Here is a 144,179-nt window from a genome sequence, read left to right on the forward strand (position 1 = left end):
GAAGGCAACTTATCTAATGGTCGTGCCGCGGAGAGATAGAACTTATTAAAAGTTGGCTTCGTAGCGTATTGATTTCTCTGCTATCATGATTGGAGTTGGTGCAAGTAGCAACGTGCCGGACTGCAGAGGGTATTCAATTTTTTCGATTATGGTAGAACGCCACATTTGCGGCTTTGGCAAAGAACGCCTAGTAAAAACTGACACGTGAAGTTGAAGATGCGAATAGGGATTCAGAAGCTAGATTGCAAACTCTGCTCCAAAAGGCAAAACTATATCGTGGAAGTCAGTTTAATCTCTTGGCTGAGGAAAGATGAGTCACAGATACAGTAGCATTTGGGGCATGATGAATTTATTCTGATCCAGTTATTTTTCACTACGAACGGAGTATGGGATAAGGGTAGGTCAAACAGATGTCTAAATAAGACATTCATTCAAAACTCGATCCAACTTAGGACCTCTTCGCACGAACACATTCACATACCCTCATTAAACGACAGCAATTTCTGTAAAGCGTACACTTGTGAATGCCAAAAACTGAATACTACAAAAGTGTCTCCATCCATAATCATGTCCCAAGGACCCAATTCCACCGATACAAAAAAATCTTACATCTTCCCAAGCACCTCGCAAGACCAAATCGATCAGCCTCGCTCCAAGGGATCTACGCCGAATTAACCCCGGAAATTTTTGTCGCCGCGCGTCAAAACTCCCCCTGATTGGTGGGCTCGGTGGCGGCGAGTTGATTGGTATCATTGTAAAGGAGGGGGAGGAAGACAATTTTATGCAGCGGCCCGTGCACCGCGCCTCGAACTTGAATACCGAATCAGCCCTGCTGAAGAGAGAGAGAGCGCGATAGAGAGAGGGGGCTACGGGACGGGAAGGGTGGCTGGGGTGGAGGGGGACAAGGAGGGTTTTACCGGTTTCGTGGCTACGGAGAGGACCGGGGTAACAGTAGAACGCTACCCCACCTCTCTGGCATTTTAATAATCCCCGACCCCCTTCGGAGCAGCCCGGACAAGGATGCAGCGCAGCTGGACCCCTTTTTGCCTCGTGCCCGGTGTTAAGGGGTACCCGCCCTCCCACTGCGTTCATCTCCCGGCTTGTTCTCGTCCCCCGCGACCATCCGCGGACAGATCGGCCCGCTTTCATAGGCGACAATCACGCCGTAACCCGAAACGAATGCGTTGGGCCCAGGGCGAGCGTGTGTCGAGCGTGAAGGGGGCCCCTGGTCGCCGCGGTACATGCGGGCTTCGGAGTCCCACGTATTCGCTCGTGGACGCTGCGTTTTGCCATTTCGAGCGCGCCTTTGTGCTCAGGTATTCCAGCCTCTCCCTCTCTTTCCCTCCCTTCGCAAAGACGTTGCCTTCTTTCCTCCTCGCCGTTCTTTCTTCGCCCGGATTATTCCTATCCCTGTCGGTCGCTCGGCTCGTTTCGACGCTTCCCTCTCCCAACCTTTCCGTCCCTGTCCCTCTTCACGAACGCAAAGTCACCCTCAAAGTCTGTCGTTGCCAGTGACGGAGAGTGAGCGGGAGTGAGCGAGAGACAGAGAGAAAGAGAGAGGTGGATCGAGATTAAGGCAACTTCGGAGACTCAGCGACTGCGCCCGCGGCTCTGTGTGCGGAATACTTTGTTGGAATAGCTGAGAGCGCCTTGCCCCCGATCGGAAGCGCCGCGACGAAAGCGGACGCAGCTTCCGCGCGGCCCGTGCTGACCGATCCTCGCTCTCTGGGACCCTCGGTGTTTCGAACTGCTTTCCAACCTCTGAAACTTGCTCGCCGAATTATTCGTGATCTTGTGGCAACTGGATAACGCAGTCTGACGATTCTATGCGGGATTCTGTTTGCGGGCGTCTTGGTCCCGCGATTTGGGAATCGGGGTTGTACTGCATTGATGATGATGAAGAAATCAGAGGTGTAAGAAGTGGGTACTAGAGGAAAGGAGGTGGTGATTTGCCTAGTGAGGTAGTGTGTAGAAATGTCCAGGCAATGGGGACTGATTTCTCTCATTCCGAGAAATGGAAACTTCGCAAGGTTTCACGGCTTTGTTAACCTGTTTAATGCGAAGGACTAGTTACCTCGTCGTTTGGAGGCTCCTCTGTGTTGAGTCAGACCAGTTAATTCATTTTCAAAGTTTAATTACTCTCTTTCGTACGAGTAATTCATGTATTAGATCACGCATAGCATTTCAATGTGGACAAAATTAGTTAATTAGTTGATGATTGAATTTGGATTTCCTTGATTCTAATTAGATTGGAATATCTATTCGCGCGTTTCTCAGTTTTTGCAGAAATAATTTTAAGAAACTGACAGGCTATTAATCATTGATAAAATCATCAAGGTTCCCTTGCGTTAATGAGTTCCACGCCATTCGTCACTTACATTTTAATCAATTTTCTAACAAAGAGAGTATTTTAGGTGTCCGCCTCCGATCATTTTGATTTTTGGATATGTTATAGAGGACCGAAAAATAGGAAATACGTGTTTTTTTATTTTTCCCTGTTTTTATATTTGGGGGGTGAAAACTGCGTTCAAAGTTAGGGTTGAAAAATCATTTTTGTGGAATATCTCGAGAACTATTAGAGATAGGGGAATAGTGTCAATGGACGAATTTTGTGTCTTTGAATGCGAAATATGACTGACTCACCAGATTTTCAAAAAGTCCATTTGTTTAACTAATACATAAAAAATTGGTATTTTTTGTTAATAATTCTTGTAAATCTGCATCTATTTTCATGCAAATTTAGTTTCTTATACTTCACAGCCGAACCGAAAATACGGATAAATCAGAATTTGTATTTCCTACAAATTATCAAATATACTTATTATTGAAGTTTACTTATAGTAAGGTGTCCTCCTACAGGGAAATGTAGTTATCGAGTTATCTAGAAATAAAATTCTAAACAAAACATATCTAATACGCATATAATTTCCTTTTGTATACCAGATATTACTTCTAGCGTGAACAAAATTGCCATTTCGAGTACAAGAATCTAGCAATAATACACTTGCTCCATTTGTTTTAGGAAAGAATACCTCCTCCAACCAGGTCTTGAAATCAGCTGAAATATTAGATTAACATTCGTTATAACTATACATAGATAGGCTTGACTTATTAATGAAAAATTGCTTCATTCGGGTAACATGAAAATATACATTACCAGAAGTGAGTTTCCCAGATTTCGATGCAGTTACGTATACGTTTGACGGCTTAAATAATCTTTTTGCAACTACTGGTCCAAACTGTCCACTTGCTTCTTGCAAACCCATAAAGAGAGGTGACAACAGTTTTCCATCAGCAGTTATTGTTGGTTGTATTGTATAACTATGAGATGTTGGCGCTACAGATTGTACAACACATTCTACTTTTATTTGGCCTTCCGCTGTTAAGGTCCGTCCAGTATGTATTTCTAATTGAAATCCACTTTGATCTGAATTATATATATTTTCAGATCCATACGTCTCGAGATATTCCACAAAAATGATTTTTCAACCCTAACTTTGAACACAGTTTTCACCCCCCAAATATGAAAACGGGGAAAAATAAAAAAACACGTATTTCTTATTTTTCGGTCCTCTATAACATATCCAAAAATCAAAATGATCGGAGGCGGACACCTAAAATACTCTCCTTGTAAGTGTTAATGCATTGTCATTCGCAATGTCAAAAAACGCGACTAGGACTTTTCGTGATACTTCTTTATTTTCAAATAAGGCAGTTGTGAAAGTCATTCGCCCTCTGATCAAGCCGCTGCTTTGTGGTCAAGCACTCGTGGTTGAATTAAATCTCGTTTCTGCGTTTAACATAATTTTCTTTTAACCTCCCTACTGCGTGGACGCAGCTGAAGTATAATTCTCATTTTCAAAGCTATACTTTCGTTTAGCAATTCCGTGGCAATAAGCCTGTCGCTTTACAAAATCATATCTGTCATTAAAAAAAAACCCAGTGCAAATACCAAAACATATGCTCTTCAAAATCGAACTCCGAACTACGGAGGTAGCACGATTATGTACACCAATCAGCCTGTGCCACTATTTCCGTCAGTTCTACATATATACAAAAGCTTAAAGCAAAGGTCTGCAACCGCAGGTCGCATTAATTCTGTTTGCTGTCGCAACTGGAGGCGACTTGCTGCACTTTGAAGGGCCAGCCAATTAGTAGAGATAGAGATGTTACATAAATTTACTCGAGCTCGGGGCATTAAGTTGCAACGAGGATGTTGCGTATGCCAGAAACGGAAGTCGACCCTTAACACTCGACATCAATCCCATCGATATCTCTGCCCACCTAAAAGCTAGCTCCACGGAACCGCGTACGTTTGCGACTTGCGTTAATTTCATCGCAAGTCGTGCACGTGGCCACTGCGTGTTGATAGCATTAAATCGTCAGGAAAAATCTAATTCTCCAATCGTCGCCGGTGGCTCTCGGTGGCTGCTCCCCCGAATTCGAAACGGGAACGGCGGAGTTCACGTACGGGTTCTCGGCGCGTGTATCGAGAAATTTACAGCTGCCACCCAATACGGGACGAATCGAACGGCGGGAGAGAGCGGGCTCTCTCGTTTCCCGGCGTTTTGGTTTCCTGAAAATCTCTGGAACCGATTCGCGCCATTATCGTGAAATCCAATTTCTCTGGAAGCAATTTCCACCTCGGCTGCCGGCTTCGCCGAAACTCATCCCGGCCGTGGAGCGGCGAAAAATTCGTGAACAAGGCGGCCGGCCGTCGTCGTCGTCGTGCCGGCGTACCATCCACACCCGTTACATCCCCGCGGTCACGTCTCTCCCTCCCTCTGTCTCCCTTTCTCTCTTTCTTTCGCCACTCCACTCTCGCAGCCCCTTTTTTCCACTCTTTTTCGATCTCTCTCGTGCTTTCGGGGGCCTCCGCGCGGTGCTCGTCGGTGTCTGAAAAGCTCCGGTAGGCAGGCGGGACCTACGATATGCTACCGCTCTGGTGTGGGCGCGCGCGCGCTCCCGCTGAACAGAGCGCGCCGACAGAGCCGAAGGAGGACAGCGGGAAAACGAAGAGGACGGCGCGCGAGAACGGCGCAACGAGGAGTGTCGGCGGGTCGGACGGAGAGGTTCCGAGGCGAAACGACGAGGACACAGCGACAAAGAGAAGCCGGCGCTCAGTCTCTGGGAGAAAGAGACCGAGGGAACTGAGCACACTGGCCGCGGGTGGGACAGGGAGACCTGTGGGTACTATGCTGAGAGACAGGGACGGGTTGCGAGAATCCGAGAGAAGGAGGGAAATAGCGTGGAGAAAAAGAGAGAGGCGGGATCGTGCGCGCTTGCGGAAGGGAGCATCGGCTTGAAACGCGCGGGGTGGGGGCAGGGGAGCGTCTAGAGCAAGAGGTGTGGGAGGGGAAAGGGTGGTAGAGGCATGAAACGAAGAGAGATTGCGAGAGACAGAGTGAGAAAGAAAGAGAGAGAGAGGAGCGCGCCGAAAGACGAGTCTGCGGAGGAGGACAAGGACGGAGCATGGTGGGTGACGAAGACGGCAAAGTCAGGCTAACGCGGCCGCCCGAGCGAGACCGAATCGAGCCGAGGGCAGACAGTGCCGTTGGCGTAGTAACGTGCCGTGGCTCGTACACGCTGAGGCTGCCTTGCTCGCTCGCCCGCCTGCCTGTCTGCCTGTCTGCCCTGCCTGACTCATTGTCCGTGTGAGAGCGGCCGCGTATGTGTGCGCGCCGCTCTCTGCGTGGCTCGTCCGCCGCACCGAGTCCCGCTCGTGGTGAGGGGCGACACGCTTGTGTGCGTTCGTACGTGGATGGGGGTCCCGGCCCGGCTCTCGGCTCTCGGCCCGTCCCGTCCCGTCCCGTCGAGTATCGCACCGCTCGCCACCCGCTATCCACAGCAGTTTCAGCCAGCCGCCCGCCTGCCAGTGTCCCACCGCACGCCGAACCGTTTGCACTCAGAAGCGATCAGGGAGCCCTTCTCTCCCTCGACTTCCCCCTACGGTGAGACGCGCGCGCGCGGGCTCCTCCGCGCTCGTTCTTCCACCCTGGCGAGTCGCGCATCGCGTAACCACTGCTATATACACCGCCTCTATATATCCGTTTCTCCCTTGCTCCTTTACTCCTTTGCTACTTTGCTCCCTCGTCTCCCGTTACGCACGCCTATATATCTCTTTGTTCTCGGCGACGGGACGCCTAGTCTCGTCTTCGTCCTGCTTTCCGCTCCGTCTGCGCCTCGTCTTCTTTTTCTCCGCCGGTTTCTTCCTCCTCTTCTTCATCGGCTCCTCTTTCTCTCTGCCCGTCAGTCACACTCGGGAACGCACGAGCGCCGGCTATCGTGCCGGTCGTCCTTCTTCCACTTCCCGCCGCCTCTCGCTCTCTCGCTCTCTCCCTCTGTTCACTCGTCGGCAGCCGTTCGGCGTGTTTAACCTCCCGCCGTCCCACCACGTTCCCCCCTCCAACGCCACGGACTCGACCGCTGTCTCCGTCCCGAGCACGAGCGGCCCATTCGTTCCGTCTCGTTCGCCTCGGCTCCTTTCGTTCCCGCGGCGGTCCTGTCCCTCTTGCTCGCTCCCGAGAGTAGCGCCGGTGTGTACTCCCGCTGTCACCTGATCGCGGGACGCTTTTCGCGGGTGAGATACCGCTCGGCCACCGAGTCAACCGAGTCTGCCGCCGCCGCCACCGTCGCTCGGTTTCCCTCCTCCCTCGCGCCCCCGCCCGCCCTCGGGCCGGTCTCTTCCTACGGCATCTGCTCCTCTACAAGCCTCCTTGTTCTTCCTTCTCTCCTTCGGAGCGCGCGCGCTCTCTCTCCTTTTCCTCCTTTCCGTCTCGCGCGGACACACGTCGCGCGCTCTGCTCTCTTCCCTATACTCGGCTCGTTGCCGCCGCGCGACGTTGAACGTGTGCGCGCGGCTAAGCTGGTGGTTTCCGCGGAGGGAACGGAAAACAAAAAGGAAAAGTCGAAGGAAATAAAAAAAAAAAAACCAACGACCGACGAAGGAGAAGGATAGCGGGCAGCAGCTTGGAAGGAAAAGAGAGACAGGGGGCACCGAGAGAGCGGAGAGAAGTGCGCGCCACCGACATCGTCCAACCGCGACTGGCCTGCCCGATCTCTCGCCTCTTCTTCCTCCTTTCACGGATCTTCGCCGGTGCACGTCTCCGAAGCCGACTGGAGAGGGAGGTGACACTTTCGGAACGTGGACACGCGGCACGCACGGATCGTCACGCTGGATACGTGAGAATCCAAGGAGAACTCCGCTGGCTACCGTGCTCTCGTGCAGGTCGGTGACAGTGTTTGTGTCTAACCACTCTCGGAATCAGTGCTGTTCCGTTGGATTCTTTTTTTCCCCCCTATTGGTCTGCTCTGTGTGCGTCCGGGTTTTTTTTCACCCAGCTGGTTCTCAGCGAACTGTTCTGCCTTTTTTTTTGTGACCGCGAGACCCAGTATCGGCCAGTTTCCCGGGTATCGTTGCGATCGCACGACCACGGCTACGAAACCAGTGAGTGTGTGCTTTTTTCTCCTATATACATATGCATATCTCTTTCTCTGTCTCTCTCCCTCTCTCTCCCCGCCCGTTTGTGCCGCGTGACAGCCGTGCCGCCGATAACTCCGCAGCGATTTGAAAAGGCGGCGGTAATTGTACGTGCGTTACTCGCCGCGACTGCGCTTTTTTTCGCCGCGTTTCACGGCTCGTTAAAGCTCACGGAATCGTCGCGCGCGCGGCTCGACGTTCCCCCCATGAATATGGTGATAGGGACGGCTGTCGATTCTCCTTTTTTTCTCTCTCTCTCTCTCTCTCTCTCGCCGCCTTCCTCTTCCCGTCGACGACCCGAAAGAATGTCGCGACGTGATCGAGTTTCTCGTGTGTCTCTCTTTTTATTCCCGTCCCTTCACGGCGGCCAGTTCGACCGTCGCGCGTGTCGTCGCCTCGTAGGTCCGGTGCGAGGAAATACTTCTGAAGCCTGCACCAGTGGCGAATGACGGTACACCGGTGATCCGATCCGTGGATATCGTTCGCGGGGCGAAATTACCACCGGTGAAAAAGTGTCACGGCGCGGCGGGAAAGTGTCCGATCGACGGCGTCGCTGACAGCACGCTGTCGTGAGTGTTACGCTTTCACGAGCCGAAGTGTGCTCCGTCAACGCGAGCCGATTTTCGGCAAAGTGAACCCGCGCACCGCCGACTAACGCAGTTATCGCTCCAAAATTGTGGCTTCCCTTTCGCCTAATTCAGTGACAAGAGTGTCCGCGTTTTCGGGCACCGAGCTGTGCTCCGATCGATCCCTCCCGCAACCGAACCCGATCGATCGGGCCGGCTCACCGAAATCTCCAATACTGCCTCCAATTTCGAACTTCATCTCATCCGATCTCATGCAACTAAACAGAAAAATAATTATAAATTGGAGCATCGCTAACATTTTAAACGCAGAATACCTCCCCCCGATGTTTCCCCCTCGGAAAACGCTTTTCCGAGGGTATCCTTCTTTCCGAAACGTTCCCGTAGCGGTGGGTTCCTCGAGCACGACCGAAAAACGCCAATCCTCCGAGCATATTTTGCCCGGTGAAAAATCGCGTGCAGTGCGATTTTTTCGCTGCGGGGAAAAAGGAGCGAGAAGAGCGAAGGGGTCGAGAAAGGAATAAGAGGAGTCGGGAATCGGAGGCAGAGAAACGGCGGGAGTTGCTGCGGTGTTGGAGGAGATAGCGGCATCCGTTTCGGTACCCGTTGCGGGGCGGTCGCCACACCCGCCCGTTTGGGAATTCAACTTACTGCCACTCGGGGCCGAAGTCTTCGACGTTTTCTCCTCGGTCTAACGGGCAGCACGAAAGGCGGCTGTTCGCGGCGGATTAGATCCGACCGCCCGCAGAAATTGCCCCGCGTCGCTCTTCCGCGCGCTGCTAGGGATCCGGCGATTTCTCGCGGAATTAACAATTCCAATGCGACGCGCACAAAAAAGGAGGCAGGAAAAAGTGAAGCGAAGTGGCCGATCCTTAGGCGAGGCTTCCACGCGAGCAGATTGGATGACTCGGTGATTTATCGAAAACTTCCGTTAACACACATGTGGGATATCGAAGGATTAAAATTGTCCATGGGTGTCTTTTTGCTTTGCCCAAAATCAAGCTCGGATATTGGCCAACGGGTTGATTTGAAAGGTTTTTTGTTTCATGGGTAAAATTTTGTTGCGAATGCTTTTGACGCGAAATTTTTCTGCTTTTTAGGAAATTAGCCCGAACAGGGTGTCACTGAGAAGTGCTATGCCGAATCTTCTTTGTATGTACTCTGAGTTGCTTTATGTAAATGTCTCGCAAATGTCTCTCACTGCAGTTGCTTCAGGCTCTATATTTTATCACGTTTATTCAAACAGCCCACTCCACCCTCCGATCAACTTTATTTCAATATTAGCCAAAGAAATATTGGCGAAATCTGGAAAAAGCTCTGCTACCTAGAAATGTCCAATATAAAATGAACCACTCCCGGTTTGGTCTTTTTCACACAAAGAATGAATACATTCAAACAAACATTCCCAATTTGCCCAAAATCAGGTCAGAAAAGTCCAGTTTGAAGCTTAGAAAAAAGTAGCTGTTGCGCGCTTTCGCCTGAAGAACAGAAGATCTGATAGGAAGATCCGAGTTGGGTGTAAAAATCGAGACAACGGGAATCCAGTTGGCTAACAAAATGGTGTTCGGAAACGTCCAGTTTTTTTCGCTCGGGGGGGAAAAAACCGAGTCGAGCCACGGGAGAAATTTAGACGGGGTCGGGAAAATATCGAATCGGATCGTGGAGCGTGTCGTCGAATCGTCGAGTCGAGGTCTCGAAAGTTTCCCCGACACATACGTAACGCCCTACTATCTCTGCTCTCGAATATCCCCGGACCCAGTCGCCCGAAACCCGACAAAAATCCCCGACACCAACCCCGGCTCGAAGTTTTCCGCAGCCCGCACACCTCCGTCAAACAAAGATCTCGCTCCCTTTGATCAATAGTCTAGGTAAACACATTACTCGTGGCAGGCTGCGTCCCAGCGCGGCTCGAAAACTGCCAAAAGTGCAGCGCCCGCCAACTGGACTGGCCTTTTTCATTCGCAACTTTTTCAACCGCCAGCGTGCACATTTCGCGACGTATCCGTTTGAGAGAAATAGTTGACCATATCTAATTCACGGGGATATATTTTCTTCGCTTTCATCCTGGGAAGAGTTTAAGGGGGTACTCTAGTCTAGACACTCGTTTTTGAAGGTGATATTTGAAAATTAATTCTGGAAAATATATTGCACCTACAGGGCAAGGGTTTTGCACACATATTTAGTAGTGTTTGAACTATCGACACAAATTTTTCGAATGCATTATATTGAAATTTGTACAAGTTATGCGCCGAAGCGCAGGTCATGTCATCAAAAACCGGCCCCTTCGGGCGCACGAATTGCGGCCGTCCTAGTCATCTGAAACGAAAGTACCAGAGATTTTTTTAATCTATATGAGTGTAGTTATCGCCTGAACTAGATGTAACCAAGTCCGGACATTGTTACCGAAATCACAGCTGTTTAAAAATTTATATTGGATTTTTTCGACTTTTCTGTACCTAAAACAATGTGTGGGGGGAGTTGTACTGATACTATTGATATAATACTGCTACGGGCTATAGGTACACATTCACTTTGAATGTGTGTGAAATTTTAGCTCAATCGGTCCAGTAGTTTTTGAGAAAAATGGGCGCCCCATCTAAAAAAATTGTTTCGAGAAAAACGCGTTTAAAGTTTTTCATGCAGTACGACCTATACGACTGAAGTTGCGGTAGATAACAACTAATTTCTGTCACTTATCCCTAATCTGGTATACCAGGACCGTAGAGGAAACCTTCCTGAGCTTCAAAAAAAATCATGTTGGGCAGCTCTCTCTTTAGATTTTTTTAGACTTTAGAGTTTTTCGAATTTCACCTTAATATTTTAGAGACATATTTTCGAAACCCTAAAATATTTGAAAATCAAAAAAAAAAAAAATAGAATTTTAGGTAGAACACCCCCTTAATAGTTCCAACTGGCTTAATATATTTTTTTTATTCCTTATGATTTGCTTTGCTTTCTTTGTTAGGATAGAAATGAGGGACTGTAAATTTAAAATAGTAATTATGAGGATTGTAAATACTGCCGCCTATTGTATAACAATTTAGTACTTGTGGGTAATAATTTATTTTAGCAAATATTCTGCAATCTTTACATTTATTACTTTCGAGATTTGCAGTGATTTTTTTAAACTGTGTTAGGTATGCTTGATAATTGATTAATTTCATTGCATAGATACTGTAACTTCAACTTGTTCAGAATTCGAATTCAAGCGAACTTAAGCTCGAGAAGGGCGACCCCAGCAGTGAAACTTAGCTGAAGTCACTTTAGGGTTGAACATAGAATTCATCGATCCTCCAAGGCCTTTGTAACTAGTATATGCGAGACTGAGATAAAAAACCGAGAGAATGATTAAAAGTTCCCCGTTCGCAGCGTGTTCGAAAGAGGCTCGTTCCGCTGGGATCGATGCGTGCGCGGGACGGCGAGACGAATCAAGCAGAAAAGTGGGCGCCGATAGCCTCGGTTGCGAAACCGATCGTGGAAAGGAGGGTCGGGCGTCCTGCGCGGGAAACGGCTAGCTAAAACCGGCGTGCTATGTTCTTCTCAGACGAAACACTTGGATGGTCCTCGATTCAATACAAATCCACACGGCAGATTAGCGACTGTGCGCTACGTTAAATCGCGAGAAAGGTTTTACAAACTGTATAGCTTTCGCACGTTTCAAATTACATACCTCCGCCAGTAATAAGAACTTAAACCCTTAACTGGTATACTGTCTTTGGCAAACGTGACTGGTATACTGGGTTCGTGGCAGACCCCAAATAAAAAAGGCCCCAGAAATTTTTAAAGTCGACACTAGATCATCCTGTACGAATATTTTGTTCCTAGGTAATGTATAAAATAATAGAAACCTAGAAAGTTAAACTATTAACTATAAAATGAATTAGAAATTCAGTTGACAAACTTAGACAACCAAAAATTTTGCAGCGAACTTTGTGCGACCCAGGATACCAGTTAAGGGTTAAGTACCCCGGATTTTGCAAGCGGGACGTCTACTTTCGACTTCAAATAAAACAAAGCATACACATAGAGAATAATAAGAGATACATGGACTAATAAACTCCATGTCTCCGTACAGACACCTCGGATAACCCAATATTCCAAATACTCGCAGATTCAGCACCGTCTAAAACCTTTCCGAAATTGCCATTATTTTTGTCCAGCGAATACATTCGCAATACCAGTCGTGGGCCGTAGAAGTGTTCCCCGTGAAAAGGCCCGTACTGAAAGCCGCGTGCATGCCTCGTCCCATACACCGGCCCCTCCATTCCACGTGACCACGTCCCGAACGGCAGTGCGAAGCCGCCGAAAGTGTCCCGTCTGGAGAGGCCCTCGGCCGCGCGTGTGTGCGGCCCGTGCACGTACGCGTCGGATGGCCGCGGGCCACGGCAGACGGGTACGTGGTAATACAGTGGCCATGCGAGCTTGATTACACATTGCGATCACGAGTGTTCCACGAGCCGGGGCGGACATAAGGCCTTTTGTCACACCACGGCCTGGCCGCGGGCAGGAAGCACGTAGCGTGACACCGGGCCTCTCGATGTGTGCACCCACATCATACGCCGCGCGTAATGTGCGTACGGGCCTAGCGAGAGGGGCCGAGGAATGGGGGGGGGAGGGGAGTAGGGTTGCCAGGGTTGAGGACGCGCCATAATACTCGGTGGTCCCTGTGCCGGTACGTGACTTGTGTGCCGCTCGGAGCCCAGGACGGGGGAGCCCCGTTTCTGCCACCTAAAGGAGCACTGGTTATTGTATCCGGTATCGGCCGCCCGCGAGTTTCAACCGTGGTAATCGATCGCGCGCCAAAAGGGGTGTGCTCGAGTCGCGGCAGAAAATTGACGGCAGTTCTCGCCGGGACGCGGAAAATTGGGGCGCCTTACGTTCTTGGGGAAGTGGACGGAACTTGCGATTAGGGGAGAATTTGAAAGAGTTTTGTGGGGGGAGGATGAGTCGGGCCGCGAGTCTTCGAGTCCCGATTCTCGGAGAAGATTGCGGAGGATTTCCCGTCGTCGTGGAAATGGAAGAGTTTCTGGAGGGCAAATGAGTCGCACCGTGGTCGGGCGAATGGCGATTCTGTTTGGGAAAAAAATCCGAGGGACACGCAGTCGCAATTTGTCCGCGAGAGAATTTGTTAGTTCGTTGTCTGGTTAATTTTAGGGCAAACTTTTAAGGTCCTATCGATTACATCTAGGGAATTTGGAAGGTATTGGGATTTGAGAACAATTTATGGACGTCCTTCGGATAAAACTGTCGAGAGTTGTATTTGTACGCAGATAAGAGTCAGTGTCGCTGGGAAAATGGTATAGAGAAACTTCTTACAAGTTGCGTACCTGCCCTGGGAAGCTAGAAAGATTCATACCAAGAAAGTCTTGATCCCCTGCGAGGGAATTGTAAGATCGATTTGGCAGAAAATGGAGTCAAGTATCTTCCATTTCCTCAACCCTGAGGTATCATTAACGTCTTCGCCAGGCTCATCCGACTACTCCAATTTTCCTGCGACCGTGGCTCGCGCCGCTCCATACCGCCTGACATTCCTCCATCCATGCCAACGCGATATTTGAATTCCTCGCGGCATGCGAGGTAATTTCAAGGATCTAGTTTTTCCCGAGACAAGCCGCTGATTAGAAGTATCTGATTATCTTCGAGGAGCGCACCGTACGAAGGCTGTCGCGTCTCTTTCACGGACCGTTCCCTGGGTCCCTCCCACCATTGTCTTCGTTAATTTCGAGGCATTGGTGTCAGTCTGACCCGCCACGACAATGGTAAAACGATTCCTTGAAAGGATTGCTTAAAGAAATTCGCAGATCCCAAAAAATCAACCGCTAATACTTCCCCCATTGTTGCAATAGTAATTTTAAACTATCGAATTTTAGAGTAGTAGACTTCGTTTCTTCTGTAATCTACAGATCCAGGCGAGGGGGACAGAAAAGTCTTACAAAACGTCGCTCTGGGGTCCGTAGTTTTATGAGAAAATTAAATTCTCCACTTTGCAAGTCCCCGGCACGTTAGTCCGCAACGTGAAACCAATGGGCCCTTTTAAAGACTGTAATTACTAAAAAAAAATATATATATTTATATATTTTATATGTAAATATTATAATATTTTATATATATTTATTATAATATTTTATATATATTTATTATAATATTTTATATATATTTATTTCACAACAATTTTAATTGCACTTATTTGCGACTTATTTCTTATAATAATTAAATGATAGCCTTATAGTTGTGGGTGGGCCCCATTTGTCTCCTAGCAGTCAATATTTTTAGACCCAGACCCCCATTGCATAAACCTAATATTATATCCTCTTGCCTGGGGTTGAAAACCGTACAATTTGTTAAAAACATCCCAGTATTCCAGCTTAGAAATACGCGCCTATAAACCCGTCTGGGTGGAATGAAATTTCTACAACAGTCTTAGGAACACCTGTCTTCCTCAAAGAAATTTTCGAATTCGCCCCGTCACGAGGCGTTCCCCTTCATTGCACTTACTTGACTATACATTAACTAGACGGCTGTATAGCCAGTCAAGCTTCATCCTCCCCTGCCTTTCGTAAGTCCCCCATGTTTTAATTACTTCTACCGTTTCCATCATTTTTTTCTTACCCTCCTTGCAGCTGTCACAGTTGGCAGGCAGTGGAGGCGAGGCAGAGCGAAAACTGAATCTGCTCCCCGCGCGAGATCAACGAAAAGTCGCGGCTAGGAGAGGCCTCGTCGCGCAACGATTTTCCCTCAATTTTCATTCTTCGTCGCGCGCGCAATCTTTGATAATGACGCGGGAGATAATTTACAGTAAACTGCGAGCGGCGCCTTAAGCCGCCGCCACGCTAAAGACCTCGTTCCTGCCACCTAAAGGAGCGCGGTTATATTGCGCCGAGGCTGTCGGCCTCGTTCCATCCGTTCCCTTCTTGGGCTTGCTTCGTTATCCCTTGGATTCTAATCCTTCGTAACTGGCGGGACTCGTGGCGACGATCATCGAAAGTCGTCTCTGGTTACGATGCTCGGTATCGCCAGCCGACGCTGGTTTTTTCCTTTCGCCATCGCTCGCGGCCACGAGCGCCTTTGTTCAGCCCGAGTCGCGTTGCGAGAGCGGAAAAATTTCAGAAGATGTCTTAAGAGCGCAGGAACCTACGAGCGGTAGGAATTTTGGATTGAAATAGAAATTCCGGGAGAGATGGACTAGGGACAATCTCTAGCCTTTGTTTATTCAAAAAAAAAAAATGGAAGTTAGTATGGTCGATAATTCCGTAGAAAGGGAGACTTAAAATAGCCCCCCAAATCTCTTATAATCCTAGTTCTCGGTGGCGTAGGTACAAGAAATCGGTTCGGCGATCGCAAAACTCAATTTCAAGTACGTGTTGATGACGACTGTGTCCCGTGTTCGCGATCAGAATTTCGGCGAAACTTTTCAACAAGGGCTGATTCGTGCGATTGCGACTTGGGACGCGCAGCGATGTCCCTGGAGCTCCGTTTCAGTTATCTGAAGGAGCACGAGTTCATTATGCAGTCCCAGGCTATCGCTGCGGATAGTCCGATCGGCCTTATTGAATTAGTATTCGCTCTTGGCTTCGCTTCGCGATTATCTGACGCAGGTTATCCGTACACATCCCCGTTCGTTACGGTTGTATCGGCCGTGATAATTATGAGAGCGAGATCTGGTCCAATTATACTGGTCACTCGGCAGCGATCTTCCTTTTTTCGAAATCTCAGCCCCGACTTGGGCCTGCGTCTGTTTGCTCGTGCTCGATGCCGGGGCGGGATTAAAACTGTTCGAGAACCTAGAGACATCCGAATGGAACCGAGCGTCGGAAAGTTTCGAGCAGTTTGCAGCTTGCAGCGGTTCGAATGGTCCGCGAAAATTCCCGCAGCTCGGACAAATTTCAGCTAGCTTCGGTTGGGTTTGATACATTCTAGCAAAGCTGTGGGCCAGTTGAATATTTTTTATTATTCCACTTTAATGAGCATTCCTTGATCCCTGATCCCCGAATTTATTCTAATGCAACTTGCGTTTATTCTAGACAAAAATATATCCCACATTGCTTCTCACCGGCCCCCATACCTGGCATTCACTGAAATGACTGAACTTGCGAAAGCTCTACCCAAAAGATCATTAACGGCACAACTGCCGCTCCCACCGTTGGGAAATTTAACTCCATCGCCAGGAACGCGTTCATCGCGTTCGCCGATCGAAGGGTGTCTCGGCTCGATCATAACAGGCCGTCGTCGAGGTTAGTTTGATCTCAGATAGGGCTGGAATCATGGGGCGTACCGACGAAGGGAGTCGTCGCGCAGGGAAAAGCTCTGAGGGGACGTTGAAAGTTCATTTCCCCATTTTCGTGTTCCAGCGCCTTCGCCCTTTTCCCATGTTCGCCTCTGTCACCCAGGAAAAATGGTTTTAACATAATTAGCGGACACATCGCGCGGCCCCTCGATCTCAAAAAGATTTCCTATGGATTAGCGATATAGCAGTTCCTTCCGATTAATCACACAATTTCCACCGCGAAGTAATTGCACCCTGACAGTACGTGAGTTGAATGATTTTTCATAAAAAAAAAATGCATAAAAAGGGGGTAGTTTAATTTTTTTTAAGAACTTAACCTGCAAAGTCTATTTCTAGGCACAGGAGTTGCACACTGTAATGAAATCGGGCCCGATAATTCCTAAATAAATATATAATAATACCCACACCCTTGACATCCCTTAAATAAGAGCTGCGATTTAATCGCTCGCATCCAGCTACAATTTTCTCGGAGACGAAGCCGTTTTTGCACAGGAGAGATAGTATGAATTAATTTAAGAACTGTTTCCTGCCGCGGTTATTACATACAATTAGCCTGAAACCGGTGATGGCACGCATCCCTCGATTTCCATCGGCGATACTTCAAAATGGCGGACACTCGAGGTGCGAAGGAAGTTCGTGGCTGGTTAAATAACCGGTTTCCTAATTCGCCGCGCCGTCCGAGTCGCGCTCGTGTCTAATTGCATACCATCTATGTCGCGTCGCCGTTCTAACACCTGTCTTACGAAAATCCATTAACGGCGCGCATGCACGGGCCGGGATAGTCGGCTGACGGGGAAATTTGTAGCCTGTGGTCGGGGGGTGAATGCGCGGATCGCGATTACAACCCACCTCCCCCCCACCCCCTCGTTTCGCGCCTCGCGATCACCTAACATGCCTGGGACGATCGTGGGTGTTGTTTTTCACGCGACGGGAGCTTGTTCGGATAGCACACCGTGGTGTGACTTGTTACGGGGGATCCTTCAAAGTTTTTCGGCGGAGAAATTGAAAGAGGCCTACTGAGAATCTTGCCCTTGAAAATTGTTTAAATTGGGAAACTTTGGGAATGTGCAGAGAGTGCCTCGATGGGAAATACGCCAGTTTTGTTTGATACTCGAATTTAGTTCGAGCGATTTTATGACCCCATGATGAGTGGTTTTCTTTCGTTATGAAAGATTTAGGTACTTATAGGTATTATTGTCAGAGTTTCATAATTTTTTGGGTTTGTAAGTTGGGGATTTTCTGTGCCCAGCTTAAGAAATCTTTTTCTTCAAGATTCCTGAAGATTCTTGCGAAGGATCTCTCAGGGCGGGTACGTATGTCTTCGCATCGTTTACACTTGAAAGTTGGTGTTGCGCTTTACCTATACGTGTTTCGATTATAGATAGAAACACGACTAGCGCTCACGAAGCTCCTTTTCACGCTTCATCGAGGCTTAATTCTGACAGATACCCGTCTCCCGACAGTCTTCGTGTAAGAGATAAGGATTCCTACCTGTCGCGAGGCCTTCGAAACCGTCAGAGCTGATTAAGATGATACTATTGAAGAAATAGTAGTTGAGTAGCTAAGGAACAATGTGACGTACTGGAAAAGCATGCTCTGTTGTATCATTTGCACTGAACCTGTGGAGCAACGGAGCTATCCCAATGTTCCATAACCGTGAACTACACAGTTTTCAAAAACAATGCCAGTATGTTTATTCTTAGGTTAATCTTGAGCTAAAAGCATGTGATTTCAAGTGCCATAATTTACACACATTGAAAACCACAAATAGGAGCCACTCTAAGCATCGCAAGTCTCAGAATTGCGGTACCTCCCGCGAAACGTATTTCCAAAAAAATGAAAAGAATTCCTCAAGGCAACGAAAAGAGAGCGCGTGCAAGTAGAAGAAACCAATTTCGTAGGTGAATTTCAGCTACGTATTACCCGCCCCCACCCAGCGTCACGGTTTCCACCTACTTGGCCGCTAGTCCATTAGCGGCACCCTCGTTTAAACGTTTCCGCCGCTTAATCGCGCATAGCTAATCCCACTTTTCACGTCAGCGCTGGTGTCTTTTTCTTTTTGCAGGCTCCTCCGCCGGAGATTTCCCTTCCACGGCACGAAGGTGACGACAACAAACCGCCACGGGATCGCGAGCCTCGCGCTAGACTGTGTGTTCGGTGTGCCTGTGCGCGTCTCTGTGCGTATATAGACCCGTATCGGACGATAATGCCGGTGGTTGATGGTCTCCGTGATCGACGATGACGCAGTCGGCGAGCCAGTGACAGTGCGAGAATCGATCGACCGCCAGGGAAACCGGCCCGTCCCGAATCCAGCGAGGAATAATGGCCAGCGCGACAATGGGGCTCCGTCGCAGAGTGCCGGTGAACAATTCGCCGACCCCGGCGGGCCAGGCCACATCCAGCAAGCGCTCCAGGTCCGAGAACAACAACAGCCCATCCCACGGCAATCTGAACTCGATGAACGCGTCCCGCGACGAGCCACCTACCAAGAAATCCCGTGGAACATCTACGAACGCCTCGAAGGCCTCCTCCGCATCGTCCTCGTCCCCGGAGGTCAGCCCCTCGTCGAAAGGCCGCGGCGGGTCGGTCTCGAGGTCAGCCTCGAAGGCGTCCCCGTCCGCCGTGTCAACAACGGACGCGGCGTCCAGCAATAGCGTACTGTCCACCAACTGGCCCGCCGCGCCCAACATGTCCGACATGTCTACGTACGCGTCGGTGCCCGGGCTGAACATGGCGGCCAGTCCCAACGCTGGGCTCTGTGCCGGGGGACTCAGCATGCCCACCCCCATACCCTACATGTCCACGTCGATGGCGACGTTCGTCGGGAACGCAACTAATCTGGGAAAGAGCTCGTCCGTGTCGTATCTGGACATCTCGAATATGACTGGCGGCTCGTTGAGCTCGAACGCGTCTGGCGGCTTGAACGCGGGGTACGTAGGTAACGGGAGCACGGGGAATGTGATGGAGACGAAGAACGGCGTGCCCATGCCGTTCCCTGGCATTCCCACCGCCGTGAATGGGACCGCTGATTATGGGCTGAAGAAGGGCCAGCCCGAGGGCGTGGGCATGCCGAAGAAGTTTCAGAACGACGGGATGTTCAACGCGTACCAGCCGTGGGTGATTAAGACGTACGGGGACCTGGCCAAGACCAAGACAATCACGATAAAAAAGTACGCGCGTATATTGAGAACGCTCAGGGGGGAGGAAGTGAACAGTGCGGAGAACAGTAAGTTCCGGTTCTGGGTGAAGAGCAAGGGCTTCCACATCGGCCAGCCGGAAGGGTACGACGCGAAACCAGCGGACAGGATTATCGGCCGTCATGCAGTGACGAGTCCGGGATTGGATCCTCCGCTGTACGTGCCCACGCAGCTGCCCCACAACAAGGTGAGTCTGTCTGAGTGGATTATCGGGATTTTCGTGGTAGCCGCTGTTCCGGGTACGGTGGAGGCTCCAGTTTTGCGGGGATGCACGAACGGTTCTGTGGAATTCCGAGCAGTCTATTAAACTAAATGCTGAGGATATTTATTTTTTTGCCAAATCGGCCGAGTACGAAGAGAGCAGGTGCATTAATTGCAACAAAAGAATTGGCGATTGAAGAAATAAAATTGTAAAATATTGATTGCCAGATGGGGCTTGATCGTGCACACTGGAGCCTCCACGTCTGATATTTTCAACTCACGAAATTTTTAATAAGATTTGAATTTTTGGGAACCTCGTTCGAATTGCATGTTTTGCGCTTAGTCGATTGGAGAAGTGGAATGCTTTCGAACTTTACGATATTGAATATTTTCTACTGAACCTGAACTTGGTCTGAACTATTCGAAAGTCGAACACCTTCGCATCGGATCAAATGCAGTACTCTTAGAACCAATCGCGGCAAAATGTTTGACGCACGTATGAGCAAGTATCTCCATAAAGAAGGGCAATGAAAGTTGTCGGATCAAAAGTGCAGTCTACTGTTACCGAACCGAGGGCAACCGAACCGAATTCCTTGCGATAGAGCACAGTGGAATCGATCGGAACAGGGGGGAATCAAGCAGAAGTGAATAACTGAAAATCGCGGACTAGATGCTCTCTGACCAAATGCTTTCAAACCAAGCCGCGCCGAAAATACTTCATATTGAGTTCGCACATTTGTTCGACGACGCGCCGAATATACTCTGTCCATGTCTAAACACGTTCGGGTACGCTTCGGTTCGGTTTCACTCATAATTCTCGTTTTTTACATTTCTGCCGACGAGGGTACAGACAAATGTGCCTTGGCACCACTTCGTCGTACTTCTCACCGACTATAAACATCGATCAATCAGTAGAGCTATATCGAACGTGGCGCGTTACACAGCCACGCCTAGCGCATGGTTGCTATTTTCGTATACTAAAATATTTACTCCATGAAATTATTGTTGTTGTTATTGCTGCTGGAGCACAGAATTTCGCTAGGGCTCGTTGCTGTCCTAAGCAACAGCTTCCTGCGAGACAAAAATGATGCTCCGATGCTATATAAAGTCTTCGCGCGAGCTATCACTCCCTTCAACACTGAAAACAACTCCCGCCGTCACCGTCTAAAAGTTACGCTTCATCTTCTTAAGAACGTAAATGCAGTCTTGAAATTTCAGACCACGTCCCAAAATTATTTCGCTGCCTCCGTCGAATCTACCCCGCAGTGAAAGAAACCTTGAAATACAGCCCGTTCCCTTAACCAAGATCACTCCACTGCTCGCCGGAGTGCACATTCGTCCGTCCCCGCGATCCGCCCGTCGACCACAGACGATTTCTCGGCGGATTCGCGCGGCGGTCCGCCGAAACGGCGAGGTCACGGGTGGAGAATTTATCTGGCGGCCGAGTAGAAAAACCGCGAGAAATCTCGGGGCACGGGCCGGCGAGAAAATGGATCGCACGCGCGGCACCCGAGAAACGGGCGGCCAGGAAGGAGGTGGCGGCTGCGGTTGGCACGGGGAGAGGCAAGGAGGAAAAGGCGCTCGGCAGGCGCGGATAAGGTGGCTGCTTAATTACGTCTAATTACACGGATACGTAGGTAGCCGCGGCGAACGGTGGCCGGCGGGGAAAAAAACGTCGCGCAACGGCGCTCTTCGCTCTGGGGGTGTTCGATTCACCTCAAAGGATCGATTCAAAATCGAATTATAAGGATCCTTCTAAAAAATCTGAACCAAAGAATCGATTCTGGAAGAATCGAGATGAAAAGAATCGCCATGAAACTTTTTTTCCAAAATTAGTACATATACATACACAGAAGTCGGATTTGAATAATTTTGAAAGAATCGATATAAAAAATACTTTTACAAGGAACAATTTGGGATAGTTGCTGAGGGGCATTGTATTGAATAGAAGAGATATTTTGCTATTCATTTTAAATATTTTATTCATTATGTAATTGCCATTCTTTCATTGATAAGGAATTTAAGAACAATAATCGCTGTAAATGTTCAGGTGATAAACTATTTCTGTGATCAGTTAAAATATTTCCGGCTTTGGAAAATACACAAGGAAGGAAGAAAGAAGAATGGTAAAGAAAGATCCAGAACTGTCCAGAATCATCCAAAACATAGGAATCGTTTATAAATTTGGCGCGAATCCTGTATAAATTTGGCAGGAATCCTGTATAACTGGCGGGAAACGTATAAGACCAGGAAAACCTACGCAAAAAGCAGTTTGATTGGTCCTTGCACTAGTGGCAATTAATTCCCCCAGACGGCAAAAAATCGATTGTCGATTTTTACATCAAAGAATCGATTCCGGGGAAAATCGGATACCAAAGAATCGATTCAAAAGATCCATCTATTAACCAAAAGATTCGATTTTCTGAAGAATCAAATCGGAATCGAACACCCCTACTTCGCTCCACTCGCCCGTTGCTCTTGCTCTGGGGCCTACGAAACCTGCCGGTCGGCGCTTATGGGCCTGCGTACGTAACGCTCGCGCCGCGCGCCACTTCCGCGATTTCTCACCGCGCCAGGCCCAAGTTTCGTCACCACGGCGATTAGGCCCCGCTGCTCACGGCGGGACAACGGCCGTGGGACGATCCCCCTCGGTTGTGGAAAAGGGACGCGGCTCTGAGGGACGTTGAGCACCGATGGAACGCGGGAAAGGAACGCGGCCCGACGAATACGGGGAAATGAGAGAACCCGGGGCTTCCTGGCGCGAGCTGTTCCTTGGTGGACTATTGCGTAGATGTAGACTTACACGCTGGGTGGTGAATTAAGGGGTATCTCTGATGAGCGATGTGGCATGGGTATTTTAAATAGAAAATTATTTGGAGGTTAATGGAGTCCTGATGGCGGCAGCTGCAATGCAGGCGCAACTTTGGAATATTCTTTCAAGAGGTACTGACTTACGCTTAAAAGCCTCGGATGGTGACAAGTCGGTCTGCGGAATTCTGGAAGAGTCTCATGGGCAATGATGGATGGAAAAATGTGCGAATCGTGGTCCTTCATGGCACACGGTTAACCTGCCATTTTTTCTCACCTTGTCGATATTCTTGATATCCAGACTTCAGTACTTTGGGTTTAGCTGTGCGGGGTTACATCAAGGGCTGGTGTAAGATATTTGCGCGTGGACGTCAGCAAGTTTCGTATAAGCAGTGCCCTTTCAAAACGCCTGTGTGCTTAATTCTCTGCTAGTTCCTCTAGTGCAATGGGTCATTCTTTCCTCTTTCCTTCCGAGTTTATCCTCGCTTCTAAATTCTTCGACATATAATTTAGAGCCGACACAAGCTATCTCAGCCTTATCGGACATTCTGCAGTCACAGTCTATCAATAACTCCGACTGACAATACAGTAACACCTCTGTTATCCGAACTAATAAAGGAATTTTCTGATAACAGAACCCTCAGCTTTCCGATGCTATTCACCCCACATTTTAAGCAAAACAGCATAAACAAGACTGCCTCGGAAAAGAATTACGGCTCCAGCATTCCCACCAATCATCCGAAACGAAAATTCTGGTGGCCGGATTTTTTTTCGACCTCTTGGTCGCGTTTTTGCCCCCGACTTCCCGTCCCAGCGTGCTCCACTTCGACCCAGATCTCGGTAGCTTTATCAAGCTCGCAGCAGTTTCTCTGGCCACGGGTCCGACGTAACACGCGCGGCCTTCGATCTCTCTTTCTCTGTGTGCGCGCCGCGGCTCCTCCATTTCTCACGCCGCTCGTGGCTCGGCTCCCGTCACAAGTGGAACGGAGGATCCCGACCGCTTGATACCTCGCGCGAAAAATTTCAGTCACGGGCCGCCTGTGATAAATAACCGATAATAAGTTGTCTGGTAAACCGGGGGGATCCACGCTCTCGCGCCCGTCTACGTATGGTAATCTGCGTGCTCCTCCGGGTCGATCGATCTTCCCTGGAATCGGAGCCGCGGATAGGAAGGAACGGACCTTTGATTGGAATCGATTTCGAGGCTTTCTTCGGATCCCCAGGAATCGCTCGTTATATCGTTGTCGACTTTCCCCCTTACCAACCCGTCCATTCCCAGCGACATGAAATTTCTTGGTACTTTGCGTCTCCTGAGATTTCTGTGTGTTTCATTGGCGGATGGGTCTTGTGGCTTCGATGGAGACGTGATCTTCATTGTTAGCTGGACGTACAGTGGCTTTTGGAGCCCAGAGTCAGTTGGTTCGAGAATGTTTGTGGTCGAAAGGATACTTTCGTTCTAACTCCCACAGCGAAGAGGATTCTTTACCTTCGAATGCACAGAAGCTGCAGGTTCTTCTTTGCCTCGTTTAGGTCCCTTACCCACCATCGTAACAGAGCCAGTCATGCTATGAAATACATACAGCATCCGAAACTACTCTACCGCATCACATCCCACTTCATGCGTTTAATCATCATTGTGCAGAGGTATCTCCTCTTAATCGAGCAACGAATGAATCGACCCTCGAAATAACATCTAATTAACAGTCCCACGAATCCCTCGAGTCCCCCTCTCCTCAGCCCGCGTCGATTCGACCGAAAACAGTCAAAAATTGTTTCCCAACATCTGAAAGAGAGATCGTCCCTGGGCCTCGCCAAGGAAGAAGCGCGTCGAGCGTTTCTCAGGCCACCGGGTAGAGAAGGCGCAGAGAGGCAGAAGAGAGGCGGAGAAGCGGCTCGGAGCTATCATTAACGACGCCGCGACGCTTCGCAGCCCAGGAAGCTCTCTCGGATTTACGCCTCTGACGTCCGCGGCGGCGTAAGCGTGGGATTCCAGGCGCGGAAGTAACGAGGAGAAGGAGCAGCGGAGGCGGCACAGAGGGGGCTAGAGAGAGCGCGACGAAAGGGGTGGAAGGAGAGAGGAGAAGGGGGGAGATTGGCCCTGCTTCCCACGGAAGGAAGAGCAGGCGCATAAAGTTGCCCGGTTCCCTCGTTCATCCGATCCGGATTCAGTTCCGCGTGCTGCTCTCGGGAGATCGATCAGCCCGTCTTCCCATTCGATTCGCGCCGCGCTCTCGATGCTCTCGCCACGGAAACTCACCCTCTCCCTCTCGCTCTTCTACCCTTCGTCTCTTCCTCTTTCTCTCTCGCTTTTTCTAGTGGCGCGTAACGACGCTGCCCGAACGCGGCGCCCGTAAAATATTTCTTCGTCGCGATAGCCATTTTTCACGGTTGACCGTCGTCGAGGGCCGCGAGATAACAGCGGCTCACCTCTCCGGTATCTGTTCCTGGCCGGCGCGCGCTCCTCGTTCTCTCTCTCGTTGGGTGGTAGAAGAGTAGGTCTGGCCGGCTAGTCATTAGTCACTTTCCGAAGCAGAGGCACAGACAGGCTGCGCCGGTATCCGCTCTGTCTACCTCTGTCTCATTCTCTCCCACTCTCTCTCTCCCTCGCCAGCCGCGGTGCTTCTCTGTCTGCCTGACGCCTGGCACCGCGCTCTGTCTGCACAGGCTTCTCTCCTGCCCGTCGCGTCGCCTCTCTGTCCCTCAGCGACGCCGCTCCTTCTCTCGACCGCGCTTTGCCGCGTCTCTATACCGGCCGCCCCCGTAGCGGTGGCTGCGAGCCGCTCTCCAGTTCGATCAAGTTTTTCTTTCGATCGTTAGGGAGGAATGAAAGCGTGATTGCAGCTAGGATATATGTGGATCATGGGATTGTAGGCTTCGACGGCTTATAGTTTTGGGGATTTTTCTTATTTTCTGGGATTTTGGAGGTTGGATGAAGGGAATGAGGGTGCGGATTCTTGTGGAGATAACAGAGTGTAAAGTAGTGGGAATCTATTTCTTGTTTTTTAATTTAAGGGGAGGTTCCGGTCTAGAGCCCCCAAAATAGGTGGTATTTAGGAATTAATTAAAGGAAAACTACTATATATAATTTAATGGGACTTTTTGCATTGTATTAAGGATGTCTTAAGTTATAGAAATATATTTTTTGTTTTATAATTAATCATTGCAGACGACACTGGGGAGTCGTTAAAGTCAAGGCGTCAAAAAATTGATCCAAATCGGTGACACCTGTATCTCCAAAAGTTATTATCCGATTCGACTGAAACTTTTTTTATTTTGAAGAATATATTTCTGGCTAGGGGGGAAACCAGAAAGAAATACAAAAATGACATTTTTTTTTAGAAAATAACGACACTTGAAATTTGAAATCACTTCTTTCCTACAGCTTTCATCTTTTCAACGGCTTTAAAAATTACAAATTTTCAATTTTTTGTATTTATTTCTGGTTTCCCTCCTAGCCAGAAGTATATTCTTCAAAATAAAAAAGGTTTCAGTCGAATCGGATAATAACTTTTGGAAATACAGGTCCCACCATTTTGAGAACCCTGTTTGAGTGGCCGGGTGTTACCCATGCATTTGCCGCTACTCAAATGCCTATAACTTGGGGAATTTTACGTATTTCAATAAGTCCTTTTAAACACGCATTCCTAAAAGGTTGAACATTCGAAAAATTAAATAATAAAAAAAATCGACTTTTAGACGGGAGCCTCCCCTTAACTCGGAATCTCTCCTTCATTTTAGACATTTCGGTTGCAGGTAGTTTAGTTGCAGGTATTTTTAGTGATAGAGGCGTTTAATTTAGATGTGTCTGATTAAGTCGTAGTATTTAGTCGTGGCCTGTATCGCCTTGGGCAAGGTTCACGAGATATTTAGTAGCCTGTAGTTCTTCAAATTTGTCGGGAATAGGCTTTAAAAAATTCCCTGTTCTCAAACATGTGCGAACTGGACTAACAATTGAATCGAGCACAGCGATTCATTTATTTGCACACGATAACTAAAGCGCAAAGGTTGCTGTGTGACTACTCAACCCAAATCTAGATAACAAATTTCTCTCGATGCACATGAAAATTCTGCGAAAAATACCCAATCATATCAGTCAATCCTATAATCAAAAAACTAAGATCATCAGTTAATCCTCGCTTCTCGATAATTATCATTGGCGTCTCCCAATGTGACGTAACTGCCAGTACTCAAAGTACGAGATTCCAGCTTTCTCACGTTCCATTTTCATTTGGCAAACCAAACGATCACTATCCACCACTACGCATTACTCACAACTCTAACTGTATCAGTTCAGAGCTGCCACTTTACCCATCCCAATTAACATCTATGTTTCAACATTTGGTACCTCGGTTTGACGTCTCCTCACAACACACCCAGTCGCCCGTTTTCCAGCGATATCACGACAGACCGGGCGAGATCCTTTGAACCCTGAAATTGTTTAGAAACTCGCGATGGGCGCGAGCCATCGCTACCCCGTGCCACCCTGCCCGCCCCCCGACCCGGCTGTGACTCGAAGCAGTAAGTCTCCCTTCTCGGTTCCGCCGCCTGTGGCTTCGGCCCGTTCCCTCCTCCCCACCCCATCCTGCCCTGCTATATCGTTCCGCGCTCCCTCGAGTCACGGGAGAAATTCTGCCGACGCTCTCGCCTCCTCTGCCGGTGCTAAGCCTCTCGCGCGTCTATCTTGATTGAGAGCGAGGAACGACGCTGGCGGAGCGGCACGGGACGAGGCCGGAGGGGTTTGGGGGGGCGGTGGGGGGGGGCAACGACGGTGAGCGAGAGGGAAGGGTGGAACGTTCACCGGGAGAGCCCGTGATCCGGAGCGAGAGAGCGTTTATCGTGCCTTCCGTGAACACGAGGCAGTAGGAGGGGGTGGGGCGGTTCGGCGAGGGGGGCGGGTTGTCATTGATCGTCCCGACTGCGGCTCACGAGCCGCTAAAGGTCCCGTACAAGTACGGGCCCGTGAGCGAGCGAGCGAGCGTGCTGGCTGGCTCCTCTCCGCGTGTGGGCGTGCGTGTACGTGACAATCGCGCGTACGTGCACGCACGCGTTTCACCGCGCACCGCGCCGTCGGCAAGGCACGCTCGGCTGGCCGCCGGAACGAGCCGAGGCAGAAAAACGCAGCGACCGGTTCGGGGAACGAACGGTCGCGCCTGGCGGTTTTTCGGGTGGAAATTGGCGGAGCAAGCTGAGACGCGGTAGCCCACTCCAAACAGAACCGTGGATGGGTTTTGTAATTTTCTTTTTTCTTCTTTTTTTTTGGGTGGTACTGGGCACGGTCGGTGAGTGGAAAATTGTGAACCGGGGCAGGGGGCGTAGGTTGAGCCCGGGTTTGCGGGAGAATGAGAGCAGGTCGAGGGAGGATTGAATAATTCAAAGAGCTGAACATAATTGTTTAAAACACTGCAGTTGCGTCCAATCAGGTAGAAACCAATTTCAATTGTTTTATAATTCTGATGTTGGCAGCAACCATCGTTTATTGTATTCAGTGAAATATGGTGGTGAATAAAAAATCCAGTGCAACCCAGAAATTATCAAACGTGGTCTAAAAGAGACCACCACGGGAAGTATGACATGAAACAAAACGGGGACTCAAGGAATGTTTGAAAGCCTCCATTCCAGTAGCTCCAGATCTCTCAGCAAATTTTGCAAGTTCTCCCAAGAAATATAAAATCAAGAGGCGAGAGACAGCACTTCAGACTCTTCTCTCTTTTAATCCCCCTCGCGCATTTACCGACGATTTAAGGGGAAACGCTTGATCTTCCCCAGAAGTGTCCACGGTCACGCGAGTGGATTTGCTCTATCGCGAATCGAGGCATTCTCTAAAGGAAAAGCGCCTCTGTGCCGGGGAGGTTCCAGCTTGGGAACAGTGCCGAGCGTTCAATAAGCTCCATTTAACGGAGTTAATTTCGCCCGAAAAGGGGCTTTTGAAGGTGGCGGCGTTCCGTGCACGGAAAACCCGCTCGGAAGGGCGATCATTTTCGCGCGGCTTCCACGCTTCCCGTTCTCGCGGCCTTCTCCCATTGTGTGTAGCTCGGAAAAAGATTGCGGCCGGCTCCCAGCTTCAATGGAAAGCGGTCGATCCCGACACCGCAATCGCGGCATCTGTTACCGTGACGATCGACCGACGATTTTCGCCTCTCCTCTTTCACCCGGCGCGCTGGCTAATCGGAGGGACGCCGTTTGCTTTCCCAATAGCGCGCCTCTAGGGCCCCTGTTGTCTCAGCGCTGCGGAGTTTTCGCAGACTGGGCCCCAAAATGGCGGCAAGGCATACTTAACCCCTTTCGCCGGGGGAAAAAATTAAATGAGTTGTCCTCGTGATAAGTAAAAGTGACCTCTTTCGTTTCTCTCGAAACGAATGTGTAGTTGGTTTGATAGTTAGGACGGATACTAATTAGTGGTGGAAATTGAATTTAAATTAAATTCCGCAATATTTCGCAAATCAGATATTTTAATGTTTGGATGTTTGTCAATTTACTGGTTTAGTTTTCGAAGTCAAAAGTGGTGCGCGATCCGTTTTGAAGGACGTTGGGGTTGATTTCTATGAAGGATGGGTTTGATGTTATTTCACGAGAGGCTGCGGAATCCTGAAATGTAATTCTGCAAACAGCGTCCGATGGGAAAGGAATACTGGCACGATAATGATGACGAGTGTACAGAGAATGGCCCTAACGCTGCGACGTGGCGTTTCATTTTCCAACTAATTATAATTCCACGAAATTTTATCACGATCGCAATTCTCGCGTCGGGCGGGCCACCCCCCGTTGAATAAATATCGAAAAGAATTTCTCTCGGTTTTCAATCTGCTGTGGTCCAACGATTAATTCTGCAGCTATTTTATTTCCATTCCCCGGGCGAAAGTATTATTCAGGAGTTCAGGCTCCTCCATCTCGTTATAGGATCGTAAGACGGGATATCGAGTCTGCGTGGTGAAAAATTGGCAGGGGATTAAGCCTTCGCTGCGCCTACAAAATTCAGAGGAAGGGAAAAGGAAGAATCTCAAACATTCCAAACGCGTTGATACCGGTTCACTGGAGTATTTCTTAGGTTCCTCGTCTAAAGTAATGGAAACGTATGTTGCAAAATACATTTCCGTGGATGTGACACTTATTGGTAGCTCAATAGGTGCAACTGATGGAGTGAGTGTGTTAAAATTGCAATAGGATCAATTAGTCTGATCGCACGATTCACAAGGGAACATCCCGAACTCGGAAACTAAAAAAATTCTAAAACTTTGTGAATATGTAGGGAATTTCCTCCTGATTACAACGCAATCTTTGTTTGCTGCCCAAATTCACTCTAAGGGGGTGTAATTGATCCTTGAAAAATCCGGTTATTTTCCAATTTTGTGTTATAACTAGTGAACTGTAAAATATTTTTTTACCATATGCTAGACCTAATTATAAGAAGTAACTTTTGTCTTGAAACTTTTTTTCTATCTCTTACAGTTCGCGAGTTACAACAGAAAATCGGAAAATAGCCAAATTTTCGGGAGTTAATTTCACCCCCTTTGAGTGAAACTGGGCATCAAACAAAAATTGCGTTGTAAGCAGGAGGAAATCCCCTACATATTCGCAAAGTTTCAGAATTTTCTGAATTTTCAGGTTCGGGATCATCCCTTGTCAGTCATCTGTATTAAAAATTCACGAAATTCTTATTCTATGTACACAAAAAAACTGTAAACTTTCAATATTTCAAAAACGAATATTTTATTGATCTACATTTTTTTACACTCTTCCTTCTTCTTCACTTCCGTTAAGTAGTCAAGTTTGCGTATCCGAAGTCCTGAAACATACTGCAGATAGGTAGGCAAGTTGTATCGAAGAGCACGAAAGTTTCTAGTCATGTTGCACTTTTGAGTTGAGGAAGGTAGGGATGATTCCTGGATTTGCGTTTCCAAGGCGTCCAAGGGGCGCGGGGTTCGAGCTGCCGCGTCCTTCCGCGCGGAGGAAAAGAGGAAACGGAGCAGAGCGGCTAACTGAACCGATAATTCCCCGCTACGATTTCAGAGGCTTGGCTCAGTTAACCGTAACCGTGGCTCCGAGGCCGCGCACCTCCGACCCCCTCAGTCAATAAAACAGTTGACCTCCTCCAGGAGAGCAGGAAATAATGCCCGGCGCTGCTAGGAACCGCCTAGTGCACTCATGGATTTTTGGCGTGCGCCCTGAATCCTCTACTAATAGTCCGGGCCCATCCAGCGAAATCGACCATTTAATTCGACTTTTTTTATGCTACACGCGCACTGCAGGCTTTCACGTAGAGAAAGAGAAGAAAAGGATGCTAAGATATGTTTGTGACTTTGGTGGAAAGCTTCGAGGAAGTTTGAGATCTTGATTCCTGTCGTTGAAGAAATACAGGAATCCGTTTGAGAGCGCTTGATTTGAAGGAAAATTGACGACGTTCGGTTTGTTTAATATGGCTTTATCTTGGGCAACGCGAAGAATATGGAACAATCGTGTAAAGAGAGCTGTTGTTAAGTTCACGTATTTGAGGAATATCTGATGTCTCCTAAGGTCTGACGTCTTCGAGGGATTCTAATTCTATGGAAGTGAAGAAATGATGCTGACCACTGGCAGTGTGACATGCATAACAGAATTACGGTAATAGTTTCAAGAAAATGAGGAGTGTGTTAGTTTCCAAGTAACTATCAGTGACATCGTACGTTTCAAATTTAAGAATGTCCCGTTTGCAGCTGGCTCGTTTGATCTGGTGTCCGCAATTACCAAGGAATCCGCTTTGCACTCGTCGCAGTGTCTGCCCAAATGCATTCCCTGCAATCACGTTCCCCGAACTCCCCCGCATAGTTTGAAAAACCATAATTCTCAACCCCATTGCAGTTACCAACAGAATCCGCTTCTTACAGAACCTTTTCCACTCCGTAGCCCGGGTGACAGTGTTCCAGGAGTAATGTGAGCCCTCATTGCTCTACCACTCCTGAATCGCCTCCAAAATCAAGGTTCCAATTTGACTGAACGGGACCACGCGCGGGGAACCTTTTGCTCCGGCGTGTTTTCGCGCCTGTGCCGCGCTAGAAATAAAAACTCCTCCAGGAAAGCCCCAGATATCTCGCCCCTGGGGGCCGCAGGGGCCGCGGCGCAGAAGACCTCACGCGTTTCTCTTTAGTGCGTGACTCAGCGGAGCCGAAACAGCGCACCGCTCGGAGCCACCCTCATTGTGTCCCCACCCCTCTGCCCCGCGCCCTCTCGAGTCCTGTCCGGGCGGGCCTGAATGCAACCAGGCGGCGAACCCTACTGCTCTCTCGACACTAATACCAGCACGTGCGTGTACTTTCATTATCGGGGCAGGGTCGGTGATAATAATCGTGCGCCGTTGGCCCGCGGTGAAAGAGAGAGAGAGAGAGAGAGAGAGAGGGGGGGGGGAGAGAGGGTGAGAGACCGAAAGGGGTGCGGTGCGCGCGCTCTGCCGAGGATCCGGAATACGGGATATATTAGGGCAAGGGGTTGGAAACCATTACGACCGGCGGAGCGTCGATATTTTTTTCCCCTCCTCTTCGTTCTCTCCAGTGCTCGTTCCGGTGTCGTCCTTTCGATTTTTCAAAGCCGCGGACTCGCCTCGAATTTTCCTTTTTTTTTTTAGTCAAGGTCCTTGTGATCTGTGGAGAGTTTGAGGGATTTGGTGTTCTCCGTAAGAAAGTGCTGGAGGGTATATTCTTGTTTTTAGTTTAAAAGTGGAGAGTGATCGGTTTTGGTGAAGAAACTTTAGTTTGTAGATTAAATTTTGTTGAATTCGTAGGCGGAGTTCAGAAAAGCCTCGGGCATGCGCACTGGAGGCCTCACTATTGCCGGACGTAATCACGTGTGCATTAAATAGGACGAAGTCTGCAGTGTATAGAAATGTATGAAACTGGCAGGGCTCTTTCGTAGAAGACCAGCTTGAAGCTGATGTTGGCAACATGTTCATTCACAATCAGCACGAACAGCATTGACTTAGAAATGACAAAGAGAGGTAGGGAACGGGGAGCATGCGAATGTGTTCGGGTTAGTCGATGAAGACGCACCTGCGATTCCGTCAAGTTCTAGTTGCGCGTCAGTAGCAAGGCGCTAGACTTTTCCTCCGCGAAAAAGTCCGCCGCCGCGCGGAGGAGCACCGCTGGAAGTTTACGAGCTGATATCCGTACCGCGGTCGGATAAAACTCGTTATCGTTACCGTTAGTTCTGCTGTTCCGAAGCGCTATCGTTACACGCCTCCGATGCCCGGCCGCGTTTCAATGGGAAAGGACACCACGAGGGGGTGGTTTCGCGCGTTATACTGAATCACGCGCTCACCCTTCGACAACTGGGGAGAGAGAGGCTCGCGGAGTGTCCAGCTTTTAACGTATCAGTTTGAGTAATTCGTTTTCTCCTCATGAAACTCTGTAGATCTTAGTGGAATTAAGAAGATGCGCAGGTGCTGGGTGAAGTATCGTTTCAATCGAACTATTGGAACCTGTAAAAGTAGTTAGGTACGTAAAAGATTTCTTGAAGAATATTGGCCTGGAAGGTCGATTCAAAGTTTACAGAATGTATTTAACACTGAACAGCTCGTCTTGGATCTTTCTCACACTTCCCAGTTCCTCCCGGGTTCCCAAAAACCTTCGCCACTGCGTCTGATAAATAAAATAGAAATCTTTCAGTTCAATCAAATTAAGAATATGTTAAAGAAGTCAACTTGGAGGAGAATTGAAAGTTCAGACTTCGAACGACAATTCTGGGCTGCACGGAAGGATAAGCTCATATTTCCACGCGAAATTCGAAATTGTAATGCGAATTAACGCGAGGATCGTGCAGCTTGACGCATCGCTTATCGCTGAACCTCTGATAACTCGCAGTCGTCAGTGTGGCTAATTAGCGGGGGGGCACGTTTCCCGATTACCCTGCCGGAAACTTGGGTTTCAGTGCGCCTTCTGGGTCGCGTGATTGATCCTGGGCTGCCGCGACCCCGCCGACCAGGCGAGCCGTTTAGAAAACGTGGGCGTGTGAACGCGCGCGCGACGCTATTCCGCCCGCCTATTTACGTAGTCGACGGCCGTTTCGAATTTAAGCCGGCGTAACGATCGATTTATAATATCCACCGCCACCGATACGCGTCCCTTATTTATTTGCGCGAACCGCCGCGACGCTCGGCTTTCGTCATCCCGATGAAAATTATTTCGCTCTCCGAATAACTTGTCCTCATCTGCCTCTCGTCAACAGGATCTTGGCCCTTCGCCTGTTGCCAGGTCCCTGGTGCTTCGTGCCTTGATTTTCTTCCAACGTCATGGTTCCTGAACGACGTTTTGATTTTTTTGGGGCCATGTGTTCTCTAAAAGGAATGGTAAACTGTTGCAACCCTTCATATTTAAAGTTTAAAGTTTACTTTTAAGGATTTTTAGGGTGGCAATTAGTGTTTGGGGCGTAGAAGGAAATTGCCAATAGGTGGTAGTTAAATTGCAGTTGGGGGAATATATTTAGCGCTTTGCACTCGATTAATATATAATACACGAATAAACCAGGATTTGTGTGAATTTGAATTTTATGGAACGCGAATACAGTAGTGAGTGATACATTTTGAAAGTGGAACATCCCGAACTCGGATATTCAAAAAATTCTGAAATTTTGTGAATATTTAGGGAATTTCCTTCTGATTGCAACGCAATTTTTGTTTGCTGCCCAAATTCACTTTAAGGGGGTGCAATTGATCCCTGAAAAATCCGGTTATTTTCCGATTTTGTATTATAATACAAATGGGAACTGTAAAATAATTGTATACCAAATGATAGATCTAATTAAAAGAAGTAACTTTTGTCTTGAAACTTTTTTTCTATCTCTTACAGTTTCTGAGTTATAACACAAAATCGGAAAATAGCCGAATTTTCAGGAGCTAATTTCACCCTCTTCGAGTGAATTTGGGCAGCAAACAAAAATTGCGTTGTAACCAGGAGGAAATCTTCTACATATTCACAAAGTTTCAGAATTTTTTGAATTTTCGGGTTCGGTATATTCCCTTGTTAGACATATATCGTTCAGATCATTTTCTGACACACAGCTAATTTTTATACAACGCGGTAGCGTCTCGACGCCAAGTACATGAAAGACATCCTGTATATGTTGACTGTCGCTACCGTTATCATTTATTCGTCGCACAGCTATTCCAACCTAACTTGAAACTTATTTCATTAATATCTCATCACGCCTGCAATATTTTCTAAATTTAAAGGCATTTTTCTGATGTAAACCGCATATAAGCTTTCGATCAAGACCAAATTCAATAAAAGTATTTTGAATAAAATATTTATTCGTATTAAAATATTTATTTGTATAAAAATATATCTGCTTAATATTATGTAATACAATTTTTCTTTGTATAAATAGCCAAGTTATAATTGGCGAAATTTTTGTACATCATTAATTTTCTAAAGCTATTAATTTACGACAATGTTTTTAAATGGGATTCTTTTTGATGGGTTCATTAAAATGTCCTCGATATGTTAGTTGTGCCATCTTAAACACAGTTGGAAAGCACCTTCGTCTACTTGCAGGTCATTTTGATTTCACATCTTTTTTTAATGTTATGATTATTATTATCTTCTATTTTTTTTTGTGATTTATTTGATTTCATGTACTTGGCGTAATTTTTTTACTTTTTTGAAGTTTTTCATGGGGATATAATATCACGAACGCATCGTCTCATACGATTCCCATTGATCCTTGAAGCATTTCATTCAAATCGGCCGAAAGGGTCCTCAGTCGGCACGACAAGATGTCGCTCTGATCGGCTGGCCAGCAGTGGCAGAAAAAGTCCGCGAATTCGAAAAATAAGCACGCCGGTCCGAGGCAGACCGTGCGTAACTCGAGCGGCCGCGGCTCGGGCCATCCAGTCACGGCTCTAACCCACGGAACAGAACGGTGCTGGGCTGTTGTGCGTGGCGTGATGCTCAGCGGCCCGTAGCGAGGAGCGGCCGGCGGCAATTAGTAGCGGGCCGCCAAGGGAGCCTCGGCCTCAGCCTTTTTCCCCGGCCCGCTGCGCGCCCATTCCGCGCCCCAGGCTCCCTCTCCCTCTTTCTCACGCGGCCGCGCGGCTTCCCTTTCCTCTTCCTCTTTCCGCCTCTTTGCCCTTGGCGTACCCATCGTTGCGCCGGCTGCTCCTCCGTCCTTCTTCGGGGCTCGACTCAGCCCGACTCGGCGCGACTCGACTCGACTCAGCTCGACTCGGCTCGACCCAGCTCGACTCGACTCGACTCGACTCGACCGTGCTCGGCTCAGCCGGCCAGGTTCCCTGTTATGCGCGCCGCGGCTGTGCCTGTCCCCGTCCCTCTGTAGCGGCTTCCTCCTTTCTCCTCTTTCTTACTCTACCCGTCCTTGTTCGCGCGGCGCGTCCTCGTCGCTCGCGTGCTCGATTGCTTCGCCGTCGCTGGGACGGGCGCGACAGAGAGGCGGCGCGAGCGGGACGGAAGCAGCTAGTTTACCAGGGAGTAACGAAGACGGGACGACAGAGCGACGGAGAGCGGCGAAACGATCCGCGTGACGGAATAAGAGAGATGGCAGACCCGACGAGAGAACGGAGCGGCGGCAGAAGCGACGTGGCAGCAAAAAAAGAGGCGCAAGGAGTGAAAAGAGCGGCGCTGGGGATCGGGGTACGAGGGGCCGACGGAGGAGAAAAACGTGAAACCGCGGGTAAGAAGAGAGAGAGGGACAGCGAGGAGCAGGGTAGAAGCCGCAGGCTTTTTGTCCCGCCACCGCTGCCGCCACCCGACAAAAATAGACCCCGTTCTCGTGTCCCCCCGTTCGTCTCACCCGCCTCCCTGCTACGTCTGTGCGCGCACGGGGTACCGGCGTGCCATAGAAGCGTTCTCCTCGGATCGTATCTCGGACTTCAATGGCGCCAACGGGTCTTCCGTCCTCGTTTCCCTCCCCTCGCCGTTCCTCCCTCTCGCCACGCTCGCCGGTCGGTTCACGGGCCGAGCACGGAGACCATAGCCGTGCCCCGAGTCGAAAGTGCGAGGTTGTTAGAGGGTGGCCGAGATGAGACCGATAGAACACGCCTCGATGATCCCTATCTGCCGGGGCGTCCGGTAACGCGCGCGCGACCGTAGGCGGCAAGGTGCCTACACGCAACCCGCTCGCTCGCTTTTCCCCTTCGTTCAGCCCCATCGTTTCCCTGCCCGATAACCCGGCCGCTCGGCAAATCGCGATACGTATCGACCCCTTTCCACGACCCCCTTCCCTACAAATAACTTCCCAAACTCCTTCACCGCGGGACGGGATATCCCGGATGGAGGAGCCGTATGGTCGGTCTGCCGTTTCACCCTCGTCGCTCTCGATCCGCGTCCCGCGTCAACCTGATGGCCGCCCGACCGTGCCGTCGGGGCAGGGTGCGCGACGGCAGGAGAAGGGGGGGGCGGGCAGGGGAAGTGGCGAAGGAGGAGGGGTTGGATTACGTTCCTGGGTGCGGTTGACACTTGTTCGCCGCGGCTGACACCGGGCACGATTTACAGCGGCGCGTTTAGATCGCGCCGCGCAGCAGAGGTGTCCTCGCGTACTCAGCGGAGAAAAAGTGCGGCGCTATGACCGCAATTATGAATCCATCGCGTGGATATCGAGGCTTGACGCTCAACTGGCTGCTTTCACGTCCGCGCGAGTTTGAGTTCGATAGGTGTCGACCGTTCTCGCGGTCTGCTTCATCTTACGGATTTTATGCACTAGGTATAAAAAGTCTGCGTGCGCTAAGGTATGCAGAAGTGTCTGCTTATGAAAATATAGAAATATCCTTGAATTCAGGTCAAAATGTATTTGTAACATGTACATGGTATGTTTACGATTCTAGTAATGTCAAAGTAACAAATTAAAAATTAACAGAATTTAAATACAAACAATAAAACGAAAAATGTCGTACAGGTATAACAAAAGTAAAAGTAATCCTAAGTGATGCAAAGTTAGTAGTAGCTTGTAGGATATCCTCTTCTTTTTAGAACCTCCTGCAATCGTTTGGGTATAGAATGAACAAGTGTACTTGTCTCTTGAGCACTAATTTTTTCCCCTTCTTCTTTTAAAATAGTTTTTAACATAACCTTTGATGTATTATTATGTTGACGTATTCTACGTTCTAACAAATCCCATAGATGCTCTATAGGATTTAAATCCGGCGATTGAGGGGGTGTATGTAACTGTTTCGGAACGTTGTAAAGTAGCCATAACTTAATAATTTGAGCCGTATGCTTAGGATCATTATCATGCATGAAATAGTATGAAGTACTCAATCCTAATTTTTCGGCACTTTGCTTGACATTAGCTTTTAAAATGTTTAAATAATCAACTTTATTCATTGTGGATTCTATAAATTGTAACTGCCCTACTCCACTACTGGCCATGCACCCCCATACCATGACACCACCGCCACCGTGCTTAATAGTTGGGAATAGGTGTTCTTTGGGAATAGGTGTTCTCCATACCAGTTTTCGACCTTTTATGCCAAGAATGCAAAATTTACTTTCGTCTGAAAATATCACTTTTTCCCAGAACTCAATTGGTTTATTGACATGTTCATTCGCAAATTGAATTCGTTCTTTTTCGATTGATCTTCGATATAAATGGTTTCTTACGTGCGACGTGACCATGATATCCAGCTTTTTTAAGTATTTTTCGTGCGGTATCGACGCAAATTGTTTTATTAAACTTGAACGCTATATCCTTAGCAATTTTCATTGCAGTTATTCGCGGATTTTTTTAACTTCACTTACAATACTCCGTTGCTCTATTTTGGATAATTTTGACGGACGACCAGAACCGGGTTTGGACGTTATAATATCCGTTGATTTAAAATTATTTATAACTCTTCGAACGGATAAATGTCGTCTTCCTATCATTTTTCCTATTTCTCGATAACTTTTTCCTTCTTTCCACAATTTCACGACAATTTTCCTTTCACTGACAGAAATTTCCTTTCCTCCGTATTCCAAGCTAGTTTTGTTTGTTAAAACCTACTGTACCTTTATAAATAATACAAGCACACGCGCATCAATCTGCACAGAGCTTCGTTAACCCAGAATTAAGGTTAGGAACCGGGGAATCCCCAATCCTGTTTCGGGAAATCAGCATTTCGCGTAGCCGTACGCAGACTTTTTCTGGTCACTTTTTAGGGACATTTTTCGTTCTATTCTCTGTATTTAAGTTCTGGTCATTTTTAATTTGTTACAAATACATTTTGACCTGAATTCAAGGATATTTCTATATTTTCATAAACAGACACTTCTGCACACCTTAGTGTACGCAGACTTTTTATACCTAGCGTACTTTAGTTCTTTGAATGATATTGGTGGGTACTTTTAAGTATCGCGCGAATAATTGTAGCAAAATTTCCATGAATGGTGGGCATTGTCATAGTGGAATCCTTCGGGAGAGTACTCCACTGATTCTGACGCAATAATTACAAATCGGATTGAACTCATTTCTTCTGGTCAGATCCTTCCGTTTAGAAATTTATTCCTCCGTTAAAAAATCGAGCGTCTCTTTTCAGCCCCAGCAAAATTTAGCAAAGGGTGGCGTGACTCAAAATTTCTCACGCATTCCTAATCCTAAGAGAGTCCTCTTAAGACCGCCTCTGCATACGCGAATTTTTCGATCCGACGGCGGTATGCGCTCCCTCTCCCAAGTAATCGATACCAGAGCTCCGTCGAGCATCAGGAATTCGTTCTCTCCGTGCATGGAATTCTCCTAGCTGGAAAATAGCATTTCCTCGCTGTCATACATTTTTATACGATACAAGGATGCGCCCGTCAGCGGCAGGGGTCTCCCAGCTTTCGCGATGTTTCCTGTTTCAGACTCCTGGCCAGTAATCAGAATTCTTCGCAAACTCTTGACGATCTTCTGTGCGAACGGCGAATCGTCGAGTCAGTTTCATCGTGCACCGTAGATCAGTGTTCGGACAGGGGATTTTGTTCGAATTATTTTGACAAGACCGCGAAAATGAGCGGTTCAAAAATTGAGTCCTCGAATGAAGCTCGACTTTGGGTTCGATGTGGATACTTTCTCATTTACCGTCGTCCATGTATTCCCTGTACAGTTTACTTACACTGGATTTCGATGGTCGTGACTCACTTTTGCTTTACCGTTCTGTTACACTCTAGCTACCTTGCCTTAGTGATGTTAGTGACAGCTCGAGGATATCAAATCCTTGACTCTCCTTTACGGAACTCTGTAACTAGCGGCTCCGCAGAAGAAGGGAACTGTACCCAAGTCAAATTCTTCATTTTCATACTCGTACGTCCTCATGAAAACCCTGTCTCTTCGCCAACAGACACTGACGAACTATATCGTACTCTCTATCTCAGATGCTTGACACTAAGACTCTGTGTCCCAGCTACACATCCCAAAACCCACTACTTACTTATCCAATCGACCAACAGATAGACTACAACCTTTCCCACGCGCTCCAAGACAAAGCATACCTATACCTACCCAAAAGAAGAACCATCGCGTACCCCACATACTCAAACACAAAATGCAACCTACCCTAACAAATTGAAAACTACACGCCATTGAACCGCCTGAAAACGATCTTCCTCGCGCTCTAAACCCTAGCCCCCAAGAAAGAAAGGATCCTCCGCCTCGAGACTCCAGGAATCTCACTTGAATCCGCTATCCCTAAAAAGAACGTGGCTCCCCGGGTCCAATTTCCGCGATGGAAGGTGGCTCGCGTTTCTCATCTCCAGGAACGCGTGGAGCTCCCAGCCGACCATGGATCCTCCTTCGTGGATCCGGTGGAAATTCCAGCGATCCTTGACGGCCAGTGGCACCACTTGACATCGATCGATTCTTAATTCCGTGCCCGTAGGCCTTCCGATTTGTCCGAGAACGGACCCCTGTCGACAATCGATGCAGAGGCACGGTCCTCGGGTATCCGGGACACGTTTCCCTCGTTCCCCCGGGTACGACGATCGCCGCGACCGAGTGAATGCGCAGAGAAAGGGAGGGAAAGACGCGACGGGCAAACGAGCGGCGCGGGGGGCGACGGCGGAGGAGGGTGGGCGAGGGGTGGGGAGGGGCGTCGAGTGAAACTCCTCGCGGCTCCCTGGTATCCGTTATCCACGGCTAATTAGCCTCACCTCGGCCGCGCTCTTTTATCATTCCGGCGTTTCCATCGCTTTCTTTTGTTGCCCGTCCGCGGCCGGCCGCCGGTTTTTCGCGGAACGGTCAAACAATTCGCGGGAGAAACTTGTGGCTGTGACGGCGTCCCCGTAGCGCTGGGACGAATTAATCTGGAGACCGTGCGTTTCTAACTTTACTTTTTCACTCGGAGCTGCGGACCCGTCGGGCGATAACCGTGGGGGAGTGGCGAGGTTTTTGGGCCACCGATTTGACTCAGACTTTGTACATGGCTGGCGCATGTCACGTGGAGCGACGTAGCTAGTACGTGAGAGTGGAAAATTCAGTTTTGATCTTCATCTTTTTAGAAATGTTTATATTGAAAGTGGCCTAAGTCCATTTATCTTCAAATCGGGATGTTTAAGGGTTTGCGTTTCAATGAGTTTAAAAATATACGTATAGGATACTAATGAGTCATACTGCTTAAGTGTATCTAAGGATGTTAAATTTATAGTTCCTATTAAAATAGTGGCAATTATTAAGTGAATAATACGCGTTTTTTTATCAAGAATGGAGTTAGGCCACTTCCAAAATTAACAACCAGATTCGTTATGAAATTTTAAGGTGCCCAAGTCCATTCGACATAATTTAAGATGCTCCAAATTGAATTTGTTAAAATCTCCCAAACCCCAAAACTTCTCAAAAATATTATTTCTCTCTTCTTCGTCGTAATTTTTTGTGCAAGCATTCCGACAACGGCAATCTTTGTTTCCGAAAATTTGTTCAGGTACAATATTTCCGGTTTGAGTACAATATCTTTTTCCTGAATTCCGTTTAATCTTTCGCACTTTTTGGAGGTATGATTCATCAATATCTTCTCCATTGTTAATCGTATCTTCATCCCCTGAAGACGAATATTGTTCTATAATTCTGTTTCGCTTTCGATTTTTTTTTAAATCATTAGTTACTATTTCTTCTTCACTATCTGAACTAAATAGTCTTGTTCTGTTCTTCCCCATGGGTGAAATAATTTCTAAAATTTAATATTAAATTTTAAGTTTCATATTAATTAAATGTACTGGTTATTTAACTAACGCAATTGTCCAAAAGCTGAGGTCAACTTGTAAATACTAATTAATTAAAATTACCTTCATCACTGCTTTCTGACATCATCAATAGTAAATATCTTGATTTAAGTATAAATGGAGTTAGGCCACTTTCAAACTACACGGTTCGATTATTGAACTAACTCTGAAAACTTACGTGTCAAGAATTATCGTATTTGCTCGGATTATAAGCAACCTGAAATGCTTTACTGCTAAATAACACGAAGTTGCACATGTACCCATGATAACCGGAAAAAATTGAAAAATGGAGTTAGGCCATTTTCAAAATAAACGGCTCATATAACAATCAAGCTTTCTAGAGATGTATTCTCCAGAAACGTGAGTCTGAATTAACCCTTAACTGGTATACTGTTTTTGGCAAACGTGACTGGTATACTGGGGTCGTGGCAGACCCAAAATAAAAAAGGACAGAGAAATTTGTAAAGTCAACACTAAATCAACCACTATGAATATTTTCTTCTTAGGTAATGCAGAAAATAATCGAAGCGTAGAAAGTTAAACAATTATTATAAAACTAATTAGAAATTCAGTTTACCAACTTAGACAACCGAAAATTGTACATCGAACTTTGGGTGCTTGGGGTGACGAGCGACCCCAGGACACCAGTCAAGGGTTAAATCTTGAATCAAGTGCTACCTAACGTTTTAACAAACAGGAAAAGCCTGGTCCAAAAATCGCTTCTACACGAAATCATCAACACGTACTCCATCTGCTTCCCCGTTGCTCAACTTTTTACCGTTAAACTGTGCAATTTCCTCGCCCGTTCAATTAGAACTGAGATAATGGAGATTGCGTAGAATCGTCTGGGCTTGACAACCTATTCTATTTAGCTGGAACAATTTGTAGCTCTGAGACTTAATATTGCTTCCTCTAGGGATAGCCTATCCTCGCGACGTCTTCTAACACACTAATTTCTCAGTAACAAAAAATCATTCCAATACTCTTCGACCGTTCTGGGGGCAGCTACCAGCGCCTGTTGAGATGTAAAATTGTCTACGAATTACGAAGAAGTGGATTTCGTGGTCCTGCCCTACGCGTCCAAATAAAACGATACTAATTCGTCCACGAACGGACGTCCCTTCACGCCCAACGTTAAGGGTTTCCACCCCAAGACATTTGGACACTTTCGCAAGCCCTTGGTATCATGTCTTCTGAACGCCACTCTTCATTCCCGCGGTCGCGACGAGAGAAAACTCGCAGCCGGGACGTCGCCGGGCGCTGTTCCGTGGCCCGATCGCAGCGGGGCTGCGGTAACTCCACGGAACTGCGACGTGTTTACGAGGGAAAATCAAAATCTAGCCGGGTGAAATTGTGGTCCCTTGTCCCTGCGCATCCAATGCAGCGACGAGGATTCGTGGAAGTCACGGGGCATCGCTGGAACCTCGCGTGTCATTGTTTCAGCTCGATTCGTTCCTGCGACCCGAGGACGCGTCCCGCGGCCAGACTTTTCGAGCTTCAAGCGGGTTGGGTCACTCGTTGGCGACGGGCGGTGGAATTTTGTTATATTCGCGTCCCATTTTCAGCGTATTCTGTCGGATAGAAATTAACGCGCTCCATTTTTGTGATATTTACGAGGGCAGATATTTCGTTATACGGGTAGGGGTGTTTTTGGGGTTTGTTAAACGAAAGCGGGGCTAACTGAATTTTTTATTTAAGCAAAGAAGCCTCGTCAGAGATGATTTCATTTTCTTTAAGGATGTTTGTCTGATATCTTTGTCTACTAATGGTTCTGTTCTTGAAGATGAACGAGGGCCTTGCACAGCTGTTTTTCATGTCAACTATTTCCCAATGAAATCATGCAGAATTTCGCATAGTTCTCCGGAGAAGCAGGGAGGTGCACCTTCTTTCATTCTTCGTTCACTTGACCCCATTGAATCTCGATCGACGAGGAGACAGCCGCAAGAATAGGAAATCCGAAAAGTGGTTGCGCCGAACCGTCCTTGGAACCACGACAGAAATCTATTATCGACGTCAGGGCGGGGGCGGAAGTATTGTCGCGGAAGAAAGAGGGGTATCAGAATTTCCATGGATCGACGTCGGCCAGAGCCCCCGAGCCCTTTGTTTGGTGCACGCCCAGCGAATTGGCCTTCTGCTCACGATTTGTTTGCCAACCTGTCACGTGACTGCTGCGAATTAGGATTTAACCGCGGCCAGGGCGTTGCTCTTCATTAAGGGGCAGCTGCGTGCGTCGAATTCGTGCGGACGACCTTCTAATTTTTTTTTGGCCTTCCGGTAGATCGAGATTTAAAGGATCGAAGATTGATCGCGCGGGATTAAGATTGGAGTGAGATTGAGAACGTCTAGACACTCTGCGGCGATAAGAAATTACGCGAACTCGCTGGGAATTTCGTATTTTTTTTTTTTTCAAGTCGATCGTCTGCAAGTGGGCGAGTTCAAGAACTTGCTCCCCTTTTGAGCCTCTCAACAATTCCCCCTTGTCTGCGCTTCGTTTGAGTGGCGAAAGTTGTAAAAAAACCTGAAATATCTTGCATATGAAGCAGGTAGGAGGGTGAGAAAATTGTGAGTCTTTGAAAAGTTATAAACCAACGAAATTAAGTCAACCTTTTATGAATCAGAGTGTAATATTTGAAAAAACAAGTCATCCCATTTTTATATACCCTGCAACCAACGTTCGTCCAAGTTATATCTTCAGATTTACCGGCCGCTTCGATATCATCCCTTCTATTTCATAAAACCATAACACAAACGTTTCGAGGACGATGAAATTGATGAGAATCAAAATAACCTTTAGAAGCCTCATTAGAAGCGAACCTACAAACAGCATTCGACGTTTAATGAAATATTTAAAGCTCCCAATTTTGACATTGGGGTCTCAGGAGCGCTGTAGAAAATAGCAGCGGACTTGGTCGTGGACATCGTCGCCTTTTAAACGAATTAAACGCTATTTCCACCGATCGATTTCACGTCGAATATAGTTGTCCGTTGGTCTCTGAATATTCTGAGTGGCTGGTTACCGGGAGGCGTTATCGGGCGTCGCGCGCGCGCGCGCGCGCGAGCTTCGAAGATCCGAGGTATAGCCGATAATATCGTTGGCAATATGAATGGCAGCGGGGATAGTTATCGCCACTATATGCGGCTACCTTCTGCCTGGAATTATCTCCCTCGACAACGATATCGATTGTCGTGGCAGATAACGTGGCGTGAGTCGGCACTTCGTTCTGGGTTTCGCTGCTATTCGCTCTGATAGGCCGTGGGATTAGCTGGCGGCTTTGAAAAAATTCGGCTTGGAAGATGCAAGGGTCGTCATAGATCGATGAACTTTCTCGCCGGTGACCATGAAAAAAGCGGGTTGGTAAGTCGGATGGGACTCGATTGCGGAAACGTGATTAGAAAATTGTGGAACATGATTTGAAAATTGTGGAACATGATTAGAAAATTGTGGAACATGATTTGAACATTGTGGAACATGATTTGAACATTGTGGAACATGATTTGAAAATTGTGGAACATGATTTGAACATTGTGGAACATGATTTGAAAATTGAGGAACATGATTTGAAAATTGTGGAACATGATTTGAAAATTGTGGAACATGATTTGAACATTGTGGAACATGATTTGAAAATTGTGGAACATGATTTGAACATTGTGGAACATGATTTGAACATTGTGGAACATGATTTGAACATTGTGGAACATGATTTGAAAATTGTGGAACATGATTTGAACATTGTGGAACATGATTTGAAAATTGTGGAACATGATTTGAACATTGTGGAACATGATTTGAACATTGTGGAACATGATTTGAACATTGTGGAACATGATTTGAACATTGTGGAACATGATTTGAAAATTGTGGAACATGATTTGAACATTGTGGAACATGATTTGAAAATTGTGGAACATGATTTGAACATTGTGGAACATGATTAGAAAATTGTGGAACATGATTTGAAAATTGTGGAACATGATTTGATCATTGTGGAACATGATTTGAAAATTGTGGAACATGATTTGAAAATTGTGGAACATGATTTGAAAATTGTGGAACATGATTTGAACATTGTGGAACATGATTTGAAAATTGTGGAACATGATTTGAAAATTGTGGAACATGATTTGAACATTATGGAACATGATTTGAAAATTGTGGAACATGATTTGAAAATAGTGGATACCTGGGTTGGGTTACACTAGGTAAGGTTGTTAATGCGCGCGAACTGATGGAAGAGGATTTTCGCCCTTAGCTTATGCCTGGAAGTAATAAGCTCGGTAAATGACAGGCAGGGTGTGTCAAACGTACGAGCTCTTGGATGTCAATTATCTTCTGCGCTGTTATCGCTCGTTATCTCAGCTTCTAACGTGAAACCACGAAAGAGCACACAGTGGTCAGTTTCCATTCGCATCGCAACGCAAGCTGAACCTTTAAACCTTCGTTGCTGCACTACAGTCTTTCGCACCGCCCGACCAAAGAACCCGCGGGAGCCTCCCAGCTCCTACATTCCCGCCCGTACAAGCGTACAGTCGATAGTCGATGGGAAATCTGAACGTCAAATATTGGTATGAAGTTTTTCGCTCGCGAAAACGATGAACGTGTGCTCGACAGAGCTGCCCCAATATCCGTGACGACAGTCAAGAAAAACGAGCGGCGAGAGAGAGTAAATGCAAAAAAGGGGGGAAAATTCAGAAGTCCATTCCACGGTGGCTGCGCAATGGATTCACGGATCGCTGCATTACGCGCCCACGTTAAAGAGCTCGGTACGAGCAATTCCAAGGCGGGTCCCACTCTAACCTTTTACATCCGCTCCGGTCCGGTGCGCGCGGTCTCCGTCTCTTCACACATGCAGGCGCGCGCGCGCGCGGCGGCCGGCGCTCGCACACGTACGGCGGCGGAGAGCCACGGCGCCGCGTATCTAGAGACGCGGTAGCGTCTCGACGCCAAGTACGTGAGAGACACCCTGTATATGTCGACTGTCGCTGCCGTGTATCTTTACTCGTCGCCCGGCTATTCCAACCTAACCTGAAACTTATTTCACTGATATCTCATCGCGCCTGCAATATTTCATAAATTTAAAGGCATTTTTCTTATGTAAACCGCGTATAAGCTTTCGATCAAGACCAAATTCAATAAAATCGGTCCACGCATGACAGAGATATCGTAATATCGTATCATGGATCTGTCAGAAACGGTAGGTTTTCTTCTTCTCCTTCAATTTCGTCAACTTTCGTCAGGGTAATAGGTGTACGCGTTACACGCACACATTCAGCCAAAAGGGAGACTAACACATGTTTCGTTCGTCGATCGTCGACTCTCGGGATCATTCGGCAGGGTTCGTCGTCGTCATGTACCTATACTGTTGAATTATAACCTGCCAAGTGTGAATCATTCATAACCTGCGAAGTGTCAAACCTGCGAAGTGTCAAACCTGCGAAGTGTCAAACCTGCGAAGTTGCCCAAATTTGAAATTTCACGAGTTTGAAATTTCACGAGTTTTTACACCACGTTAGGACACTGAATTATTGTCTCAATTAACAAGGTAAGTCGTCAAAAGTTCTTAATAGACTTTTTATGTAGAGTCGCAAATTTTGAAGTTGTCCGGAGAAGCATCTTTCGCATAAATTTCTGAAAAATTTTACCATGCCTATACAAAATAATATAGTGTAACAAATTGCATTTAGATTGTCAGATATATTTTTATACCAGCAAACTATTATTATTAATTTAGAGCTTTTATGTAAAGCTTACTTATAAAAGTAAAGAAATTACGCCAAGTACATGAAATCAAATAAATCACAAAAAAAAAAATAGAAGATAATAATGAGTACAAAATAAAAAAAATATGTGAAATCAAAATGAGCTGCAAGTACATAAATTTTTATATATATATTTGACTGAAAACACCTTTATGTACTTGCAGCTCATTTTGATTTCACATATTTTTTTTATTTTGTACTCATTACTATCTTCTACTTTTTTGGTGATTTATTTGATTTCATGTACTTGGCGTAATTTCTTTACTTCTTTCAAGTTTTTTATGGGGATAACCTACACGTGTCCCCGCGCGACGTACGAGCGGCGGCCGTTCGGTGATCGTTGTCGCGCTCGTCGGGCTCGCCCGCAGCCACCTCGAGTTTTACGATCCTCCGCTGCCGCGGTGGAAGTTTGAAATTTCGCACCCGTTGGGGTGGTCTGAACGGGGCCGCGTGAACGAAGAGGAGGTCGGGGGAGAATACCGGGGAAGTCGTCGAGTAGAGTTGCCCGGAGGAGGAAAGCCAACCGGGCTTGGCGAAGAAGGAAAGGCGAGGGGAGAGGCAGGAAGGAGGACTGACGTCAGCGAGTACGGAAAAGTTAGGAAGATAAGGGAGAGAGAGCGGAGGCGAGATGCGGGCGCCCGAAACGACGCGTCTCGTCGACCAACACCGCCTGCCTGCCCCCCCCCCCCCCCGCGCTGGTGTCGTCTGTCTCGTGATTGCGCGGGGTTAATTCGGTCGAGACGGGGGTCGCGTACGTCGAGGGGGTAGGGAGGAGGTTGGGGGTGGAGCGGGGGCCCTGCGGAGGAGGCGTTGTCCGTGGGACAAAGAACGAGGTGAAACGCGTGGCGAAGGGGGATGAATCCAATTACACGCGAACGTCGCACCTACGACCCATTACGTCCTCCCTCTGTCCCTCTCTATCTCGTTGGCGTGAGGTTTTTTTTCTCATCCGTGTGAGACTTTTTTTACCTCGTTCCGCGAGCAGGCCAGCCTGGCTCGGGGTCCATACGGCTTCTTTCTCCCGGGTTCTCTCGCTCCCCTCCCCCAACGCTCTCAACCCTTTCTACATACTGCTTTCCTCCTTCCGGTCGTCTCGGTTTAGTTGTATTCTAACTCGCTTACACGCACGCGGATTTGCGGTACGCCCCGATTAGCCTCTCCCTCCGCCTCTCTCTCCGCAGCACCGACACAATTCCTCGCGCACTTGTCCCTTTTTCTCCGCCGTCTGTTGGTGCCCGTCCTCCTCCCGCTAGCGGCTCTGACTCTCCAGCCGTCTCTGTCCCCGCCGTTTCGCCGTTTCATTCTCGCCGCACGGCTGGCCCGAGAGGCGCGCTTAACCGTCGCTCGTATTTCAGCGTCTGTTGGCCGACCTCACACCACGTCGGCGGGGCAACAAATTCCGCGACCCTCCAATTACCCCAGGGCCGAGTTTCGTCCGCTCGTTTTTAGATTTAAATGTCCGTGCGCCGGCTTCTTTTGCGGCGCCACCGGTGCTACCGCTCGCCCGCCCGTTGGAAATCGATGATTCCGCCCGCGCCGCCCCGTTCTTTTTTCTTTTTTCCCCCCTTTTTTCACCCTTCCCGATCGGCGAGAAACGAAACGGCCGCGAGAGAGTGGCTTCGATTACCCGGAGCTGAGTTTTACGCGGCCCACCCCCCTCCCGAACCCCTCCTCCCGACCCCCCCCCCCTCGCGTTCACCGGCTTTTCCTAGCCGACGCAAAAACGACGATTTCCTCGAGGTCGACGGTGAAAAGTTTTGTGCACGCTTCTAGGGATCCTCGAATTTTCGGGCATATGTCTGCCACTGGTACCGTTTCAGATTTCGTTCGACGTTCCGCAGCTTCGAACCTTTCGTTTCGGATGAAAATTTTAAATGCTGGGACATTCCACGCGAACTCGGACAGATTTCGGAGTGAGTTTTCGTAGATTGCTGAAATTTGTATATGTTGTAGTCTTTAGTGATATTTAAACGTAACTCAAAGGATTTTTCAAAATTTTGAAAAATGACGATTTTATAGCTGTTTGAAGTTTAGTGCTACCCTTTTTTCAATACATTATAGCTATGGAAGTAGTAAACGGATGAAGACGAGCTTTACGGTGCTTATAGAGAAGACATTGAAGTTTTAAGAAAAAATTAATTGAGTTGAAAAAAAAAATTTTAACCATTTTTGTGCTATTATTTTAAACAAATGCAGGTTTTCAACATAGGGCGCGATTTTAAAAATCTGAAAAAAGGAGAATATAGTTCTATCCTTCCGCTTGATGGAAAAATTTGCAAAAACATGGACATTTTAAAATTGGCCCCGATAGAATTGCCGAAAGTTGACGCTGCGTCGCCCAGCACCGGCTCGACTGGTCGGGCCGTGCGGTACTCGCAGCGGCCAAGCGGCTATACCTGATATTCTTATACAGGATTCTCGAAAATGGTAAGTATTTGAAAAAAAACTGAACGAAAAAAAAACTCTTACTGTTTTTTATATCCAACATAATATGGTATCTGAATTTTTGGTGTTCGCAATATTTTCCTTGAAACGAGGGTGACTTTCAGTTTTTTAAATGGAATGCTATATGTCGACGGCACATATTTTGCCAAACTCTTTCGCTTCTGTATCGAAAACAAAACGTGACTTACCACTTCTGTTGGTGGTTTCCGAAAGAAAATTTTCTACTGCATCGCGTGGAGTAGTCAGATTTTCTCCTAGACCCCTAGTTTTGGAAATAAATTGAAAGATATCTGCAAAAATTGGTGCATTTCGGGTGTCCTTTTCCCTTTGATCGTTGTTTAAACATATTTAAATGCTCATAATTCAATAATAACTTATATCGTTGTATTCGCGAGGGTTCATAGAATAATTTGACGCAACGAGCAACCGAATAACTATTATTCTTTGAACACAAAAGATCTTCAAAGTTGAAAATTTGCATTTTTTTTTTCAAAATCGAATTCCTCAAAAACTGAGGGTGATGGCGACAAATGGTTTGCGAATTCGATTTACAGAACAGAAAAAAAGTTCAATTTTGTTGGACAGTGTTAGTAAAACGAGACGCAGGAACATTGCGCGATTAATCGAAACCTTAATGTACTTCTATTCCAATCCGAAACAACCCCCGAGTCAACTGAGTCTTACCTCCTTTGTTTTACCTCCTTTATCACACCGAAATCCCGCAAAATCCTGTGCAATCTCCTACATAACCCAACAGTCTCAGGATTAACAGATGCCTACATATCCAACGGCATTCTCCTCGCATATCATCCCTCGATATTTCACGAACCGTGGCGATACCCCATCCACTTAAACAACAAACGCTAGATAAAATATTGCAGCATCGATCGCGAAAGCATCACCCCTATAAGTTACATATCATCCACAAAAATAGAAATACATGTAAGCACGGTGGGCGAGTTCTAGCGGCAGCGCACTGCACGAAAACCCCGATCCGGAAAGTTGGTCACCGACACCGAGGCACGCCCGCAAAAATCCGAGCGACGAGCATTCACGTGAAACGTGTCGCGAGACGGGTTCACCGATACATATGATTCCACGAGCCCGCCTCACCAACGGGCGGGTTACCGTCTCGAAATCTCGACGGCGCACACTGTGGAAATTTCGTGATTTTATGGCCAAAACCACAAAAGTAAAATTTTTCAATTCGACAAAATAAATGCAAATGTCAATTGAAGAACTAATTTGAGTATCAAATGCCAACAATTTTACTGTTAAATGTTTTAATACAAAGCTCGTATAGACTCGCAAATGTTTATGTTCGTCTGAGGTTAGACCGATCGCAAAAAATTAATCCAGATTTTCAAGTTGCTTCAAACATTTATATTGTGTTATCCAAAGATCTGAAAATAATTTCAAGGCATGGATTCAATTCCTGGTGGCGCCTAAGATATCCTTTTGTCCTCAAAATAATTATGTTTCGATTTTTAATACGTAATTTATACAATTTTTTAAGTAGTGTTTTAGAAATAAACTTTTCATGTAAGAATCAATTTTCAATGCATAAAGTAGTTATGAATCCCATAATATCCTGCAATGATTTTCATTCCTATTTTACGTTGGACTATTTTCATTCTATAAATACAATTATTAATTGCTAGTAGTTGGTAATCTTGTAATTATATGTATTTTTTTTTTAAACATGATCCAGTGTGTCTTGTCTAACATACGACATAACTGTGACCAAGACTGGTTCACATGTTACACATTACAAACCTTTTTATTTTTTTTTTTAACGATTTTATTCAGCTTCAATGCTCTGTTTGATTGTTTGTATTATGCATGTTTGTTTGTTCCATTTTAGCATCTTGTCAAAATGAAATAATACTGACGAAAAAAGAATTATTTACAACAGTACATATTTGTTTGAAACAGAATATTCGTGAGCAAGTGCGACATTTAGAAACAAAATTAGAGGAAAATAATAATCATGAAGTTTCCATTCACTCCGACGCAATTTCGAAATTATCGAAATTATTTTATAAATTCAGAACCACGTGGCAAGCATGTTTGTGCAAAATTGCCTTTTTCTTTAAGAAACATGAAAATACATGTTAAAAAATTTCAAATGTACGGTGTAGAGACGGCAAAATTATTTGTTGCATTATATCCTTGCTACATGATGCCTACTACTCTACACAAAATTTTAATTCATGGTCCTCACATAATTAAAAATGCTGCCCTTCCAATTGGACAGCTTTCGGAGGAAGCTCAAGAAGCACGGAATAAGGATATGAAAAAGTACCGACAAAATTTTTCTCGAAAATGCTCAAGAGAAAAAACTATAGAGGATATTTTTAATTGGCTGTTATTATCGTCAGATCCAGTAATTAGTAATCTAAGAAAACTTCCCGATAAAAAATTAAAAAGTTTGTCGCCAGAAGCGATAACCCTTCTGCTATATCCTGCTCCACTGTAGCAGAGGCATGCTCTAACAAAGAAAAAAGCGTATAAATGTAAATAACAAACAAAATCATTATCGTTCGTAATTTTTGTAAGTGCTGTTTCTCGGATAATTTAGTTTCTCATACATTAGAACGTAGAAGTGCCGAATTTTCTATATTAAAAATAGGTTTTCGAGGTTCTGACCACGAAAATGGATATAGTTCTTCGATTGACATTTGTATTAAATTTGTAGAATTAAAAAATTTTATTTCTGTAGTTTTGGCCATAAAATCGGGAAATTTCCCCGCTGTGCGGCGTTCGACTTCGTCATCGGTGGGTTCCCGTGGGAAAAGGAGAGAGCGAGCGAAGAAACGGGGTGGGGGAGGGGTGACAAGCCCGTCGAGAAGCCCATCGTAGCTCAGGGGTGGGCTGATCGACCGGAACGGTTTCCGAATGATCGATTCGGCCTGGCGGAGGCTGCACACGGTGCAACGAACGCGGCCCTCGGGGTCACCCGGTATAAACGTCGCCGCTTGCGGGATCGTGGCTTCGGGCGTTTAGCAGCCCGCAATCGGCCGACTGGTGTGTTGATTCCCCGTGCCGGCGATACAGAGCCAAGCCGGGTGAGAGGCGGCCAGAGGGAGAGACAGAGAGCCAGAGGGGCCGAAGTGGGAAAGGGGACCAACAGGCAGACAGAAGAACAAGGAGGCGCGAGCGGAGAGCGACAGAGAGGCGCTGAGGGCGTACACGCGGGAGCGACACAGAAATAGCGCGCGACGGAGATAACAACGGGTTGGCAGGAGTGGGGGAAATGCTGAGGCTGGCGAGCTTGGCCCGGCGCGGCGTGGCGCAAGCCTGGCTTTGCCTGGCCCGGCACATCGGACTCGTGCTCGACCCTTGCCTGGCCTCAGCCGATCCCGCTCCTCCATCGCGGGCTCCTCTTCCTCCGCCTCCCTGCTCCGGCAGCCGAACGCAAACGTCTGGTTAATGAGGCGCACGCACACACGCTCGCGCGCACGCGCACCGTACGTGTCCCCTCGACGCCGACGCCTCCCCCCTCCCTCGCTCACTCGTGGCCCCTCTCTCTCTCTCTCCCTCTCGCGCTATCCTCATCCTCCTTCTTTCCTCTCCGCCGGCCTCGAACACAATGCGCCACGTCGCGCTGCCTAGGCGTCACGGTAATGACATACTCCCACATGCACGTTACGTCCGATATCGTCGCCGTGCCGCCTAGCAGTAGCAGCTACGCCACCAGCAGTGTTACCACCACCACTACTGTAACACGGACACCGACAACCGTTCACCGGTAGCGGCGGTTAAAGCAACAGCCACGGCGACAACGTCGACGGAGACGACGACGACGTTGTTGGTAGCAGCTGCGACCGGCTGGCTGTCCAGCCAGGAAGCCACCGTACAAACGGCCCGATACGGTCGCGTCCGTAATTGAACGGGCCGCGAAACCATGCAGTATTATTCTTTCACGAGCGTGGCTGGCTGCTGGTGTGCGTGGCCTTGCGCACGATCGATGGCTCGAATCAGTAATACAGGAGGATCGATGGCGTTTCGTCGTACCGCTAGGACACAGTGGGGACGTGCGCGACACCTTCGATACGGTCTATCCTCTTTGGGATACGGTGAGCCAAGGTGGGAGTATCATCCCTTGGCAAAAGTGTCAATCAACCTCGAACGTCCAGTCACGATACCACGGCACCCAACATGTCGTTTGCTAAAGACAGTCGGCCCCAAGTCGTGGTTGTCTGCGGATTTCAGAAACCTTACACCACGATCATGCTTTTTATCCGCGAACGAGGCACACATAAATCGCGAGCCAGATAGTTTTAACGATCTGACGGAGGGTTGGGGGTGAGATGCATTTACAATCCATCCAGCAGGCGCGTCGTTACTGGCACGCTTCGATGTTAAACCCGCCCCACGGCCCGTCGAGATTAATATTCCCACATGCAATCAGAGACCGTGGTACCTAGCAACAACTACCAGAGTCCGCGATTACCGTATCGATGAGGCTGATTGCTGGAAGGGAGAGTGGAAGCCGCCTCTCTCGGATCTTAGCGAGTCGAGCAACGGAGCCGCAGAAATTCGGCCGTTCGCGCAACACAGCTGAGGACAGTCCTGTCGCTTTTGTGACAACCCAGTCCGCGTGGATCGCTGCGAGATCCCGACGTCGTAATCCCGGCGCCGAGCCGGTTCGATTCGCGACAGATGAAGGCCTTATGAATTTTTCAGCGTCTCCTAGCGCCCACGTGTTTCCCGCATCCACTGCGTTACTTAGGACCTGGACGATACTGCAGCACTATGGCAGTCGCCATTGTAGGTCCGAGCTTTAGAGTCTTTGGACTAGAAAGTTGGGCGGGTTCCCTTGTGATGGACCAAAGACATTTCTTTGGGAAGTAAGATTGACTGAATTTTGCGGGCTTTGGAAGTTAGATATTCGCTGTTGCGTTAGGGTGAACTGGGATACGAGTATTTTATGGTTCGGCATTTGATTTAGAAAATGCGGGTGTTAATAACGATTCAGCTTGTAGAGCTAGCGTGAGTGTGAGAGATTGGAGGTAGAGATTAATTATTACTAGATCCCCAAAATCTACAACCGCCATCCGACGCTTGAAACCCGTCGATCCCCCCAAAAGATCCGCCGTCAGAATTGTCAGCGGTCGCGATCCGCGCGAATTCGTTCGAATTCTCGCACGCTATCGATCCCGGCCCCTCCGTAGACGGGGACCAAAAGCAAAAGGAAGGAGAGACGGGGAGAAACGCTATCCCGGGGATGTTCAGAAAATGTGCAGGAAATTCCTCCTGGGACGGCTTTCCGGCGTATCAATTTTCTTCGTCGCCCGCTTATTCCGGCCGCCTCCGTCAGAACAATTTCATTCGAACGCGCGCGCGAGAGAGTATCGCTCGTTCTCTTGCCGGCTCAAAATCGCGTGCGGGCCCGGAAAGTGCTTTAACGCGTTCCTTTTCCTGAAACCGCGGTGCTCGCCCGCCGTTTCCTCGAGCCCCGCGGTAAGAGATTAATTCTGCCTGACTCCTCGCTTCGTCTTCCCCTTCCCCCTCTCCCTCCAGCGCGTCCTTACTGCGCTCTCTATCCTCCCTCTGTCTCTCTCCCTCTCTCTCTCTTGCCCCTATCTCATTCTCGGCTAGGCATTTCCTCGAGGCGCGGAAAAGAAGTCCGATGAGAGAAATTCTCCCCGCGCCCGTTCATTACGCCGCGCGTTTCTGATCTCGCCGCGGCTGCGCTCGCTCGACGGAACGAGCGAGGCGAGCCGCGAGCGTCTCGTCGTCGCCGCCGCCGCGTTTGTAGGTTATCGTTTCAGGTATGCGCATTTTTTTTTGCTCTCTCCTTCGGTGCCGCGTAATCTTCCACGCTCGCCGCGCCACGCTCGCGCCGTTCCGTTCACGCGCGAAAAATCCCCGAAGCCGGCAGCCTTTCCACGCGCGTCGATGACTGGTTACTGCTTTAAGGCGGATTCGCACGGGGGACTAGAAGAGGGGAACTGGGCGCTGTAACGAGGGGCATTTGTGGAATTTGGAAAGGGGAAGATAAGGGGAAACTTTGGATTTTGAAATGTGCGGAACGTTAAGGCGCGTTCTCATGAGTGAGGCGAACGGGACGAGAAGGTGGCGCTGGTGTTGAGAGGAAATTGTGCGAGTTTAGAAGGAGAAATAGGTGGAAAGAAGTTTGGCAGCTTGCAAGATCGCAGTACGACAATATTGAAGGCTAGGGAGTATATTTAAAGGCGTATTTAGACGAAAGTAGTACGGAAAAGCTGACAGAAATCGATCCAAAATCTGACAACACTTAGGGTAAACCAACCAGTGAATTGTTGAATTTGTGGACCTTTGAGATTAATACTTGAATACATTTATGGGTAATAACAAAACAACTGTTGAAGTTGCTTTTAAATTTATTTTTCTTGAAATTTTAATGAAGATAGTTACTTATTCTTATCGTAATTTTTAAAAAATCAAATATAAAGTGCAAAACGTGTAGAAGCCTAGTAAATGACCGCATACACCCATTAAATTGACCGGGAATGAGCTAGTGAATGACCGATCAGCTGAAATAATACATTAGGAATCAAATGTAATGCAATAATTACAGAAATATTTTTAAATTAACATTACAGGTAATTATTCACTGCAACAAATTTTTTCTAAAAATTGACTAAAGTTTTTATTTTATTTTAAGAAAATATTTTTATTTGCACTTTCAAATCATACAATCAGTCTCGAAATTAAGCAGCAGTAGTACTTACTTAGTATTTATTGCACATTAGTTTAATATTATTCGGATATGAAGTATACATGTCTCGAAGTAAACAAATTGATTTTAAAGGAATACCACGTATTTGAAAGCATTTAGTATTGTATTGTTATAAACTTAAATTATTAAATTTAACTTTAATTACAATAATCAGTCGCTTACATATAATCAGAAGTAAACAAATTAAAAACAGTTAACGCATTATACCTATATCACATCACTTTTGCACAAACTATTAATACTTAGTGTAAACTTTTATAATCTCAAATATTATAAATAATAATACTTTTTCACTCTTTATAAACGATAATGGAAATAAAATTTAATGACTAGAAAGACATTGAAAACTGTTATTATTCAATATCATTTATTTTATTTGGGTGATAATACTGGGGTTGTAATAATACTGGAGTTTGTAATATTTTTTAATACTCTTCTTCTTTTGGTATGAGCAATATTAGCAGCATTATTTTGTAAATTCAGAGGATTAGTCTTCATCTTTTGAAGCAATTCTCTTTTAGCCTTTTTCTCTTTTTTTATAATTTGCATTTCTGCCTGCTTTTTAAATTTTTTATTCTTTTTTAGCTTCTCGTTCTTTTTTCTTAATTTCCTGTTCGTCTTGCTTGACTTTTCTCTTAGTTCCTCTTTCCAATTTTCGTAGCTCTTTTTGATTTTGTTGCTCTTCTTCTTCCATCAGTTTTTCTTCATGCTGTTTTTTCCATTCTTCAGATATAATCGCGTAAACTTTAGGTTTTATATTTCTATCTTTTTTTTTTAAGTTTCTATGCGAGGAAAGCATAACTTTTTTAGAATTGGTCCAAACGACATAGCTAGAAGGATTAATTTACTAAGCAACGTGTTTCGTAGTTTTGAAAAAAAAATGGAATTGGTCGGTATAGCAAAAAAATAATAAAGGTAGTTTTCTAACCTTTTTTTGTGAGGCTGTAATGAAAATTCAAAAAACCCGTTTGTGGATTTTGGAAATTTTGCGATTTTCAATCTTATTCTGCGATCTTTAAGCGTTTATAGCTCAGAGTAACGTTAATCGATTTTGATGAAATTTTAGGCATGTATACCAACAAGTTACTTCAACCTACAAACGGGTGTTTGAATTTTCACTACAGGCTTACAAAAAAAAGTTGAAAAAACGACCTTTATTATTTTTTATACTATTCTAACCAATTGCATTTTTTTTCAAAATGACGAAACACATCACTTAAGTAGCAAACTAATCCTTCTAGCTTTAAAAAAAAACTCATGTCGTTTGGACCAATTCTAAAAAAATTATGCAATTTTAAAAAGTGTCCAAATACTTTTTTTTACTAACTGTAAATTATAATTTATAAATGTACCAATAACCTTAAAAACGTGTTCAGCAGGGCCAGCAGGCTTCACATATTCATTTACTGTTGTTTACTGGTTGTAATGAATTTCTAACCTGCCAATATTTGACCAGTCGGTCATTTACTAGCAGAACGCTTCTGTTTTCAATACCAAAGTATGACCAACAGAAAGTTTAAAACAATGAATATTTATAATTATTTTTACTATACATAAAATTAATTTTAATAATTAATGAGATTTTCTTTTCATTGTCATTTAGTTTATAAATAAAAAAACTAAATATTATTAGCACAATACACAGTTTTCGAGATTATCTATTTACTGCTTTCTTACTAAAAATTTGTCGATTCTTGAATGAGTGGCTACGGGATAAATTTTAGAAATACTTTTAATAAGAATTGTACTTATTAATGTTTACTTAATACGCGTAACTAAAAATATAGGATATTAAAAATTCAACTACACTCCATTTATAAGCAACAATAATTTTTTAATTTATAATTGACATTTCTTTGCCTAACGATCATTCTCTAGTATGCGGTCAATTACTCTTTGGTTTACCCTACACCCCCAGATAACCACACTTACATATCCGTATTGCAATACTCCTTCCGTTTCCACTACATAATCACAAATTAAAAAGATCGTGCCCAAAATTCCACCTAACTCTATTTGCATAGAATCCAGGCCTCAAAGCATTCGACACATTGGTCTTAAAAATCGCGAAAGATTAAACGCGGAGTTCCATCATGAAAAATCTATCAGGATCGGGAGGAGAAATTCCTATTTAGTTAGGAGCAAGTTAGCCAGGGACACAGGGAGGGGTCCGTTGAGCGGAGTTCTGGAAATGGAGCTCGACAGGGCGAGAGTGGCCGGAACAAGTCAATGGGAGGCGAGAAAAACAAAGCGCGCGGCGGAAGAAGCGACGGGACGTGGAGCGCGCGAGAGGATAGATTCCGATGGATCCTGAAGTGGGATGGGCCTGGGGGGAGCGGAACGGATGAACGACTGGGATGGATGGATAGCGTGCGATGAAACCTTTGAAGAGGAAGCGTTGCGCTTGCCGCGCCTTTTATATTTCCCAGACCGTGGCCACCGGGTTTTCAAACTCGCCGCGCGCGCAACAAGCTGGGTTCGCGGAGCTTTATGGTACTCTGGGACTCAGACGTAACGGTTCCCCGTCGCCTTCTTCGCCCGGAGCCACCGTTTCATTTATGATTCAGCTCTCGGGGCTGTTCCCGTCCCTTCCCCCGATAAAAATGGCGGGCGGCACTTACGCGCGTTAAAGACGGCCGGGCTCTCCCGGAACGGGCAGATTGCAGCGGATTTAAGCGCGCGAGCGGCGCGCTACCCGGGAGACGCCCGGCTGGAAAATACATCGGCGAGGCGGGAGCGGAATAAAGTCACTTTTTCGGTGCTCGCGGAACCTTGGCGTGGCCTGGAATTTCTAGGATTCTGCAGGAGGATGGGAATGCACTTAGTTGCCGAGGCGCGGAGGTATCGCGTTCCGTGATGCTCGTTTCAGATTCAAGTCGTGGTGGAGGGGGGCCGGGAACTGCGGATGGAAATGGGTCTCGCTGGATTGTCATAATTCTCGTCACGAGTGGTTCTAGTGTCGTTTAAATGGTGATCGAGATTGGGGTGTATGAAGAAGTTGGAAGACCACAAGTTGGAAGATCATTTTGTTCCCTGTTATAAGGAAATGTTCTTTTCGTAATAACGGGGTCTTCTTTGAGTTATTCTTTGACTGGAGATGCTCTTGATTTGATTAAACGCGGGCGATTTAGATTTATGGTGAAGACACCAGCCGCTCAGGTGGTTACTTAATTTTGCAATTATACGCTTCTTCAATTCCTGCAATCTCGAGTGATGGAAGGAGCACCTTTTTGCAGGTACATTCCCTTGCTCGTTCTCCCTTCTTCGATAATTCTTATCACCAAGGTAACGCGTGCTTTTGTTTCGTACAAGTCTAGAAGAATCTAACCCCATAAAAAAAAACTTCGAAAAAGTAAAAAAATAACGCCAAGTACATGAAATCAAATGGCAACTACTGTGGATTTTATTAAAGTATTACAAATGTCTTTCACAAAAAATTGAAAAGCATCAAGGGTGGTGCGTTTTTAGCTTACTTTCTTCACTGATGTAACTTGCTCTACATTGCAAGCAGTCGCCAATAATCTATTTTCTTAATTCTTAATGCTATGTCTTTTGACAAATTTTGTCGATATACCTTATTTGACAAATTTCCAGAAACCTGTGCGAAACAAGGTGCTCTGTCTATCTAATCTTCTCCGGACAACCTCAAAGCCTGTGCATCCCCTTCGTTTCTATTCGAGCCTGTGCGTCCCCTTCATTTCTATAAGCTTTACATAAAAAATCTAAATTGCTGGTATAAAAATATTTGCTAATTTAAATGCAATGCAGTTTGTTACTATAATATATTATTTTGTACATGCATGGTAGAAATTTCCAAAAACTTGTGCGATAGAAGATGCTTCTCTGTCGAACCTTCTCCGGACAATTTCCAAGTCTGTGACTCTAAATAATAAGTCTATTAATAAATTTTGGCGACATACATTTTTAATAAAATTGAGACAATAATTCAGTATCATATGTGATGTAAAAACTCGTGACATGTCAAAATATTTTGACAACTTTCCTTATTTGACACTTGGTAGGTTATAAAATTGAATAGTACACATAGGTAAGTATATGTTATGTGCAATGACGGACGAAGATCCCTGCCGAATGATCCCGAGAGTCGACGAACGAAACATACACTAGTTTATTTTGGCTGAAGGTGTGCGTGTGACGCGTATACGTATTACGTCGACGAAAATTTTGACTGGAGAATCAGAAGAAAAATCTTAGGTACCGTTTCTGATAGATTCATGACATGATATTACTGTATCTCTGTCATGCGTGGACCGATTTTATTGAATTTGGTCCTATTCGAAAGCTTATATGCGGTTTACACAAGAAAAATGCCTTTAAATTTAGGAAATATTTCAGGCGTGCTGAGATATTAATGAAATCTCTGTCATGCAGTAAGTTTCAGGTTAGATTGGATTAGCTGTGCGACGAGTAAATGATAGCGGTAGCGACAGTCGACATATACAGGGTGTCTTTCATGTACTTGGCGTCGAGACGCTCCCACGTCTCTAGATCGCTAGACAAATATCATGGCCATCCTTCTTCTTAATGGTATTCTTTGTGGCGTCTAAAGAGTCTTCTTAACCGATCCACACGTTGGTCTGAAATCTTCCACCCTTTCAGATATCACTAACTACTTCTATAAAAACTTCTGCACCCCTTCAAGCTTGCCACCCCAACTCGCCACTATCCCCCACGGATTTCTCAAAACTCCAGCAGGAAACGACTTTAAGAAACACTTTATCTCCACCTAAGCAACCATCAAGCCCAGACCTAACCCTTTCATCGTTCCAGACTGGAAGGGGTTGGTGGGTGGGATCGATCGCCCGATCCTAAATGCCCGTCTAATAATTCACGTAGTCGAAGGCGGGATCAGCCGGAATCACACTTGAGAGGGTCCAGATTACACGAGCGCCGCCCGATCGAAATAGAAGCGCGCGGGGGTGAGTCGAGCGGGTGGCAGGGGGTGGGTGGGTGGCGGCGGCGAATACGAAGCGACGGGGCTCGATGCGTGACACGGTAACGCAAACAGAAATCCGACACGCCAGCCAGACAAAGTGCGACAGAGAGGTCGGCAGAGGGAGCGAGCGGGAGCGGGGGTGGACAGGACAGACTGGGGCCGGAACAGGGGTGGGCTTATGCCGTTCGTGTTGACTGTGGATCGTGCTCTTTACCCCCGGTGGCCCCTGACTTCCCATGTCACCGTACGCGAGGGTGGAAACGCGAGTTCGTCCCACAATGGAAGTCTTTTTTTACCGAGCACGGAAAATACGCGACCGTGCACGCGCGCCACGCGCCTATAGAGGGGAATGCAGGTTCCGCTGGAGGGGGTCGGGGGGCAGAAGCGTGGTCACTTTTGCAGAGCCGCTACGTTTCCTTCCTTTCTATTTTTTCACGGCTCTTGTCGCGGAGGGAAAACGTATATACGTGGCGTTAGCTGGAAATTTGGGGAAATTTGTTCCTGGGCGAGTGATGGTGGACCCTGTTCCTGTTGGATGGAGGTGTTCCAGGGGTTTCTAGCGATTTCCTGTGGGTGTCGCTTTGACTGTCGTTAAGGCATATTCCAGGCTCTTCATTGTCATAATTTGTACATTTTGAGATTAGGTATTGGTTTCCTAGGGAATACTGTTCGTTTTGGGGTATATGTTTCTTTTTTCTGATTAGCTCATGTAATTTTGAGTATTTAAAATTATTAGATATTATACTCATTTTCATTGAAAAATTGTAGATTAAGCTTTGGAGTTACATGAAAGACGCAGCTGAAGTTTGTCAACTGGTACATGCCAATCTGCACTTGTTCAATCTGCACAGTCAATCGTGTAATGGGTTTTTCAAAAATCTCCTTATTAAAATATTTTTAAGTTTTACATTTTTTGGTTCCTCTTATAGATTTCATTAAGACCCAATTTCTTTGTTCCTTTTAGGTGTGCACCAAGTCTAAAGAGACTGCCTCTGACCCTAAGTCACTCTGTTTTTCTGCACCTGTAGCCGTGTTCTGAACAATCCCCAACTCGCCCCAGTAAATCTGAAACTACGTTATCCGAAGCTCCTTAAAAGTCAAAAGGCAGGTCGCAAAACTCTATCCACGGCGCAGGTACTTTCAGACTGCCTCGGTCTCGACACTATTTCTCCATTTTAATCTAGAATTCTACAAACATTCGTATTACTATTCTACGCTCACGTTTCGTTTGAAGCTCCGCCCGTATCCCTCAGGCAATCGGCAGGCTCACTTACAAAAATTGCGCCCCGGTCGGAAAATATTGGAAAAGCAGCGAATTATTCGACTGGGAGCGGATGATTAGAAATCCGGAAGTTCTGCAAGTTCCTCTCGACGGGTCTCAACGACTTTCGGCGGGTTGCAAGATCCCCAGAAGCACCGTCGAGGATGAAACCGTGGGTAACCGCGGTTTTCTCTTTCTCAGCCATTCCTGGTACTCGTCCAACATCGCGAACCGTTCCTTGCCAGAATTGGTTTAAGAGTTCGCGACCTTTTCCGCTACGGGATGACCCTCTGCCGACTGCCGTGGATCGCTCGTTTGAGCAATCTCCTTGCCTTTCTTCTTTGGCAAGATTGAAACCTCCCCCACCGCTTAATCGCCTGGGGCAACAAAATTGCGCTTGCTCTCGCGTCGATCGGGAATTAAGTCCCAGGATTAATCCTACGTTTTCTTGGAGAAAAGGCTCGAGAATTCTGGAAGATATTGCAAGCTATATTTTTTTAAATTCTTCCATGAACTTGGAAATACTAATTGATTTCGTTTAATCACGACTGGGATACACTTAGAAATTTCTAATATTCTCCTGTCCGTTTCATTCTGACATTTAGAATGAATTTATATTAACAAGTAGATGCTTTTGTTCGTGTGAATTTGGATTTAAAACCGAGGAACATTAACAATCGTTATATCTCAAGGGAATGTGCGTATCAGTGACCAATTTGATTAGATTCCATTGATTTCATTACTGGTATCCAGCAGATCCTCTAGAACCTAATAGAGGATAGATACTCCAATTATTTTAGACCCACCGTTTTCTACTAACCAAACTGTTACAGTAAGAGATCAATCAATACAGTTATCACCGACCGACGACTCACTTACCACGTTATCAGTGTGCTACAAATTCTTGGTCCAAACCTAATGTGTAAAAGGTCTCCGGTCATTTTTTCGCCAGAGAACGTTTACGGGAATCAATACCTCCCACCACTTCTGGGCCCTGTATTCCTACTATTCTACTACTAGCACCGCGTTCCCCTTCATCCTGAGCCCGCTGTAGCTGTTCCAAGAAGTCCGCGCAAAAAACTCCCGCTGCACGGCCGCCAGAAGAAGGCGAAAAAAAAAACGACGAAAGAAAGTCGTAAGACAGCTCTCGGGCTCTATCGGTGTCGCGGTCAGAGTACGAAAACGCTACCGGGTTCCGGATTCGGTAGCTCTCAGCCACGGTTGTACGCTCGCTCTGGCCCCCCTCCTCAGCCCCGTCAGCGATTCCACATTTTTTTCTCCCCGTCCAAGTCGTTCGGCTCGGCCGCGCGCGGCTCTAGCTCGTGTACTTTTTAGCGCTGATCTTTACGGGATAGTCGGCGCGGCCCGCACCCCTCGCTTCGCCCCGTCGCAGCACTCTGCACGCGCTACCTCTTTCTTCGCTCCCTTTCCATCCACACCCGATCCACGCCGCCTCTCCGTCCCTCTCTGACTCTGTCTCTCTCCCCCGTGTCTGGTATAATGCGCGCCGGCGGTAAGCCGGCTGGCAGCTGCCTTCCGTGCAACCAACAAGCGCGCCCGGTCTGGCCCGTTCCACGGCTCTCCATGCGTGGAATCTCCGGAGATTCCTCCTTCTCCCTGCTGCCCCCTCCGCACGCCTCCTCTGTCGATCTCACCCTTACGCTACCCACCGTTGACTCCAAGCGCGATCTGACGGGGAGTGAGGGGAGTGTGGAGGGGCCTGTAGGTGCCTCTCCCTCGTCCCACGCGTTTCGAACCGTCCCCGTCTCGCTCCTCCCGCTGCCTCCCTCTCTCTCTCTCGCTCTACACTCTGGCGCGTATCCTCTGCTTGCTTCCAGTTTGACGCAGACGCCGTCTCCGTCCGTCCCATTGGCCGCCCGTATACGACTGTCCCGCTTTTCCTCCTGCCGCGGCTCTCTCGTGCACCGCAGGCGACTTCGACCCGCCACGAGGGAGCGGGACAACCCGGTACGCGGCGCGGCGGCTCGAGGACGCTGGGTTGCGGGAAGGGGCCGGTGGAGAGCTGGGGGGACGTCGGGTCGGGCTGAGAGAGAGTCAGAGGATGCCGAAGTTTCGTCCCGAGCGTGGAACGGGGCAAGTATTGTCCGAATCCTGTCCCGCTCCGGGCTCAGGGGTCCCGTTCGAAGCCGCGGCCGAGGGAACGCTCGCAAGGCTTCGAGTCAGATATGAATCTTCGTGGCCGGAGGGCGGCCCGCGCTTAACGGCAGGGGGGTATCCGTCCTCGCGAGGGAGGGCGAGAGACGACGACGGAGGAGCCTGCGTAATAATTTATTCGGTTTAGTTTCGCTGTCGGGTCTCCCTCTCTTTCTCCCTTCCTGTCTGTCTGTCTTTGACATCGGGCGGATAGTGACGGGCGTTCGGATCTCTCTCTCTCTCTCTCTCCCTCTCTGGCATTTGAAATTTTCAAGCGATAATATGCAGGCTCGAATCGCTTGGAATATTGTTTTCTTAGAACTTTTGTGGAATTTTGGAGGTATTGTGTGTGTTGATCAGTGCTGTCCATGTTTGAGACTTTGAGCATTGGAATGTATGCATGATTTAGGGGCCTTAAATAGAGTTACAGATTATTAGTTAATTGTAGGATTGCCTTTTTTGTGTTTATATGATGAGGAAATTCTTTTTGGACGGTAAATCGTGAGTTACGCATTTTAAAAATCCTACTTTCTCTTAAATGACGATTTAGCAACGGAACAAAGTTTCTTCTCCATTTTCAAAATATTCTCAGCTACAAATTCACGTGTGTTCCTATAGAACACACGCTATTAGACAAGCGGATCAATGGCGAATGAATTTGTACAATAGTTGACCTTAACCCTTGGGCGCTACAGACGCATACATGCGTTCAGTACGTGCGGAAACCGCCTATAGGCGTTCAGCGTGTATTGTTAGTGTCTGTACTTTAATCTAAGCACCGTAAATATGAAGGTCCAGAACCTTGAAGACCTTCAATACTTTTAACAACTTTTGACTTCGAATAACATTCCAAAGCATACGACGTCAAAATTATCCAAAAGAAAGCAACGGAGTGTTGTAAGTGAAGTTAAAAAAAATCCGCGAATAACTGCAATGAAAATTGCTAAAGATATAGCGTTCAAGTTTAATAAAACAATTTGCGTCGATACCGCACGAAAAATACTAAAAAAGGCTGGATATCACGGTCACGTCGTATGTAAGAAACCATTTATATCGAAGATCAATTGAAAAAAAACGAATTCAATTTGCGAATGAACATGTCAATGGGAAAAAATTAGTGCTCAAGAGGCAAGTACACTTGTTCATTCTATACCGAAACGATTGCAGGAGGTTCTAAAAAGAAGAGGATATCCTACAAGCTACTAACTTTGCATCAGTTAGGATTATTTTTACTTTTGTTATACCTGTACGCAGACTTTTTCTGCTGACTTTTCAGAGACATTGTTTGTATTTAAGTTCTGGTCATTTTTAACTTGTTACTTTGACATTACAAGAATTGTAAACATACCATGTACATATTACAAATACATTTTGACCTGAATCCAAGGATATTTCTATATTTTCATAAACAGACACTTCTGCACACCTTAGTGTACGCAGACTTTTTATACCTAGTGTATCTTGTGCCCATCGCTACCGATCAAGCTCCCTTTCTGGGAGTGTGCGCGCGTGTACAAACCGTCGTCGCCGTCGTCGCTGTGCCATGGTTCCGTCAAGGACGAGCACACAGTACGTACACCGCCGCCGTTACGTCGCAGGGTACCGATCACGCACGTGGACACACCGAGACCTCGCCTTTTCTCTGCGCCGTCTTGCGTTTCGGTTTCTGCCGTTGCATCACAACGAGGATACACGGCTGGCGTTCCACGGTGCCCCTTCTTGGAGAGGAATAACGAGGATGATGATATAATTGATGTTACCCAACTGGAGAACGGGTACCGTATCGATGGGTACGGGACAACGCGCCAGCTTTAGGCCTGGTAATTATTCGGTGTAAGTTTGGAGGAACACGTTGATTAAAAGTGGATAAATTCTTTGCCTCTTCACCTAACACAAGCAACTATACTAGCATCAGTGTAAACAGTCGTCTCCAAAGAAGAACGAAGCTTCTGGCTAGAAATAAGATGATCGCTCTCCTCTCCACTTCTACTGTTGCCGCGGCGAATGAGACACTGCGTATGAGCAGGAGGGGCACTCAGGCTCTGTCGCTTTGTCGCAGTCTCGCTCGTTCTACGTGATGAGACGATAAAGGAAAGCCAAAAAGACCCCCTGTCTCAAAAGAAAGCGACGTTCAGGACCAGACAAGAGGGCTGAGCAAAAAGGGAAACATGTGCAAACTAATTCCGCCTAATTTTCAACATGTTGGCTACTTAAGCCATCTAGGACCACTTATCCACCATTAGCGGGTGGGTTCATCATAAGTTTCCCGACCTAGCACAACCCCGTCCGTGCACAACTCTACACGAGAAGCGATCGTCCCCGAAGAACGTGGCCTGGTCAACGAAAGCCCCGTCGGCCATAAATCTCGAAATCAATCCGGCGCGCGCGGGCAGAAGTGCCGTAAAACGTCCGTGCGCGTCGATAATGAACGCGGACAGGCAGGAACACGTTCCCCGCGGTATCTTGATAGCGGCGCGGACGTAGGGCGGGGCAGGCCGTCGGCAGTGGGAGTAGCTGGAGGTTCCGGTTTTCCGGGATCGGCGTTGCAGACATGCCGGACGCGGCTTTTCGGATGATTGGGCCGGCCAGCGCGGCCGACACGATCGGTTTCCGGTCACGGGCCGCCGTGTCGGATTCCAGGTCGCCGCCTGGCTGTGAGTCGACTAAGGGGGGAGAGGGGGAGAGAGAGAGAGAGAGCGAGTGAGAGAGTGGTATCGATTCGCGCCTCGTCGTTAGCGATCCAGAGAGCCACTTGGACTTGGAACGACGAGGGGCCCGAGCGAGCAGACGAGGTAGAGTCCCCCCACGATTTTAACCTTCGCCTGAAAGATGGGAGGTCCATTTTTGACCCACACTATTTATATTTAATAGTGTAGTTCCCGCGAAGAAGGTAGAGGAGTAGGAGAAGAGGGTGAATTTATAACCCCTTCGATTTTAATAGAGGAACGTAGACTTGGGGTAGTTACTCGATGGTGTTAGGAAATCGTTCCTTAAGAAAATAAATTTTTTAAATTTTGTAAGGCTAGTTCGAGATGAGAAGTCGTATGAACGATTGCCAAGCTACATATTCATCGTTCAAAAGAGGGAACAGAGGACATGAACGAATATCAGGAACACGATCAGGAGCAAAGTTAAACGCTTTCAGTGATAAAGACACTGAAGTGTTACCCTGCCTACTTGTTTCGCTCGCGCGTGAATGAGGCATTACGAAATAACATACTGAAAACACACGATGGGAAATGTGTCCTGGCTAGCGGTGGCTAGCCACCAAAGTGTCACGTGTGAAAAGACCCTTCCCGTGTGTAAAAAAAAAAACAGATCGAGGGAGCCGCCACGTCGTTTCAGGGCTTCCTAAGTATCTAACGCGAGGTGTCGACCACGATGGCCTTGCTCCCGATAAAACCGCGCGATTTGCGGCTCGAGCACAGGCGAGACGCGCAAAAAATCCATGGGAACCGATGGCAAACCCGACCCTGCCGCGCGGGCGTCTTTTTTCCCTCGTGTTTTCTCAGCGCGTGGAATCGGGTCGCGCAGAGCGGGTCGGGCGACGCGGAAGAATTTATACCCTTTTTTTTATTGTTGCTTTGAACGACGAGGTGAAATGTTAAGTAACACCGTAAGTAATAGGGAGAGACGGAGACAGTGGCGAGGGAGAGCTGGCGCGGCGAAGTATGTCGAGTATCTAGCGTCTCGAGGATCGATAATCGGCGGAAAGGTAACGAAGCGCGTTCTCGGCTATAAATAAAACGAGAGTCCCTCACGAGACGCGAAAAATGTCGTAGACTAGTGTCAAATTAGAGTCGTCGAGACCGAGATATACTCGATTTATTGGATAAGTCTGACGCGGGACTGGAGATTTTTCATGGGTGTCGCCAGAGTCTGCGGAATGCGTGAAAACTATCTGTGGATGTGTTAATAGTGGGAAGTCCGAGGAAAGTGCATGGGAAATATGTGTGGGAGGTGCAAGTGCAGAGCGTCGGATATTCGTGGCAAGTTTGTGGGAATAGTGAGGGGTAAGGATAAGAATTGTGTGGGAGGTGCATCGGAACTGTGTCTATGGAAAGTTCGGGGGACGCGTCTAGAAATGCGTGGGAGTTGAATCCGTAGCACGTGGGAAGTTCGTGGAAAGTATAGGGGCGAAGCTAAAAACCATTTGGCAACTTTGTCACGAAATAGAGAGAGAGAGCCAAAAATCGATTTGTCACATTGTTGCGAGTCCAAGGTGGGTCACAAATCAATTGAAAAATGTGCCGACAGTGTACAGGAAATATGTGGGAAATGCGTATGAATTGCAAAGAAAGTACATACCTATGTGTAAATGTGTGGTAAATATTAAGAAATACAGAAAGTACGGAAAGTCTGAAATATGCAAGTGCTCTTAAGAAATGGTCAGCCATGTGGAATAGGATAAATATATTGGATGTTTGTGGAGATGGGGTATAGGTATGGGATATAAAGAATGAACACATACTTGATCTATTGCTTTACATTTTATTCATAATTTCAAACCATTCCGACGATACAATCGATCCAGACCCTCTGGACACAAACATATAAACGAAATAAAGAAATCCCAATTTTAAAAATAATATTGGTAATCTTAAAAATAATCCATAAATTGTCCGCGAATTAGATACTTCAGTCCTTCCCTGCGTCCATCACGCAGATGTTGTACAATCCCATCCCCATATTTTCCAAGAAGCTTCCTCCAAAACTCGTCACTGTTGGTAACCAAAATTATCGCCTGCAATTCGCGGGAAGGGATGAAACCCGGTGGAAAAGATGTCGAGCTGATATATACGCCGCCGCCAATTTCGAAGATGAAGCGTTGCTGCGAAAGGCGTCTGATTAGCGAAGGGAGGTAATCTCGCGGATAACGCAGAGAGCCTTTCCTCGTAGCGGGGCCGCTTTACGAGAGCATTCCTCGGAGTTCCGGCTACTCGCGAACGCTCTCCCGCGTCCAAGAGGGTCCGTGAGTGCCACGAGCCCGAAGGAAAGTCGATACCTCGGACCCTCCCTTCCATGCCCCTCGGATCGCTTCGTAAAAGAAACACCGCCGCGAGAAACAGGATCGCCGAGACTTCTCGCGCCACTCCAAAAAAGAAACGGGAAAAAATGAAGCAAAATCGGCCGGCGAACGAAACGAGCTTTCTCCACCACGGTCGGGAGCCTCATGCGAGCTGTCGCTGTCGCTGTCGAACGCCCGAACGGACGTTTCCCAGTAACGAGCCTTCGAATTTCCCGGGGATAAAGTAGGCGGGGTGGCCTGCTATCGGGACGGCAGACGTCGCGTCGGGCAAAATCAACAAATATCGGCGCGGCTTACGTTGGATCGTGAACGGAGGTTGGCCGCGCAGGGGGGTCCGGGCAAGGTGGAAGGGAGTTTCTCGTCAAATAAACGAGAACGTGAAAGGAGGATCCGCGGCTGAGAGACTCTTTGTTCCGTCACCGAAACCCAAACACTTTTTATGCCTGAGGCGAGTATGACCTCGGGTTCCTGCCTTCTCTCCTCTTCCTCCACCCGCCACGTCTCTGTTTACGACCACGTTGGTCCTCCTCCTCTTCCCTGCTGCCCTCACCGATACATCCATTTCTCTCGCACGGTATCCATCTCTCCTTCTCGCCATCTCTCCCTCCTCCGCCTGTCTCCCTTTTTCCCAGTATCGGCATCCCGCAGCACTCAACAGGGGCCGGGTCATTTATCTAAATGGCTACTGGGTGGCCCGGCTCGCGCAGTGTCCTGTCCCAACAAACCAAAACTAACCCAATCACACGGGGCTGCGGAAGAAAGGGACCCGAGAAACAAACGTCGATAGCCTCGGATAGATTGAGGCCTACGGAATGGGAGGGATATAGGGAGGTATAACGAGGCACACCCAAGTGGCGTGTGAAGCGATATTTTGGGGAGTGCGGGCCGTCAGGTGTGTTCTTTGACACTTACCGCGGGACATCTGCTACTGACTTGGCACCTACTGATTTCTAGGGGAAATGATGATAAATATATCACTGTATAACCTGTAAAACAACGTACATTAATTAATGGAGCTCTGTAGTATGTGACGTAGTTCAATAGATGTAACACCTACGCAGTGGTGGGCTATGGAATGCACCAATATGCCTGTTGAAACTGAAAACAGGGAATGATCTAGGGTCCCACAGATAATCATCAGGCTGACAAACAAGGGGTATTCCTTGATCCTGTGATAAGGTGTAAGGGAACAAGAATTATAGGAAATGTGCATTTGGGCCCTTATGTCGAAGATCCTCAGTTCTTGCTGCTTCCACGACCCCACTAGATTCCTTCCACCGCTGATACGCGTTCCAGGAGAGCCGCGTAGTGTGGGGTATCCAGTCCCTGGGACCAGTTCCGAGTACTCTCGCGGGCTCGTTCCTCTCGGGCCGCCGCGCCGGTACAGTCGTCGTTCCTTGGCGTAATGGAAGTAATCCGACCTCGTTGAGAATATTTAACGGCCGGCCGCAATGATACCCCGTGCCACTTTCGCGGCCACTTCCTAGTATCGTTGTTATGCAATGACACGCCGCCACCTCGGGACCGTTTCAATGGATACAACGAGCCGTTAGATCCCATCCCGCGCCGCCCAGATCCGCCTGGCGTGCCAGGACAGCCCCGTTAACGTCGCGTCGCGTCCCAACGACGACGCGACTATTTTCAGACCGCTTCCCCGATCATCGACGTCAGCTGCCGCCGCTCCGTTGCGTCACCGACGAAGAGGCAGGCCTGACGGGTGCTCCGTGCCACGGGAGGCTTTGGTTTTCGGGCGAAACCGCGTGTTACTCCCTCAGCAATGCCTGGTAGAGTGGGGAAGCCCCTTACAGTCATCGCGTGCAAAACTAATGCGTTGGGAAAAGACAATTTTCCCAACCCCTTTAGTATTGCGCACGGGAGCTACTTATTTATACTGGTACCGAGGATTTCCTGGAGCAGAACGTCATGTGGTTGTCGAGGGAAGATTTCACATTGATACTGTTACGTGTGTAGATAAATAAAAATGGTGGATTTTCACTTACTATGTATGTGGAGATCAGTGATTTATACGGGGGTGTCATTTTGTGTAATAAGGATTGTGGAATGTATAGTTCTTGGGTGTAAGACCGAAGGGGCTGAGGACTTTTCTCCTTTCTCAGCGACACCATGTTTGTCACTTCTATCAGCAAATGTATACTTATCATAGTCCTAGTCAGGAATTCTAACTCTAATGCCATCCATAATAATTATTGTGACTTGCAAATGTGTTCATAAGCTTGACCCATACACAGGACGTACTGTTTAAATTGGCCCATTCGAATATCTTCAAAACTATTACTATGGAAAACAATACTGAAGTTCGGTCCCGCTATGTCAATGTATTGCAAAATTTCCCATATCATCTAATTTTTCGGAGATATTAAGATATTCACGTGGATCGATTTAAATATGAGCTTTTGTATAATAGACAATTACCGCCAAAACATCAGCTGGCGCGTGATAAAAAAATCTTTTCGAAGCAAGTCACGCGGTATGTGATTCCTCCGACGCCCTCCTACGCGCGGTTCACGCGCGCCCCGACGCTGGTGGAACAACGGCCGACTCCCTCGTGAATTTTTTTAATCCGATTCGCTGGCGCGTTTGCGTGGCTGCCGCGTTGTTTTCCACCCCCGCACACATCCCCCGCCCTCTTTCCCTGCTCCACCTACGACCCAGGTCGTTCGTTTAAAATGCAAACTCGTGGTCCACGGGGTTTTAAAACACCCGCTATACGCGGATTTCGTTGCGCCGCAAAACTTGGCCCGTCCCGCGCCTCTGCACGCGGATTTATGGCACCGCTGACGTGTTTCTATTCTGAAGCTTGCCGCCTCGGAGATTTCCCATCGTGCATCCTCTATTTTCCTTACCTGGCCCCGATCTCGAAAAATCGTTGCGCCATAGAATTCATTGGCGAAAGGTATAAAAGCCAGTGGTTACGCGATTTTCAGGGGGTGCGTAGTGGGGGTTGATGTTTGTTTTGTTTGGAAGGTACGAATGATTATTCTGTTGAAGGATGTCTTCCGGTAGGGACATGGGAAACGGATGTGTGACAGTGCGGTGTTTATGGTGGAGAAGCAGTCGGACAGGTTTTGGGGCCCGTGAGTCTTGGTGGAGAGGGGTTGATCGTACTCCTAATCACGGTATGAGTAAATCAGGCTGTGTAGGAATTTGAACCTAGGAATGGAGAGTGATAGTTATTTTATAACTATCTGCCAAACATCCCTAATTGTAGAATCCTCAGTAACAGGAGGCTGACAGAAAGCTAGTTACCCAACAGTAACAGAGGCGACATTATTCCCCAAGTACCAGCGAGATCGTCTAGTCTGATACGTATATATTTCACAAAACCGTTTATGTAACATCTCGCAACGTGACATCCAGGTTTTTCGTCCTATGGCCAATGTCTGACTCATCCTGACGACGAGCCCAATAACCCCTCGAAGCCAGAGTTAAGCGCGCGTAACTCGAGACCCGCCATGATCCCAGCCCATCCATCCATCCAGCTGTACCGAACAAGGGTCGATACCCGATGGAAGCAATGCACGATGACGTATACGAGAATTCTTCCACGAGCCGGCCACCTCTTGCCACGGTTCGCCGACAAATGGGACGCAGGAGTCCCTGAATGAGACGCGTGCGGTCGTCGTGGTTCGTTTGCTGGCGGCGCCCGCCTTTTCGTCGACCCCTTGGCTTATTCGCTACGACGTTTCGAACGGTCGAGCCTCGATAAATATTCATACTTCACGCGGCGACTTTTGCTCCGTAAATAGATTAAACGGACGAAGGGAATCCTGGGAGGTTCCCTTGAAATCCCTGGAGCTGGCGAAGAGCAGCTCGTCCAGGATTCCGTGTCCCTCGGGAGCCCAACTGCTTGTGAGGTAACTAGGGGTAACTCGTAGTCTTGAAGAATATCGGTGTTCAGGGAAAGAAGTTGAAGTTGCGGAGGGAAAAGGGAAAAGAAAGTGGAATAAGTCCTGTAAAATTTTATACGAAAAAATGTACAATTTACAGGTTGCCACTACTCTCCGATTCTCATCTATCTTAGTTTCCAAGTTTGAATGTCTCAATGATATTCGTCGCAAAGTAAGCGGTGGAGAAGCTTGTCCTCGAAGATGGTCAAAATGGCCACCGCAGACTTTGATGCACTCCAACTGTCTCGAAACTTCGGTATATAGCTTCGGTGCGTACACACGAACTTCTCCCCGTATTTTTACAAACGAAATTCCCTTCACAAGTTACGCTCGAGCGTATTATGAAACCCTGCGGATATCTCGCCGCTCCCATAGACAGATCTGCTCCCGCAGCGCTATATCGTCGGAATATGCGCTCGTTATACGGCAATACGCATCGCGTGACACGGCCATCCGTAGGCGACAGAATGCCGAGCTCATGCCTGGGCGTATTCAACCGTGAAACTCACCCCATGCGCGCGTTTACATAAGCACGCCTGGGAAGACGCGTACACCCTCAAGTAGGTTAATCCCCGCCCGTTTCGATCGGACCGGTTATCTCGAAGGGGGATGGGTGGGCGATGGACGTCGCCTGACCCCGGAACTTCTCGATCGTCTACGATTATCGGGAGTTCGAGGGATCGGGGTCGCGATGGTTGCTTTTAATTTCGATGATGTACGCGCTCCCGTCCTTCGAAATCTCCATTTCGTGGATAATCCAGCAATGGGAGGGAGCTGATCGCTGGTGCTGTCAGAAATCGAGTCTCCGCGCCTGGACCTCTTAAGAGTTTCGAATAGCAGAGTTCCTTCTAAAAAAGGGAAGATTTCCGTTTTTGGAACAGCGTTAGGATAGCTTGGATTGTACTAGACTAGAAGCATTTAATAAAATATAAATTCGATTTGCAGGAGATAATGCTTGCCCCTTGCAAGGGGGGCAGTGTTGTGTTTGGAAGCTTCTCTTGATGTGACAGTCGCATTTTGGTGTTGTGCTATTAACGGTGATGGGATAAAGATACATGGAATTCATTTGGGAGTATGATACCCGTAGATCTATAAATCCTCCAGCACTCTAGAGTCGGATCTCAACGGTCCACAACTTCCAAGACTTTTAAAAAAATAATATTCGAAGCAACTCGAATTCTCGTACTGTCCAACTGTTTATGTCTCCAGAACCCAGGAATTCGCCTCGCTAAATAGTGCTATAAGTTAATTGATGAATCGGGCATCCTGGGCACCCGATTCGGCAATGGCTGATCCATACCCCTGAAAATTGAATCATCGAACCGTTTCGGTATGCACGCGTATCATCGATTTCCGTTCGTGGACGGGATAGAGAGGCGCCTGGCCTGGACTGGGGTCGCCTCGATTACATCCAATTACGGCGACGCGGTCCTTAGGTCGGGCGGGGTTAGGGGGAGGGAGGAGGGTGGGTGGGTGTTATCTTAAGGCCTGGGGGAGGAGAGCGGCGGTCACCTAGATATCGGCATTGTTATCCTGCCTGACCGCAGCCACTTAACCGAGTCCGTGAGCCTCCCCCCCGCCCCCACGAGTTCAACTTTACCCTTCAACAGGTGTTTAGGGAAAGACAATAATGTCGCGCATGCGCCCCCAAACTTCTTAAGGTCGCAAAGTTCGCCGGAACAATCTGACCGCGGGGCCGTGCCTGAGGACCGTGACGACGTTCGCGCACGACGTTAATTGAGTTTCCGTGGCGGTTCGGAATTTTTTCCCACGTCGAGGGGAAGCCTGCGGGCCAAGGGGATGATTTTGGGTGGAACTTTCGCAAAATGTGCCAATGGCGAATCTTCCTTTTGCACGGGGGATTTTGAAGGAAGCGCCAAGCCCGCCGTTTCGCATTTGAGGTTACTTATTTCAATTGCAAAAAGTGAAAATGCTGATTTTCGCTTTCTTTACGCAATAAGGTTATTTGCATTTCTGGACCACACTGAAATAATATGTTTAAAAGCTCTGGCGTTACTATCAGCGTCTGTGTCTTTAAATTGTATCGGCATTGAGGAGATGCAATTAAAAATAAAGGAAGAAATTTGTAGATTTACCCGTTTGACTAGAAACCTATGTTACCGACTTACGGTACACATATGAGGGGTATTTATGTTACCGAGGGTGGGTAAAGGCGAACTGCTCGGGTGGTAAAAGAGAATTGTAGAAATCTGGTGTACTTCCGATGTGAAGGTAGAAACCTTCTTATCTGCAGCACGGTTGCTTGCAGGGGGATAGATGCCGCTGAAGCGGGTAAATGCATTTTTTGATTTTGGCGTATTTGGAAAAGGTGTGCAAGAGAATTTTTAACACTGCGCGATTCACTGCTCGCGAAGAATGAACCTCTTGCAAAGTTTAACATAATAAATTTTTAGGATATAGCATGTACACATGTTAAAATTAACGTGATACTCTACTGTCTATTTAGAACTGTTTTCTCCAAAACTCAATTTAGCTCTTTAGAATTTGTATTCGATTATTAATTATAACTTATTTATATTCCAGGCATTAAATGGAGCTGAAGGCACCGTTCCACCCGGCAGAGTGTACAAAAAAGTCGCGATCGTGGAGAACTTCTTCGACATTATTCATGCTGTCCACGTTGACCTTGAGGGTCGTCCAGGGAAGCATGCTGGCCAGAAGAGAACGTACAGGACGGTAAGTTTCAAACATGATGCACTTGCAACTATTTCCTCCTAGCCTTGATGTTCAGTATACCCAAACTGAACTCCAGAATCGAAGATTCTCGGTCAGCCTGTATTGAAAAAAAAACAGGTGGCTCGTGAAATCTTCCTAAGAAACTGATAATCGGGTTGCAGAATGCCAAAAATTGGTACCGTGAGAGTTAGTGAAGATCACTAAACTGTGATGATGATAGCATGAAAGTGGTGTTTGTGCTTAATATAATTCACAATTGACAAAGTGTTCTACCTCTATAAAAACATTTTGCCCTGGTTATATTCATGCTACATTAACTTCCCATACCCCGCAAAAAAATACACGACGCATAGAGGGGGGTAAAACGCGTAATAGCTTCCTTTTTGATAACACTATCCTAATTAAATCGCTAAAGCAGATAAGCAGGAGGCATTCTCCCCTTTTAGATCCCCCACATTTTCCAACATACCCTACAACCAACAACCTACTATTTTCTGCAGTGCTTCTACGACTGTCACTGGTACATAATTATGATCTAACAAGATTCTACCTGAGTGGGGGAGACTACCTCTAGCTAAGAGGCACAATTCCCGACTTCACATGTAGGATTCCTTTCTTATAAACATTTCCTAAATCACGGATAATTATATAGGTACTCAGATCCTCAGACAAACTTCCACCACTAGGACTGGTATCCCTTTCTGACCCATTCTCGTAGTAACACAGGTTGGCGTCACTTCTAGAGTTAACCAGCCTGTTCCAAAGACCTACTGTCTCCAAAAGAAAGGGCACGAAAAACAATTCACCCAGGACGTATCTGACGCGATCAGAATTCAATCGACGCCGCTGAACGTGCCCCCCAGGGGCTGGTGTAGCCGCGCGGCGGTGACCCCGGGTCCGTATCGTCGTCAGGCCGAATTCTTGCATGGCCGGCCGCGACACGCGATATTTACCGTTCCCCGGGGAAGGCGGCGAGGCATTCAAGCGTCGAACACTCGATACCACACGTCATCTCACGTGTTCCAGGCGCGGTCGCGTCGCGCAAACCTCCCTCGAGGGTATCATATCTGTTCCCCGACACGCTCCACCCCCTCGCGGCCGCCGATCGGTTCGCCCTCTTTCTCCGCCTGTCCGTTCCTCTTTCTCCCCTGTTTGCAACCCCTCCGACCTTCCCACCGCCGTGCCCGGTCCCGCTCCTCCGCCCCACCCAACCCCAAACCGCGTCCTCCACTTCCTCTGCCTCCCTCATCATCCCTCCTTTCTCTCTCTCTCGAGCACCGCGATCTGCTTGTGATTCAAAACCTCAGGACACTTGTTGCGTTGCCTGCTTATTCGTGCACTCACACTGAGACAGACGCATACATACGTAGGGGGCGAGCACGCGTGCACCTAGGATGGAGTACTCGCGCGCGCGCGCGCCCGCGACCCTGAAACCGTTTTACGTTTAAGTCGGCGCTGCAAGCCGCGAATCGTCGGATCGTTGAGATACTTTCAAGTGACGAGTTCGAGGGGGATGGTTTCGGCATGGTTTATGGGGTCGATGGGGCTGCAAGGGTGCGTCTGATAGTTTTTGCGAAAGGTGAGCTGTCGATGAGCTGGCGTGACATTTTTGGGGGAGGATCTGGGTTAGGGGCGGAGTTTTTGGATGCGCTGAACGGGGTGATAATAAAGTGCTTTGGTTCTTGGTTTTGAAGTAGCTTAAAAAACAATTATCGTCCCATTCTGAAATCTGTGGTTCACACTGTTTAATTCAGTAAACTCCTGAATGTACGGACAGAGTAAAAATGGCCCGTGCGCATATAGACAGGGAAGGTAGCGATTTTGGCACCAAATTATTTGACGACTGGAGTGAATGTGAAGGGTTGAGTTTGTTGAGGGAATTTGGAGCAACGAGCGTGTAGAGATTGGTACACACTCTGTTCAAGAGGAATAGAATGGCACCATTCTTTTCCCATTGCCAAATTTCGTCAATTCCGTACTTGAACAAAGGGAATAGTGGAAAATAGAAATGAAGATGGGGATAAATAATGAAAAATGGAGACGGGTGTGTAGTGATAAACTTATAAGGCACACTTAAGTAGCGTGTTAGAATGGTACATTTTACGTCAATTTTTACGAATTAAGATGCACTGATGCAGGATGATTGTATTTTTGTGAAGTTTAGGGTAGTAAAATGTTCGCGGGATTTGGAGTCACGATATTAGTGAAGATCTAATGAAAGTATGGAGTGACTGTCGAGTAAGGGTTTGACGAAGTTTAGGGTGTAGTGTAATGCAAGACGCCTGTGAGATTTGGGGGTTACGGTACACGCAAGAGGGTGCCGAGTTGCGGTTAATTGATACTTTAGTCCTTGGGATATCGATTTCCTAGCGTGGAGAAATAATAGCACCCTTCAGTTTTATCACGAAACCTCTGACGACGCGATAAACTGATTGATATAATTGCCTATTAATTAAGTACATTAAATCGTTACTTTATCGGTGCTATATCTTAAATTATAATTTTCGAGGAACTTGTCAGATTTCTTATTAAGTGCATTTTTTTGTGAAATTGAATTCAATACTAATTAAAAAGTAATAAATAAAGACGATCTTCATTATTCGAAAAAAATGCAAAAAAATACAAATCCCAAAATGTGAAATAAATTTTTCCTGATACATAGAGGCTCTAAACAGCAACAGGCAGAAATAGGGGATAACTCACTCCAGGTTTTAAGCCTTTTCTGAAAATGAGAATTTCTTGCGACTTTTTGTTTTTTAGAAACAGTTCTAAAATTGTAATATTCTAATTTTTTTAAATTATCTTATGCTCTCCTAGAAATAGTTGAGATGATTTAGACTACCTTCTCCTCATCTTTTAGTAGTACTATCAATAATTAATCCTCCTCTTCTTCTTGACTTTATTTAACCTGCAACAATACCAAAGTACAAAATAATTCTAAAAGCTTAGGAACAAATATGAAAAACTAACGAGAGAATGCAGTCTTTTTCACTTTTTAGTGTGATTAAACTTTCCGTTTTGATGTTATGTCTATAAGTGAGCAAAAACTACTGTGGCTCAAACTGTCTCGTAGTAAATAGCGAGATTAATTAAAAACCAACCTACCTGTAACAAAATTACTTAGTCATTTGTTCCTCAAAATTTGTTGTTCTCAACATTTTCCAAAATTCCATTAACAGTAAATCGTCCCGTATTTATCGTGCCCCGTATTCACATTCGGAAAAATGATTAATCCTCTCCAATCGGGAACTGCAGAATCTTCTTTCATCAAACTTCGAAACGAGACTGTCGTCCGGGGCTCGCGATAAGTTTGCCACTGTGTCACGTTGATCCAAAAGCTATTATCTCAGTTTCTTGTGCCACGGCTCTTTTCTCCGTGTCGCAGTCGAGCCCCCAGAAGTAAATCTTATCAAATTACCTCGCGATGCAGTGTGGTTCCTGTACACACGTAAAGAGGAGCGTGGAACGGATACAGGGTGTCGCATTTAAATCAATCGAATATCTTCGAAACTATTGGTGATATCGAAAAAAGTTTCACGTAGAAGTTAAATATTTTCGAGAGGAACATAATTTAATGTCAGTAGCCTTTTTGTAGATGGAGTTGCGAAGGAGATGTGCGGGTCGATTCTGTGTTTTAAATGTAATTATGTATTTTACAATCAACTAACCGATGCAATCCTGCATTAACTGTACAAAAGTATTAATATACTTGTACTGAAAAATTATTAGTTTCTCATATATTTTAATGTTGGCTTAAATAACTCTGCACTTTGTCTTAGTTAATAAAAGCTGCACCAACAAATACATCAAAAACTAGATCTTCCTGTTCATAAAATCGAAGTTGACCATCATATCTGCTGTACATTTCCACTGTGACAGTTTTGAAGATATTTGCACCCAAGAGTTATTATGTAGTTTGGGAGATATTTTAATTTCCACCTAAATCACTGGGGTTTCTACACAAACACTCTAAAACTTCTAGTACATAAAGAGCTGCATCGACAAATGTACATCAAAGTATGTAAATGCATAGTGCCATTTAAAGAAACAAAATTGTCCTCCGTATCTTTACTATTCCACATCCTACAAAATAAGTATTAATATCAGGTTATATGACCTTTAAAACCGTTCCACTTTCCTCTGAGACATTTTCCCATATCACCAATACTTTCGAAGATATTCGCGTGGATCGATTTAAACGCGACACCCTGTATACACCCATACATCCACGTCGAGAGCTTTGCCTTTCTCGGCTCGCAGCGTCCCATCCTTGATTAAGTTATGCCGCTCCTCCACCTCCTTGGAGAGAAACGTTTCCTATTAAGAGGCAGAGGAACATCCCCCTCCGGCTAAATACCTCCTCTCGCAAAGACATCAAAGTTCCGTTACTGCTCATGAATTTTCCCTGGTGGGCGTTCCTCGCGAAACGGATCCACGTGACGGTAACGTTTGACAGTGGAAGGAAAGGGGTCACCCGTGTTGTCCGTTGTGAATCCAGTCCTCGCGCGTTCTGACCATTTCCATGGAAAATGTTTGATGGTCGAGACCCGAGGACTGCTTGCGATAACGGGGCAATTAGTCTGGGGCCGTTCGTGCAGTGGGAGAAACGGAAATTGGTGGGTCATTGGTTGCAGCTTTCGGATTGCGGGTGTATTGAGGAGTAGTGAGGCTTCCAGTGCGCATGCTCGAGTGGGGAAGAGTGGGTGGAGTCGATGGCGCCCTCCACCCAAAGTGTGGAATAGTTAGGTCGGAAGTTTGGTGGACTAACGAGTGTGAAGGTATTGCATTTGGGTGGTTGACAATCAGAATTCTCTGAAGATCAGTGTATTTATAGTTACATATCTTTTAAATCCTTTTTCTTGGCATTTAACCCTCGGCAAGCGGTAGGCAGGCAGTACTGGGTCTTTTTGAACCCAAGCGTAACGTTACCGAGTGTAATAGTAGTAAGGAAAACTTGAGAAATCGGAAAACTTACTTCTCTACTTCTCTGAGAGTCAGAACATTGCTTAAAATGAATATAGTACGATAGTTTATACAGGTCAAAACTGACCCAGGCGTCGACTTCCATGTGGTCATTCGGACCGTTAATTAAGATTAATAATTGTTTGGATTTTGGAGATTTTTTAAATCGTTCCGGCTCACTTTGTTGACTGGGCCGTTTATTTATTAAAGAGTTCCCTGTATGTTTAAAAATGGTGTTAAATCGTGTTAACTCGTAGTTATCTCCTTATACCAGAATCAGGATCCACTCAAAACATGCCCACAGAATATCTTCACTAACTCCACATTGCTTTGTGGCAGCTGAAAACCCCCAGATATCGTACAAACCTAAAAAAGGGTACAAAAAGAAAGAAATAAAATAACCCACCAGATGACGAGTCAACTCTTCTCACACGTGGCGACACGCTTCTGTTCCAGATCACGGAGACGTACGCGTTTCTACCCCGCGAGGCGGTAACGCGATTTCTGCTGGGCTGCACGGAATGCCAACGACGCCCTCGTACCCCGAGCCCGACGAATTCGTCGAACCAATCACAGTCGACGTCGACGACGCTGATAACGACCACGACACTGACGTCGACGACGACACCGTTGAGCCCGAACCCAACCCTCAGCGGCGGCGCCCTTACGACCACGTCGACGACCTCGGTGCAAAGTAGCCCTAAGCTTCGCGAGGGAAATCACGCGGCAGAGGGCAAGGGCCTGTACAGTTACAGGCACCACAAGCACCCGAAGGGGAGCGCGACGGCGGACAAGCCAGACAAGGAGAAGGAGGAGAAATACAATCCCTTGAGTATCAGCAACTTGCTGAAGAAGGAGCCCGTCGCCGGCGCTTTTTTGCCAAGCGCAGAGATCCTGCCCGAGTCCAGGCGTACCCCCGAGTCGGACAGAGCGAGCTCGCGCAGCTCAGCCTCGTCCAAGAGGAAAAGGATGCTGCCAGAGGGTCGGACGCCGTCCCCCCAGCCCAGCCAGCCGTTGCCAAGGCCGTGGAGCCCTGGACTCGACCCCAAGAACACGCCCATCGACTACAGTCTTCCCATCACTACCTCGTACCTGAAGCACCAGCAGAGGCTGCTGCAGGCGGAGAAGAACAAGGCCGCCGCGATCAAGGAGACCGAGCACGAGCAGATTTGCGCCACTGTTCAGCACCTTGAGGAAGTAGACGCAGTGGAGAGGGACAGATACTCACCCGCCACCGGGCTCATTGATACCAATCTCAATCTACTGGCGACCATCCAGCACCTGCACTGCCAAGTGATGCTGGCGCTCACTGAGAGGCTCAGACCCTCGATGACGATGCCCAGCCCCCTTGTCCTGCCCACGGTGGCCAACGTGCTGTCCAGCGGCATGATGATGGGCTCTGAGGTCTCTGTACAGACCGGGGAGCATCACGCGTGAATGGAAGAGGAGGCTTGTCTGTGAAGAAGAAGCATCAGGATATTGGCTTGCCCGGCTGCACCTATTAATCGTGACGGTTCTGTCACGTGTCTGATGATGGCTACTGGACTTTGGAGAACTTTAGGTGAACGGATATACCGATGCGTAAATTGTTTCGATAGGTTTGTTTAGGTACTGAAAGGAAACTCTGTCTTCTGTGTCACGTGTCGCTGAGTAACTTAGGAATATTTGTGCAGAGTGAGGGGAAGGAGTTAAATCGCAAACTTTGGAACGAATTTGATCAGTAGTAGCTACAAATACCGCGGTAATTATGTTCCAAACCGAGGTATCAGAAGCTCCGTCGATGTCTGTACTTCTTCTCCGTTCGCTGATTGCTTTATTCACATTCAGTGGTCCATTAACATTTCAATTGCCCCTGCTGAAGACCGTGGACGACAGAGTACCGCAATTGTTTCACTCCCATAAATCATAAAAAGAAAAATACAGGAATATTTATTCCAGCAGGACGCAAATTGTTTCCCCTTTTAGTTTCAATAAGTACCACGCTAATTCCCTAAGCAGCCCTGAAAACAGCATCCCCTTCCATGCTCCATGACGAAGTGATCAGAGAGGCTGGTCCCACCTGCAAAGGTCATCTACGGTCTTCCAAGGGGGCGCTAACGCCGCCAATATCCTCTCCCAACCTGCCATTCAAACCGTCGGATAACGCTATCATCTATTAAACCGGATAAGATCAATTACTTCGCCGGCGTCAACGTCAGTTAACCGAGTCTGAATCGGTGATCGCTCTGCGTTCCCGATATAGAACCGGCTAAACAAGACGAATTATTCGTGAGTCTGTCGAAATATGGGTCGACTGTCGCGCGCGTGTCACGGAATTTACGGGCGCGGCGGCCGTAAACTGAACTTGCTGGCCGAGCCGGTCGATATTTAGAGATCCGATCGTTACGTAGCCTCCAAAATGGGCGACGGGATTTGACAGAAACGATCGTCAAGCTGCGACATCGCCTAAATATTTAACCATCGAACAGGGATCCTCGTAGCTCGATGACCTGCCACTATTTCCTGCATCCGTTCGGTGACCGAAAAGCCGTCGCGCTGCGGTAGCATTCAGAAGAGCGCGACAACTGGGCCTTGCAATTGGGAAAATGGAATGTATGAAAGGTTCTTCTATTCCTTCTGAGGAGTTCAACTTGCTAGAAGATCTGGTTGTAAATACTGAGCAATGGAAGTGGATTCTATAGCGAATCGTTAACTTCTGAATGGTACCTAGTCATCTTTCGGTGGTACAGGTTGCGAGCTTCGGTTGAACCTTTCGAAATTATGGATACAGTGCGCACAATTACGCTTGATTGCGGTTGAGTATAGTACGTTTTTCAGGAAGAGTTGGTTGATGTTCGGTGGAAGGGAGCGAATGTAAGCGATTGGGGACTTCGTTGAACGAGGCTGTGGTTGTAACGAAGGGTCCAGTGACGATGATTTCCTGGAGATTTGACGGAATTGTCGGTGGATGCTCGGCTTGTCGAGGATTTGTCCGACACTAAACGTTTTCGTATTTGACCGTGTAGCCTCGTGTATGATATTAAAAGCTAGCGGGTAGTTCTTCGTGTAACATATAGCTTGTTAGCCGGTGAACCTCGAGAGGACAAGGTGATGCGCAGGCGCGTGATGTTCGCGCACGTTCATATTAGAAGTGTTTGATAAGCGTTGTGAAAGTAGACTGGGGACGTTGACCTGACACTCGAAAAGTGTTGAACAGCACCGAATCTATTATTTTGTATATAATCGTTGTAACATAGCGCAGCTAGTTGTTAAGGGTAAGAGAAACCGCGCGACTGTAATATGTACGAATAATATCGCTATCATTATTATCACCGTGACAGTTATTATCCTTATAATTATTATTAATTATTAATTATTATTATTTTATTATATTTAAATTGCACACACGAACCAGATGGGAAAATATATGAGATCACTAAATCTGAAACTGCGTTTCATTTCCTTCCATCATCTCCAGATATTTTTGATAACATAATAATGTAGAAGTTATTGATTTTTGGTTATGTAGTATTGATAAATGTATTTAACGAGTAGCGTTAAGCACAGTTCCCTTATCTTTGGATATCTGGTTACAGAAATTATTTATATTTGATATTCTGGAAAATTGTTATTAAAATTGAAAAATGTTGCAACATATCGCGCTTGGCAAACCTGGACTCAATGATAAAATGTCAATTTTCTATTGATTGGAATACAAGGAACATATGGCTTGCATAAAATATCATGCACTGCAATTGTTTACGGTGTAACTTAAGTACTTACGACTGCAAAGACTGATTCGTAATTGCACGTCTATGTTTTAAGGGATAAATCTACGAAATAATAAAAAAAAGGATATTAATTATACATAGGATGCCAAGCAGTAGTGTACAAGAACAGTTAAGAAATATCATATAGATCCAGCAAACCTCGAATCTAGTAGAGGGCAATCTAGTATGCACTCTCCAGTAGAGGACAGCACAGTCTCCAGTAGAGGGCAGCACAGTCTCCAGTAGAGGGCAGCACAGTCTCCAGTAGAGGGCAGCATAGTCTCCAGTAGAGGGCAGCACAGTCTCCAGTAGAGGGCAGCACAGTCTCCAGTAGAGGGCAGCACAGGCTCCAGTAGAGGGCAGCACAGTCTCCACCTCCTACGTGCGCATGCGCAGCAGAGGGCAGCACCGTGTTCACCTCTTACTTACGCATGCGCGCTACAGGCCTCACTATTCCTCGCCACATTTGCACTCTTCTATCCGAAAAGAATCTTAAAAAAGTTCCCTCGAAGAATCCCCTCCTCCCAAAATATCCTCACAAATTTCATTCATTTCCTTCGTCCGTAAATACTCCCCAACGTCGAAAGCCCGCCTAAAGGGCAATCCCTCAACGACAAAGGGCCCGAGATAAATGGTGGGCTCGATGTTCAGTGGCAGCGTTTGCATCGAAACGCACGGTGTTTCGTCGTTCGATGTCAGCGATCCGACAAGGAAACAAGAAAGATAGTTCGATCCTCTGTTCCATGAACGAACAATGAACGCAATTGACACTTCTAGCCGTGGGGAAGGGGATCGGTAGCAGAGGCGCCTCTGACGTACTTTAATATCACGAACAAAGGGGATGGAATCATCGAGTCCCCTTTAACGAACGTGTAGAGAGGGCAAGGGGGGGGGGGATACGGCGGGGTTACCTGACTCTCTCTCAGTAAGGATCGTTTCATCGAGGCACCATAGGTAATGCAGCCTTTACCCATCTGGCTGTTGCCAGCGTTGTAGCTGTCTCGTCCTATCAACTAGGTGCTTCTCTCTCTCTCCTTCTCCCTCTAAGTCCACAGGTCCTCTCTGTCCCTCCTCTGCCCATCTCCTCTATTCTTCTCTCCTCGCTACCTGTCTTCTTCGTTCCACCCCCGTCTGCCCTTAGGAAAAGTCGCCTCCCTCTCCGCGATTCCAATAAGGCTGCCTCGTACCGTGCTTTCTACCCTCTCCCTCTCCCTCTTAATGCTCTCCCGGATAGCTCTGTCTCCCTGTTCCGCTTGTCCTCTCACCCTCGTTCTCGTCGGATCCCTCTATCCACCAGCACGCCCGAGAAGCCCCCCTTTTCCTCGGTGCCCCTCGTCCTCTCGCCAGCCGAGACCTCGTGCATTTGCCACGGCATTGTTGCTATCGATTCGCCCCCTCTCCCCCCCGGGAAGTGTGTTTTTCTTCGGATATTTCGTGGCTTTCCCTCAGCTGCCGTCCGTTCTGCTCATCTGGAATAACGAGGATTTGAAGAAACCGGAGTGTCTCTCCTTTCCCTTTCCGTTTTTATCCGCGCGGTCCACTAACTCCCTCGTCCCCTCTCCCCTATCTCGCGGCTCGTGGATGTTATTTGCGGCTCCAGGCTATCGACCATCCCGCCCCCTCTACGTTTCTCGCAATCTTTCGGCTCTTAACGTTGACGTCTAATCAATTGGTGCAAAGATGAGAGATCAAAGAATGCGTGCTGATGCTTCTGTGTCCATGCCGTTGTGGGAACCCTTGTGTTTCCTTTGTACAGGATGTCTAAAGACGGTGAGAGTCGAACTTGGGGGGCATACAGCACTCGACAAACTGGAGAAAGAAGTCCTCCCCCCGTTCGGTATAATAAATTTCGACCACATAGTGGATTCGTAACTCAAAAAGATCTGCATGACAGGCTGGGAAGTGACAAGTCACCCACCGTGTTCTCCTAACTTTGGATCGTCGTATCACTACCTTCTCCAAACATTACAGAACTTTTTAACCAGTATAAAATTCAATAATCGCGGGGAATCTGAAAATGTAGCTTGCAGAGTGGTTTCAACGTAGAACCGAAAATGTGTAAGCATGAAAGACATGAAACCGTAAAAATGCAGGCGTTTCTTTAAATGGCGGTAAATTTGTCAAAAAACGTCCTTTTTCAATGTGGTTATGCTTGTTTTGAAGGGAAATGATCGAACTTTCCGATAGTATACGTCAAAATTGCAGAGACTGTTGCTTGCAGGCTGTAACGTTTGCCAAACGTCAAGAAACTTTTATAATCAGATAGCCCCCCTTTAAGAGGGGCGTTTACCCTTTGGCCACTGACTTAAATGAAATCGGCCGAAGGGGACAAAAAGTAGAAATCTCAAGCTTTAATTTACTGTTTATACAGACAGTTTAGAACATATTTTAACAAAGTTATGGATCTTTAGAGTTTGACAACTTTTCAATACTACTGTATTCAAGTGGTGCAATAAATTTTTGCATAGATAAATTGCACTGAATAAATTGAATAATCTATAGAGGACAGGATGATAAATAAATTATTGACAAATTTAACACCAAATATATATTTTGAATTTAAAAACAAAACTGTGAATGATAAAAGTATTCGGTCACTGTAATAGTAAACAAACCGAGAAAATTATTTGTCCAGGTACTGTATATCGCTCGCGATATTCAGTGCTCATTTCCGCCACTGAACCTATCCGTCGCCGAAGGGATAAGAAGCGCCGAAACTCTACCCGGAGATTTCAACGAACGGACTACACTTTCCTCGCGGGACGCACACTTATACGCGGCATCGCGGCACACCGAAATCCGTCGCGACGTCAGCGTCGTCTCGCTCGCGACTTTCATTTTCAACGGTTCGATTCACCGATTAAGCCTTGTCGCCGGGACGGTGACCATATTATCGGGGGCTTAAGTGGCGTAACTCGATCGAGCGGCGATTTAACATTTTACCCCTGGCTCGCGACCCGTGCGTGACGTCCATTGTTCTTGGCGGAGCGCCTCGTGATCTCCGTGTCAGGCTTCCTCTTAAGGGGAACGGGGTTGGGTGCAAAAAAAAGTAAATTGCCCTGGCCACTCGACAGCGCTGGGCTCGATTCATTCGTCACCATGCATACGTGTTTGGATATAGACTTCTCGGCGGTGTTAAATACCGATATATCGATCCACCGCGCCGTAGATCGCTGTTGATGGAGAATTCAAGTATCCCATTGCGGGAGATGTAATGGGATTAGCAATGGGATTAGAGGCTGGATCAGGTTTGTTGGTAGTAGAGCTCCAAATATTCGAATAATTTCGGATACGAATAATGTCTTCGAATATTCGAATAATTCGAATACGAATAATGTCTTCGAATATTCGAATAATTCGAATACGAATAATGTCTTCGAATATTCGAATAATTCGAATACGAATAATGTCTTCGAATATTCGTATAATTCGAATACGAATAATGTCTTCGAATATTCGAATAATTCGAATACGAATAATGTCTTCGAATATTCGAATAATTCGAATACGAATAATGTCTTCGAATATTCGAATAATTCGAATAAAGAAAATCGGATAATACGAATAATGTCTTCGAATATTCGAACATTATTGAGAAACAAATAATTGTAAAAGACAATATGAAAAGAATTTCACTATAAAGTGTGAAAAAATATTTCATGTTCAGATTCGGTAGAACTCGAAATTTATTTATTTATTTATTTATTCGATTATTCCCAATATTCGAATACGTTTAATAATTCGAATCTCAAATTCGAATTCTCTGGTATTCGAACACTTGAAATATTCGAAAATTCGTAACAGCCGTAGTTGGGAGTGCTAATGATTGTTGAGTAACATTTGTGAAAATTAATTCGTTACCTCGTATTGTCACGAATAACAATTTTTGTATAATGGGGAAATGAAATTATTGGATCAATTCAGTTCTGACTGATTTAAAGTAACATTTTATTTATCTTTAATCGCAACATTTTGGAAGTGGGATAAGCACGTAGTGGAAAATTTCGAAGTATCCGTTAGAAGGAACAAATCGGAGGAGGAATATAAAATGTATAAAAGCAGGGAAGTTGCAAGTGTGTCAGAAAAATTATTAGTAAGTAATTGCTTTCATTTTTGGAATGGCAATTCCCTGGCTTTGATATTCTCATTTTGTAAAATTTTACTGAACACTTTTCGTTACATCTGTGACAAAATTAAATGGTCATACAAGGTTCGAATATATTCTGTTGGATTTCTTCAATGAGTACACTCTTCTTTCATTTAAAATATTAAGGCGTGGCGATAATGAATGATGTTAGGATTTTTTAAGGCTTTTATTTAAAAAAATAATGATTTATTTTATTTTATATTTACATTTTGGTTGAGAAATAACACAATGACACTGGTTTGAAAAAAACATGTTTGACAAATCACCCAAAAGGATATGTTCTCAGGTGTTCCCCGAGAAAAATCTCGGTTATTTTTCGATAAAAATTGTTAACTGAGCTACGGGTGATAGCGACACTCATACAGATTAAGCAACTTTACGAATTTTTTGTTTCAGATAAGCCGGAGCCGGGAAATCACCTGCGCCACGAAGATACACTTTTAGGTGCCATATTGACGCAGTAAAAAAACAATTAAAACAAATGAAAAAATGTTCTTTTTATTTTTTTTTGTATAATATAAGAGTAGCTTATTAAATACCAAAAATATTTATTTCATTATATGTCGTATTTACTGAGAAAAAATATTTTAAATGTAGCTTAATTTTGTGGCCGATCCAAGTAGAATGACTCCTTAATACAGAATCTAAATGCATTGTATCAGGTTTCGATACTATTCAATGGCAACGTGAAGAAAATAAATTAATGAATCTACAACATATGTTGCGAAATTAGTTGTGTTATTGCACCTATCGATCGACATAATACATGGACTTAATTAGTAGGTACATTCTTGCAAAGATATTTTAATAAAATATTCTAATGGCAATCTTAAATGCATCAAAAGCATCAATAAATTTACCGATGGTCCATTATAGTGTCAAGAATAAATTAACAAAATGTGTTTTAAGTTTATCATAACAGTTTACGTTGAAACTCGTTTGGATGGAATAATGCAAGTAGTATAATCAATACTTTGACAGACTTATACTGACAGAATTTAATGATGAATTCCTATATCTATGTTTAAGTAGATGGAGTGGTCTGTTATTGGTGGCATGATTAGGAATGGGTTTATTTGCTATAATAAAAATTTAATTATAAGTGCAGAATATAGTTTTTGCAAATAAGCATCCGTTTTTAAGAAACACAACTGTGAAAATCCATGGGATAGACGTGCGTTAGTTTATAAACTTTTGTAGTAAATTTTATTTCAGAAGAATCAGTGAATTCGAGAAAAGAGAGAATTTCAGAAAATCTATAACATTAGTCCCAACAATGAGTGCTAGAAAGAACACCATAGGTATATGTTCATCGATTCCTGTATTGACAAGTCTTATTAAAAATTAACAACTGCCTTAGCTACATTTTCAAATTTATTCTAAGTATGTTCACAATACCCTGACATTGATTAAATTTTTCAAACGATGTAGATTTGGTCTGTAACGAATTGCATCATTTCAAAATTGCTTTCCTCCAACTTGGTCACTACAATTCCAAAATTTCAATTTATATATTCATGAAAAATCTTTCCAATCATGATTACAGCACCAGTAACAGATTACTTTATATAAATACAAATATAAAAACAGCACATTAAATATTGCCAGTAACAGTCTATCCAAACATTGATTATACTACTAGCTGAATCTACTAGACGGATTCACGCAGCCATTTCTCTCTAAAGTGAACACTGTTTCGCTCAAATCTTCTTCTACACCTTCAACTTATTTATCCACTCAAAATTTCACATCCGTTTGTTGCACAACCCCACATAACACTTTCTTTTCATGTCCTTTGTAGAGCAAAGGTTCTGGTTCAATCAGAAGATTATGTAACATCCCCCAGTGCTAGTCGAAAGGAAGTTTAAATGGTGAAGGGCAATAAAGACCACCCCAATTCAGCAGGAAAGAGATATATCTCTCTATCTTATACCCATTCAGAGTCGTGGGTCTTCTCAAAATATGGCAGTGACACCAACATTTTAAGTAAGCGCATTTTCACATGAGATACTGTCGCGTTTCGTAGTATTTTAGGCTTTTTATTTACATATGTTGTGTCACTTTATACCCTTTTTAAACGAATGCAAGTGAATACCAAGTGAATATATTCGAAATACCATTTGTGAGACTGAGAAGTGTCTCACATAAAGGCAATAAAGACTGTTATTAACAGTATAAAAATAGAATAAAAATATGTAAAAATACGTATGTACCTATAGGATTTATTATGCGTGGAAGTTAAATTTATACTATTCGTATAATATTCTTATAATTTTGAATTCGATTATATATAATATACATATGTTTGTGCGAGTTGAAAAATTAATGCTTTTAGATTCGTCAAATGAAATTAGTGGGTATTGAACATAATCGATCGAACAGTGAGTGCTAGTACATATTCGGTAATCTGGGTCGCCCAGAATAATATATAATTATAATTTATAATATAACGAATTTTCGGGTGGTATTAGAATTTTTGAGTAATTCTAAATCGACAAAGCAAGCCGTTTAAACATTCAAGCCACTCAAATCATTCGAAAAAATCGAATTCTGTCAAGCTTGCTTCAATATTCAAGGTATTCGAAGTATCAATTGGATAATCGAGTACTTGGCACGGTTAGAAAAATCGAGTTTCACTCGGTTTGAATTTCAAGTACTTGGCAGCTCTACTAGTTTCCCAACCAAGTTCTTAAATTTTTTCCAGCGTGGCTTTGGTTGTATGTATTCTGGCGTTGTCTTGCGGAACCAAAGACGCCCTTCGGTTTACCAATGCCGGCTGCTTTTTCCACAATTCTCCCTGCGTTTCGTACCACACACGAGGCATTGAGAGCAAACACGGATTAACCCGCATTGTTTGCGAAATTGACTTAGTAGCAATAATAATAAAATAGGAAAAATTATTTTTTTTCAATGTGGGTTAGTCCGTTTTTACTCTCAATGCTTTATATATATATTAGCAAGCAATAAAACATCTGGACACTAAGTGCCGAAACGACTGCTCAGGAAAAACCGCACAAACTTTCTGGGAAACCTAATATCAAATACCGAGTGAAAATACATCCCCATTAGGGCGAGCGGAAAATTTAAATTTGAATTTTCAGTTGGTTTGGGTGTGGGATAGTTGTCTTTTGACTAACCAAACACAACTGTAAAAAAATTTTGGAAAATATTCATGTCTTCAGGTTCCTTTTTCTCCTAAAAATGATTATATGATTATATGATTGTATGATGATATGATTATATGATTATATGATGATATGATTATATGATTATATGATTATATGATTATATGATTATATGATTATATGATTATATGATTATATGATTATATGATTATATAATCATATAATCATATCATCATACAATCATATAATCATATAATCATTTTTAGGAGAAAAAGGAACCTGAAGACATGAATATTTTCCAAAATTTTTTTACAGTTGTGTTTGGTTAGTCAAAAGACAACTATCCCGCACCCAAGCCAACTGAAAATTCAAATTTAAATTTTCGCCTATATAGTATCGGTCCGCCCTAATCCCCCTACTTTCAAGCGTAATCTAATAAATTACACTTCGATAAAATATTCAGCACCCACGCGAATTTAAGAAACACATTGAATCAGTCAAGACCCCAGAAGAGTTACCCCGCCCCACCATTAGAATTCCTTACACGCACCCCTAAACATACCCCCCTCGACCACTGTACTTATAATCGCGGCCACGAGAGCATCCAAAAGTTCCAAGCGCAGCCTCCGACCTTTCGTAGCCGATTCTCCTCGGGGGTGGAAATCTAGTTATTAACAAATACCTCGTGCCATCCCGTATCGCGCAACCCTATTCCCCATCGCGAGGGGGGGGGGGGTGACGAAGCTGGTTACGATATCCGGGGGCGTCCCGGTCGTCTCAAAATTCCGACTACCGCGACGCGACTCGAAATTGTGTAAGAAACGAGAACGTCGGGCGAGCAGCGCTGGGAGGGGTGGGTCGCCCGCAACCCCCCTCGTAGCGCCGTTGGCCATTGTAATTCGTATCGCGAGCCGTGCGGCAAGATCTCTTATTTTCCCGTAGTATCCAGTATGCCCACCTATATCCCCAGCTAGTGTCTACCCTCGTTTCAACCCTCCCGTGCCTGGCTCGTTCCCCCTTTCAGCCTCGTCGTCGACGACGTCCGACTCCACTCGCTTCTATCCTCTATGGAGGATAGCGCGCGCCGAGCTCTAGAATGTAAGGGATGATTTTGGAGATAGCTCGAGGGTCGCTCGGTACGTAGGAGTTGTAGCTTGGTGGAAGGATGGGGGTGGTGGTGGTGGTTGGACGGGATGGTCGGGTCGAGACGAGGAGCGCAGCGAGAGAGAGAGAGAGAGAGAGAGAGAGAGAGAGAAGGTCTACGAAAGAGGAGCAGTGAGAGAGAGAGAGAGAGAGAGGGATGATAGGTTGGGATCCAGAGAGTCGAGTCAGAAGGGATGAAGAGAGACGGAGAAAGAGAGTGGAGTGGAGAGAGGTATAGCAGAGAGAAAGGGGTCGGGGGTGGGTGTGGAGGAGGGTGTAGGTTTGCGAAACGGGGGCTGCCATTGGGATGCTTCGCCCGCGGGGTGGTTGAAAGGGTGCATGGAAGGGGGAGGGGGGTGGAGGTGAGTCTGCAGAGTCTCAGGAGGGTGAGTTCGGCGCCGAGGTGTCGGCCTTTCTCTCTGCCTTCTATGTACGCCACGTATGTACGCTATGTGCGCCGCCCAACGCCGCGCTCTGGCTTGTTTAAATCTAAATAAATAATTCCACTCCTGCCCCGTGCGGCGTGTGACGTTGATCTTGCCGATCGCCGTGATGTTTCTCGATTTAGGTAATGCGCGTCCGCGACACTCTGCGCCGTTCCGCCGGAGGGGCGGGATGGTCGATGCATCCCCGCTTTTCTAAGCCCGAGAAATTCTAAGCAAGCGTGATCTCCACGATCGAACCGTCAATCGACTCGATCGGATGACACGAGGGCAATTAGCGCCGCTTTCCAGTCTAAATCGGGGCTTAGAATCGCATGGACGTGTCGATGTGATCTGTTGGCTTAACAAGATCTACATTCGTGATAGCAGAGTGGATGTCACAGACCTCGTAGCTTCAAATCTCTCTGTGTCTTAAACTTGATTTTTGGTCTTCTAGACAGGGAACATCATCCGGCTGACATTTTCTGATTTTGATGGAACTTGGTAGAGACATTCTTTTTATTGTTTGAAATTTATGGACAAAAGGTGATAGTCGTCGAAGTTTGGTAGTGGGGTAACCATTACGTTGAATTCCTTGGAAACTTTTGAAGACAGACGAAAATGTTGAATACGAAAAAGCTAGGGTAGTTCGTGCGAAGGAATATAGCTTAAACAAAAATGTGAACATGGTACAAATTTACATTTTTCTTATGGATGTATGTTAACCCTTCATGGTCACATCTTATGATCACAAATTGGTCACATGGGATTCACAGCACCCCCGGCGTCATTTTTCAGGTACCATTCTCCTATTTTTGGTTCTTTTAACTTTTTACTGAAATTTGTATTTGAATGAGTTGAAACTTGTATTTGAAAAAATAGTTGTGGGTAAAAACGTTTTTTTTGTTGTTAATATACACCAAATTTTTAAATTGTATTATTAAGGTCTAAGAGTTTGCAGGAATATTGGCAAATACATATCCTGGGGTACGATACACCCCGCGGGCTCTGTGTGACCACGAAGGGTTAATTCATAATTGAAGAGTCGTTGTAGAGAACGCTATAAGTGCCAAAAATTAAATTCTATAAATTAAATACTATAGTATTACCATTGGCTCGTAGAACATTTTCCGACAACAATTTTCTGTTTTTAATTTTGGCAGTCAGTGTTTTCTAGAAGGACTCTTAAATTATGTGGCACTGTATCCTACCACTTAAATAAATTTCATATTTTTCTTTGCTCCTAAGCAAATTGGAAAATTGGGAGGACATATGTTCATCGGCATGGTTGATTATTTATAGCCGCAAGTTTATAACTAACAAAAATGTGATTTGTAAGAAATATTGCTAAAAAAGTAATTTCACAGGTTAGAATAGCGATGTTCATGATATGGCCAAATGTTCGTTTACGCTCATGAAATACGTATTATATTATCTATTAAACATTTTTTTCAATCTCTAATAACCTCCAAGAAATTCAGCTAACTAGACTTGCCAGTTTCAACTGTAGGGGCAGCTTTCACCCCTTCAACATAAATTTCATGTCGCGTTTCCTCAAAATCAGGAATTGTCAATTGCATGATGTTCCTCTTAAGTACGTAATGTGCTTGATTCTTATGAGAACGATTACTCTCTTGCGCGCCAAATGAATGGTGAACCCTTGCGTGAAAAACCCTTTTTTACGGCGTAATAAAATCAGGGATACTTTCGTAAGCATGGTGTCCATTTATGTTTCATAATTAAACTTGAAGATTCGCAGGTAATGAAACTCAAGTAGGATACAGAACGTTTTAAAGCGACGAGATCTCTGATATTCTCCATTGTATTTCTTAGAAAAATGAGAAGAAATCTGATCGTCGTGTACTGAATTAATTTCACGACTCGTTTAAAAAGCACGCTTACAGAAATTACCTACTTTAACTCTACTTACAGAGTAACTGTAAGTAGGTAATTGAGTGTTTAATTCGCCAGCGTTTGGGGAGTTCGAAGGGTCCTGCGACAAAGGGAAAGCGGACTTACAGAAATTCACCGTAGTTGATGGTTCACGAAGGTGTCAATGATACTAACGACACTCAATTAGCATTACACTGTAGACATTACACTTATCATCATCCTTTGCAACCGCCATTCAGCCAAACTTACCAACAGAAGACCCTATTAATCTAATAATTACCTCGGATATGCAACTACCCTTTCTGTCATCTTACCACGAAGCGCATAAATCATTTACCTCCCCATAGTCTCCTTTCAAGTTTGGCCACTGCAAAATTCCAACTACAAATTTGTTTGAGATTCATCTAGTTCATCTAACCACCACATTCACGATCACAGCAGCACCTCCCGGGCAGCAGAACTCACGGCTGGTCCACAATCGATCAACGAATCAGATTCACCACCACCAGCGGCCATGGCCGTGATGGAAACACCGGTTCCCGTAAGATCACCGAAGTTAAACACACGGGGCGGCGTACTGGGGAAAGATGGGTGACCATCACCTGTCTCCCGGTGCGTCGCTGCTGCTGGGACCCGAAGGAGAGAGGAGGGAAAAAGGAAAAATGACTATCGTTCGTTGGGCAACATAAGCGAAATGCTTGAAACGCCATCCTGTGTGTTAGAAACACACAGGAAAAACAAAAAAAATACAAAAATACAATCAGATTCACCATTTCCATCGATCAACCAATTAGATTTCCCCACGTCCGTCGATCTTCGGGAACGTTCGAGACGCCGCCGGTGCCGGAACTGATCAACCATCTTGCCTTCACTCTTGTTCACGTGGCGTGTGGTGAGGAACGTATCGCGTGCGATCACGTGTCTTTGATTCAACTCGTGAATTCTCATCGGTTTTTGCATATTATCACTTATTGCGAATCACACAACTCTTTCTCACCAGTTCAATATCATTCTCGCGCGATCAATACATTGATTGTGGATCGCCGTGGGTCACAGCTCAATTGGCGGTGTTTCCACGTGCCCGCGAGTTCTTGCACTGTTCAGTGCCGTAAAAATTCAATTAATTGTGGTGGTGGCTCAAACGCATGCTCAAAACGCTCAAGCTCAACGTTTTGACGCCTGTTCAAAATAAACGAGCACAAGCTTTTTACTCATACCTGTTGTGTAAAGTGTGCCCTCTCACCGTCGTTCCTAACCTCACTTTGAACCGCGTGCTCGCCGTTAGATTCTCAAAGAAAATTATTTATTGCGTAATACGTACTTTGATTCTTGATATCAGTAGCGAGCTTTCAGTGCCTTATTTTAGCACTCCTACTTTCGCAGATGTACCTCCCGCTGTCAGAGGACACTATCCAATTGTCCTCCTCGACAAAAGAAGTCGATACTCTCCCTGCGCGCTCGTATGTACATGGAACTTCTCCTTTCCCACACGCACCCAGGCCTTCCTCCTTTTCGCGCGCGCCTGAAACCCCGCCTGTCCTTTTCCTGGCACTACTTGCTCACACTTTTTACCCTCGGTCAATCGCGCACCGAGGAGAAAAGAGACCGCCGTGACTCTAGCCTCGGGCTCCCCGTTTTTTTTTCTGCCGCGCGCGTATAGTCGTCTGTTTTTTTTTTCCAGCAAGAACGCACGACCTCGCTGGTCCTTGTCGCACCCGTCCAAGACGTCGCCCGTCTCCTTCCTGACACCAGTTGTTGACACCTTTTTCGCCATCAGCTCCTCGAGCGCCGATGAAAAAAACCCGTTGCCCGAGACCCGAGCCTCGGGGCACTCCTTTTTTTACTCGCCGCGCGTAAACAACATCGCTCGTCCTTCTTCCGCGCGCCAACACTTTCGCCTGTCCTCCTCGCGCGTGCCTACGAATTCGTTTATCCTTCTCGCGCGCGGCCAAGGCTTGGCGGCCCGTCTTCCTTTTCGCCACTAGTTCGCACTTTTTCCCCCTCCTCGGCCAAACGAGCACCGACGAAAAAGCAGGCTGCCGTGACTCTAGCCTCGGGCTACCCACCTTCTTTCTCTCTGCCGTGCGTGCAACTGCGCCCGGCCTTTTTGCACGCGTCTATGACTCCGCTTCTCTTTTTTTCGAAGCGTGTTTTTGTCTGAAGCTAGTTGTTCGCACCTTCTTTGCCCTCGGTCAATCGAGCGCCGCTGAAAGACGGGACCGCCGTTGCGCGAGCTCGCGGCACCCTTTCTTCTTCCCCGCGACAACAGCGCTCGCTTCTTTCGCGCGCGCTTTCTTGTGGGCGCCCGGAATTTTGTTCTTTTTGCTTGGTCAAATCTGGGAGGGGATATTGGGATCGTTTATTGAGACGTGCCATTAAATGTAATGGAAATCTTTATATATAAAGCAGAAAGTGTTTGTGGGTTTGTCTGACGCCTAAAATCTATCGAACGGTAAACTCTGAGGTCACGAAATGTGTCCCAGCTCGTTATGCCTAGCTAATCCAGATGAATGTGACTATTTTCACAAATAAATAAATAAATTTTGTTTTTGTAAAATCAGAATCTAAAGTGAACCAAAATGTAGCCTCTTTTTGGTCCCACGATTTTGGAACTGAATTTTATGCGAAACGATACCTTATGACGAGACATCAATCACACGAAATTTTCAAGTTGAGCTTACCAAATGCACGTACACTATTGCAGTTCGCCTCACCGATTGTAATCTTAGCAACGGGACAGGCGGGTTGCTCGCAGCTAGGCGCTAAAAACGGCTCCCTGTGCACCCCTGGTATAGTGGGTGCTTTTTTATACGTAATTTTGCTGACAGCTAACAATGAATTTGAAGTTAGATTTTCGAAATTCACAATGGCCAATTCAACATGGTGGGCGATATGTTAAAAAAGCACCCATTACAGAGACATTTATATTTCTTGATTTTTATTTTTCTTTTCGTGAATTTTGAAAATCTAAGTTCAAATTCGTTGTTAGCAGTCAGTAAAACGCACAATGGCCGATTTGTAACATCAAATCAATTCAATCCACATGAAATCAGCATATAACCAAAAATAAAAGCTTATAGACTAAAAAGTAAATAATTAAAAAAAATACACAAAAAACTTTTTAAGTTAAACAATTTTATTTAAAATGCACTATAAACTAAGAAATTCTCCATGCACGTGTTGATATTCATTATTCATGTAAAAATCCATGGATATTTGATTATTTTCAATAATTTTTATGTTATCTGGAAAAATACTTTTTCTTATGTGTATAATATATTTTTTTGTTATATTTTACCTGTAATAGTTATACCTAAAACATATATTTATATTTTTTTTACATATATGAATACTTTTTAAGTTATAAAAATAAAGATTTTGTACATTTACATGGTCTTGAAGTGGGTGTTCCGCTTTACCCTACCACTTGCGCGAGGCGAAGATTTCAATACCTCCGGTAAATCTCATTTTCCTTTGTTGCCAAATATTTTTCTTAACAAAGTCTTTGATTTTCTTATAGTCTAAGGTCGACTTAAGACTCCTGTTGACGTCCCGTGTCTTTTTTCCTTCCGATTTTATGTTACACCCTCCAAATTTAAGCGTTCCATTTTATCCTACTCGCCCCTACTATATATTTTTCTAACAGTATATAGTACACTATTTCGGCAAAAATATAGTACAATACTATATATTATAGTACGGTTGGTAACCCCCTTCCGGAGTGAGATTTGCAGAACAAGAATCTGTTTATATTTGTTATGTTGCAAAAATGACTTCTCGAGATGGGAGAAATTTATGAAGTGTCATTTATTTGGAAAGCCCAATTCTTCTCGATTAAAATGAAACAGCAACGAACTTTGTATGATTGATAGTTTGGCTGCGGGAAATTGATTTATGGAGCTTGTTATCGCAAAAATAGATAAAAATTCAGAGATTTGTCGTGATTTTAAACAAATTCGAAGCAAACTAGTAAATTGGTGATTTAAACCTTTTCTAAGTTCCAGTGGACTGCATTATACTTTAATTTCATCGTAATCCCTTACATAAGGAGCAAAAAATCATGTATATGTAATCAAAATAAAAATAGGCAAAAATATTCCTTAAACAAATTCGAGACGAAGAAGCTGATAACTTAAATCCCAGTTAATTTCAAACACACCCCATAATATTTCAATTTTGTCAAAGCCCTACACGCGAAGTGCAAAAGGCTTCATACTTTTCTAAAAAAAAATAATTAAAAATCGCAAACTTCGGCGTGTATTTTTTAAACAAATTTAAGTAAATTAATGACTTCCTGATTTCCACTGGACTACATCCTATTTCAATTCCATCGAAATCCGTGACATCGGATGCAAAGGGTGATATATTCGAAATGGAATGCTTCAGCTATACCACGTTTTCCTTTTTCAGCAGCTAAATACCAACAATATCTCCAGACAAAATATTATTTACCCCTTAAGTAACATGATTCCAGGATAAAACAGAAGCTCATAGAATTTCACCTTTCTTGATGCCAGAGGGGAGCCTTTCGAAAAGGGAAGACCCGCGAGAATGATAGCGACGGTCAGAGGTAAGCTTCATCGTGTTAAAAATCAGTTTAACATCCCTTTCGCGTTACTTGGTACGGCAGAATGATAGAAAAGGCAGGCGCGCCCAGCGAGATAACAGGGTCAGGGAGCAGCCAAGTGGATAGAGAAAGAGAGAGAGATAGAGGACACGGCGGCGAGGGGGCAGCGGGGGGTGAAACGAAATGGGGTTACTAATTCCCGAATAATGAAGGGATGAATCGCTAACCCCTCTCTGGGACGATAAAGGGGTCGGTGCTTGGGCGTATTGTTGGAGTTTTACCGTGTTTTTTCAACCGCATGTCACGCATTAACCGAAACAATGTGGCCGAAATGAATGGTCCTTTGCTCGCGCGAGCACGCCGCCGTTGTTGAAACCTCGCTAGCGTTTGTCGCGCATTTGTGTACCGTGGATTCTTGCTTTTTCTTACTGCCCACGGCCACGTGCCTCCTTTGTACCCACGCGTTCGCGAAGGGTTGGAATTTTTGATACAGTTGCTGACGAAAATTCGTGGTACAGGTTTTTATTTTTTTTTTGTCAGAGGGTGACAACGTGGGGTAAAACATGTTATCGTTTAAGTTAGGGTAAGGAATTTGTTTTGTCTTGGCTATTTTGAGTATACTTTTCTTTTTCGATTAAGTTTCATTTTCTGTGTTGGTTGGGGATGATACTTGGATTTGGTTACAGCTGAATGTGTAATAAGAAATAATGTTCACTTAATGAATAATTCTCACTTGGATGATTTTTTAAAACCTTTTTTTCACCTCATAGGAGATGTAAGTTTTGATGAGCAAGCTGTCTGATTCGTGGGTGATAGGATTCGTGATCGTCGAGCAAGTCAGATGTTCCTGACCACTAGGGCTTGGACTGTTTGTCGAATTTTTCGGTATTCGAATATTCGAATAGTTCAGTTGCTCAATTATTTGGCGAATATAATTCGAATATCCAAGTATTCGAATACTATTCGAATATCCAAGTATTCGAATACTATTCGAATATTTAAGTATTCGAATAATATTCGAATATTTACGTATTCGAATATTTAAGTATTCGAATAATATTCGAATATTTACGTATTCGAATATTTAAGTATTCGAATACTATTCGAATATCCAAGTATTCGAATACTATTCGAATATCCAAGTATTCGAATACTATTCGAATATTTAAGTATTCGAATAATATTCGAATATTTACGTATTCGAATATTTAAGTATTCGAATAATATTCGAATATTTACGTATTCGAATATTTAAGTATTCGAATACTATTCGAATATATAAGTATTCGAATATTTAAGTATTCGAATAGTATGGTGTGAATTATAAATCAAGTTGTTTAGGTTTATTTGTCAGGGTAAAATCTTGTAAGCTAATTTTGACCCACTTCACACCATACTATTCGAATACACCAGTATTCGAATAATAACATTCGAATACTCAAATATTCAAAGTTTATTCGTAGCATTTGAATACTTGTAAAATATTCGAATATTAAATTATTCGAATAGTCCCAGCCCTACTGACAACTAGTAGGATTTGTTAATAATTTTTTAAATAATTGTCCGTTTTTGTATCAACTTAATTAATTTCTTACATAAAGATATCTTGCCAGACAGTTGCATAAACATTACAAAATTGAAAATGCATGACACAAACTTCTTTTTTTAAAACTGTGTTTCCCTCCAGATCAATGTTAACAGTCTTTGAGTAAAATTATACATATCTTACGTTTGTTGAATTAATTTATGGCTGAAGGAGTTAACTAAAGCTAAAAAATTTTGTAGAAGAAATCAAACGTGGCTTGCGATTCTTTCATGAAGGCGAGCCACAGGACATTTTATTTGAAGAGCCTGAATCTTTGAACGTACATTTGAATTTTGTAAATTCATCTCGGATGCATAACAATAATGCATAAATTTGCTTGAATTATATTGACTGAATAACCCAAGAACGAGTCCGGGAATAATGAATTCGAGTCAATTTGCATGTGGTAGAATACACTATTCAGCAACTAAAGCGAGGCAAATTTAGCAAATTAACCAAGAAGATGAACACCTGCTCTTAAAGACGATAGATCGTGAAAAATGCCTACACAAATTTAAGTCTCAAATAAATACGTATACGTATTCCTTTATATTCTCAAATAAAAATCATTACATTCCTTCATATTCTCAAATAACAATCTTTATATCCTTTTACATTCTCAACTAACAACCTTCCAAAAATATTTCACGAGAATCTTCAAAACATTATCACAGACAATGTTCAAGTAATTCAAAACCCTACGAGAATCTTTCCAATGTGTAAAAATTTTAAAAATTCTAGCTCAAAAAGTACTATATACATTGTTGACATTTTTTATCATCATAATAAATAAATACTCTACAAACACCAAATTTGAATGCCAAACTACTTATCTTCGTAGGTGCCATATACTCCTTTTGCAGGAGTATCGTCGTACCAACTACTGTATTTATTCTGACTACGCGTATATAACTGTTTTCACAAAGTTTTTCGTCAAGTAAAGGTGCACGCAACAAGAAAAAACGAGGCTCCCCGGTTGTTTTCCAAGCTGCGCCCCGTTGAAGTACGTTTAAACAAACAAAGCGACCTTTTTTCGGAGTAACTTTCGTCGGGGCGAGTGGATTCCGTGAGGACTGTTTGCACGGGCGCTTTATTCTTCTTCCTCCGGGGGTTTTCACCCCTCCAGGCTCGTACTCTCGACGCCTACTTATATTGTTATGTAATTTATCTTGGCTACCCCTTGTGCGAAGGAATGCTCGCCCTTGGACCGTCGCATTAGCGACACCAGAGGGTGTCTTTACTTTTCACTTTTGCTAATTTCACTTCGCCCCCCTAGACGCGGAGGGGGATGATGTATATAATGGTAATCTGACCGCCGTGACGATTTAGGAGAAAACTTTCGAGAAATTGGCAAATTCGAATGTGCCCTAAGCTTTGAATAATATCTAGTCTAGGATAATAAATTTTTTACTCTTCCAGACCATTTTATTATTTTAACCAGTTCCAGGTTATTGGATAATGTAGTTACTGGGGTTTTCTTCAGTAGTCTGATTTTTGGTGGAATTTTTGCGTTATAATAATCGTGCGTCATCTTGTAATTTTATGTACTACGTTGGTTTTTTTAAGGGGTCATTCTGGTTAGACGGTTTGAAAAAATTGATTTTTTTAAAACATTTTTCGAAGGACATATCCTCAATAATGTACTGTTAAATTTTCATTGGAAAATTCCAATTATTTTAGCTTCTACATAGGCATTTTTTAGGGAGCACAGAGGCTGGGCCTCTATAGATGAAAACTTTGAACGAGTTTTTCTCGAAACGTCATTTTTCACATGGTGCAGGTAAAATCTCAAAATCTATCGAACCGATTGCTTTATAAATTGAACTGCTTATTCTGCATACCTATATCTCTGGCCGGGGCTACAACCAAGTATTTTCATTCAGTCTAACCTACTTTTAAAATCGAAAATAGCAAAAGAAAAAAGTCGAAAAACATTTTTCTTGCATTTGGCCCGCCATTTTCTTAATTTTAAGGATAAATCGTTTATTCTAGTTCGGGCAATAGCGACAGTCCTACTGATCAAGAATCTGTTTGTATTTTTGGTTTCAGATAAGTCCAACTATTGAAATCACCTGCACGAGCGAGGTATGAATTTTTAAGCATGTGATCAAAATCGCCTTCAAAACCATTTTAAAAGCAATAATTTTATTACTTTTATATTTCTTATTTATTGCAGAAATGTAGTTTAATCAATAGAAAAAAGTTTTGTTCCATTAGTATAATTCCTGTCTTCGCAATAAATTCCTGAAAATCGCTGAATTTATCGGAATGACCCCTTAAATTGAGAAGCTTATTAAATATTGTTACATTTATAAAATTATTCAAAGAAGGTGCAAAGTCTTACCATACCTATTATTAAGCCCAACATACACATTCAGGGCGAAGGGGTAGATTTTAAAATTGCATTCAGTCGATTGTTTGTAATAAAATATTTAGAATTCCATTTTCCATTCCAGTATTTAAATTTCCGATAAAATATGCATATAGCAATACAAGTGAATCAGACAATAAAGATCTCTTGCCCTAAAAGTTGACATTTTTTTAGTCAAATTAATAAGTTATTATAATTGTGTAACATATCAAGTACCATGCCACCATTTGGCCTCAGATGAATTGCAGCATTTTATGATTTTACATATACATATTGCACCATGGAAGTTAACTGTGACAGAGAGGTATCAAACAACCCCCGAGGCTCTTATTTATGGCCGAAGCGTGTCAAAGCGTTTGGAACATACGTACATGTGTAACTGAGCGTTCCAAATGTAATGCTGTGTCCCGGGGAAACCATATTTATTAGAAGACGAAGCCAGACACTTTCACCTTCGTAGATTCTTTTTAAATTCGCGTCTGAAGGTAGAATCTTCCCTGCTGATGTTCTACTGCTTCCACAGAACACGGTATAGGTAGCAAAGACATTTATGTCATTAAATATATAGAATTTCTTGTTACGAAATATCAGCTGTGAGCTGTTGGTTTCAATTGAATGGCAAATACGGGAAACAATTTTCTATGCACTGCAATTATTTATTGAGTAATACAAATTGTTGCTTTGGTGTAGAAATTTAAAAATTTTGTTGTACTGGGAACTTTTATCAACTACCATAAGAAATTAGTGTGTACTTTTGTTATTATTTACTGTAATTCGCCCAGCACTGCCTGGTGAAAAATATTTATTCAACTTTTTTTCTGTTGACAGGAATATGCAAAATCTTACCACAAAGAAGTAGAGTTGGCAGATCTAGGGTTTTAGCGATTTCAAAAAATAGTTCTTTAATAAATTTGTTTATCAACACTTTCTTGTGTTTTTCTGCGAGCTCTATTAGCCAGTCAAGTCTCTACTCATAATTTTGGATGTCCCTGTACTTATTGAGTTTGACTTCCTTGTTGATTAATGGGGTATACAAACTATTGATTTGCACTATAAGATACGGCGTTAGAATCTTTCTTTTACATACACGTGGAGTGTAGAACAGTTAATTATAATACAATCTTATTACAGACGTAGTTATATAAATTTGTAAAATAAAGAAAGAAAAGAAAACTTGAATCCTGCAAATGAATTGCAGAAATTCAGGGTTGGACTTTAGAACAGCTAAATCTCGTCCGTCACACCTTAAATTTAGTTTGTATTTTTTTTCTTTCTTACCTTGTACCTACATATACAGTACTACAAATATTTATTGCATCACTCCCAAACCACGTCCTATGAAATAATTTTCATAACTACGTGATTGTTAAAGTAGTTGGTATCGAACTTATGGTATCTAACCAAAAGTATTTTCCGAATACTTAATACTAAATGAGGTGGAAGTGAATGCCTGCTAAATATTCGAGTGATGTAAGAAATGTAAGGTCCTATTATTATTAGCAGTGTTATTAAAGTATAATCTCAAAAACAACGAATAGATTTTTCATTTATGTAAAATCGTCTAAAAAAAATTTTAACTTGTGTAAAGTCGTCTAAAAAAAATTTCACTTGTGTAAAATCGTCTAAAAAAATTTTAACTTATATAAACTCGTCTAAGAAAATGTTTCACTTGTGTAAAATTATTTTTAAAAAAAATCACTTGTTATAAAATCGTCTAAATATGTTTCACTTGTGTAAAATTATCTAAAAAAAAAAATCACTTGTGGTAAAATCGTCTAAATATGTTTCACTTGTGTAAAATTATCTAAAAAAAAAATCACTTGTGGTAAAATCGTCTAAATATGTTTCACTTGTGTAAAATTATCTAAAAAAAAAATCACTTGTGGTAAAATCGTCTGAAATATGTTTCACTTTTATAAAATAGCCTAAATTACCACATTCTTTGGAAATGATCGAAGAGTGTGGTACACAGACGTTCGTCCACATGGTTTTCACATAGCACGATAGCGACTGCTACACAAACCTCTCCTCTTCGCATTTTTCTCGCCGCGGGCACGGAAACCTATATCTATGCGCCATCCACTCTCAACTTACCATCTCGACTTTCCACTACCTCAGCTGGTTCCTTCGCATTTTTTCCCCCGGATTTTGCTTTCCACGGAATAACCCCCAATGCTCGGTGATAATGCGTATGGGGATTCAAGCTGACGCGCGAATTACGTCATTGGTCGCGGGGAGTTTGATATTTCTTTCACCCCTCTCTCCTTTGTCTTCTCTTTTCAAAATTCTGTGGGCGAAACGTCGAGCAGCGAATGCAATACCTGTCAGACTAAATTTTTGGTGCGATCTTTTCGTTTCGTGGAATTTTCTATCCAGTGGCGCCTAATGCGTGTATTGTTCAAGAGAATTAATGGTAAGGTTTTTCCTGACAGCCAATTAACCTACTGTTGTCAAACTGGGTCAAAATGACCCACAATTTGAATTTGAGGTAGGTGAAATATCTTTGAGGCATCATTGAAAATGGTACCACTGTTTAAACATGAATTTTCAACGATGAAGCTTTAAAAAAATTGTTTTTGGAGTGAAAAATATGCATTATATATTACGCTACAGATGGATCATTAAAAAGGCTTTTTAAAAAAAGTTTCTTTTGTTTCGCAGTGGTAACTCAGAAACGGAGGTTCCAATCGATTCAAAACAAATTCGAGGATCTTCACAAAATGTGCAGTTTCGGACCAGACCTAAATTAAAGTTAATGAAAACTCTTATTCTTTATGAAAAGAAACTAAAACCCCATTGAGACCCCATTGATGAGGTTTTACCATCTCCCAAGCCCCAAAAGGTGAGGTATTAGTTTATTTTCATAAAGAATAAGAGTTTTCGTTAACTTTAATTTAGGTCTGGCCCGAAACTACACATTTTGTGAAGATGCTCGAATTTATTTTGAATCGATTGGAACCTCCGTTTTTGAGTTATCACTGCAAAACAAAAGAAACTTTTTCTCAAAAAGCCTATTTAATGATCCATCTGTAGCGTAATATATAATGCACATTTTTGACTCCACAAATAATTTTTTTAAAGCTTATGATATTAATAAACTTCATGCCAAGGAACAAGTCTCAGTCTCAATTGGTTTCTTTGTAATAATTAATTGAAACAGAAATGCTTAATTTTAGAGAGGAACGACTGCCTAGTACCCTTAATACACGCATCCTCTACAAATGAATTCTTCCAGAATCCTCTCAATAATTAACATCATTACAGTTTCAAGAAGAGATGAACCTGGAAAAATATAAACGCCACCTTAGCAGAACGAAACCAACAGGCTAATTAGGATTCCAAAGAATGAAGACCATTACTTCCTCGACATGTTTACTTTCTCTCAAGAGTTGCACCATGCAGAGAGAAACTCTGGCTCCACAGAACGAGGATCTCGCGTTATTAGTAACTTCGAGACACCCTGTATCCCGGCGCGCAACAGTAGCCAAGTCGAAGGAAGCTGGTCGGAAATGCAAGAAATCCGCGGTACGAAACGATCTTCACAATTATCCCGCCGGCGTGTTTTTGCGCGCGGAGGATGCATTCGCCGCGGAGCGGGCACCGACAGGGTGCATGCCATCCGCGGCGCCATAATTCGCCAAAGTATCCGTTAACGAGCAACGGTAATTCATTTCGTACTTATTCCCGCGGTGTACGGGGCGGCCTTGTTCGTCAGCGCAACAAAGCTCGGGGCCCCCTATCCGCGTCCCCCGCGAGAGTGCACCGCGCGACGTGCACCTGTGCTGCTGAGACTGCGGCACCGTGAAGGGTGGTGGGAACAGAGACCGATGGAAAAGACGCTGGTTGAACGAAACGGCGTGAGACGGAGGGGGAGAGACAGCGAGAGAGAAAGATTGAGAGAGGCACAGAGGGAGGAACAGATAGAGGTAGTGCAGGTGGAGGTGGTGGAGAACGGACGATCCCTTGCGGAGCAGCATGGGAAAAGGGAAAAATAGAGAAAGGGAGAGGTGTAGCAAAGGGTAGATGGAGAGAGATAGCGGGAGGGAGAGAAAAAGAGAGGGAGTAGGGCTTCACGTAGCACTTTTCCTTGTATTACTTAGCCCAGGATATAACCCACCGCGGCGTCGGTGGTGCCTATATCTCAGCCGAGGAAAACCACCCTCCGGTGCGCGTACCTTTCTCTCTCTCTCCCTAGCCTTTCCCGCCTCGTACCATCTACCCACCGCACTCTGTCTCCATCCACCTTCTGCCAGCTCGCTCCCCCCAGGCCAGTCGACTATCCACCCTCATAGTCCCCGATACACTCTCTGTTCTCCTCTGTTCTTTCCCCCCATACCCACCCCCCCCCGATCCCACCCACTCAGCCATCCGCCCGTTTTCCTTCCTCTCCGCCTCCCCGCCGCCTCTCGCTCTCTGCCCCGGACCCGTCGCCCTCCTCACCTCTCCCTTCATCCGACTAACCACCCCGCGTGCACCTCGTCGAAGGTGGGTGCGCCCTACTGGCGCCTGAATCATCCCGCCCGAGGCCACGTCGAGGGCGAGCGGTCGCGGGGAGGGTTCAGGGGACGGGGAACGTAAACGAGAAAGAGAGGTAGAGCGAGGTTGAGCGAGACGCGGAGCGTGCCGGGGGTGGCTGACTGAGCTAGGGTTTTGGCGGTAGAATGGTGGTGGTGGCGGCTGCTGCTGCTGCTGCTGCTGCTGCTGCTCAGGAGGGTGGCTCAAGAGAGGAGGTGAAGGAGGACGAGGTGGAGCAGGAGGAAGCAGAGAAGGAGGGTAGCGGAGTTAGAGTACGCGGGTTGGGGGCTGTGGGGGTGATTCGTTGGTTGGTTAGGTTGGCAGGGTAACGGGAGGAGGTGGACGGGGGCGAAAGGGAATGAGAGAGGAGAGAGAGAGAATTCGAGCGCAAGGTACGTACACGTGGGGTTGAAAGGGGGCGTCGAGTCGCCGTCGTCGTCGCCGTCGCCGTCGCCGTCGACGTCGTAGTCGTCGTACACCGAGGGGGAGAGATGAAGTCGAAAACGGGGGGTCGAGAGAACAGCGAGGGGGGCGGTGATCGCAGGGGGTGGCTGCAGCGGAGGGGTGTAAGGCTTCACTAATTATTTTTTGTCGGTCGCACGACAGGAGTGCGACTGCCAGCAATGACTGAAATTAAATGAATGAGCGCCCGGCAGCGTTCCATCGGGGTTGGCGGGGGTGGTGGGTGGATGGAGGGGAGTGAGTTAGAAACGAGGCCGAGGGAGGGTGTCCGTGGATCGCTTTCGGCCGCTTTTCGATGGTAGCGCACCCCTTCCTCTCGTCGAGGGAAAGGATTATGAATAGTCTGTTCATCTTTTTTTTTCCTTTCCACCAAGTGTGAAATTATTAAAGATGGCGGTCGACGGGAGCGGAGGTTCGATCTCCTTTTTGCAGCCCTCCACCTGTCTCTTGCTACACGGTGCGCTCTTGCACGTTTCGCGGCGGGAACTTTCGTCCAGTCCCGAGAAAACCACCGCTTTTGTTTGTTTCCCCGTTTCTTCTCTCGCTCGCCGATGCTCGTTTCGCGCGCTTTTTTTCCCCTCGGAAGTATGTTAAAGAGGGGAGTACTTGTTACACGAATGCTGCGCGCTTATTGCTGTTATCATCGGGCTATTTGCGGAAATTCGAGCGATTTTAAATTGGGGTCTTGTCCCTCGACATGTTATTCTACTCTGTACATGGTGTCCTTGAAAAAGTGATGTGAAAAAATAAGAAACCAGGGTCCTATAAACGTAGTTTCAAAAATGTGTGTCTGACAAGGTATATGCTGTCAAAGTAACAATCTGAGCTGTCAAAGTTATTGTCTAGGAAATAATCAGTGGTAACGAAGTCGAATGTAACTTTTGCCAGTGGATTTACAAAGAAAAGTAAGTGCTATTTTGACTGTCTTCTGAAACCTCTATTTAAATTTTAATTAAACCCTTTTCTAAAGGGCTCAGACTATTTTGGGACGTAGTGAAGCATATAGTGTATAAGAAAGCTTTTGAAAATCGCGTAGAATTGTGGGAATTTACTCCAAATCTGAACGAAAATGATGGCCAATTTGAGAAATTACTGCAAGCTTGTGGCGCGAGTAATGCAGTATTCTCTCGGTATAAGCTCGATTTACCTCCTACGTTATAAGCTCATCTCTATCCCCACCATTTCTGGCAATTATTTAACTTAGCGAGCTATTGTTTTGCCAAAAATGAAAATGAGGAGAAGTTCGCCTCAGAAACGTGTCTTTCACGCTATAAGCTCGCCACTGTTCCCGAGCCGCGAGCTTATAGCGAATATACTGTACTTAGTTTTGACTCGAATTATGTTGTTAGCTATGTTTTCTACTATACATTCTAAGGTTTGTAGACCCTTACTTCATTTTACAACCCCGTACCATTTCTGCTAAGGGAATAATCTTTTCTAAAACAACCCCGTGTCCATTTTTCATTGAATTGTCATCTCATCACTCTCATTCATTCATTCAATGCACTGCTACATCGTTGGAGGCACTCCTCAATCATCTGTTGAATTAAGTTCTCGTGGCGTAAGCTTACGCAAGCTTTCGCTTTCGTTTTTTTTCTGAAATTGATTTCCGTTCACGAATGGAGGAACGCGGAAACGACGAAGATCTATAAAGTCGTCAACGGCGCTAAAGACGTTTCGGGGGAGTGTCCCTGTACGTGACGACGATCCCAGGCTCGATATTTCATGGGAAAAGCCGGATACGTTGGGGTGGCTTGGACGAAGAGGGGAGCCTGACTCAAAGACCAAAAGTATATCGCATCGTCTACTTCGGCGTTTGTCGCGGATATCCAGACTAACGAGAGTTTCGTGAAAGAAACTTCTTTGCCTTTCCAGAGCGAACAGGCGATCGTGGAGCGAGGATTAAAGTGGTTACACGCGAGGAAGGGGGTGGCCACGGTTCGTGTTTCAGCGAGGACTGCGATCAGGGGCGAGGGGGGTGGATTCGAATTATCTTTGCCGCGTATTTTCTCCATGGTAGTAATTACGGAGCACTTTTTCCAGAATTCATACGTTACAACCCTCATTTTTATGATTCGCGTAATAGTAAGAATTATTCTCAACTGAGTGAAAGTTATGGAGGGTGAATATTATGCTCGATACTCGATAGTCGAATTCTTGAGATAATTCTCATTAGACAATTTTTGGGATAACAAATAAATAAGTGTTTTAAGCAAAAATGTTTGAAGTTGAAGTAAATTAATTATTTCATGGTTTGGTTCCTTAGTAAAAAGGGAATCTAAAATTGATACGTTAATTATTAACACAGAAGCTAGATTTTGGTGACGTATAGAAAAATGTTATTTTTAGTTGGTTCATTTAATCTCAGGAGTCCACCAGTTCTATGAAATAACTGATTAAAAGTATTGGGAGGAATGGAATTCAGAAAATGATTAAGAGTACCATAAGATAATTTATGATGAGATTAGATGCACAATTTGTATATAAAAATTCATGTTATATTTAAAAATCTATGTTTAAAAACTAAATGATCAAAGTTTTCGATAACTAAACTTCCTTTTTATTTTCAGCCTACCATTAAAAAAAATACTTATTTTTAAGATATTATATTTCCTATATACAAAAAAGTGGGACGTGTAATTACTTTAATTTGTAAATGGATTTGAAATTCATTGTAAATAACCGAGAAACCTTACATTTTCATAGGCAGTCTTTTAGATCAGATACGTCATAGAAGATACTAATTTGCAAAATTTCTTTATATTTTTATCTAATTTTCCCATCATTCATATCAACATATGAATTTCAATTAACACCAAAGAATATACTTCAGAAGACTTTCATTTCGCTGGTGAAATTCTAAACAGTTTCCAAAAATTGAGAATGCCACCTTTCTTACGTGCCCTCACCCCTTTGTCTCATCAAAGACTCGCATTTATTTTCGATAAAGTAAAGATGACAGAAAACGCAATCGTAGTATTTTAAATTTTCATAAATTTGAATCGTTACGTCGCTATTAATTTCGTCGTAAGAACCCACGAACCACTGGTTATGAAGTAATTTGTAAAGTAATTAAATTTTAACGCTATCAACGACTTCAAGTACGCATGTACGTAAAGTTATATTTTCGTAGCTGTAGCATGGCGTAAGTCGCCCCTCATTTGCTGTACAAAATACATCAGCAATATTTCTATATTTGATGTGCAATTTTTAGCTGTGATTTCGTAATTTAACTAAATATTGAATGTATAATAATGGTGAATTTGACTGAGACTTGAACAAGAAGTATCAAATTACTGATTTTAAAAGAAGTCTGTATATTTATATTGCTATGCAGTCATTTGGATCACTCTTAACTTAATTCTGATGGTATCTGACAATATAATTTCAATTTATTTATAATTGAAGCTAATCTAATTTTAGTAAATATTAACAAATTAAAATTACACATTTGGCACAAACCAAAATATGCTTATTTCTTGTGCTGTAATGATTCGAGAAGTTACTTACCACTTTGCAATCTGCGCGTTCGTTTCCAAACTGAAGGAAACTGGAGTTGAGGAGAACGACTACCGGAACGGGTTATTTAAATTGTACCAGCGCGTGCACTGACACGCGAGGATAGATTGTTTTATTTTGTGTAAAATTTTACTTTCAGTAAATTGTAAGATTTGTGTGACACACAAATGATGTGAGTAATCCTCTTTATTTTTGAAAATTTAATTGCACGTTAGAGCACGACATAATAATAATTTGTTCGAATCCCTGTTCCACTGTTCTTTAAATCCTCGTTAATGTATCATGATATCATTATGACTACTACTACTTCACGATTACTTCATCATTACATCAGCATTACGTCCTATTATTTCACAATTATCACATCATTGAAAATGCCTCGATGTGACAAGTGTTCTTCGAGGTTCGAGGCAGTTGTTACCGTTCTCCCAGTCAGATAAAATTGACAGTGTATCTGTTTCGAAATGTGCAAGAAAAGTAGGCCAGGTATTTAAGAAAGCTGGGGGTTCGATTAAAGATAGTAGTCCAAATAAAATGTTGTAATTATTCTAGTCCAATAATCATAAGTTTGTTAGTAAATATACCTGTTCGAATATTTACTCACAATTATATAATTAAAATAAAATATTTTCAATTATATTTTGCATATTTCGCCCCAAAATCTACTTTGACGCACCCTCTCCCCTAATATCTTTCAAGCAAAAATTCAAGACTCAATCCTCACTTTTCATATAATATCTCTTACACTATCGATTCACTGCGCAGCTTCAACTCTTTCCCCCCGCAAAGAAGCCTAAAAAATATTTGGCCCACTTTGATCTTCTCGATTTTTTCTGCCAATTTTGAAGATCCTCAATTCGCGTTAGCCACGCCGCATAAGTTGTAGCGGCTTGAAAAGCGCGGAGAAAGAAGCGATGCTCGCGTAATTGCTATCAACGATGTTCGCGCGTGTCCCGATCACACGGCTCGATCGCTCGCGAGTACGTGCTCGTACAAAATTTAGCGACTGGCGGTTTCCGCGACGATCTCAATTAATTTCCACGCAATTAACTTCCAATGCCCGGAGCGGGTCCCCGGCGCGTGAACTTCTCGCCGGTAAATCACAGCGATCATGGGGTGCGTGTATGCGTTATCCCCCCCCCCCGCCCGTTTCTGTAGGTGAAAAGCCCCGCGGGGTCGGAGGTGTAAGTGTTCCGCGAGGATGCAGAACACGCGGGGGTGTGAGGGTGGATTTAAAGCTCGTGCAAACACGCTGGATCTTCATGCTAGCATAAATACGAGGAACAAGGTGGCAAATGGCACAGGGGTGGTCCTGGGCGCCCCGCACCAACCCCCCTTTATAGCTTCTCGTTTCCATATACGCGGGGGATGAAATAACAGGTCGAGCTCGCTCGCCCAAGGAAGTTTTTCAGACGGATTTTGGATTTGCCTCGATAGAAAATTTTGCCTGCAGGTTTAGTGGAAGCTTTGATCTTTTCGTGGAGTAAGCGAACAATCATTTTTAGCACCTAATGTTTAGGGATTTCGATGAGATTCAGCTGTGATGTAGTTCATGTGAAATTAGGGGGGGTTTAAGTCATCAATTTGATGCCTTTGAATTTGTTTGCAGAATATAGACCGTTGAAGTTTGAAATTTTTGCTTGTTTGCGGAAAGTGTCTCTTAAATAGGTGAATTCGAAATCAGCAAAGTCGTGGCTTCAATCATCCCTTATTTCGTGTGGGCTAACATATTTAGTAAACAGGAAATGGACTGCCATGGCCTGGATGATTTCGTTCCAATTGTATATAGTAAATATATATTATCAGTGGATCTAACGACGAAGTAGGTACATGAAGAAAATGAAAACTCCAACGTAACTCAAATTTGTTACTACCATCTGAATAATGTTCACATTTATCTGTAACCTAGCACACTACAATACGATCTGTCGCGGATCACTCAATAACCCCAATTGCAAAGTGTTAAACAACAATATGATATTTCAAATATTGTATTTTTTTTTACAACGATGCAGCACGCAATGCATATCAGAGGCGGGGGTGAGCAAAGAGGAAATAAAAAAATTGTTTTATACTCCACATTTGTAGTAGAATGAAGTGTAAAAAGTTTTAGACCCATACATTGTATACCTTTTTCTAGAGAAAATCATAAAAGTAACATGTTTCCGCGCGATTTGACCGGGGGGTACCCTGAAAGTAGTGGGGAACATTGTTTATTTAAACTACAAATTTTAAACAATTTGATTGCACAGTTTTATAGAGCACAAAAAGCTGTTAAATTTTCATTATAATCATTTTTTTATATCTATTATAGTTTTTAAGATATACAGGAAAGTAGGAAATCACACATTAACCTTCAAGGGGTGTTTTCACCCCGAAGAACCAATAACGGGCGCAAACGAAAAATTGCCTGATACTTCTATCGAAGTCCTCTACAAACCTGCAGAGTATAAAAAAATCAGAGTGTTGGGACAACCGAACATCCCTTGTGAGGGATTAACTGTATGCAAGATTTTAGCCAAGTTATCAAGTTGATTTACCTTACTTTACTACCACGAATATGAGAAGCATTTTACGCGACGAAGTTGGGTGCCTCGCCCTATGTGGACACAGTTGAGCGTATTTATGGATTTGGAGCTGAACGGCTGGTCGAGGGAATTAAAATCACCCCCCACTTGCTGTCTACGCGCGGCTTTTCGGGTGCCTGTCGTGACGCACGTCCCTGGAAGATCAACCGATTCCTTCGCGGAGAGGGGTCTTCGCCTTTGTCGTACGCGCGCCTAATATTTCTGAGAGGGTTGGTGCGCCGCGATGGGTGGCGTAAATTAGGTGAGCCCGTCTGCCTCGAACTTCGCGGGGGCGTCGATCCATCGCTCGTTAATTTAATCACGCCGCTCGGGGTTCCATTCACCGCGTCTCAAACGAGCATATTTCGTATCGGGCCGCGGGAATCGTAGAAACTGGAAAACAGTATCGACCTCTCGTTCGCGAGTTTGTCGCGGCTGAGGACTAATGGGACACACTTATCGAGTGTGAAATCGAATCTTACGTTACGTTTGGCCCAGCCTCGTGCCTCAAGGTTAATTGTCTGTTGCCCTATTTAATGAGTCGCGATAATTTGCCGCGACTATAATTTCACTGGCAAGCACCTTTCCTTCGGATACACAAACATTTCCATAAAGAAGCCTGCTCTGTCTTGGTGGTACCTGTCTTATGAGCAGGCAAACTAGGATTGCCAAGGGTAAACATTGAACGGGAGGCAAACTTTTGCATAGTTCGACTCCGCTGCGCGATGTTATTTTCATTTCGCAGTGAGTCGAGTCCTCCCTGGAGGACCAATTTAATGCCACGTCCCAGCAGCTGGCTTTTCTATTTCCCCCGTAAACGATTCCTCTCGGCGGGCAAGTTCGATCCCCTTAAATTCCCGGAAATCGCCAAGTTGCTGGCCGGCCGAAAAACTGCGATCCTCCCTTTCGAGGACATCAGGCGGGCGTTTCTTCAAGGTGGAACAAGGCACCAGTTTTTTTCCACCACCCCCTCTCGAATCACATTCTGCGGAGGTCAGCTGGATCTCCAGGTTCGCCCTCCTCTGTCTCCCCCCCTCCCCCCAGGGTCCGGTCCACCGGTCTAGCGCGGGGTACGAGGATCCACCTCGAGAAAACATCGCTTACGTAAGAATCGATACGCGTAGGAGGGAGAGGATGTGCAGAGGGCAAACGAGGTGGCTGCAGGGACTGGGGCCGAGGGTGAAAACAGAGGGGGCGGGAAGTAGTAACGCTTCAGAGTTCTCTTAGCGATTTTACTCGAGCGCCGGAAACATCCCTTATCCTTGAGGTACCTCGAGACTCTTCTTCGCGTTTAAACTCCGCCACGTGAGACGGCCCTCTTACCGGCGTCCTCCTCTTTCCTCCTCTGTTCCTTCATCCTCCGCTCCTTCTTCCTCCTCTTCTCCTTATTTTCTCAGGTCCGCCCGCCGCGCACCCCCCTCTGCGGGAAGAGGGTCTGGCGGATCGCCCCAGAGGCGACCCACGCGTCCCGTGACGCGTACGTAGAGAACACGTCTAGCTCGCAGGGATGCTCGAAGGTTGGGCCGGTGCGGGGGATGGGGCTGGGAATGGTGGTCGGAGATGGCGGGCATGGAGTTGAGCCGGGAGGGCGGTTGGCAGGCGCGGGGATCGAAAGCGGGGTGTTTGTTCGGGACGATAGTGTAAGACGGTGACGTGCACATCCCCTTGCAAGCCTGCCAGTCTGCCAGCCAGAGTCTGCTTGCCTCTGCCTTAGCTGCCACTGGGAATGGAGGGTGGTTTCAACCCTTAGGTCGGGCGTAGCGTCGGTGTGGGTGAACGTGGGAGGTGGTGAAGGCGAGGAGGAACGATGGTACACGACGCTGGAAGTAGGAAAGGCGAGAGGAGAGCTTCAGCTGGCTGGGGGCCGAGGGAGGGTAACGAAGGGAACGAGGGAGGAAGAGAAAAACAGACTCGACCGTGCGGCGTAGTGGCCAGGGGCCGAGAAGTACTTTGGAGGTCGGCGGGGCTGCCTTAATTATCGTCGCATTTCGCGAAAGCTTTCACTTCATTACGCCGTCCCTCCTCCGATCGCGCGCCGCACAGTGGTCCGATGCATAGAGGAGAAAGTCGAAAAAAACTCATAACTTCGGCATTTATCAATATTTTTTAATTATTTTTGTTGCATGTTACTTCTTAAACATCAAACTTAATATAGTATTAAAGAAATAATTTAACATGACTTTTTTCCATATAAAACGTGCAATTTTATTAAATTTTATAAAATGGGTAATTAGGCGTTAGAAACTAACATTTTAACATACGTTAATTATACATTACTTTATATGCAACACTTATGTTTATTTAAAAGTATTTACAAAACCTATATATATATAACTAGTTTATTAACGATTGTGCTTCTTCGCTAGGTGGAAGTGACTTGATCTTTAGTTCTGGTCTTAAGTGACTAATATAAGGATCCGAAGTTGTCAGAAGCGTGTTGAACATATCCTGATTCGTTGCCAAATGAGAGCATTTCCTGGTGTGATGTTGTCTATAATATCTACAGTCTTTACTTCTGCTTTCCTGAGCCTCTTCTGAGAGTGAACCCACAGGCAAAACAGCACATTCAATAATAGCCTTGCCGTGCATTAAAATCTTATGCACAGTTGCCGGCATGTAATACCAGGGGTACAATGATATTGCTAATCTAGCTGTTCCTTGGGGAAGTGTATTGAATTTATCTGCATCGATAGCAAAATTGCTACAAATCACTTCCAAAACAACAGCCAGTCTTTTTTATTAATGTTTCGTCAGCATGTGTTATTTCGGCTGTTATACTCGGATTTGCAAAAAAAAACCTTCTGGAAGTGTTCCCATTATTTGTGGTACCCACTGCTTGCTTAACCGCATCAACTATTATTCCCACTCCGTCTTTAAATTCAGTTTGAATACGTCTTTTTGTTTCTTCTTTGATGGCTAGGGTTGTATCCTTTTTTGTCCTCCACGACTTAGAACTTAAATTATAAGCTATATGTAAAATGTACTCCATGAATCTGACGCGTGCATGCAATGGAGACATTCCAAGCTTAAGAGCTTCGTCATTTAATGACTGGCGCCTATTTACAAGTCGCAACATGTCGATCATCTGTGATGGTGTGGGTCCACAAATAACGCAGTTGCCGGACGATGCTGTATTAGTTACAGCTTGAACGACTTTCCCATCTATCATCGCAAAGTACAATGTATGCTCCACGTTAAAAATGCGCCCACCCACATGTACTTCCGATTTATGTAGCCCTTCGATTTCACTGTCCACACGATTTTTCTCTTCTTGTGTTATGCTTGGTGTCTCTTTGATAAATTCAAACATCAAGGCTCTACAATACCTCGTTGAAGATGGTCAAAAATTGTTCCAAAGATATTTGCTTTCATTTTCCCGTAGCGTCATCTTCAAAGGTACGATTGATGTCACAAATAAATTAGATGCAGCAATTGTGGGTCGGAAAATTTCTGCATGTACTTGTTCTGGCTCGATGCTCCATCACAGCCCCACTTCGTGTGCAATATAAGACTTTGCTCTTCCAGTTCCTCAATTTCAGCTTCACTTTTTCTTTCGAAGATCCTTCTCGTTTTGTGGTCAAGTAAGTCTTGCAGACTAACTTGTGCCGATTTCTCGGTAGTCATTATGTTAGAAGGGTAACATTTATTTTTTGATTCTAGTACCTTGTTATAACTGGGAAATATATTGTGGCCAATATCTGCAGTTGCTTTCCTGAGAGTATTGTATTGGTACTTGGTCAGTTTCATTTGAGTTATTAGTGCCAGAGCAGAATCAGCATCAAAGGCCCTAGGATTAGCTTCCGCAGCAGATGAAGTAGCAGCAGCGCCGATAAGGTCCTGGGAAAACGAGTCTCGGTGCTCGCTTACTTTGTATTTCTTCGCTCGATCACAACAGTCTTCAAAAATTTTCCTTGGCCTGCCTTCGCTATTTGCAGATAAATCCGCAACTTCTAAATCGACACTTACTAAATTTACCACGAAGACACCTTCCAACCGATCGCAGTATTTTTTATAAAACTTCGCTCTAATACGGTGTACTGACCGAAGTCTCAAGTTCAACTGTGTTAAAAATCTTTTATTAAATTCACCCACTATTTTATTACTGCGGTCGTCTTCGAAAACCGAATAGTTTTCGGGTAAGAAGTGTTCAAATGATTTATTCGCGTGGAAGAAAACTTCGCAGAGAACTTTGTGCGAAACTGCGAAATTATAGGATTTATTAATTTCAATATAAGGTAAAGCAAATCTTTAAAACAATAAACAAAAACACTTTTTTATAGTTTATACTTGCTTGCTGCTTTCATGCCACGAGAGCATTCACATGTATTACTAACTAATCTTCATATCGCGTGGCTTCAAATTTCCTTTTATGAATTCCACATGATTTGCAACATACACATTTGACATGGTGGTAAATCGTTTTGTTGGAATGCATTCCTATGAGAGTAAGAATTTTGTACAGGCACGAAAATCATCCGAAACGCGTAGCGAAGAGCCGTGAACCTCTTCAGGAGTCCTGCTGTACCCCCAAAAATTTCATGCGTTCTCACACTTTAAACATTAATATCAGCTAATGTTGCAAGAAGCAGCAGCTGATTTTTGCAGGACATTTATGCGATGGTATCTACTTTCAAAATATACCATCAAGAGAACGTAGGAACGCGTAGCTCTTTTTTTGTAGGCCTACAAAAAGCAGTTACAACCTCAAATTATACGTACCTTTATTTAAGGCTCGAAAACATGATTTCGTTTATGAATTTTGAAAACTATTTACGTCATACATAAGCCGAGACTATACCCGTTTATAATACATAATTCATTTGATTACAAATGTCCCCAAAAGTAAAAGGAAAATGTCGATACTTTGGTTAGAAATCTGTCAGAATCTCGCTAGAATATGAAAGGTCTATTTCGGATGCATTTTACTTCCGTATTAAAGAGAAAAACATATATCCCTTTTCATAGCAAGATAGACTGGTTCATTGTGTTCCAGAAAATAATAATCGATACCTAAAAACCCGACTTTCATAATTTAGGGTTTTTTCCAGGTTGGAACTACTGTGGCGCCGTCTCCTGGAGGAACCCGTTACCACGCCACCGAACGGACCTTCGAACTTCTTTGCTCGACCCGATACGCCGTTCTCCTTCGGCACGCAGCTCCGCGAAGGGCAACACACGGCTGCCACGCACCGCTGCTTTCCAATGACAGCGTGTTTTCGAAACGAGCGCCAATTACACAGATGAATGGCGCGTCAGAAATTAATGCAAAGGGATGTTTGGCTTGGGGGTTGCTCTTTGTGCCAGGAGCCATTGTTCACGCCATTGAAACGGATGTGGAGCGAACACCTTGCCGTAGCGGCGAACAGGTTAGATTCCCTTCCCCGCGGAAGAAGTCAAACACTTCTTCTCCTCTAGGCTCGTCAGCAAAGACGAATTTGAAGAAAAAAAACCTTCACGATCCATTAACCGACCAACAACGAACGAAGACGCAACAAGCCCCGCGCCGGTTCGTTTGAGGAACTTGCAGGCTCTATCGCGATTATTAATCTTCCAAGTAATTACGTCGGGTACTTTCATCGACGTGTCTTCACTATTCCCTGCTGGCTGCCGTCGTTGCTCCGGACTCTCAAAAATGCCTGGAATTTCCAAGAGGGGACGCTCGACCCCGGGGAGTTCCTCGCAAAAGTTCCGCTCTGGGTTTCGTGTGCGAAAGAAGGACGAGAGAGAGAGAGAGAGAGAGAGAGATGCGGAGAATGAAGGAGACGGTGCGAACGAGGCGGGGATACAGAGGAGGCGGATGAAGAAACGCGTGGCGAAAAGAAGAGGCAACTAAGCGAGCTACCCTGGATTTTGGAATTTTACGGCCGCGCCGTGCGTCCCTGAAGCAGAGGCATGGCGTAGGGAACGTACGGTGTTGGTCGGGGGGGAGGGTGGACGAGGGTTGGGGGTTGACGCTCGTAAGGGTGTGGATCGGCGGAGAGAGAGGGTGGCCATAGCGGGACGGAGACGGAGCAGCGTACAGGCAGATGGCAAGAAGTACGCGGGAGGGATGCAGACAGAGGAGACAACCGGAGTTCTGGCGATGCTCTACGGGCGGGAGGGGTGAGTTACCGAGGACTCGGAGACCTAACCCTCTTTTCTGGACTCACACTCCCGCATCTCGACTCTGCCCCAACCACCTGCACCGTCTCTCCTCGCTCCACCGCGCTCTACCTACTGGCGCCTTTCCTACCTCCGTCGTTGCTGCTCCCTCCGCACTCCTCCCCCTCGCCCCTCCTCAGCCACCCCAAACGCCAGACACGGCACATTGCCTGGAGTGTTGCGTTGTTGCCTTCCGAGGCACCCCGACGTTCAATTTTGTATAACTATCCGGCGTGCATTACGAAAGTTGCCGCGAAACTTTTCCTTCCCTTCGCGTTAGCCTGCAACGCCACCCCCTCTAACAGGCCCACCTCGCACTCCGCGCGCACACAGGCTCGGCCGTTCGATTAACTCTCCCGCGCTTTTCGCGCGATTCATTGAAATTGTTTTTCGCTCGCCCCTCGCCGCCGGTGGTGCAGCCTGCTGTCGCCTTCCGTTTTGAATCCGTTTGGCGCCACTTTTCCTACCGCGAGTCGTGGATCCTGTGGATGTTCGAGGGACGGTGTTGTCGGAGAAAACTGGATTGATCGTTGGTGTTGGCTTCAGGTGAGTGTTTATTGTAGTCGTTGACTCGTTGGGAGGAGGATTGGAGAGGCTGCTGAAGTTGGGGTGTTTCGTGTGGCGAGGTTGAAGAATTGTGGTGTTTTAATGGGGAATTTTTGTAAAATTTGATTTGGTTGATTCATCCGGTTTACAGGTGTCTGTATTGGAAGTAAAATATGTCTTCTTGATGTGGTAGGACGTATGAATGTATTCATAAGTAAGTTATCCCTTATTCGCATCTCTTCCAATTCAATGAACAGATGTTTTTGAAAATATATTAATGTTCGAATGGAAGTTCCGAAAACTTAATAATAACCATGACACAACGTGAAATTAAGATCCGCTTGCTAAAACTCTTCACTATATGTTTTTTCCCTGAATGCTCTCTAAAGATTAACCTCAAACAGTGGCCGATTTAACAGGGCGGCTGATGAGCAGTTGCCGCCTAGGCCCCTGCACAGAAGGCCCCGCAGGGCCCCGTGACCCCCAAAAAAAATATGATTAGGAATAGGTATCCAAACACTACATTTTTTTCGTGCTATTACACTTGGCCCGTTTTTAGTAAACTACCTCTTCAATTCCTCGAAAAATGGGCCCTCCTTAGAAGGACCTCCTGGGGCCCCATCTTCAAAAACAAATTATGTTTTATCCAAATTATAATTATGAATTTAACCAAATACTATATTTTTTCTGTAGTAATACACATAGATTAGTAAATCTCCACAAAATTACTTTAAAAAAAAGGTAAATAAAGGTACGCCAACTATACGCGCGCGCGCAGTATTTTGAATAAAATATTTATTGGTATTGAAATATTTATTTGTATAAAGTAAAAATATATCTGCTTAATAATATTTAATACATTTTTTGTTTGTATAAATAGCCATTGTTATAATTGGCGCAATTTTTGTATCTCATTATTTTTTTTTCGTTCATCTGCGCGCGCGCGTATTCTTGGCGCACTTTTTTGTACCTTTTTTCAAAAAGGTAATTTTGTGGAGATTTCACACATTTTGTAGTGTTTATTGATGATTGGATGATTTTTACACCCCCTCGGGGGTTATTTGTTTTTAAAAATATATTGTATTTTTCGTTCGTCAATTGCCATCTTCACTATGCAATCTACTCCCAATTTTGACAGCTTACCGTCAAGTTATAACCAAGTTATAAACGTGTTTTTACAAATATGTATCGTTGTACTATTGAATTGCAACCAAAATGCAGTCTCAAACACAAGGTTAGTTGCCGAAAGCAGAATTGCGACATGTTTGAATATCATCAAACTGTTTTTTATTTGTAACTAAACTGAAGATTTTATGTAGAATAATGCTGTGACTGGATTTATCCTTAATTCTGTCCTGTGATAATTTGTAAGTTATAATATTAAAAATTATCTGAAGTCATCCCCTATGCAAATTGTCTTTGTAAAAAGAAGTGAGATCCCCATAAAAAAACTTCAAAAAAGTAAAAAAAATACGCCAAGTACATGAAATCAAATAAATCACAAAAGAATAGAAGATAATAATAATTAGAATATAAAAAAGATGTGAAATCAAAATGAGCTGCAAGTACATAAAGGTGCTTTCCAACTGCGCTTAAGATGACACAACTACACATACACAGCTAAAATGCTGTGTTCATACATTCCATTACCCATATCGCGGACATTTTAATAATGTGAAGATAAAATGTAACATGTAGACATTTGCCTAGCTGTCCGCTGCCTGGAAGTCTAATACTTCCTAAGTATTAGAAACTAATAAAATCAATGAATATCCTGGCAACTACTGTGGATTTTGAAGTATTACGAATGTCTTTCACAAAAGATTGAAAAGAATCAAGGGAGATGTGTTTTCAGCGTACTTTCTTCACTAATGTGACTTGCTCTGCGTTGCAGGCAGTCGACTCTAATTTTCTTAATTCTTAATGCTACGTCTTTTGACAAATATTGTCGATTTACCTTATTTGACAAATTTCAAGAAACTTGTGCGAAAGAAGCTGCTTCTCTGTCGAACTTTCTCCGGACAACTTCCAAGTCTGTGCCTCCCCTTCGTTTCTATAGCCGAACATAAAAAGTCTATTGAAAAATTTTGGCGACTTACCCAGTTTCTTGAGACAATAATTCAGTGTCCTATTTAAAAAATATGTATGATTTTAATAATCTCATTTAAAGAGAATTTATTAAATTATAATTGCAAAAAAAATATAGATATATAAGGAATATTTGTTTGATATACAGAACTTTAAGTCGTAAGCCACGCTCGATCCGATTCACTCTTTCCACAATACGCACGATTTTCACTAGGATTCTTAACGACTGTCTTCAACGGTTGTCCTCGCAGAACTGCCACGGTTCGCACCGGTCTGCGCCGGTTTGGGCCAGTTTGGCGTACGTACCGGTTGCCAGCCTGAGCGCGCGACTTTTGAACTCTCTTAGAACACATTCATTCCTACAAATATGTAAAACTTACCTTGACATGTTATGATTCATTGACACTAGCTAAGTTGCGTTTGCCTTGACAGGTCTGCTCTCTGTGAGGCTGTCAGGTGACAACAATTTGTTACGCGATTGGCCGAAACCTTCATCGAATGAACGACGTGCCTGAGAGACATTTCCTCAACCCTTCATGTTCTCCTCTTGCCCACGATGGAGAAAACATCTTAACTCTCTTAACATAAAATTCGCCAAATTGAAACTTTGCATCGGAATATCTCAGCTCATGAGGCACGTAGGAACAAAACGAAGACACTTTTCTTATGTAAATCAAACCCAAGCTATCCACTAAGACCATTCAAAACTTAATCGGATCGACCATTATTGAGATTCGATAATCGAAGGGTTCTTCTAAAACCTGCTCGGCGTAATATAGGCAAGGCCGTCTCGCGCTGCGCATGAACTTGGCGAATGAACATGACTACATCTTCATTTTCCCCCAACAGTGGGCCCGTTAGAAAGTTTGCCACCTGGGCCATTTTTCCTAAATCCACCAGAGACCTCAAAGACACTTTTGCCACGCAGTGAGCATCCTTAAGGTCGCACCTCACCACCTATACACCCGCACGACTACGAATCATCCCTTAACCATTCTAAACAGCGCGGTTACACTCACCTCTTCTTTAACTCTCATCCCGCAATATCCCTGTTAAAAAGTACAAACGGAGGAAAAATACACCCCGGTTACATTCGCAACGACAAAGCCCGACGACGGAGAAGTTTTGCGGGGCGAAGTACGCGAGAGTATCCACGATGCCAACATTAGACGAGGTATGCCGCACTTCTTCGTGGTAATTCGCGTGGCGCGTAAATAGACGCTCCAGCAGCCCGCGATATATCGGTCAACGGGTTGCGGATGCATCGAAAGGTTAATCGCGGCCCTAAAGCAAACCATCGACTCCTCGAGCATCGATGCATCGCATCGACGTTGCCGCTAGACCCACCACCCCCTCGCCCCCCGTCGACCCTTCGCTGACTCGCGAAGAGATGAACCCTTTCGAGGGTGCCTTAACCCTTCGGAATCAGCTTCATATCCGCAGCACCGTAGCAACCCCATTCTCGCAGTGGCCCTGCGACCGTCGATGCACATCATCCGCACCCCCGCCCCCTCGCCGCGCTTCGTCCTCCACTCCGACGGTGCACGCACGTGCGCCCGTTCGTGTCTGTTCCGTTCGCTTAAACGCACCCCCGTAAGCAACATCAGCGACGCTGCCGGTGATAGCAACAGCGACAGTGGCAGCGCAACGGTTTGTAGCCAGCAACAGCAGCACCAGAGCTAGAGAGAGAGAGAGAGCGAGAGGGAGCTTCCTCCACGCTGCCAGCGGAGGGTCTTCTGACAGCAAATCGATTGAACGGTATAATTTATACCACCCCCTACTCATCTCGCCCCCTCGGTTGCCCACCTACGCTGGCACATACACCCCACCCCGGCCCGTGGTCCCCCGTCCTCCTGCACCTCTACCTTTCCATCCCATCGCTACGATGTACCCCGGGTGCCTGCACGTCCTCCCCCCCGTCCATGAACACCCCGTCGACCAGTTTCCCTGAATAGTCATCATGCGAGTATTCTGTCTGTTGGCGGGCGAGTGGATAATGGGGAAACCGGCGCTGCTGGAAGGCCCCCCCACGAGTGTGTCACCGTGCACGCTCGCGTGTACTCGCTCGCTGGTGCGCGCGCGCGCTCCTCTCCACGTTCGTGTGCCCACGCGTGAGTGCTAGGCGCGCGCGATTATAAGTGTTTATCGCGTCCCTGTGTGCGACGCCGTTGTCCATGAATGCTGAGCCGCCCTGCCGGAGCTATTGCCCGCGTGCTTCGCGCGTGTGGGGCGGACACCGACGTGCTTGCGGCCTGGCCGCTCTATAATGAGATGCGTTCACGCACCTGTGGGTGTGCCCGCGCGCGTGCACACGTGTCCGCGTAGGTGACCGGGCCGGGGGGCTGCGGTCAGAAGCACCGTGAGTGCGGGCGGTCTGCGTCGTCGTCACACTTGACCGAAGCGGGGAGGACGACACCCCTTCCCCCGTCCGCCGTAGCCCGTGCGTGCGTGCATACGTGCATACGCGCGTGCACGCATCGTGCAGAGCCGCGAGAGCCGCTGATTGCGGTCACCGGGGGTTGCGGAAGAAAAAGCGCGCCACCGACCGCCTCCGACTCCTCCTACCCGTCTTTGAACGTTCCTGCCGAGTGAAATTACGCGCGACAGGTTTCGATTGCACCTCCGCACGGTATTCGGCGATCCGCCGAAGATGCCGGGTGGGAAATGGCGTTTCGCGTGCGCGACCGTTCGCGGGGGTTGGGCCGAGATTGTTGCACAGTGGACGGTTCGAAGAATGGGAAAAATGATTGCTTTCCTGCGGCGGTTCTGCAGATGCTGGACACCGTCGTCGCGGGGTGGTTGTTGTTTTCACTTCATTGAGTGCGACGCGGATTTCGGAGGGGCACGAATCGTTGGGGGTTGAATCGTGGACCCTCGAAAAAGCAGGTGGCGACGGATGTTGCGGAAGGTGTTTCTTGTAAAATCTAGAGCAGTGATTCCCAACGGGGGGTACGCTCAGAAGTTACTAGATCTAGTAACTGTAAGATATTATTGCCACCCTGTTCACAAATAGCGTAATATTTAATGGACAAACGAGTCCAAAATCGTTTTATTTGGTGGTACTGGATCACGCCAGTATGTCCGTCGTCCACCTTATACAGAATGCCAACCGAAGTATACAACCGAAACGGTTAAACATGGCGGATGAAAAATTATGATGCGAACAGGCCAGTCAACGTGTTTTTTTTTTTGCAAATTCCATGCGTTCAGCTTTATGTTTTTTGGTTAGGAACGGCATCTTTCTGGGGCTCCTGCTCCTAAATTTTGCTCTAACAATCTCCTCCGTACGGTCATATCACTAATATATGTGCTCATGATAAAAGTTTTGCTACTGTATTATTGAGAAAGACAATTTTAATTATTTACCCTAAAGTACTGCTATTTTAATGTTCACAGCTGTACGTCAGTTATATTCACATTTTCCGGGGGTACAGACCCAGAGGAAACGGTTCTAGGAGGTACAGAATTTTGGAACAGTTGAGGGGGTGAAAAAGTAGACTGCTAAATGTACTAGAAGGTTTCACCTAAACACCTGGAACACCCTGTACAGTGAACAGTTGCTTTGTAAGTTGAATTGCTTTGAAAGAAAGTAGTTACATGGAACAGTGATGCTTCGATACTAGATCGCCTGCTGAACCTCGAAACTACGCAGTTATCGCTAAGCCAACAGAAGTCGCGCTGTGGAATGGAGGGAGCCAAACTCCGCCTTCCTTGAATCTTCCGTTTGAGCATGCGCAGTGCAAATGTCACTATTACTCGCCACACCTGTAGTCCACTATCTGGTCATGATGCAATACTGTATCTGATCAGATAACATCTGTCAGGGCAGCCCCGCCGGGAAGTGGGTCAAAAAGCATATTTATTTATTCAAAGTATGCGGCACGTCGAGTGCGGCAAACATTCGAGGGAAACGTTCGGTGCACGTGCGTGTAATGGGACAGGCCGCAATCGAGATTCATAATCGGCATATGTATCGTTGCGCAGTTTCGATCGGTCATCAGTCAGGTTGACAGCCGACGAGATGTCGATGCGGTTCTCCGCGTAATAAAACACGCGGCACGGCCCCCGAAAACATTTCGCAGTTTAGTCGCCGCAACGTTTTTCAGGTTGATTTTCTGCGCGAGGCGATCGCGCGCGTGCACGTGATAACACATCCCGGGTATTACAAATAATAACGATCCGAGCGCGCGCACACCGCGTGTCCGCGAATGCACGCCGGGGCGATAAATCTGAAGCGTCAAACGACCACTATCGTCGGTATTATAAATTATTTGTCTTCCGCGTACGATTATTTATGACGTTAACAATAACCCTTTGGTTTATTAGGTACACTATATTTTGGGGGGGATTTTTAAAGGTGGCTGATTTGATTTTCTGAAATTTTATTGTGCTGATTATTTATGAAGATTTAGGGTTCCTGTGAATTATCGCGAGAAAAATTCATATTTTGTTTCTTTGAATGTTGTGTTATCAAATCACATCTAAATAGAGTTATTCTGAATTTTTTGTTTTGTGGGAAGTATGTACTATTGGGGATCTCTGTTGTCACTTCTTGGAGAAGAACTTAGGTATTTTTGAAAACAGAGGTATTAACTTGAGTATTTCTTATTTTACGTTTTGCAATCTCGTCTTCTTTGAAACAAAAGTATTTATCTCTTTATGGTAAACTGACGCGAAACGTTCAACATATTTAACGTCTGGTTTATTGAATGCAGCCAATAATACTGCTTTGATCATTCAAGGACCATGCAATGAATGGGATTCGCGAGCCTATAGCTGATGCAACCCCACAGCGTTTCACTTCGCTCTGATAAAATCAAGCAGGTAATCGGAGATTAAAAAATGATCATTCAGCATAAGTATCGAATGCTTGAAAAAGAAGGCAAAAAATATCAAAATTTCTTGAATAAAATACAAGAAAAGGGAGAAATAAAATATCAGATAAGATGATAAAGCTAAACACTTTTGTGTACTATCAAATAAAGTATGAAAGTCAATTGAATACCTAAATCGAGTTGTGTCATCACAGATGCGAAGCAATTTTCGAATTGCACTGGAAAACTTAATGCTTTTGATAAGAATCTTGGTGTGTACTTAAATCTCGTGCCAAGTATATTCAAGTTTATAGGGTGAACCAACACACACGAAAAACATGCCCAGAAAGCAAAACCTTTAAAGCATATCATCTTTCATTTATCATCAGCGAAAAGTGTGTATATATCACACGAATGATAAAGTTATCCACAATCTTTAAAACAAATATCAAGAAAAATATTGGAGTTACAGTACATGTTCAAAATCACCCCCACTTAACAGTACCCATTTTTCAAGTTTTCTCATAAAGTTTACACCATATTGCTCATAAAACCGAACTGATTTTTCCTCCAACCGTGTTGCCATTAAAAGTCCCATAGACCTTCCAAATAACCTTATATCGTGGAGATGATCGAGTTTTCAATCAAGGTTGCCGTCAACCCCAGCAGGAACTAATTTCCCTAAAATTTTCCTAAAAACTAACGCTACCTCCTACCTTCCAATTCGCCTTTGACATATTCCTGACGCCACTGCTCTGTGCTCAATAAAAATACTCGCGCATGGAAGCTACTTTTCTACTCACCCCATACTCATCAACAACCCCATCGCATTAGTACCAGCGTCTAACAAGCTTAATCTCCAAACCACAGTCCTCTGCTTCATCCCCCCCCCAGTTCCCCCGTCTGACTCGACTCGCGAGATCCACCTCGACCTGGTCTCGTCGCGAAATTTGTCAATCGTTTCGAAAATGTTCGTCGACACGGCGATATTGATCCACCAGCCACGTGTGACGTCAAACACGAAATGTTCGCGAGCTTTTTGCGGGGCCAGGGGCGCGCGTTGGCCGGCTTTCGTTTCAATTCGTTTCCCTGTGGTACACCGGGTATATACGTGCGTGGCGCACGTAGATGAATTCACACGTGTGCCAGTCAGCGGTCGGGCGTAATTCAGATCATCTTTTGTGGGCATGTGGCACACGTGCCTCTGTATTCACCGCGGCGAGCGTGTGGGTGCGTGCGGGTGGACGTGTGTTTGCCGCTGCGTGAGCGGACGAGCGTGGACTGAAACGGGAGAATAGGGATGGCTCCACTGTCCAAAGGGGTTCTCAATCCTTTTCTTCTGCATAATTCAGAGGGAGAAAGAGATCGAGGGGTAGGTTCGAGTCTGGTCAATTTGATTCGATTAAAGCAGTCGTTCGAATGTTCTTGAGTAATGTGCGTGGGTAAATCCAACGGGAGTGATTCTTGCAAGGGCGGCTTGGGTCTGGATTAGGCCAGGAGATCCGAGAAAAATTAATTCTATTTACACCCTTCGTTTAAATGCATCCCTAATTTATACGCGACTCAAGAGAATTCAAATCCACGGTCGTTGAAAATTCAGCTATATGTAGTACATCGAATGGGACTCTTACGAATATTCGAATATTCTAAGTAGTCGAATAGCAGAGAATTCGAATTTGAGATTCGAATAGTTCAAATAGCCGAATAATTAGGAGTACTCGAATATTCGAATATACGAATTATTCGCAGCAATTACTCGAATATACGAATTATTCGAATTATTCACCGCAATTACTCGAATATACGAATTATTCGAATTATTCGCAGCAATTACTCGAATATACGAATTATTCGAATTATTCGCAGCAATTACTCGAATATACGAATTATTCGAAGAAATTACTCGAATGTACGAATTATTCGAAGAAATCATTCAAATATACGAATTATTCAAAAAAATTATTCATAGTCGAAATTATTCGAATTATTAGAATACTTACAACTCTAACGTCGAGCACTAGTGAAGTCTCCACTGCGCGTGATCAGCTGTACTTGCATTACAATCGATCATTTTCTGCACTTGATCTCAGAAATTTTATGAAATTGAAAATATTTGGTTACTTGTTGGCGAAAGTAAGCAAAAATGGCTAAATTCGCCGGCCTATATTTTTTAAACAATTTCGAAACCAGCAAAATGGTGACTTAAACCTCTCCTAATTTCAGAGGAACTTCATAATTGATTTTCGTAAAAATCCCCAGACATCGAGTCCAAATCTAAAGAGTCACCAGTTCGACGTCATACACTCCGCATAGAAATTCGAATCACCTGTTCATCTTACTCAATATCTCCCTACAGTACTCCAGAAGCAAGCTACAGAGGCAACACCAGTTTGTCCACAAATCAGTCTGAAATAATGCATCCTTAACGCCCGCTAATTGAATCGCCCTCCCTCCCCTCCCACCATTAAGAAAGGGGGTACTAATTGTTCCGCGAACTTGGTCGTCCCGATTCCACGGATTCGGGCAATACTTTACGTGCTGGCACGAATCTCGACTTTCATCGACCCCGCACCATAATCACGGGGATTCCTCGATTAAAGCAGAAATTTACTGCCCGTTAATAATTAGAGGGAATCGAGAAGCGGGAGGCCTCGCGCCGCCCCTGCACTTCACCCCGTCTACGCGCTGTCATAACAATCTAATAGTCGTAACTCTGCGTTCATCATTCCGTTCCAGGATACCGGCCGCGTTACCATAAAGGCGACTGTAAAACGTTGCCAAGCCTCCCCCTGTCCGTTCGCTGGAGATTTGTTTGTCGCGGGGATAGCTTTATTGGGCGAATGTTGCGCGCGGTGCAGTGTCATACGTCACTGTAAATATCGCCGCGCGCTCTCCAGGAGCCGTTATTCCTCGAGTTTATAGGGTTAGGTCTGTGTAATGTTGAGCATTGGGGATCGTGTGCCCAAGACGCTCCAAGAAGCTGTTGCCCTTTTGTACTGGACCTTTGCTTCTGATTGGCACGAGGAAGCTCGGGATCAGCTTCTTAACACTGTATTTGTTCAAATTTTTAAGATCTTCATAGAACAGGGATGTTTCAATGGTACCGTTCTATCGGTGATAAATGAGAAATAATTTTGACAGGTTGAAATTTACGCATCAGTGAGAGCGGGGGATAAAGTGTTACTACAGCTTTTCAATGATGTTTCGAAAGGTGTAAGGAAAATTATCAAGATAAATGTCAAGGGAAATGGCTGACGATCTGTTTGTTCATAGGGCACCTCTTTTTTTATTTTAAATTCCAGATTTGTGATTTGAAATTTTTATGTTTTATTAGCCATCATCTTACAAATACAATTAGTGGCGAGGGGATGCTTTCCCAGAAGAGTACAAAAATTGGATTTCTCACGAAAAAAAGGGGAAATTTGGAGAGCTCTAATAGCCAACACTGGCTATCACTATAACATATAGTAATAATAATAAAGTATAATGTAGGAACATCCTTCTTTCTTTTTTTCATTCATGAATAGACCCATTATGTTCGAACAGATTTCTAGTACAATTATAACGCTGCCAAAATAAAACACATCTTACACCCGGAAGTCTTAAATCCTATTATCTGTATAGTTAGGGTCGTGAACCTCTAATATGTGTCGTTATGCATTATGTAAAGTCAGAGCGATGAGCAGACGCGAGTCTGTGGAATGATCGAATTCCTTTTTTAGGGATATGTATTATTTATTTGGGCCAACGATGCAGTTAAATGTCCGGGAATCATTAATATCGGTCGAGAAAATAGTTGCCTGATACTGCTACCTGTCACAGCGTACGAAAGTTGGAGAAAAAGAAAACAATTGACCGGACTGACCTTTTGGTATACTTGTTTTATTTTAAAACAAGAGAGGTCACTTGATTTCTACTACTTAATTTGTTTTATAGATGCTTCATATATGTACATATGAGTAATGGGATATAGTATATTTGTGATAGTAGACATTACACGATATGTAGATATGTCACAATTACTATATACATTTCAAAATAGTTGTGTTAAAGTACACCGGCTCAAAATAGTAGAGATAATGTATATAAATTTCAAAATAGTTGTGTTAAAGTACCCCAGTTCAAAATAGTAGTGTTAATGTATCCAAGTTCAAAATAGTTGCATTAAAGTAGACACCTAAGTTCAAAATAGTCACATTCAAGTACTCCAGTTCAAAATAGTAGTGTTAATGTATAGAAGTTCAAAATAGTTACATTAAAGTACCTACCTAAGTTCAAAATAGTTGCATTAAAGTACTGCCTAAGTTCAAAATAGTCACGTTAAAGTACCCCAGTTCAAACAGTTGCATTAAAATACCTAAGTTCAAAATAGTCACGTTAAAGTACTTCAGTTCAAAATAGTAGTGTTAAAGTACCTAAGTTCAAAATAGTAGTGTTAATGTATACAAGATCGCAATAGTTGCATTAAAGTACCTAAGTTCAAAATAGTCACGTTAAAGTACTCCAGTTCAAAATAGTAGTGTTAATGTATACAAGTTCAAAATAGTTGCATTAAAGTACCTACCTAAGTTCAAAATAGTTGCATTGAAGTACTGCCTAAGTTCAAAATAGTCACGTTAAAGTACCCCAGTTCAAACAGTTGCATTAAAATACCTAAGTTCAAAATAGTCACGTTAAAGTACTCCAGTTCAAAATAGTAGTGTTAATGTATAGAAGTTCAAAATAGTTGCATTAAAGTACCTACCTAAGTTCAAAATAGTTGCATTAAAGTACCTGCCTAAGTTCAAAATAGTCACGTTAAAGTACCCCAGTTCAAACAGTTGCATGAAAATACCTAAGTTCAAAATAGTCACGTTAAAGTACTCCAGTTCAAAATAGTAGTGTTAATGTATAGAAGTTCAAAATAGTTGCATTAAAGTACCTACCTAAGTTCAAAATAGTTGCATTGAAGTACTGCCTAAGTTCAAAATAGTCACGTTAAAGTACCCCAGTTCAAACAGTTGCATTAAAATACCTAAGTTCAAAATAGTCACGTTAAAGTACTTCAGTTCAAAATAGTAGTGTTAAAGTACCTAAGTTCAAAATAGTAGTGTTAATGTATACAAGTTTGCAATAGTTGCATTAAAGTACCTAAGTTCAAAATAGTCACGTTAAAGTACTCCAGTTCAAAATAGTAGTGTTAATGTATAGAAGTTCAAAATAGTTGCATTAAAGTACCAACCTAAGTTCAAAATAGTTGCATTAAAGTACTGCCTAAGTTCAAAATAGTCACGTTAAAGTACCCCAGTTCAAACAGTTGCATTAAAATACCTAAGTTCAAAATAGTCACGTTAAAGTACTCCAGTTCAAAATAGTAGTGTTAATGTATAGAAGTTCAAAATAGTTGCATTAAAGTACCTACCTAAGTTCAAAATAGTTGCATTAAAGTACCTGCCTAAGTTCAAAATAGTCACGTTAAAGTACCCCAGTTCAAACAGTTGCATGAAAATACCTAAGTTCAAAATAGTCACGTTAAAGTACTCCAGTTCAAAATAGTAGTGTTAATGTATAGAAGTTCAAAATAGTTGCATTAAAGTACCTACCTAAGTTCAAAATAGTTGCATTAAAGTACCTGTCTAAGTTCAAAATAGTCACGTTAAAGTACCCTAGTTCAAACAGTTGCATTAAAATACCTAAGTCCAAACAAAGTCACGTTAAAGTACTTCAGTTCAAAATAGTAGTGTTAAAGTACCTAAGTTCAAAATAGTAGTGTTAATGTATACAAGATGGCAATAGTTGCATTAAAGTACCTAAGTTCAAAATAGTCACGTTAAAGTGCCCCAGTTCAGAATAGTAGTGTTAATGTATACAAGTTTGCAATAGTTGCATTAAAGTACCAAAGAGTTCAAAATAGTAGCGGTCATGTGTACAAATTCAAAATAGTTGCATTACAGTTCCCAGGTCCAAAATAATACTATACATTTAAGTATCCCTATTAAAAATATATCTGCCAAAGTATCTACCAACGAGCTCACATTTTCGAAGCTCGAACTAGACTAGAAATCACGGCAGATCAATACGCGTGAACGCGATGACTGCTCGATTGACCCAAACGTGACAGAGTCCGAATGACTCCAATGCTCAACGCATAGTGAAATTAATAAAATAAGCGAGTCGTACCTTTATGCTTGCTCACGAATGCGCTATCTACATCCACGTATGCGAGTGTTTAAATTGATTCAATTTTTCAGGAAAATCGTGGCGACAATTTATGCGGTAGGACACCTGTCCCTGTTGCTCTTGCGTGTCGCTTTCATAAAATCAATCGAGACGGATTGGATCAATTAAATTCACTCATTTACTTTTTATTTCAATCAGCAATTTCGACAGTTGTTATACTGGGGTAGCAGAGTGTTTCAACTAGAACACCCATTTTTATTAATAATAATTAAGATACTATGTTTGTAAATTCACAAAAATTATTAATAGTTCAGGCTGCGTTCTAAATTGAATATTATTTTAATTATTTCTCCTCACTTCAAGCATTAACCTATGAATAAAAAGAACAGTAATTTAGTTTCACAAGTCATACCAATGGAGACAACCAATTCAACAGTTCTACAAAATCAAGACTCCTTTCCATTTGCAACAAAAAGTCCACAATTCCTCCCGCATTTTTGAAACCCATACCATTGCCATCGAAAGTAATTTCACTTCAGATTCTCTCACAATAATGTAAACAAATTAAAAGCAACCCACTTAAATAACCAAACAGTCCTCTTAAGTAAAAAATCAAGTAATATCACAACTACAATACCACAACGCCTCTCAATATCCACCTTGTCACAAATTCCGCCCCCTTCGCGCCGCACCAACTCGCGCACACCACTGGACGTACCTGAACAAGAAACAGAACAACACTCTCTCCCAGGGAGCGAACAATACCAAGTGGAAAATTCTAGTTAGGGTTCAAAGCAACCCTCCGACGACGGACGCCACTACATTGCTCGAGTTTCCCTGCCATTTCGATTCCATCGTCAGCTAATAATCTCTTCAGCGTACCACCCCTGCGAAGCCAGGTGAAACCGGCCGGCGCGGGGCTAGGGGGAGGGGACGCTGTAATTATGAATATAAATCGGCGAGCAATGGTGGCAGCGACGGGGGAGAGGTGTGGATGGGACGCTGACGATAGCGGGGGAGCGGGGATGGGAACGCCGGGGCCCAGGGTGGCGCTGCAAGGGATGAAAATGACGCGGTGAATCCTACGTTCGCCGTCTTTTAATTTTAATTAAGGGAAGGTCCTGGCCCCTCGCCACGCCGACGGGGTTCGTTCATGAAAAAACTGTTGCGCGGCATCATCGGGGCGAAGGGTTGAGCAGTCGCGGCTCCTCCCTTTCCTTCGATTTCCCGACGGGACGATACTTTTTACGTTCTCCACTGACGGGTAATAGTAACAGCTTCAGTTTTTCGTTCGTTAAAATCGTAGAGAATGTAGAGCTTCCTTTAACAGGGATACTTTCAGATGAATGGAATATTTTTCTGATCATCTTAGCCGAGGCTTCGCGCAGGTGTTCAAGATGATTTCTCATTGGACTTAGGATCAGCGAAGTGAGGAATCTAAAGAAGATGAAAATTTTTAACGACTGAAGATGACGCTGGCGACTTCACAACTAGAATTATAAAATTTTTGTGATGTCTGTTTTAAGGGGATTCTCCGGAAAAACGCTCGAAAAATAGGTGATTTTTATGCATTTTTTAGAAGAGGAGATTATAACAAATCCTAAAAAATGTTGTGGCTTTTATTCATACACGTGTTAGGGTACAAAGTAACATTTTTGTTTCGTGTTTTCGGTTTTGATGCATTCCCTAGGTGGCGCTAGTCTAGCGCTGTCAAAAAGAGATGCCCAAACGGTAACCACGATTTCAGAAGATCTAATGAACCGATTCAGAAAAACCTTGAGGAATTTGATTCGTAATTGGACTCGCTATCGCATCATCTTTTAACCTCATTTTTCGAGCCACAAGTTTTTTGTTTGTTTTGGGTTATTTTGGCATTCCTTTGTTCAACTGTGTACCAATCGTCGTGGTTTCGTTGTTTTTCGCCGCGACAGAGGATAACGCGATAACCCTTGATATCAGTTTAAAGAAATTAGTTCGATCTTTGATTTCAAAGATCCTGTGGGTAAAGGGTTATGGGGTTATACCTAGTCAGGCGGCCGAAAAGAGGCGAATATTTGCGAATTTTTTTTGAAGAAGCAGATGCATATATATTTACAAAACTTTTTGCGTTTAAAAGAGCAACATTTAAAGAACATTTGGTAATTTTTTCGTAGAAAAATATTTACGTTTATAATAAAATAAAAGGCGACATCCAAGAAGCATTTTTAAAAATTTGGTTTTGCGGTGAGCACTGCCATTCGTAACCAGATTATCTAAAATCAAAAAGCAAAAAAGATTTCGTTAGTATATTAATGTATCCTCAGGTTGACGGGGAGAATTTCCCGAAATATTAATTTAAAACAAAATGGCGGCTATTTAAAGTTGAAATCCTGATTTTTTCGCGTAATTTTTGCAGGAAAAAATCTGGATTTCAACTTTAAATAGCCGCCATTTTGTTTTAACTTAATATTTCGGAAAATTCTCTCCGTCAACCTGAGGATACATTAATATACTAACGAAATCTTTTTTGTTTTTTGATTTTAGATAATCTGGTTCCGAATGGCAATGCTCACCGTAAAAGCAAATTTTTAAAAATGCTTCTTGGATGTCGCCTTTTATTTTATTATAAACGTAAATATTTTTCCACGAAAAAATTACCAAATGTTCTTTAAATGTTGCTCTTTGAAACGCAAAAAGTTTTGTAAAATTATACGCTTCCGCTTCTTCAAAAAAAATTCACAAATATTCCCCTCTTTTCGGCCTCCTGACTAGGTATAATCCCTTAAATCAATTCCTTTATTTCCGCCCCCAATGATTGATCTGCAATTTCGAAAAAAATATAGGTACATGGTAGAGGTAAAAAGTACCTACTACGTACATTTCGAAGCAATCAAATATCTTAAGCAGTTGCTGAGAAAAAAAATTGCTAAATTTTAGAGTTGTTATCCCCACGCAACCCTAACGAGAGGGGGTAGAGATCTGAAATTTCATTCAGTGGTTTTTTAGGCAAACAGGATTATTTGGTATAGAATAATACTAAAATTATTGCTGGGCTGTTTTCCCTTTTCTTACCCAGTTAGACCCTTTCATCGTTACCGTTTAGGCATCTCTTTTTGGCAGCGATGCACTAAGCACCACCTAGAAAATGCATCAAGACCGTAAACATGAAACAAACATTTCATTTTGTACCCTAACGAGTGTATTAATAAAAGCTGAAAATATTTTTTAGGATATGTTATAACCTCTTCTGTAGAAAATTCATAAAAATCACCTATTTTTCGAGCATTTCGACCGGAGTCGAAAATTCGGTTAAAATATTCGGTTTCGAATATTTTAAAAATATTATGTTGTAAGTCCAAATAATAATTCTCATGAAATATCACAGCTAGCTCTAACCCACACCATTTCTCCTTTTCCAAACTACCCAAACCTCGAGGTTGCTGTATAACAGCCTCGAATGACAAGGGCAAGAACTTCATTTTACTTCACCCATGGAAATTCATTCCAACAGCGATTCGTCATTTGCTACCGCACACTCCAGAGCTGGTGCGAAATTTGATTGCATTGTGAATTACTGAGTGCACCGTGTTTCTAAACCCATTGGGAGCCCGCCTGCTTTTCACTTTCTCCCGGTGACGCTTTCAATCGACCATCCACACAGCGGTCCACTTTTTTTTTTATCCTATCGCGTTCATTTCGCGGCCAGCTCGAATTGCCAGATAAATTTCCTGTTTCAAAGCTGAACGGTGCGAGCCCCTGGCCTCCTTCCGACATCAACAAAGGGGCATTAATAATTAAAATAGATCCAACACAACAGCAATTTATGCTGACTATTCAGAAATAAATGTTGGATCAAATCATAGATGTAAACCCATAGATTTAAAAAATTAAAAAAATACATTAAACTCATTTTAAATTTAAAGAATTAATTAAAAAATAACACTTGTCGATCTGCCTAATTTGGACTAAACTTTGCGAGCATACAAAGAACAAGAAAATATTTCAGTTCACGAGATATTTATGAATAAAAATGTTGCAGCAATGACAAACGGAAAAGAACGATTAAACATTTGTCTGTTTCCTTTATAAGCAATAAAAAGGTCCATTCAGATGCGACAGAGATAATCTAGAAACACTGTCTACTGTGAAGATCAAGATCATACTGTTCAAGATCCCAGAATCCTTGGACTTGCCTGTGTTCCTTGAAAGAAGTTCGAAGTCGTAGCCACTTAACGAAGTCGCGGGTGGAACGTCGCCTCTATTAAATATCTCGCAAACTGTTAAGCGTTCGCGCGAAAGGCCAAGCAGGCATGGATTATTTTCTGCTTCTCTATCTACTTAGGAAGTTACGTTAAAATCGGCGTGTAACACTTGACGTGGTCCCCTCGTAAGCCCCGCGCACGGCGGCCATTATCGCCAACACGGCTGCAGCGTTGGACGGTGTTCAGCTTCTAGGATCGTCGCTGGTCATTGCAACCCCCCACCGAAGGAGCAACCGGGGGTCGAATGCACCCTACGCAATGACAGACCCCTTGGCTCGAGCCAGGTCGATATGCGGTACGTGCACATGCAGTGCTGCTTGCACGAGGAAAATTTGAACGCCGCATACGCGAAGCCACTGAATAAAATGATTACTCCAAGCCGTGCGCCTGGGATCCGCGAAGAAACGTTGCGGTCTATGGCGTTTGAAGTCGGGTGAAATTTCGTGTTTATTTCAGTGACTTTTTCCCGGGAACAGTTTGCTACCCCCACTTGATATTGGAAAACTTCATTTTTTTTTTATACAACGTTCGGTTAACATTTTCAAACTGAATTTCCCACGGTTTCGTTGTTTCGCGGGTGAACGATAAATACACCCAAGCGCGAGGAGGTACGAGCTTGGAAAATGGTTCTGCCGCGAGTTTGCCATTTCGACGATTCGGAAATTTCACATCAAATTCAGTGTTCCAATGGGAACTCATCGCGGTAGTTTTTCACACTACCCGCGGTCGGTTACTATTTTTCTTACGCTGCCCGGCAGCAGCATTTCTCACGTAATATCCGCGTAATATTACGCGCCTCACGCAAGCGTGCGGAATTAGATTTTACTAAGCCGTTCAACATTTTTTACCGCAGAGTTCCTCGTATATCTCAGGTTAGGGGATAAGCCTGGCCAGCGAATCATCTGTACAATCTGCTCTCCATTCCCTCTGTTAAATAATGTAAGCTCTCCTCCTACTTCAATCATCCCCCAAAATATAGTAGAAGACGCTTAAAACCCGCCCACGAATTACCAACGTATTTTCGTCCACCGCCTTCCTGCAAAATCACGAAGCGAAGGATGAAAAACTGGACCAGCGGCAGAGAGGGGAGGGGGGGGGGCGGCCGCCAAAGGTAAATGAAAAACTCAAAAATGCATCCCAGCTCCTGCGCGCTCGTCTTCCTGCTCGCTGCCCTCGTAAAACTTTGAGGGATCATCCGTTATAAATCCAGGAGGAAGAAGCTTTCGCGTTGATGTCGACGTACTCAATTTCATTCCACGCTCTTCGTCATCCCCGCCGCCCCAAACCCACCCCCACCCCGCCCGGACCCCGCCCCGGGAAGATACGTTTCGCGAAGGGTGCCCGCTTTGCGTAAAAGATAAGTACTGAATTTCCGCGAAACAGTGGCACCCGACATCGCTCCGTTCAAGTTTCGTTCAGTTTGCCCAAGTTTGACATCTGCTTTTGTGCCGCTGCGCCGCCAGAACAGTGGCGTTGTGTGCGGGGGAGGGGGGGGGTGGAAGGGGGCTCCTTTGTGCGAACGCGTCAGGAATTCTTTTTCACCCCCACCCACCCCTGTCCTCCTCGTCGAAGGGTTTAATTTTCCAACGATAATCCGCGAGACGATATTTCTCTCCCCCCACCCCCCACCCCCCACCCCCCACCCCCCCACCTCCACTCTTCCTGTTGAAATTCGAACAATTTCGATGCTGAAATTCGAGGCTCAATAATGTTTCAAATAATTCCACCCTTTGTCGCGCGCCCGGCCAAGCAAAAGAGTTTATTGCACTTACGCTTTTAACGGCCTGAACGAATATACGATTCGGTTTCCAGTTTATTGTTTATCGCGCTCCGCGGCCGCTTTTAGCTTTTAATAACGGGGCCCTGCGCCGCTGGGCTCAAACGAAACTGTTATAATTTCTGTATCTCGCGCAACTGGATTGAAGAAAAAAAAAAAAGAGGAGGAAAGGAGGGCACGCTGGATTGCTTATCGAGCCGGGGGATATTGTCAAACGGAAGGCGAGGAGAATGGTCGAGGGGGCTGAAATTCGCCGGGTTCTTCAGGTTTTCGGGCTGATTCTCCGCTGGCGTTCTGAACGATTTATTCGATACTTTACGTTTCGGATTCTTTTGACTGTTGTTTCGGTGATTTGAACTATTTTGTGATTTGGCTGGTTAAAAAAATGTTCTCTGTGTATTATTTTAACTTTTAAGTGACATCGAGTGAATAAATATTTTTGAACGTTATTGTTGCGAAATTCCCCGGGTTCTAAGGGTTAAATATCATTTGAAGTCCACCACAGATATCCCACGAATTTTCCCATTTAACCCCCTCCATAATAGTGCAATATCGTTTAGTCAGCAGAAACGATTCATTACCAGTAAAGTAAGCTTTGCCACCGACTTATTGTACTGATAACTGATACAGTAGCGCGTCAATTATCCGAACCAGTATTGCATCATCGCCATCCCCGCCACTTCTTGCAAGTATACACACAGTAGCGGACAAAAAAGTTACCACTTTTCCGATTTTCTTTATTTTTGCTATTTTTTAACATCCACTTGGAACTGTGGTATGTGTTTAATATACACATTCTGATGGATAATTGAAAGCTGTATAAAACCCCGTCAAACTTGAATTTATTTAACTAACAAAGAAATTTTTTTATAGCTTTGAACGGGACAACACATTTTTGGGACCGACAAAGGAGCTACCAGTTTTGTTTAATTTTTAGGCCGTCCTAAAAGCGGAAGATGCCCCTCGAAATATATTTTTTATTACTTTTCGAAAACTGGTAACTTTTTAACAGCTTTAAAAGGGTGTTTTCGTGTTCAATGTCACGTAGGCATTTTGTTTATTAGTTAAGTAAATTCAACTTTAACTGGGTTTTACACAGTTTTTAATTCCCCACCAGAATATGTATATTGGGCACACGCTACAGTTTTGAGTTGATGTTGAAAAATAATACACGCAGAGTGGATCGAAAATATGTTAACTTTTTTGTCCGCTCCTTTGTAATAACTATTTATTGTACGCATATATTTTGCGTAATACACAGTGCGTTTCAAATTACAGCAGCAGCACTGTTGTATTTAATAAGTAATTTCAGGTGAAATTCCTGTGGTTATAAAATCGGTAGGTGCACGCGTGCTTCGTTCCCCGAACAGTTCGGTTTTCCGAACCACCTCGGTCGCAAGTAGTTCGGATAATTGCCGCTCTACTGTATCACCGACTTACGTTATTGGTAAGTACCGTCACAAACTTATTTCGCAGGTAAAACTGTCATTGCCAACTCATTTTACTGGTAGCTGCGATTGCCGGCATAACAACACACCCCACAGAGTCCCAGCGACCTGGTCCCCTCAGGCTTGAGCCGCGCGCATCGCGATCGCGAAATACAATTGGAACACAAATATCGCGCGGAGATCTGCCCGAGGAGTCGCGCTGCCCCGAAAGTACGGAGGAAGGAAGTCGGGGAGTCATTCTCACCCCTATCACGAGGCATTTAATCCGTAACTTTGGCGCGCTCCGTTCTCCCCCTCCCCCGGGGGGGGAAAACCGTTCTCTTTGGTTTTCCGCGCGCAACAATAAGTTTTTCCCCGATGCAGGCCTGTCAACGACGCACAATTGGCGGCACCGTGGTCCGAAGGGGGGGTATGGACGGGCGAGCCCCGTTCCACCCCTCGATCCACGCCATCCACGTTCGACCACCGTGCCACCCTCCCCTCCCCTACGGTCGGATCTCATCCCATTCTCTGTATGCCGTGATTGCACGGCCCGGGGGCGATATTGGGGTGCGTATGGATCGGCACAAGGGGATGCGCCTGTTCACCCTTCCCCACCCACTCGCCCTCCCCCCCCCAACCACCCTCCGCAACTCGCTTCCAGTCTTCTGTTCGCTCTCTCGTACCATCGCGTCCGTCGTGTCTATGCCATCGTCCTTCTCCTAGTTGAACCTTTCCACTTTCACCCTCCCCCGCCCCCTCTACCCGCCCGTCGACATCCACTCCGACCCCCTGTTCCGATACCGCCCGTCCCCGTGCACCGTTCCGTCCGCTCGTTCCTTCTGCGCGATGGAGACGAGAGAAACGCTTTATGGACGAGGGTGACCCGAGGAACTTCGTGGAACTGCCACGGAGGAATTACTGATATTGGGCAGCGGTGGCGTATCAGGGTGGATATCTTGCTCCGGCTTCGTGGGGCACGTCGCCGGGAATGCCGGGGACTTCCGGGGTGATTAGAAGAGGACCTGGCCAGGTTGTCGTCGGGCTCGATGACGTTTGATAATGCTGCTTGGCAGGCAGCAACGATTGGGGGTGGGGTAGGGTTGATTCTGGTGGGAGTTGCTGAACGGTGGTAATGGTAACTTGGTGGGATCTCGGTGGATGGGATGTTGGTATTGCGCGGAAGCTTCGCGTGGAAAGAAGGATTGTGATGCGGGGAAAGGAATCGAAGGCCTTGCAGCAAGAAGGGTGCAACTCCACTTTTGACTGTTTTTAAGTTATGACGTGTAATATTCGTAAAAAAAAACATCTACATCGTTTGGCGC

At 44.9% G+C, this 144,179-nt stretch overlaps 1 protein-coding gene and 1 long non-coding RNA gene across 3 annotated transcripts; one reads left to right on the forward strand and one right to left on the reverse strand.

The window, feature by feature from the left end:
- Window positions 1-5,897: 5,897 nt before the first annotated feature.
- On the forward strand, window positions 5,898-85,023 carry LOC143375975 (uncharacterized). 2 transcript variants are annotated; one of them, XM_076825723.1, is made up of 4 exons: window positions 5,898-7,228; window positions 18,414-19,732; window positions 76,482-76,634; window positions 82,053-85,023. In XM_076825723.1, exons 2-4 carry the CDS (start codon window positions 18,671-18,673, stop codon window positions 83,031-83,033), a joined length of 2,196 nt encoding a protein of 731 aa, XP_076681838.1. In that variant the 5' UTR covers window positions 5,898-7,228; window positions 18,414-18,670; the 3' UTR covers window positions 83,034-85,023. The 2 variants fall into 2 exon arrangements, with proteins under 2 accessions (XP_076681838.1, XP_076681839.1); XM_076825724.1 differs by lacking the exon at window positions 5,898-7,228 and adding an exon at window positions 7,395-7,447.
- Window positions 69,509-71,667, reverse strand: LOC143375993 (uncharacterized). The gene is made up of 3 exons (XR_013087013.1): window positions 71,087-71,667; window positions 70,942-71,015; window positions 69,509-70,740 (listed from the first exon to the last, which is right to left on the reverse strand). It is a non-coding gene; the product is annotated as an uncharacterized LOC143375993 (long non-coding RNA).
- Window positions 85,024-144,179: the final 59,156 nt, after the last annotated feature.

This window comes from Andrena cerasifolii, chromosome 13 (genome assembly GCF_050908995.1).
Source record: "Andrena cerasifolii isolate SP2316 chromosome 13, iyAndCera1_principal, whole genome shotgun sequence".
In the NCBI taxonomy this organism is placed as follows: Eukaryota; Metazoa; Arthropoda; class Insecta; order Hymenoptera; family Andrenidae; genus Andrena; species Andrena cerasifolii.

Coding starts and splice junctions, on each gene's coding strand:
- LOC143375975 (XM_076825723.1), top strand. CDS start 18,671: ATGGCCAGCGCGACAATGGGGCTCCGTCGCAGAGTGCCGGTGAACAAT. Junction 19,733..76,481: donor CGCAGCTGCCCCACAACAAG/GTGAGTCTGTCT, acceptor TTTATATTCCAG/GCATTAAATGGAGCTGAAGG. Junction 76,635..82,052: donor AGAAGAGAACGTACAGGACG/GTAAGTTTCAAA, acceptor CTTCTGTTCCAG/ATCACGGAGACGTACGCGTT.